The following is a 108950-nucleotide window of genomic DNA, read 5'->3' on the forward strand; positions in this document are numbered from 1 at the left end:
ACGGGAGCGCATAAATCTGACTTGTAAACTTTAATGAACCGAGATAGAAAGTGACTGAGTCGTGTTTTGCCCATTTTGTGGACATCATTTAGACCAATTAACGTGGTTTTGTTGTCCGTGTGGTCGGGCTCTATAATGCTTGCGGGGCATGATGGCATCGCCATCTTGGCCCAGTCTCCCACTCCGCTCAGCCTCATCGATTTTACAGGAGCAATGACGTGTCATCGCTTTTTATCAATCATAACCCGCTGAACACTGAACTGATTTTCACCTGGTTTTCTTTCCTGCAAACGTCATACATGTGGGTCTGATACTGACGCATGGTTTGGCGTATTTTAAATTTTCCTGGAGGACTAAACAATAATAGAATGTTGTGATTTGTGATATATGACAGGTAAAACACAACACAAGCACACAAATATGTGATGGAGAAGCAGAAGCAGATGGTGCACTGCACAGATATTTTAATTAGTTGAAAAATAATATGAATACATTATAAACCCAAATGTGAAATACAAGACAATACAAACAAACTCTCTATTTTTTTTTTATTACGACATTTCAGGCATATGGCGTATATCATATATTTAAACCAATATCCATATTGTCACATATATCGTTCGTCGTTGGCCTCCTTCCATCTCATGAGACGGTGGGCTGCACCAGGTTTAATCAGATCCAGTCGCTGAATCTTCTCGTGTGGCAGCAAGGCCGATGCAGCAGTGACAGTCTTTGCCACAGAGGCTGCAGGTGTGGGCCAAGACCACTCTGGCAAAGACTTGGCCGACAATACTTGCCCCGATAGCTGTTGCAGTCGCTTCTGTCGCCTTTGTTTTTGAGTCACTATCTTGGCGCCACGCATGTCCTGGGGTCTGGAGTTCTCTCTCCAGCACAGGCAGAGCAGTTCACGCAGGTCTTCTATGAGCCCTTCTTTCTCTGCCTTGATCACCTCTGTGGGAATGCTATCCTCTCCGGGAGCTTTCCCGGTGGAGAGGCGGTCTATGGCCTTGCTCAGCTCTTCCTCTGTGGGCTCGTCATCCAGGATGTCCGATGACTGAAGACCAGGCTTTGCAGTCCACGCCCACCCTTGCATTAAAGTCTCCCGGGATGAAGAGTGCTTCTTTGTTGGGTCAATCAATCAAGTCAAGAGCGTCATAGAACTGATCCCTCTCATCCGCAGTAGAGCACAGAGTCGGGGCATAGGCGCACACGAGGTTGACCACGGTCATTGTTGTTGACATTTTCAGATCCAAGAGTCTCTCGGTCCCCCCTGTTGGGGACACAATGGTAAACAGCAGGGAGTTCTTCACTGCGAGGCCCACGTCATGGATTCTTGGCTCATCAGGTTTCTTCCCCTGCCAGAAGAACGTGTAGTTCCTTTCCCGCAGGTATCCGTCATCTGCCAGTCTGGTTTCCTGCAGGGCAGCAATGTCGATACTGAGACGGTGGAGTTCTCTGTAGATGACGGCGGTCTTCCGTAGGTCGTCCATGGCCTGCGGGTCACCATTGTGTTCAGGACACATGGTCCTCACGTTCCAGCTTGCTATTCGAAGAGCTGGCGTGGTGCTGGGTTTTACAACCTGCCTGTCGATTTTGTCTAAGCTCCATGCACCTGATTGTGCACCTGATGAAGCAAGCAGGTTGTGCAGGGTAGTACCTAACTGTCTGGGGGATGACCGGGTTGAGGCGGGCGGTGACTATTCAATGGAATCCTAGAATTCCTCCCACCGACGAGAGCAACCCCTAGCGCCCGGCTCTACGCCAAGCGAGCCTGAGCTGGTAGACTGCTGCTCCCCGTGTTGTGCCTACGTTGGGGCAGCGAAGCTGGAGTGACCTCTCCAGGTGCAGGCCTGGGCGGGTGGTATGGAGATCCTGGAGTGCCCAGTCGCCAGGTTCCCCCTCTCGGCGTTGCTGGCAGGGTCAGGCGGAAAGGCGAGCCAATACAGTCGGTGCCAGGGCAGCTGCAGGAGCTGCCGGAAGGTGTTGCAGGGCTCGATCAACCGCCTTTGGGGCTCCACTCCTGATTTTCTGTCGGGGTTTACTCCCCTAGCCTTGGGGTCCCCTGAGCCATCCACAAGGCAGTGGAACTATTTGACCCATAGTTGGGTATCTGGATCGTGAGTACCAGGGCCGGTGGGCCTGCATGCTGCACGTCTCGGGGCCAGATCTCCTCTGAGTCCCTTGCAGTTTTGCTTGGGGCCACGAGGCACCCAATTACCATGTGTCACCACGGGGAGGTACTACATAGGGTGAAGAGGCTGCACTGACAGAGAGAGGCTTGTGTACTCAGGCCTCCTTTTCATGGTGCTGCCGGCAGCAGAGCTGCAAGCATCGGTGCTCGTCGGCTGTGAAGGCACGGGGCCACCACACTTCTTGCGCATCTCACCAGTCATGGGACAGTAGTCCGTGCGTGTTTATATATATATATATATATATATATATATATATATATATATATATATATACACACCTGTTGATGATATTATAAATAAATCATAGCTTATGAAAACATATTAAGAGAAAATAGATGATCTATATTTAAGTATACTCAAACACTTAGAAACACAAACACACATGCACATACTTCATATATTTAATTAATATGTCTGAAAAAGGGTAGGAAGAAGTGAAACTTATCAAATTCTACCCCTTATCCAATATGAATATCATTCTGTATCAAAAATATAGTATTATATATGAATTAAGAATGCTATGTAATATGACACACACACACACACACACACACACACACACACACACACACACACACACACACACACACACACACACACACACACACACACACACACACACACACACACACACACAAACTTCAACAAAACTCCTATTTTGATGCTATTATATATATTATATATATATTATATATTGATAATAAACCAAAGCTGCTGAAACTGTGATTAAATTTGTTTCCATCTCTTCTCCAGCCACATGTAGTCAGTACTTCTCAGTCAGTAGTTCTCAGTCAGTGTTTCTCAGTCAGTACTTCTCAGTCAGTGTTTCTCAGTCAGTGTTTCTCAGTCAGTGTGGAGGAGGAGACATGAGAGGAATCTTACTTCTGTTAGGGTGAAAGAAATACAAGTGAATACTACATCCTGTGCTGTGTCACCCTGATAAAGTGTGCTGCTCAATAGTAATATTTGGTTTATTTCTACAACAGCATTCTTGAGTCAGTTGTTTTCTCAGTCTGTGTCGTGAAACATTTGATTTATAAAGTCTCAGTTGGACTAATAGCAGATGAACAAGCTGTAAACAAAGTCCAGCTCATGACAGCTGCTATGAGTTCACTGGTGGACAGAAATACACAACAATAAGTTCGCATTCACAAAATCCCCAAAATAATGTTTCATGTTTCATCTTTCGTCCTGTGAAAAGTAATCCTGCTTTCTACAGTCTGCTGATGTGTCCAGAAATACTCCCCAAGGTGCTCTGGGGTCTTGGATTCTCTGCTGCTGCAGTTTGTGTTGACGTCCAAGATGGCGGCTGTATTTCCTGTGCAGCGTCTACTCTTTATTATGTCTATGATGGACATGACTGGATCGCTTTCCATCGCCTTTATTATATATGTGTGTGCCATCACAAGCCAGATTCACACGCTCTCGTTATCACCTCCAGGTCACCTCCAGGTCACCTCCGGATCACCTCCGGATCACCTCCGGATCACCTCCGGATCACCTCCAGGTCACCTCCGGATCACCTCCGGCCTCTGGGTCACCCTTGGGTCACCTCTGTGTCACCTCCGGCATCCGGGTCACCTCCAGGTCACCTCCGGCCTCTGGGTCACCCTCGGGTCACCTCCGGCCTCTGGGTCACGTCCAGGTCACCTCCAGGTCACCTCCGGCATCCGGGTCACCTCCAGGTCACCTCCGGCATCCGGGTCACCTCCAGGTCACCTCCGGCCTCTGGGTCACCCCCGGGTCACCTCCGGCCTCTGGGTCACCCCCGGGTCACTTCCGCGTCACCTCTGGACTTGTGCCCCTCCCTTTCCGGTAAAGATTGTATTTGGAAATTTGTTTGCCTGACAGTCATGATGGTCCCTCCTCCCTGCAGACTGACGGAGCTCTGCTCATCCTACAAATGCACCTTCCTCTGTTATCAGTAGGAAAGCAAACAAACCGACTTTCCAGAAGTACTGAGACAAAAAATTATGTTTTGTGCATACACACAGAATGTCTTCATATGTCCTCCGCCATGTTTCTTCCTCCTCCACCATGTTTCTTCCTCCTCCACCATGTTTATCCATCATGTTTCTTCCTCCTCCACCATGTATCTTCCTCCTCCATCGTGTTTCTTCCTCCTCCACCATGTTTCCCCATCATGTTTCTTCCTCCTCCACAATGTTTCTCCACCATGTTTCCTCCTCCTCCTCATCATCATGTTTCTATCTTTCCACCATGTTTCTTCCTCCTCCACCATGTTTCCCCATCATGTTTCTTCCTCCTCCACCATGTTTCTTCCTCGTCCCTGTGTTTCTTCCACCTCCACAATGTTTCTCCACCATGTTTCTTCCTCCTCCACAATGTTTCTCCATCATGTTTCTCTATCATGTTTCTTCCTCCTCCACAATGTTTCTTCCTCCTCCACCATGTTTCTTCCTCGTCCCTGTGTTTCTTCCACCTCCACAATGTTTCTCCACCATGTTTCTTCCTCCTCCACAATGTTTCTCCATCATGTTTCTCTATCATGTTTCTTCCTCCTCCACAATGTTTCTTCCTCCTCCACCATGTTTCCCCATCATGTTTCTTCCTCCTCCAGCATGTTTCTTCCTCCTCCCCGTGTTTCTTCCTCCTCTACAATGTTTCTCCATCATGTTTCTTCCACCTCCACCATGTTTCTTCCACCTCCACCATGTTTCTTCCTCCTCCATAATGTTTCTTTCTCCTCCACCATGTTTCTTTGTCCTCCACAATGTTTCTCCATTGTGTTTCTCTATCATGTTTCTTCCTCCTCCACCATGTTTCTTCCTCCTCCAACATGTTTCTTCCTCCACCACTGTGTTTCTTCCACCTCCACCATGTTTCTTCCTCCTCCACCGTGTTTCTTCCTCCTCCACCATGTTTCTTCCTCTTCCACCATGTTTCTTCCTCCTCCATCATGTTTCTTCCTCCTCCACCATGTTTCTCCATCATGATTCTTCCTCCTCCATCATGTTTCTATCTTTCCATCATGTTTCTTCCTCCTCCACCATGTTTCTCCATCACGTTTCTCCACCATGTTTCTCCCTCCTCCACCATGTTTCTTCCTCCACCATATTTCTTCCTCCTCCATCATGTTTCTTCCTCCTTCACCATGCTTCTCCATCATGTTTCTTCCTCCTCCATCATGTGTCTCCCTCTTCCACCATGTTTCTTCCTCCTCCACCATGTTTCTCTATCATGTTTCTTCCTCCATCATGTTTCTTCCACCTCGACCATAATTCCCCATCATGTTTCTTCTTCCTCCATCATGTTTCTTTCTCCTCCACCATGTTTCTCCACCATGTTTCTCCCTCCTCCATCATGTTTCTTCCTCCTCCATCATGTTTCTTCCACCCCCACCATGTTTCTTCCTACTCCATCATGTTTCTTCTTCCTCCATCATGTTTCTTCCTCTTCCACCATGTTTCTTCCTCCTCCATCATGTTTCTTCCTCCTCCACCATGTTTCTCCATCATGATTCTTCCTCCTCCATCATGTTTCTATCTTTCCATCATGTTTCTTCCTCCTCCACCATGTTTCTCCATCACGTTTCTCCACCATGTTTCTCCCTCCTCCACCATGTTTCTTCCTCCACCATGTTTCTTCCTCCTCCATCATGTTTCTTCCTCCTTCACCATGCTTCTCCATCATGTTTCTTCCTCCTCCATCATGTGTCTCCCTCTTCCACCATGTTTCTTCCTCCTCCACCATGTTTCTCTATCATGTTTCTTCCTCCATCATGTTTCTTCCACCTCGACCATAATTCCCCATCATGTTTCTTCTTCCTCCATCATGTTTCTTTCTCCTCCACCATGTTTCTCCACCATGTTTCTCCCTCCTCCATCATGTTTCTTCCTCCTCCATCATGTTTCTTCCACCCCCACCATGTTTCTTCCTACTCCATCATGTTTCTTCTTCCTCCATCATGTTTCTTGCTCCTCCACCATGTTTCTCCATCATGTTTCTCCCTCCATCAATTTTCTTCCTCCTCCACCATATGTTTCCCTCCTCCGTCATGTTTTTTCCTCCTCCATCATGTTTCTTCCACCCCATCATGTTTCTTCCTACTCCATCATGTTTCTTGCTCCTCCACCATGTTTCTCCATCATGTTTCTCCCTCCATCAATTTTCTTCCTCCTCCACCATATGTTTCCCGCCTCCGTCATGTTTTTTCCTCCTCTACCATGTATGTTCCTCCTCCATCATGTTTCTTCCTCCTCCACCATGTTTCTCCACCATGTTTCTCCCCCCTCCATCATGTTTCATCCTCCTCCATCATGTTTCTTCCTCCTCCACCATGTATCTTCCTCCTCCACCATGTTTCTTCATCATGTTCCTTCCTCCTCCACCATGTTTCTCCCTCCTTCACCAAGTTTCTTCGACCTCCACCATGTTTCTCCATCATGTTTCTTTCTCCTCCACCATATTTCTTCCTCCTCCACCATGTTTCCCCATCATGTTTATTCCTCCTCCACCATGTTTCTTCCTCCTCCATCATGTTTCTTCCTCCTCCACCGTGTTTCTCCATCATGTTTCTTCCTCCTCCACCATGTTTCTCCATCATGTTTATTCCTCCTCCACCATGTTTCTTCCTCCTCCACCATGTTTATCCATCATGTTTCTTCCTCCTCCATCGTGTTTCTTCCTCCTCCACCATGTTTCCCCATCATGTTTCTTCCTCCTCCACAATGTTTCTCCACCATGTTTCCTCCTCCTCCTCCTCATCATCATGTTTCTATCTTTCCACCATGTTTCTTCCTCCTCCACCATGTTTCCCCATCATGTTTCTTCCTCCTCCACCATGTTTCTTCCTCGTCCCCGTGTTTCTTCCACCTCCACAATGTTTCTCCACCATGTTTCTTCCTCCTCCACAATGTTTCTCCATCATGTTTCTCTATCATGTTTCTTCCTCCTCCACAATGTTTCTTCCTCCTCCACCATGTTTCTTCCTCTTCCCCGTGTTTCTTCCTCCTCTACAATGTTTCTCTATCATGTTTCTTCCTATTCCACCATGTTTCTTCCTCCTCCACCATGTTTCTTCCTCCACCACTGTGTTTCTTCCACCTCCACCATGTTTCTTCCTATTCCACCATGTTTCTTCCTCTTCCACCATGTTTCTTCCTCTTCCACCATGTTTCTTCCTCCTCCACCATGTTTCTCCATCATGATTCTTCCTCCTCCATCATGTTTCTATCTTTCCATCATGTTTCTTCCTCCTCCACCATGTTTCTCCATCACGTTTCTCCACCATGTTTCTCCCTCCTCCACCATGTTTCTTCCTCCACCATGTTTCTTCCTTCTCCATCATGTTTCTTCCTCCTCCATCATGTGTCTCCCTCTTCCACCATGTTTCTTCCTCCTCCACCATGTTTCTCTATCATGTTTCTTCCTCCATCATGTTTCTTCCACCTCGACCATAATTCCCCATCATGTTTCTTCTTCCTCCATCATGTTTCTTTCTCCTCCACCATGTTTCTCCACCATGTTTCTCCCTCCTCCATCATGTTTCTTCCTCCTCCATCATGTTTCTTCCACCCCCACCATGTTTCTTCCTACTCCATCATGTTTCTTCTTCCTCCATCATGTTTCTTGCTCCTCCTCCATGTTTCTCCATCATGTTCCTTCCTCCTCCATCATGTTTCTTCCTCTTCCACCATGTTTCTCCATCCTCCATCATGTTTCTTCCTCTTCCACCATGTTTCTCCATCCTCCATCATGTTTCTTCCTCCTCCACCATGTATCTTCCTCCTCCACCATGTTTCTTCATCATGTTCCTTCCTCCTCCACCATGTTTCTCCCTCCTTCACCAAGTTTCTTCGACCTCCACCATGTTTCTCCATCATGTTTCTTTCTCCTCCACCATATTTCTTCCTCCTCCACCAGGTTTCTTAGTCTTCCACCATGTTTCTCCATCATGTTTATTCCTCCTCCACCATGTTTCTTCCTCCTCCATCATGTTTCTCCATCAGGTTTCTTTCTCCTCCATCATGTTTCTTCCTCCTCGACCATGTTTCTCCATCATGTTTCTTCCTCCTCCACCATGTTTCTCCATCATGTTTATTCCTCCTCCACCATGTTTCTTCCTCCTCCATCATGTTTCTCCATCAGGTTTCTTTCTCCTCCATCATGTTTCTTCCTCCTCCACCATGTTTCTCCATCATGTTTCTTCCTCCTCCACCATGTTTCTCCATCATGTTTGTTCCTCCTCCATCATGTGTCTCCATCATGTTTCTTTCTCCTCCACCATGTATCGTTCTCCTCCACCATGTTTCTCCACCAATGTTGACGGAGCCTGATGGAGGTGGTGGAGTTTCCTCCGACTGTGGCGTTGCTCAGCCTGGATCCTCTTCTTCTCTACCTTTGTGTTGTTCCTCACAGCCAGCCTGATACCCCTCTCCGCCCCACAACTCCACCCCCGCCTCCCTTCTCCCTCCTCTCCTCCTCCCCCCCTCCTCCTCCTCAGCCACCAACACCCCCCCCCCTTCTCTCCTCTCCTCCTCATCCCCCCTTCTCTCCTCTCTGCCTCATCCGCCCCCTCTCCTTCTCACCCCCCCCCCCCCCCCCCCCTCCTCCTCCTCAGCCACCCCCCTCCTCTCCCTCCCCTCGCCAGAACCCCCCCCCCCTCCCCTCCTCCTCTTAGCATCTGAAAGGAGCAGTGAGAGCGGATCGATGGCGCAGGCCGCCTGACAGCCTGACAGGACAATAAAGCACAAAGAGGGTGAGTCACTTTCTCCTCCTTCCTCTCGCGTCTCGTTTCTCCGCTTCAGCTCGAGACGACGTGAAGAACGGAGCGGGTCGTCTTTTGTTCCCGAGCCGCGGTCAGGAGGAGAACCGAGGAAACGTCCCGCTGCAGCCGTTCAGGACACGAACGTGACTGAAGACACTGACCTGATGTAACCCATCGATCAGTGATCGGAGGCGCTGCAGGTGCACGAGGCTCGTGCGCTGCGGATCTGGACGTGACTGCGGAATCTGATGTAAACAGAAATGTGTGAGCGGCTCGAGGAGGTCTGTCTGTTTAAAGGACCCGGGAAAGTCACTCATCTGATGCCCGAGCTGCGTTTCTGCACATTGTTCCTCCGCTGCTGGTCCCTTGTTTCCTTGTTCACTTATTTCCTTGTTCCCTTGTTCCCTTGTTTTGTTGTTTTGCTGCAGACCCGCCAGCCTCTTTCCTCAATCTGCTCCACACCTCTGAGACACAAAAGCTCTCATCTTCATCATCTTCATCATCAGCCTGCTGCTAATCAATACTAACAAACATGCTGCAATTATTGAAGATGTGATTCTCTGAATCATATTGATCTGAGGAATCGTATTGATCTGATAGAAACTGATCAGTCATGTATTGATCTTGTCCCTCTGACCTCATGTGAAGGTGTTTTGGCTGCTGGTGACCTCCAGTGACCTCCAGTGACCTCCAGTGACCTGACCTCATGTGCTTTGGTGTGTTTGTGCCCCCTCAGCCTCCTGCCCCGGGGGGGACGCAGCGATGCCCCGCCACAGGGGGGTCTCATCTCCGATTGGACGCCTTGGCCCAGCAGCCTCGCCCCCCCAGACCCAGCATAACCACCCCCTCCCATGAGGCCCCCACCAGAACTCCATCCGACCGCTCTGTATGGGGCCGCTCACTGATGAAGTAGGTCCGAGTGTCCAACCAGACAGAACCCCCCCAGACCAACCCGGTCCTGACAGAGATGGTCTGAAGTTTCCTCATTATCTCACCGCTTCTTCTTTGTGTTCAAGATGTTTTCATCAGAATATCTGAGATTTATTTCCAGATTTTAGGAGCTACAACGCTAATTACAAACTCTCCTCTTCCTCAGTGGACATGGAAGATGAAGATGGGACTTGTCTACTTGATGTTTTGTGGTGAGTGGAAGTTTGTAATTGTTGTAAACAAACATATAACATTTCATTCATTAGCTTTTATTTAGTCAGGAGAACCACATTGAGATTAATAATCTCTTTTACAAGTGAGTCCAGGTAGCAGTACATAAAACATGTGAGAGTGTGTGTGTGTGTGTGTGTGTGTGTGTGTGTGTGTGTGTGTGTGTGTGTGTGTGTGTGTGTGTGTGTGTGTGTGTGTGTGTGTGTGTGTGTGTGTGTGTGTGTGTGTGTGTGTGTGAGTGTAGACTGCCCCTAAAGAGTCTCACCTTCTCATTCAATGTTTATTCTTTATTTTCTGACTATTTACAATGTAGATTCTCACTGAAGCATCAAACCTATGAAGAAAAACATGTTTAATAGTTTGGATTCCTTTGCTTTGATTCCTGCTTTGATCCTCTGGTTCTTCTCTAGAGGAGCTTCATGAGGTTTCTGGTTCTTCTCTAGAGGAGCTTCATGAGGTTTCTGGTTCTTCTCTAGAGGAGCTTCATTAAGTTTCTGGTTTGTCTCTAGAGGAGCTTCATGAGGTTTCTGGTTTGTCTCTAGAGGAGCTTCATTAAGTTTCTGGTTCTTCTCTAGAGGAGCTTCATGAGGTTTCTGGTTCTTCTCTGGAAGAGCTTCATGAGGTTTGTTGTTCTTCTGTAGAGGAGCTTCGTTAGGTTTCTGGTTCTTCTCTAGAGGAGCTTCATGAGGTTTCTGGTTTGTCTCTAGAGGAGCTTCATTAAGTTTCTGGTTTGTCTCTAGAGGAGCTTCATGAGGTTTGTTGTTCTTCTGTAGAGGAGCTTCGTTAGGTTTCTGGTTCTTCTCTAGAGGAGCTTCATGAGGTTTCTGGTTCTTCTCTGGAGATGAGATTGTCACCTGAAATGGTTTTCCAACAGTCTTGAAGGATTTCCAGAGATGCTGAGCTCTTGTTGATCCTGTGGCCTTCGCTCTGCACTCCATGTCATCCAAACATCTGGACTGGGTTGAGGTCAAACCGCAGGTGGAACCAAACATCTTACATCTGGTCTGATGTTCTGATGCTCCTCTGTTGTTTCTTGGTCCAAACAAATCCTCTGGTGCTTGTTGCTTCTCCTTAGTAGGCAGCTCTTGGACCATGAAGTCTGCTCCAAACAGTTGATGTTGAGACACTGGGAACTTGTGATCTGTGAGGCTGGTGACTGGATGAACTTCTCCCAGCAGAGGAGACTCTGGTTCTTCCAGCAGAGGAGACTCTGGTTCTCCCAGCAGAGGAGACTCTGGTTCTGCACTTGAAGACACATTCAAAGTTGTTTGAGTTTTCTGGACTGACTGACCTTCAGTTCTTAAGTTAAAGATAAACCTCGGTTCTCTTCACGCAGCTGATTGGTTCTGGTCCGAGGATTATTTCTAACAGTGGTCAAATCGGGCTGTGAGCTGTGAACCACCCTGACTTCTGCACAGCAGAACTGATGGTCCCAAACCCATGAAGAACCTCGTCAACTGAACCCGACAAGGTTCAGCTGTGAAGAGAAAACCAGTTCAGATGATGAAGCTCATGGAGAGAAGGTGGAGGGTTTGCAGCGCTGTCAACAAAGCAAAGTAGAGCGATGTTGAGGGGGGTGGTGTCCGGCGCCGGGTTGTGTCCTCCACCGGGTGGTGTCTGGCACCGGGTGGTGTCCTCCGCCAGGTGGTGTCCTCAACTGGGTGGTGTCTGGCGCTGGGTAATGTCCTCCACCGGGTGGTGACCTGCACCGGGTGGTGACCTTCACCGGGTGATGCCCTCCGCCAGGTGGTGTCCTCCACTGGGTGGTGTCTGACGCGGGGTGGTGTCCTCCACCGGGTGGTATCCTCCACCGGGTGGTGTCTGGCGTTGGGTAGTGTCCTCCACCGGGTAGTGACCTGCACCGGGTGGTGTCCTCCACCGGGTTGTGTCTGACGCCAGGTGGTGTCCTCCACCAGGTGGTGTCTGGCGCTGGGTAGTGTCCTCCACCGGGTAGTGACCTGCACCGGGTGGTGACCTGCACCGGGTGGTGTCCTCCGTTGGGTGGTGTCCTCCACCGGGTAGTGACCTGCACCGGGTGGTGTCCTCCACCGGGTGGTATCCTCCACCGGGTGGTGTCTGGCGTTGGGTAGTGTCCTCCACCGGGAAGTGACCTGCACCGGGTGGTGTCCTCCACCGGGTTGTGTCTGACGCCAGGTGGTGTCCTCCACCAGGTGGTGTCTGGCGCTGGGTAGTGTCCTCCACCGGGTAGTGACCTGCACCGGGTGGTGTCCTCCGTTGGGTGGTGTCCTCCACCGGGTAGTGACCTGCACCGGGTGGTGTCCTCCGTTGGGTGGTGTCCTCCACCGGGTGGTGTCTGACGCCAGGTGGTGTCCTCCCCCGGGTGGTGTCTGGCGCTGGGTAGTGTCCTCCACTGGGTGGTGTCCGCCGCCGGGTGGAAGGCGGGTCGGTGACTCTGGGTGTCCCGGGCCCTTCTCACAGCCATTTTCTTCTTAACACCGTCTTTCAAAAATGGCTAGATTGGTAGAGTTGGATGTCTCTCAGTTGAAAGGTTTGAAGTTTAATTCCCTATCTGTCCACTTAAACTGCTCCAAGTGGACAGACAATCGTCAGAAAATAAAGAAAAAACTTCAAATCACACATTTGAGTTTTACATTGAATACTCACTCACTCACTCACTCACTCACTCACTCACTCACTCACTCACTCACTCACTCACTCACTCACTCACTCACTCACTCACTCGCTTATTGACTCACTCGCTCGCTCACTGCACTGCCTCTTTGATTTCCACCTTTTCATCATTTTCTGAGTGAATGAAGTTATGACTGTTGTATTTGTTGTTATATCAACAAAGTTGAATTGAATTGAAGTACTTGTGAAGGATTGTTGGAAAGCTACGACGTCCTCTACTAATGGACAAAAAGAATTTTCTTCATCTGCAAATAAATGAGGACTGATGATGAAACGATAGTAAAGTCCTTATTTGTCAACTTCTCTCCTACATGTAAGGGGGGGTGGTGTTGGTGGGGGGTAATTCGCTGCTACTGCCTCCAAATGCATTCTGGGATATCTAGAGGTTTTAGGATACTTCCTCGCTCCTACCAGGAACATTGTTCTGCCACCACTTTCCCATTGGGAACGTTTGATTGGATATTTTTTCCAACTGAGGAGTTGGAATCTTCCCAACGCTCGTTTCTCATGAAGGCACCGTCTTTCAATAAATCTGATCTTATTCTGTTTTCAGCCATTTGAGAAGTTATTGGTGATGTTTGGAGTCAAAGATCCAACTCATTGTCTTCCTCTCAATGTTGCAGTGATCCTCAAGCCCTGAACGACTTCCTTCATGGGACCAACGAGGTAACAACAGACTCGTCACTAAGAGCAAAACTACAAATCAGTGGTGTAAATGGTGACTCTGTGCTGGAGATGTTTGTTGGCACAGTCCTGAGTGACGTGGGGAGGAGGGCTGCAGTAATGTCATGAAATATGGCTTTCAATGGAGTGCTTTCATCCAGCAGCTGCAGACTGAAGACCTGCTCATTAACGCCTCCTCCGGGGAGCCCCCCCTCTTCACAGATGCCCCGGTGAGTGTCTGGATCTGCAGCAGGACCATGATGCTTTGCTCTCCTCCTGTGCCTCAAACCTTTCCTGCTCTCTCCCACTAATCAGAGAACTCTCCCCCTTTCTCCCCCGTCACCTCCTCCAGAGTCCCGTCTCTCTGCTGGGGGGCGGCAGGGGTTCCCCCGACACGCCTCCGCCGGGGTGTGTGGATCTGTCCTTCCTGGAGGAGGCACTGTTGTCGTCTCCAGAGGGTGGAGGAGACCCGCAGGCGGAGCTGCCTGTGGAGGCTGGCTGTGAAGCCAAGAAGGGAGAGGTGGAGGAGGTGGAGGGGGCTTGTGATATCCTCCAGCAGAGCCTGCAGGAGGCCCAGATCACAGAGCAGACCATGGCTCTAGAAGCAGATCTGTCCCAGCCAGGGGAAAGTCTGTCCATGTACTCACCGGCCCCCCTCCTTTCTCCACCCACCGTGGCATTCATACCCAAGTCTGTGACCTTGCCCGTCACCTCGGCGCTGCCCAGAGACACCCAGGCAGCAGTGGAGCCTCCCCAGCCCTCCCTCCTGGCGGTGGGGCCGGGATGTCCCTCCCTAAAACCTGCTGCTGCCGCTCAGCTGATGGGGCTGCTCCCCGGGAACGTGTTCCCTGCTCCGTCTCCAGAAACTTCCTTCTCTCTGAGTCCTGCGCAGGGCTCCGGCATGATCCTCCACAAGGCCGTGCCCAGTGTCACCAGCCGTCCACTTCTCACCCCGACTCTGAGAGCAGCAGCCACGGCGGCAGCGGCGGCACCAGGCATCATCCTGCAGCGCGCCCCTCTTCCCATCCAGCCTAAGCTGCCCGTCAGCATTCAGCCCCGACTGGTTCAAATTAGCCCCAAACCGTCTGGCCAGAAGCCTGGTCCTGGTCTTACTTTTGTCCCCAGGGCTGCTTCGTCCAATATTCTATTGTCCCAATCCCCAGGCCAGAAGACGGTCGTTCCAGCCCCGCAGCCTGCCCAGCAGCTTCCGAAGCCAGTCAGCCTGCAGCTGGTCAACCAGGGCGGCTCCTTTGTGCTGCAGCCTCAGGGACTCTTCCGAGGCCAAAACCAGTTCCTTCTTCCAGGCCAGTCTCCTGTTACCATCTCTCAGGCCGCCAGCCCAGCTCGACCGCTGCTGACCCCAAGTCTGCAGGGCCCATCGCTCCACGGTGTAACTCCGTCTACGGGGCAGCTCGTGGACGGCCCCCAGATCCTGACCGTGCCCCAGAGGCAGCTGAACTTCAGCCCTGTCTTCACCCCCACAGGGCAGCTGGCGCTGCGCCAGGCCACTGTGCTTTCAGGACCTTTGCAGCTCCAGTCAGCACCCGCTGCAGTCTTCCAGATGCCAGCACAGCTGGCCGGAGCCTACACCCCAGGGGGGCAGGGCCAACGGGCCACACTGGTCCACAGTCCCGCCCTTGGAAACCACATCACCTTGATCAACAGTTCAGCGGTGCTTCCCTCAGATCTGACGTCCATCTCCATTGTCAATGGACCGCCGGTGGTTCAGGGGCTGCCGTTCGCCGCACAGACCGCCACTCGTCAGACGGACGGACCGCTGAGTCTGCAGCAGGCCTCCGTGGTGCTGCTGCCGGAGGACAGGCCCGGCTTGGACCAGACCCTCCAGCAGCTGCAACAGGTGAGCAGCATGGTCTCTCTCACACACACACAAACACACACACACACACACACACACACACACACACACACACACACACACACACACACACACACACACACACACACACACACACACACAGTTTTACATTCACAATCTGCTGCAATTCTTTCTATGAAATGTTTGATACAAACTATCATTAAACAGATGGAATAAAGTTGTTTTCAGAAAAAACTATTCCATCAACAGTGAAAGTATTTTGACACTTTTACATCGGAATTTTCAACAATCAGTATTTTATTGATGACTCAGCATGACGACTAATGTGACGACTCAGCATGACGACTAACGTGACGACTAACGTGACGACTCAGCATAATGACTCAGCATGATGACTCAGCATGACGACTAACGTGACAACTCAGCATGATGACTAACGTGACGACTCAGCATAATGACTCAGCATGATGACTCAGCATGACGACTAACGTGACAACTCAGCATGATGACTAACGTGACGACTCAGCATGATGACTAACATGATGACTTAGCATGACGACTAACGTGACGACTAAACATTTCTTACAGTGTTGCCGTGTGTCTGTAGCTTAAGAGTTCGTTTCCTGCTCTGGGCCTCCGTCTGCTTTAGTTTCTGTTTGATTTGTGTAATTTATAACTCTATGCAAGTTTGCATTTCATTTGTTGTTGCGGTATTGTCGTTTGAAGAGATGCATTGCAGACTTTGGAAATGTCGGAGCTTTCAGATGTTTGAAGGGTTTCTGTGGCTGCGGCGTCTCTGTGTGCAGTCCTATGGACACGTTGTGCAGCATGTTGCAGTGCAGCCCAGCTCGTCCCCCCCTGCAGCGACGGTCCAGCTTCCCCCTGAACCCCCTCTGACCCCCACTCCAGCTGTAAACATGCCCAAGGAAGAGATGACCAACTCAATGAGCCAGAACCAGGCCTTCATGCAACATTTGCAACAGGTAAGAAAAATAACCTGGCAAACAAGCCTGCCAGTCCATTTGACGGGGCACGCTCTTCTTTTGACAGCTTCTGTCATCGAAATAATCAAATCAAAGTGTAATAAAGTTGATTGTTCGGCTGAAGTGACTTTACAGGTCAATAGTGTTCAGCATTAAAGACCGTGGTGTCACCTTATCTATGTGGTTTCTCCTCCAGCAAGCACTTAGGTCTCCCGTCACGTCGGAGTTGTTGGTTGAAGCGCTGCCGGTGGTTTCCGTGGAGGCGCTGGCCTCACCGGTCGCCGCCAACTCAGAGACTCCGCCTGCGTCTCACGCGGTCTCCAGTCAAGACCCCCATCGCACGATGTCGGACCAGTGTGTCGAGGACTCCCCGCTTCGGTCGGATACCGAGGACTCGCTGCTGATCTGCTCCCCGGATCAGGTTCAAGACACTGGGAGACTATCTGCAACGTCCATCCCTCCATCTGGGCTTCAGATGGCTCATCCTGAATCCAAGAGTTCAGTGTCTGAGACCACAACTGCCCAGGCCTGCATCCAGCCCCAGTTCCAGTACCCAGTACCTCATCAGCTCCAGATCTCACAGGCCTTATTTGCCAAGCTTCCACCCCAGATCCAGGCCTCAGGTTCTCAGCCCCAGCTTCAGGTCCAGGTCCAGGTCTTGGGTTCTCAGCCCCAGGTCCAAGTCCAGGTCCAGCCATCAGCTTCAGTCCACAGCACGTCCCATATGCATGTTGGCATCTTGGTGCCTCAGCAGCAGCCTGCTCCCATCTCCAGCGGAGGAGACCACCCGGCAGCTGAACCGCCAGCGGCCCAACAGCCGGAGGTCCAACAGCCGGCAGTCCAGAAGGTCCAACAGCCGGCGGTCCAGAAGGTCCAACAGCCGGCAGTCCAGAAGGTCCAACAGCCTTCGATCCAGAAGGTCCAACAGCCGGTGGTCCAGAAGGTCCAACAGCCGGCGATCCAGAAGGTCCAACAGCCAGCGGTCCAGAAGGTCCAACAGTCGGCGGTCCAGAAGGTCCAACAGCCGGCGATCCAGAAGGTCCAACAGTCGGCGATCCAGAATGTCCAACACCTGGCGGTCCAGAAGGTTCAACAGCCGGCGATCGAGAAGGTCCAACAGCGTACACTAAACAGTGAGTTCTTTCATGACATTGCCATGATGGATGGATGGAAGCAGAAAAGCAGAAAAGCAGCTATTAAATGCTAAATTGTTCTGGTGATCAGTGAAGTTACTGCTGTATTGTTCCTGCTGTTCTTCTAGCGCTGTAAGGTTCCTGCTGTGCTTCTAGAGCCTCACGCTCCTGCTGTCCATCTAGAACTGTGATGTTCCTGCTTTTCTGCTGTTCTTCTAGAGCTATAATGTTCCTGCTGTTCTTCTAGGACTGCAACCTTCCTGTGTTCCTGCTGTTCTTCTAGGACTGCAACCTTCCTGTGTTCCTGCTGTTCTTCTAGAGCTGTAACGTTACAGCCGTTCCTCTAAAGCAGTACCGTTCCTGCTGTTCCTTTAGTACTATAACGTTCCTGATGTTCCTCTAGAGCTGTAATGTTCCTGCTGTTCTCCTAGAGCTGTAACATTCCTGCTGTTCCTCTAGAGCAGTGCTGTTCCTGCTGTTCCTTTAGTACTATATCATTCCTGATGTTCCTATAGAGCTGTAATGTTCCTGCTGTTCCTCTAAAGCTGTAACATTCCTGCTGTTCCTCTAGAGCAGTGCTGTTCCTGCTGTTCCTTTAGTACTATAGCGTTCCTGATGTCCCTCTAGTACTATATCATTCCTGATGTTCCTATAGAGCTGTAATGTTCCTGCTGTTCCCCTAGAGCTGTAATATTCCTGCTGTTCCTAAGTTTGACACGGGTTTCAACGGGTTAAATCGAGGCCGCGAAATGATTTTACACAGTAAAAGAAACTGCTGTTCTAAATGTGTCCACTGGGTGGCGCAGAAGTATAGCAAGGACAGTAAGTTTTGTACTTTGAACAGTACGCGATTTGGCACCATCATTGCCCCAAAATGTCTTTATCAAAAAAGAGAAAAGTCGACAGTGCAGAGTTTTCCAAGGAAAATGGTCATTGTTGGATTTATTCACGGAGGTGAATGGGGAAGCTGTGTGTCTGGCGTGTTCACCGCATGTTTCAGTGGTGAAACAATATAACCTTCAGCGCCACTATGAGACTCTTCATGCTGAAAAATACAACCACTTGCAAGGACGACAGAGAAGAGAGAAGGTGAATGGATTGTTGGCGGGTCTGAAGAAACAGTCTGTGTTTACTCACAGCCCAGAGATGCTGCAGTGAAGGCTAGCTACCTTTTTGCTAACGATATTTCACTGGCTTCAAAACCATTCAGTGAGGGTGACGTTATGAAGACGTGCATGCTGAAGGCTGCAGAGATTATGTGCCCTGAAAAGCGTAAAATATCAGTCTGACAAGAAACAGTTTCAGACAGGATTCCTGATCTTTCGGTGGACGTGGACAGTCAATTGAAGAGCAAAGTAAAGTCATTCATTCCTTTTTCAGTTGCAATTGATGAAAGGACAAACATTACAGATGTTGTGCAACTGGCCAAGTTGATGACAATGTGACCGTCACCGAGGAGTTCTTGGAGTTGGTGCCAATGATGGATACCACAACAGCAGGTGATATTTTCACTGCCCTGGTTGGAGCGCGAGACAGGGTGGGAGTGGACTCGGTGTGAGTGCACTGAGTGGGAGTGGACAGAGTAGGAGTGGACACAGTGGGAGTGGACAAGGTGGGAGTGGACAGGGTGGGAGTGGACAGAGTAGGAGTGGACAGAGTAGGAGTGGACAGAGTGGAAGTGGACACTGTGGGAGTGGACAGAGTAGGAGTGGACACAGTGGGAGTGGACAAGGTGGGAGTGGACTCGGTGGAAGTGGACAGGATGGAAGTGGACACGGTGGGAGTGGACAGGGTGGGAGTGGACTGAGTGGAAGTGGACACTGTGGGAGTGGACACTGTGGGAGTGGACAGAGTAGGAGTGGACACAGTGGGAGTGGACAGGGTGGGAGTGGACTCGGTGGAAGTGGACAGGATGGGAGTGGACAGAGTAGGAGTGGACAGAGTGGAAGTGGACACTGTGGGAGTGGACAGAGTAGGAGTGGACACAGTGGGAGTGGACAAGGTGGGAGTGGACAGGGTGGAAGTGGACAGGATGGGAGTGGACAGGGTGGGAGTGGACTGAGTGGGAGTGGACAGGGTGGGAGTGGACAGAGTAGGAGTGGACAGAGTAGGAGTGGACACAGTGGGAGTGGACAGGGTGGGAGTGGACTGAGTGGGAGTGGACAGGGTGGGAGTGGACAGAGTAGGAGTGGACAGAGTAGGAGTGGACACGGTGGGAGTGGACAGGGTGGGAGTGGACAGAGTAGGAGTGGACAGGGTGGGAAAAAAGGGCAAACCAGTGTTAGAATTTCAGTCCCCAGAACGGATGCAGGACCTTTATTTATGGTGGACGTTACAGAGCACCTGAATAACTTGAGGAAAATGCTCCAAGGGCGCAGCAACGCAGTATTAGGACAGTTTACTGTATGTGCGTTCAAGTTGAAGCTGTCATCGTGGGAGAGGCAACTCATGGACGGTGACGCTGCTCACTCTCCTTGTCTGAAAGACGTGTGTGCGACCCGACATGCCGCAGACATGATTAGATAACGGCAGTTTTGCGGGAGTTTGAGCAACGCATTCAGATTTTTGGTGAACTGGAGAACGAGCCAGTCACCCTGAAGGCCTCTGATCTGCCCGGCAACATCCAACTTGAAATAATAGACTTGCAGTGTGACTCAGATTTGAAGGGACAATTTGCTGCAGCTGGCTTGGACACATTTCATCAGTGTCTCCTGCCAGGTTGGCCCAACTTGACAGCCCTTGCTGCTAAAGTGTTCTGCATGTTTAGAACCACATATCTTTGTGAGCACGTTTTCTCTGTGATGAGCATCAATACAACAAAGCTGCGTTCAAGGCTCACGCACAAGCACTTGAATGAAATCCTGAAATTGTCTGTCACTCAGGATGTGACGCCTGATAATGATGCACTAGTGAAGACGTCAGGTTTCAGGAGTAAAATACACAGTGGATTGAATGGACTTAAATGCTGCGTGAGAAACTTGTGCACCCTGATATCGTTCTGTGAAAATGAATATCGTCTGTAGAGATTTAAAGAAAGTGAACAGTGTGTGATTTACTGTAATATTTCATAGTTCATAAGTTTGTTGATAAGTAAGTTTGATTGAAGTTGTTCATGCATTGCACAGCTTTTATTTTTCTGTCAATAAACAGTGGAGCCTACAAGGCAGAGAGGAACTCAGCCTTCTTGAATAGTTTCAGTTGGTATGGTGTGGTGATTGAGCTTGGAATTAAGATGAGGTGTTTGATACCTGGAAGAGTAGAGACAGGCTGTGACTTAAAGTTGTACGACTCTGTAGAAACACAGGGACAAAGTCTGAGTCCCAACCACTGAGGCATTGGGTTCCTGAAATTACACCAATTTTGTCCTCGGAATCTTTAACTAAAGTGTTTTGTCACTGTGTTTTGTTTACTTGTGATGTGTACAGTTTTTGTGTACAAATTTCAGAATATTCTTGTTCTATTTTGAACCAAACTAAAACAAAGAAAACAGTCTGAAGTTGTAGTTATTTTTAAGCTGTTATGCCATGATCTCACCGGTCCGGCCTGCGTGGTAATGGATTTTCCTCCACGTGGTCCCTGAGCAAAATGAGTTTGACACCCCTGCTCTAGAGCTAGAGCTGTTATGTTCCTGCTGTTCCTCTGGAGCTGTAATGTTCCTGCTGTTCATCTAGAGCTGTAACATTCCTGTAGTTCTTCTAGAGCTGTAACGTTCCTGCTATTTTTCTAGAGCTAGAGGTGTAACGTTCCCGCTGGTCCTCCAGAGCTGTAACGTTCCTGGTGTTCTTCTAGAGCTGTAACGTTATGGCTGTTTTTCTAGAGTTAGAGGTGTAACGTTCCTGCCGTTCCTCTAGAGCTGCAACGTCCCTGCTGTTCTTCCAGAGCTGTAATGTTCCTGCTGTTTTATCTAGAGCTGTAACGTCCCTGCTGTCTTTCTAGAGCTTCAATGTTCCTGTTGTTCCTCTAGAGATGTGATGCTCCTGCTGTTTTTCTAGAGCTGTAACGTTCCTGCTGTTCTTCTAGAGCGAAAGATTTAACGATCCTGCTGTTCCTTTGGAGCTGTAATGTTCCTGCTGTTCCTCTAGAGCTGTAACGTTCCTGCTGTTCTTCTAGAGCTGCAACATTCCTGGTGTTCTTCTAGAGAGGTAACAATCCTGCTGTTTTTCTAGAGCTAGAGGGGTGACGTTACTGCTGTTCCTCCAGAGCTATAACATTCCTGCTATTTTTATAAAGCTAGAGGTGTAACGTTCCTGCTGTTCTTCCAGAGCTGTAATGTTCCTGCTGTTTTATCTAGAGCTGTAATGACCCTGCTGTTCTTCTACAGCTGTAACATTGCTGTTGTTCCTCTAGAGCTGTAACATTCCCGCTGTTCTTCCAGAGCTGTAATGTTCCTGCTGTTCTTCTAGAGCTGTGATGTTCCTGCTGTTCTTCTAGAGCTGTGATGTTCCTGCTGTCCTTCTAGAGCTGTAACATTCCTGCAGGTCCTCTAGAGCTGTAACATTCCTGCTGTTCCTCTAGAACTGTAACGTTCCTGCAATCCTGCTGTTCCTCTAGAACTGTAACATTCCTGCTGTTTTTCCAGAGCTGTAATGTTCCGGCTGTTCTTGTAGAGCTAGAGCTGTAACGTTCCTCCTGTTCTTCCAGAGCTGTAACGTTCCTGCTGTTCATCCTGAGCTGTAATGTTCCTGCTGTTCTTCTACAGCTGTAACAGTCCTGCTGTCCCTTTAGAGCTCTAAAGTTCCTACTGCTCTTCTATAGCTGTAATATTCCTTCTGTTCTTCCAGAGCTGTAACGTTCGCACTGTTCTATCTAGAGCTGTAACGTTCCTGCTGTTTTTCTAGAGCTAGAGATGTAACGTTCCTGCTGTTCTATCTCGAGCTGTAATGTTCCTGCTGTTCTTCTACAGCTGTAACAGTCCTGCTGTCCCTTTAGAGCTCTAAAGTTCCTACTGCTCTTCTATAGCTGTAATATTCCTTCTGTTCTTCCAGAGCTGTAACGTTCGCACTGTTCTATCTAGAGCTGTAACGTTCCTGCTGTTTTTTGAGAGCTAGAGATGTAACGTTCCTGCTGTTCTTCTACAGCTGTAACAGTCCTGCTGTCCCTTTAGAGCTCTAAAGTTCCTGCTGCTCTTCTATAGCTGTAATATTCCTTCTGTTCTTCCAGAGCTGTAACGTTCGCACTGTTCTATCTAGAGCTGTAACGTTCCTGCTGTTTTTTGAGAGCTGTAACATTCCTGCTGTTCTTCCAGAGCTGTAATGTTCCTGCTTTTCTATCTAGAGCTGTAACATTCCTGCAGTTCCTTTAGAGCTGTAACGTTCCCGCTGTTCCTCTAGAACTGCAACGTTCCTGCATTCCTGCTGTTCCTCTAGAACTGTAACATTCCTGGTGTTCTTCTAGAGCTGTATTGCTGTTCTTCTAGAGCTGTATTGCTGTTCTTATAGAGCTAGAGGTGTAACGTTCCTCCTGTTCTTCCAGAGCTGTAACGTTCCTCCTGTTCTTCCAGAGCTGTAACGTTCCTGCTGTTCTTCTAGAGCTGTAACGTTCATGCTGTTCCTTTAGTACTATAACAATCCTGATGTTCCCCTAGAGCTGAAACATTCGCACTGTTCTATCTTGAGCTGTCACGTTCCAGCTGTTTTTTGAGAGCTGTATCATTCCTGCTGTTATTCCAGACCTGTAACGTTCCTGCTTTTCTATCTAGAGCTGTAACTTTCTTCCTGTTAGGAGTTTTTTCTTTCCACAGTCGCAAATAAATCTGCTGCTCATGTGGATTTGTTGGGTTTTTCTCTTTTCTCTGTTAAAAGCACCTAGAAATGACTGTTGTATTTGGTGCTCTATAAATAAAGTTGAATTGAATTGATTTAACGTTCCTGCTGTTCCTCTAGAGCTGTGACATTCCTGCTGTTCTTCCAGATCCAGCAGCTGCCCTGGTTGTGGAGAGTCAATGCTGTGCTGTGGACGCCGTCCCCCCCTCCCCTGCAGGCCCGGGCAGCCAGCTTCAGAGGTCCCCCCCCTCCAGGGAGTGCCCCCCCCTTCAGCCTATTCAGCACAGCAACCAGGTGACAATAAACTAACAGTCATTCCTCTTTCCATGGTGGGTTGATCTCATGGAGTCCAGCGGTGGTTAGATCCTGTGTACTGAACAGCTGAGGCCCAGACGGAATATCTTCCAGTAAAGTAATAATATTAACCATTTCAAATGTAATAATAACTTTATAATAATTAAATAAATAAATGCAATTGAAGAAGGATTAATTACTATTATTTTTTAATATAATAGCTGCTTGGTAAATGTCTTATCAGTAAATATTTGCTTTTATATAATTACTGAAGTCTATAAACATGTTTTCTATCACAAATATATAACTGAATCAAATGGAAGCTAAAATAAAGAAACACAATCATTGGAAAATATTTAATTTTAGGCTTTATTACTTGTGATGTGGCCAAAAATACTACGTTATGAGCAGGTTTGACCTTTTCAGCCATCATTGGTTGTTACAGGAAGTCCCAGTATATCGACTTGTTTTAGTATTTGACTTCGGCTTTACAATGAGAACATGGAAACTTCTGTACTGAGGTGACACGATTGGCTCCAGCAGTAACAGTCCATCCTGGTGTTTGTGTCAGCTGGCAGGTCGTCTGGAGCCACACAGAGACGAGATGCTCACACCAGCAGAACGCAGGAAGAGGTGAGACCCCGTCAAAATATTACGTCAGCACTGGTTTTCAGATGGAGGAACGACGACAGATGAACCATGATGGGAACAGTCAGGATAAAACTTTCCCTTCGTGTTTTGATTGCATGTTATTGTTTAAAACAGTGTCCATATCAAGAATCGTTTGTATAAGGCTCGTTCACACGACAACGAATACGAGTGTATCCGCAAAACTTTCTTCACTTTTGGGGGGTCCGTTTACACGGCACCAGTGTTCTGATCCACTGTATCCACAAAGTTTTTAATCCGGCTCCCAAGGTGGAAAGATTCTTTCACGGCTGCTAATCCCTCCTGCAGAGACTGATGGAGGCTACAGAGCCTGTTACTGCTCATCTCCCCCCTCCCTCCTGCTCATTCAGTTGTAAACAAACATGGCGGCCGCGTAGTGGTACGACCCGTAGTGGTACGACCCGTAGTGGTACGAGCCGTAGTGGTATGACCTGTAGTGGTACGACCCGTAGTGGTACGACCCGTAGTGGTACGACCCGTAGTGGTACGACCCGCGGTCCATATTCTAGTTTTATGGTCCAGATCAGTAGTTTAATAGTTGAGACTCTCCCTGATATCATCCGGTTCCTCATCAGTCCATACGGATGTCAGGTTCTTTCCATTTTCTTCACATTTATAGTGTTTTGTTCTCTGCACACACGTCTGTGTAGTTTCATTACCAAATCAAACAACAGCGCCCTCCAGTGGCCCGGCAGACTAACTACATCGTTGTCTCTGTGTCTGTTGCTGCAGTGGAAACGCGCCCACTTTATTTTTGCGGATTAGGTGTTGTCACGTGAAACGTTGTCGTGTACACGGGGCCTTAGTGTTAGGTTAGGGTTATTGTTAGGTTAGTGTTAGGTTAGGGTTAGGTTAGTGTTATTGTTAGGTTAGTGTTAGGGTAGGGTTAATGTTAGGTTAGTGTTAGGTTAGGGTTAGGTTAGTGTTATTGTTAGGTTAGTGTTAGGGTAGGGTTAGGTTAGTGTTATTGTTAGGTTAGTGTTAGGGTAGGGTTATTGTTAGGTTAGTGTTAGGTTAGGTTTAATGTTAGGTTAGGTTAGGGTTAGGTTAGGGTTATTTTTAGGTTATTGTTAGGTTAGGGTTAGGTTAGGGTTATTGTTAGGTTAGTGTTAGGTTAGGGTTCATGTTAGGTTAGTGTTAGGTTAGTGTTATTGTTAGGTTAGGGTTAGGTTAGGGTTAATGTTAGGTTAGTGTTAGGTTAGGTTTAATGTTAGGTTATTGTTAGGTTAGGGTTAATGTTAGGTTAGGTTAGGGTTAGGTTAGGGTTATTGTTAGGTTAGTGTTAGGTTAGGGTTCATGTTAGGTTAGTGTTAGGTTAGTGTTATTGTTAGGTTAGGGTTAGGTTAGTGTTATTGTTAGGTTATTGTTAGGTTAGTGTTAGGTTAGGGTTATTGTTATGTTAGGGTTAATGTTAGGTTAGGGTTAGGTTAGTGTTAGGTTAGGGTTAGGTTAGTGTTAAGTTAGGGTTAAGTTAGTGTTAGGTTAGTCAGGTTAGTGTTAGGTTTGGGATAATGTTAAGTTAGTGTTAGGTTATTGTTAGGTTAGTGTTATTGTTAGGTTAGGTTAGGGTTAGGTTAGCGTTAGGTTAGTGTTAGGCTAGGGTTAGGTTAGTGTTAGGTTAGGGTTAGGTTAGCGTTAGGTTAGTGTTAGGCTAGGGTTAGGTTAGTGTTAGGTTAGAGTCAGGTTAGTGTTAGGTTAGTGTTAGGTTAGGGTTAACCCTTTAAGAATACGGTCAGGTTTCATGGTGCGGGTGGACTTTCCCTGGTCGCCCTCAGGTTCCAGCAGCAGCTGTGTTCGGACCGTGCAGTGGTGCAGAGCTCCTTCACCGGCCCCGCCTTCTCCACGCTGAAGGACGCCGTCCGAAGCCTGCTGCCGTTCCACGCCTGCGCCGGTCACCTGCCCGCCGAGGAGAGCGTCAGTCGAGGTGAGTGAGCTCTGATTGGCTGGGAAGTGATGCAGAGAAACAAGTAAAACATTGTCCTCCTCTTAATTCCTCTTCTTAACACGACTGTCTGCTGCAATGTGTCGTCAGCAAACTTTACCGAAAGTCTGACAGAATATTAAAAAAGATATTTATATCCTGTGCAAATGAAAATGAGTGTTTTTAATACTGAGCAGCTCTCCTGGTGCAGGATAGTATCGACGACTGGCTGCCGTCACACTGGAACACTAAAGGATGTAGAATCGTGAAACAAACTCACTGATACACAGAACAGACGTCGTACCTCAGAACCAGGCCCCGTGGAAAAGACTGGAGGCCCGTTAAGATGAGGGCAGCACTGAGAGGAGTGAGCTGCCCTGGTCGTGGTGGAGGACTAAATGTGCCAAACATAAATAAATAAATAAATAAATACATCATTAAATAATTCATTCATTCATTGAAGTACCAATTTTATGTAAAAAAAAACCAACATTTTATTTCACTATTTAATTCATTATTTCATTATTCCAGGGGGCGGCTTTATTTAAGAAGTCGTCCAGCATTGCTCACACAGTTTGTCAGAAGTCTGGTGTTCATACATTCACAGCCACACAATAACTTAGTCCTTTGCTGACGATGATATTTTCTCCCATGATATTTCTTAACTAATCTGTTGTGCTGGACTTTATTAATCATCATTCTGTGGCCGGGAGGCCCCGTAGTCCTTCCTGCCTCGGGCCCCCAGGAGGGCTAGAAACGTCCCTGCATCAGAGGGCCGGTCCCCCTCCCCCATTGAAACTCATTCACTCACAACGTTTCACACCACAAACGACACCGTGGACAAGATGATCCAAAGTCAGAAAAGGTAAATAATTAAAAGAAAAGTAGAAAAAAAGGGGAGAAGAAAAATAATAATAAATCAATTCATTATTATTGTTGTTGTTATTGTTATTATTATTAATAACAGTGGGTCTCCGGGGGAGTCCCACTGTCGTGTTACAGTCGTTATAAAATCACAGTTAAAGTTTTTGTCACAGGATGAAACATAAGGCCACATTCATTCTGTCATCGAGAACGGTGAGAAGTAATAAAGTACAAATACTTAGTTACTGTGTACTGTTCTGAGTAGTACACGTCAGGGAGTGCTAATCAGTGTGTTGTCACAGTTAAAGTGTGTGTCTCCTCAGTGGACCAGGAGTTTGACTCTGTGTCGGGGTTCCTGCTGAAGCGGACCAAGGACATGGTCAACAAGTACCGACAGCTGCTGGTGGCAGAAGCTCAGGTGAGACTTTCACTGGGGGTGGAGCAGCGCCTGCATCTGATTGGCTGGTTTGGTTTGTACTCCTCCACCTCCTCCTCCACCACCACTTCCTTCTCTACCTCCTCCACCTTCCTGCTCCCACTTCCTCCTCAACCACTTCCTCCACCACCACCTCCTTCTCTACGTCCTCCACCCTCCTCCTCCCATTTCCTCCTCCACCACTCACCACCTTCACTCTCCTCCTCCACCACTTCCTCCTCCACCGTCCTCACCACCACCTCCTCTTCTACCTTCTCCACCACCTCCTCCACCCTCTTCCACCACCACCTCCTCCACCCTCCTTCTCCCATTTCCTCCTCCACCACTTCCTCCACCTCCTCCTCCACCACCACTTCCTCCATGATGTCACTCTCCTCTCCCCCATGATGTCACTCTCCTCCATGATGTCACTCTCCTCCCTCCACGATGTCACTCTCCTCCCTCCATGATGTCACTCTCCACTCTCCATGATGTCACTCTCCCCCATGATGTCACTCTCCCCCATGATGTCACTCTCCACTCTCCATGATGTCACTCTGCCCCATGATGTCACTCTCCTCCATGTTGTCACTCTCCCCCATGATGTCACTCCCCTCCATGATGTCACTCCCCTCCATGATGTCACTCTCCCCCATGATGTCACTCTCCTCTCTCCATGATGTCACTCTCCTCTCTCCATGATGTCACTCTCCCCCATGATGTCACTCTCCTCTCTCCATGATATCACTCTTCTCTCTATGTGATGTCACTCTCCCCCATGATGTCACTCTCCTCTGTCCTCCACCTTCAGATCAGACTCTTCTCCTCCACCTCTACAGTCACTGATCTCTCACTCTCAGTGTTCCCAGGAGTGACGACGAGCTGCTGATCTGGTTGTTCTTTTATTAGTGAAGCTCCGACTGACACCAGATAAGATCCTCTCCTGACCTCCACCTCCTCATGACTGTTTCTCTCCACATTAAATTCCTGTTCCTCCTCTTTTCTCAACGGATTGATGGTAAAATGCCGTCGATCAGCTGATTGACAGGCAGAAATATTCCTGAGGTACTTTGATTGACCAGTGATGGTAGAAAGTGTGTAGAGGTGAGATCTGACCTGTCAACCTTCCAGGTGGACTGGGACCCAGAAAAGGGAAGAGTGTGCAGGGTGCGGACGCACTGTTTCACTGAATCGAATATTTGGTCGGCGCTCGCCACCTTCAGCTTTTGGGCGCACAAACTCGTTTTAGCAGCAGGAATCCTACACAATGTATTTTAGACGAGGCCCCAGGAACCTGAACTTCTCAGTACTTGTACTTCAGTGTGTGACGGGTGTGAACTGGTTTCCACAGCAGGAGAGTCCGTCAGCAGAGATGGTGATGCTGGAGCGCCTGTTCCTGCAGGCCGAACGAAATGCCTTAACAGAGGACCGCCGACGAGCACGCAGGGAGCCAGGTCAGTGTCCATCACCCCCGTCACCCCCGTCACCCCCGTCACCCCCGTCACCCCCGTCACCCCCGTCTCCACCGGGGGTTACCACCAGGGGCCGGTTGTTCTAAACTGGGTTATCGTTTAACCAGCCGTTAAACACATTTAACCGATCGTTAACTTTAACAGCACTGTTATCTTGTTGTTCAAAACTGGGTTAACTTTAACCAGGTTAGTTATCTTGACGTTAAAGTTAACCTCCACTAACTGTTTACCAGTGGTTAACTCTCACCATGGCGTTCATGATACCAGTTGAACAAAGGAAGGACAGGGTGGAGCGAAGACTGAACTCTGATAGAGTCGATACTGGAATGAAGAGTTGCGCCTCTATAGAGCCCCGGAGTGGACATAGAGAAAAATAATCTATTAATAATAATAAATAAATATATATATATATACATATATATATATTTTTTTAAATTTATTTTTTTTTCTTCCCTTCACCAATGTCGCCTCCATCCCGTCATATTTGCTGCTCTGGAGCTTTAAGAGCCTCGTTTCCACGGAGCTCATTAGATCTTGGTGTTTTCTAACTAAACATGTGAAGTCCAGACGAGTTAAACTCTCCTTGGTCCAGAAAGAGAAGATCTCATTCTCATGTCTCCTCTTTATCAGGAAGAAATGATCTTGGGTCTTATTTTTCACCATTCCAACATTCCATAGTGACTTTCTGCTCCTTTCACTTTATTTCTGGACGTGTCTGAATCAAAAGCTTCAACATGGAGGAATGGAGGTGTAGAATGATAGAACGCTGCTCTACAGCCGTTTCCATGGTAACCTTGGTAAACACTCTGATTAAAGTTCTCTTTCACATGAAGCCATTAAAAGGCTCATTTTAGGTCTAAAAACTCCAAGCTTTCATTTACAGTAGTTTGTAGTTTGTTTAGTAGTTCCTGAGGAACCAAAAGTCTGGTTCATTATAAAGACGTTCTGTGGAGCGTCTCATAGCGGAGCGCCCCCTGCTGCCTCATGCAGACCTCAGCCTTCATCAATCCAGAGATTAAATGATCTGGTTCCCTCGTTCTTATTATTTCTCTCTCTGGCCACTCAGTCCACTTTCTAGATGGTTCTCTCTAGATGGTTCTCTCTCTAGATGGTTCTCTCTAGATGGTTCTCTTTCTAGATGGTTCTCTCTAGATGGTTCTCTCTAGATGGTTCTCTTTCTAGATTGTTCTCTCTAGATGGTTCTCTCTAGATGGTTCTCTCTCTAGATGGTTCTCTCTAGATGGTTCTCTCTAGATGGTTCTCTCTCTAGATGGTTCTCTTTCTAGATGGTTCTCTCTAGATGGTTCTCTCTAGATGGTTCTCTCTAGATGGTTCTCTTTCTAGATTGTTCTCTCTAGATGGTTCTCTCTAGATGGTTCTCTCTCTAGATGGTTCTCTCTAGATGGTTCTCTCTAGATGGTTCTCTCTCTAGATGGTTCTCTCTAGATGGTTCTCTCTGGTCAAATTAAAAAAAGAAGAGGCACCATGATGCCGTCGATCATCCAGCTCAGTTTTCATCTTCCACTTTAACATCCTGGTAGTTTGTCATGTTTTAGTAGTTTTATAGAGCAGATTAAAACACTGGCTGCCTCCACCACTATGTTTAAGATAAAACATGGAAGAACGGAGACTTGAAAGTGGGCGGAGTCTTGGGTGGAGTCTTGGGTGGAGTCTTGGGCGGAGCCTTTGGCAGAGTGGCATCAGGGAGGCTAACCACTGTTGTTAACCTCACTGTTAACTTTGATGGCCACGTTAACTAACAGGATTACTAACCATGTTTTAAACTACCCATTTTTAACAGTTGGTTAGCTGATGGTGGGTTAAGGATTTAACCGGCAGTTTGGGCTTAACCAGTCGTTAAAATAACCCAGTTTAGAACAACTGGGCCCAGGTGTGTTACCACCGGGCGTGTTACCACCGGGCGTGTTACCACCGAGCGTGTTACCACCAGGCGTGTTACCACCGGGCGTGTTACCACCGGGCGTGTTACCACCGGGCGTGTTACCACTAGTCACATGACCTCTCAGACTAACCTGCACACTGAATTCACAGAAACATCGCTGACGGCCTCAGCCTCGGCGGCGTCCCCCCGTCATGGCGGCCCCTCCTCGCCGCCAGCCTGGACCCGGCTGTCCGACCGGCCTCCGGGACTGAAGACGTACCGCTCCAGCTCCCGCGGCGCCCTCAGACTCACCATCAAGCAAGAGTCCGGCTCTCGTAAGGTGGTCCACAACTCGGCCCACGACCCCGGACTGAAGCGGGACCACACGGGGCAGCTGACCAACGGGGGCGGAGCCGTGAGCCAGCGCAGCCCCCAGGCCCCCAGCGGAGTCCCCCAGCTTCTTCATTACCACGACCAGGTGTCCAACGGTAACTCCGCCCAGGAGAGCCCACAGAGAGGCCCCGCCTCCGAATCAAAGAGCCCACATCCACTCTGTCCGCCTCAGCCGGAGGACGTCTGCCTGCGGTCGCCTCCCACAGACGTCAGCGCCCCAAAACTCAAGTGTTCCAGGTGGGACGCGTCGCCTGGGCCGGAACCGCCGCCTCCGCCCCTCCAGGAGGACAGCGTGCTCAGCGAACACCTGCAGAGCGCCATCGACAGTATCCTGGAGCTGCAGCGCCTGCAGGGCCCCCCCGCAGCCCCGAGCCGGGCCCCGTCCGGCCCCTCACTGGACCAGGCCGTCACCAGCATCCTGGAGGGTCACCTGTGAGGTCACGACCCCCCACAGGTACTGAGCAAAGACTTCTCATCTGGGCCCACCAGGATCCAGATGTTAATGTTTGATTGTTTGAGAGCGAAAGAAGGAGGCGACAGCACTGGATAGTCCTGGAGGTGTTTGCTCCTTCATCTCAATGTACGACTGTGAAAACTAAATCTATTTGAACAGGAGCTTTATTGTTTCAGTGGTAGGACAGTCATTCAGAGGTTTACCACCGTCAGCAGCCTATAGTATATAAGTAATAGTGAGGATAAAGAAACTGTGGTGTAGACTGAGTTTATTCAATAGTTTTTATACAATTTCTTTCAGAAATGTGAACTTTCTTTTGCATAGTGCCAAGCTTCCAGGGTATTTATTTTGGTAATCTAACTGCATCGAGAAAGGTGTGTGTGTGTGTGTGTGTGTGTGTGTGTGTGTGTGTGTGTGTGTGTGTGTGTGTGTGTGTGTGTGTGTGTGTGTGTGTGTGTGTGTGTGTGTGTGTGTGTGTGTATGTGTGTCTCGCAGGCTCCATCATCTTGACTTAAAGAATGAAACTCCAAAGAATTGTGACTTACTACATCCTGAATACACCAGCAAACGTCCGTGTCGTGTCTCTTCTGACGTCAGACTGGAGTCTGTCCACGAGGCAGTTAAACACCCGACAGACAAACACCCGACAGACAAACACCCGACACTCAACAGACAAACACCCATCAGACAAACACCCGTCAGACAAACACCCGTCAAACAAACACCCGTCAGACAAACACCCGACACTCAACAGACAAACACCCGTCAGACAAACACCCGTCAAACAAACACCCGTCAGACAAACACCCGTCAGACAAACACCCGTGAGACAAACACCCGTCAAACAAACACCCGTCAAACAAACACCCGTCAGACAAACATCCATCAGACAAACACCCGTCAGACAAACACCCATCAGACAAACACCCGTCAGACAAACACCCGTCAGCCAGTTGTGCTTTTGGACTTGTTTTAACTTTGGACCCTGCTGGAGTCTGAACTGTGAAATATTTGTTTTCCTGAGACAAGAACAATTTCCTGTAATGTGTGTATTTATATTCAAGCAATAATATGTTAGTTATTGGGAGCAGTGAGGAAGAGGAGGAGGAGGAGGAAGAGCAGGAGAAGGAGGAGGAAGAGGAGGGAGAAGAGGAGGAAGAGGTTTACTTGTCTCTCCAGAAGTGAACTGATTTTATACAAGAAGAGAAATGAATGAACAAGATGTGAATGTTTTTTATTTAATAATGTTAAAAAATGTTTTCCAGAAACTTCCTGCTTTTCTCTGCTTGGACACATTTTAGTTCTCATGAGAGGGTCAGAGGTGTGTGTGTGTGTGTGTGTGTGTGTGTGTGTGTGTGTGTGTGTGTGTGTGTGTGTGTGTGTGTGTGTGTGTGTGTGTGGCTGACCAGGTTACAAGAAGGTTTTTCTCTGAGGAATTTGTGGCTTGGTGTTTTGCCCTCCATTTAGACTTGCAGGCTCACGATTGTCAGGCTCCCTGTTGATCCGTCTGCATTTTATTTTCTTCTAAATCGTTCTGGTACTAGAGGAGCATTTCCATCGTGCTCAGTGATTGAATTACAAACCTGCTCCGATCAGAGTCACCCTGCAAGTCCAGACTTGAGGCCAAAAGATAAAAAAAAAAAATAACCTGGAGAGCAAAAACCTCAACAGCACTTAAGAGCACAAGTATTTCCCAGGATTTTAATGTGAAAGAGGAAATGGATGAAAGGCTGATTGAACATGTGTCCAGGAAGAGAAATGTTGAGCTCCGCTCTTATTTTGGAAGATCGTGTTCATTCAAAATCCAGCTCATATGTACTTGGTGGTGTTTATGCAGTTTGCTGCTGTAGGTTTCATTTGTCACTGGAAAAAAAGTTTCCAGGAAGGAGAGAGGCTCATGTCGTTGTCACGGCCCGCCCACTTCACAGGTCTCTCTCTCTCGTGTTTCAAGGGCTCAAACAAAGTCAAGTTTTCAAAGCTAAAGAAAGAAAAGAAACGAATCGCCTGAGAAACTGTCCCCAAGCTGAGCCTCTCTGCATCGTCAAGCAGCCTTTGACCAAAGACTGGACGACTCGCCGGCTTCACCTCGTCACATTCGGGTTCTGTTCAGCAGCAGATCCACGCTGCACGACGTCTTTCCTTCATGTGACAATCGTTTTAGTCCGGGAGAACAAAAGCTTTTCGATCTCCGCAGGTCAAAATGTCAAAGCTGCAAAATGTCTTCAGTGTTTCTGTGACAGAAACTGAAAATGTGCTTGGAGGTGAAGTTTTTGGAGGAAGTGGTGGGTGGAACCTGCAAATGAAGAGAAAATGCCTTATTGTTCGTTTAAAGTGGGAAAACAGGATGAAAGAAAAGATCAGAAGAAAGAAAGAGCAAAACCTTTGAGACGAACTTGTTCTCTTTTCTCTTTTCTTTTCTTCGATTGCTTCATATACGTGTGTGTGTGTAATAACTGACTACAAGAGGAGTTTAATATGCAGTAATTTAGTGTTGAAACTCTGTTGCAGTATGGGTGGACACACACACACACACACACACACACACACACACACACACACACACACACACACACACACACACACACACACACACACACACACACACACACACACAGATGTATTTCTGTTGATGTCGATCACATGACGTCTCCACAAGCAGAACCGTGTCATGAAGTCTCCAGATTCCGACGCTCGTCCTGTCCCTGAACGCCTCGTGTGGATGTGCAGCTCATTTAACCAAAAAACTATTTAAAAAAAAAAACAAAAAAAAAAAAAAACAGGTCAGTCTTCAGCAACACTTCAGATGAGAAGGATGAAAAAAATACAACATTCATTGAGTTCATATGAAAACCTACTTCGACTGTTTTCCTGAAGTAAAGAAAATCTGAATCAGTGACACGTTCATATGAATCTTATACAATTTTATGATTTCCACAGTTTAAGTCGACAAAGAATCTGAACGTATTAGAGGAATATTTCAGGCCTTTCTTGTTTCAGTCTTTAAAAATTCAGTTTCTATGTAACATAGATATTAAAGGATAAAAAATAAAAATCTAATTTAAATAATTGAAAGTTTGTTTGGATAAAAACCACCAATGATGCATCTGAAACTAAACTAGTGAAAGTGTTTCTAATTAAAGTCAGACTGAAGAGCAAACAAGCTTTTTTCTTCACTTTAAGGTCATTTCAGGTTGGATCAAAATGGAAAACCTGAAAATTAAAAAACTACATTAAAGCTAAAAGTCACAGTTTAAGACGCTTTACTTCTGTTTCTTCTCCTGTTAGAAACTGAACGTGATATTTTGTTGCACAAACTGAAACATTTCAACCCGTTTAAGCCTTTTTTTGAATTTAAGTATGAAATCAACGTAACAAAGAACCATAGAACCATGTAATAAAATAGTAAAAACATTGAGAGCAGCAGTGTATCGTCACTGATGGGTAGAGAAGTGTTCCATAACCGACTGCTCCAACTCCAGTTTCACTAATATAACCACTTATTATTGAGAAAACATTATTACAACCTGAGGTGAAAGGTTTTATTACATTACTGGAAAGTTATGACGTGAATTCTTTTCTTTTCAATCAGATTCTAATCATCATAATTAAGTTTTTATTTTGTGTGGAAATCAGTGAGAAACACTGAAGTTCAGAAGGATTTTCTCGTTCCCGTCCGACTCTAATCAGTGAGTTTACATGTTGAGGTTTTGTTCAGACTGAAGGCGGAGGTGGCATGTTCTCCCTGGAGGGTTCTGAGTGGAGCTGTGACGGGTGGTGTTTGAGGCAGATGAAGGGGTGAACCCTCCGGGGTGTGTGTGTGTGTGTGTGTGTGTGTGTGTGTGTGTGTGTGTGTGTGTGTGTGTGTGTGTGTGTGTGTGTGTGTGTGTGTGTGTGTGTGTGTGTGTGTGTGTGTGTGTGTGTGTGTGTGTGTGTCTTCCCTCAGAGTTTCAGTGTGATGCAGCAAAGATATTAGAGTGTCTCTCAGCGCAGTCAGCAACTTGTGAGGACGAGGGATTCTACCAACGGTTTTTAGTTTTAAAGGAAAACGTTGGTCCTCAAGCTCCTTATTGATCAGTGATGGATGGATGGATGGATGGATGGATGGATGGATGATGGATGGATGGATGGATGGATGGATGGATGATGGATGGATGGATGGATGGATGGATGGATGATGGATGGATGGATGGATGGATGGATGGATGATGGATGGATGGATGGATGGATGGATGGATGGATGGATGGATGGATGGATGGATGGATGGATGGACCCCGCGCCCCCCAGTGTCTGCATCTTCACCCGTTTCTCTTTTCTTTGGGAAAGTTTCCTGACTGAACTGTGAAATCATCAAACTCCACAAACGAAGCAGATTCTTCTGATGCCAAAATCAAGAGGCCTTAATTCAGCAACACCAGATTGTAAAGAAATAAAAAAAAAAAAAGCTGGTTTGATTCATTTACGAAATGTTGCCAACAGAAAAACTCTTTTCTACTCATTTTTACAGACTATTTATTAAACTGTGATTTTGTAAGAAATAAAGCGATTGTGGCTCTTTATTGTCACGCCTGTGTGGAAGATTGTACTTGAGTGTATTTACTAGTTACCTCAGGTGGAAATAGTAAAGTTACATTGCTAGTTACAGACTAGCTCCAGACTAGACACGCCCTGCTCCAGAGGAAAACTCACTGACGCACCAGTAAGACTCACCGACACACCAGCAATACTCACCGACGCACCAGAGTAAGACTCACCGACACACCAGAGTAAAACTCACCGACGCACCAGAGTAAGACTCACCGACGCACCAGAGTAAGACTCACCGACACACCAGCAATACTCACCGACGCACCAGAGTAAGACTCACCGACACACCAGAGTAAAACTCACCGACGCACCAGAGTAAGACTCACCGACGCACCAGAGTAAGACTCACCGACGCACCAGAGTAAGACTCACCGACACACCAGTAAAACTCACCGACACACCAGTAAGACTCACCGACACACCAGTAAGACTCACCGACACACCAGAGTAAAACTCACCGACGCACCAGTAAGACTCACCGATACACCAGAGTAAAACTCACCGACACACCAGAGTAAAACTCACCGACGCACCAGTAAGACTCACCGATACACCAGAGTAAAACTCACCGACACACCAGAGTAAGACTCACCGACACACCAGTAAAACTCACCGACACACCAGTAAGACTCACCGATACACCAGAGTAAAACTCACCGACACACCAGAGTAAAACTCACCGACGCACCAGTAAGACTCACCGATACACCAGAGTAAAACTCACCGACGCACCAGAGTAAGACTCACCGACACACCAGTAAAACTCACCGACACACCAGTAAGACTCACCGATACACCAGAGTAAAACTCACCGACACACCAGAGTAAGACTCACCGACACACCAGAGTAAGACTCACCGACACACCAGAGTAAGACTCACCGACACACCAGAGTAAGACTCACCGACACACCAGAGTAAGACTCACCGACACACCAGTAAGACTCACCGACACACCAGAGTAAAACTCACCGACGCACCAGAGTAAGACTCACCGACACACCAGTAAAACTCACCGACACACCAGTAAGACTCACCGATACACCAGAGTAAAACTCACCGACACACCAGAGTAAAACTCACCGACGCACCAGTAAGACTCACCGATACACCAGAGTAAAACTCACCGACACACCAGAGTAAAACTCACCGACACACCAGTAAGACTCACCGACACACCAGAGTAAAACTCACCGACACACCAGAGTAAGACTCACCGACACACCAGAGTAAGACTCACCGACACACCAGTAAGACTCACCGACACACCAGAGTAAGACTCACCGACACACCAGTAAAACTCACCGACACACCAGAGTAAGACTCACCGACACACCAGCAAGACTCACCGACACACCAGAGTAAAACTCACCGACACACCAGAGTAAGACTCACCGACACACCAGTAAGACTCACCGACACACCAGAGTAAGACTCACCGACACACCAGAGTAAGACTCACCGACACACCAGAGTAAGACTCACCGACACACCAGAGTAAAACTCACCGACACACCAGCAAGACTCATCGACACACCAGAGTAAAACTCACCGACACACCAGAGTAAGACTCACCGACACACCAGTAAGACTCACCGACACACCAGAGTAAGACTCACCGACACACCAGAGTAAGACTCACCGACACACCAGTAAGACTCACCGACACACCAGAGTAAGACTCACCGACACACCAGAGTAAGACTCACCGACACACCAGTAAGACTCACCGACACACCAGAGTAAGACTCACCGACACACCAGAGTAAGACTCACCGACACACCAGTAAGACTCACCGACACACCAGTAAAACTCACCGACACACCAGAGTAAGACTCACCGACACACCAGTAAGACTCACCGACACACCAGAGTAAGACTCACCGACACACCAGTAAGACTCACCGACACACCAGTAAAACTCACCGACACACCAGAGTAAGACTCACCGACACACCAGTAAGACTCACCGACACACCAGAGTAAAACTCACCGACACACCAGTCAAACTCACCGACACACCAGAGTCAAACTCATCAACACACCAGCAAGACTCACCGACACACCAGTAAGACTCACCGACACACCAGAGTAAGACTCACCGACACACCAGTAAGACTCACCGACACACCAGTAAAACTCACCGACACACCAGAGTAAGACTCACCGACACACCAGTAAGACTCACCGACACACCAGTAAGACTCACCGACACACCAGAGTAAAACTCACCGACACACCAGTCAAACTCACCGACACACCAGAGTCAAACTCATCAACACACCAGCAAGACTCACCGACACACCAGAGTAAGACTCACCGACACACCAGTAAGACTCACCGACACTCACCGACACACCAGAGTAAGACTCACCGACACACCAGTAAGACTCACCGACACACCAGAGTAAGACTCACCGACACACCAGAGTAAAACTCATCAACACACCAGCAAGACTCACCGACACACCAGAGTAAGACTCACCGACACACCAGTAAGACTCACCGACACACCAGAGTAAGACTCACCGACACACCAGTAAGACTCACCGACACACCAGAGTAAGACTCACCGACACACCAGAGTAAGACTCACCGACACACCAGTAAGACTCACCGACACACCAGAGTAAGACTCACCGACACACCAGTAAGACTCACCGACACACCAGAGTAAGACTCACCGACACACCAGAGTAAAACTCACCGACACACCAGCAAGACTCATCGACACACCAGAGTAAAACTCACCGACACACCAGAGTAAGACTCACCGACACACCAGAGTAAGACTCACCGACACACCAGTAAGACTCACCGACACACCAGAGTAAGACTCACCGACACACCAGAGTAAGACTCACCGACACACCAGAGTAAGACTCACCGACACACCAGAGTAAGACTCACCGACACACCAGTAAGACTCACCGACACACCAGTAAAACTCACCGACACACCAGAGTAAGACTCACCGACACACCAGTAAGACTCACCGACACACCAGAGTAAGACTCACCGACACACCAGTAAGACTCACCGACACACCAGTAAAACTCACCGACACACCAGAGTAAGACTCACCGACACACCAGTAAGACTCACCGACACACCAGAGTAAAACTCACCGACACACCAGTCAAACTCACCGACACACCAGAGTCAAACTCACCGACACACCAGTAAGACTCACCGACACACCAGTAAAACTCACCGACACACCAGAGTAAGACTCACCGACACACCAGTAAGACTCACCGACACACCAGAGTAAAACTCACCGACACACCAGTCAAACTCACCGACACACCAGAGTCAAACTCATCAACACACCAGCAAGACTCACCGACACACCAGAGTAAGACTCACCGACACACCAGTAAGACTCACCGACACTCACCGACACACCAGAGTAAGACTCACCGACACACCAGTAAGACTCACCGACACACCAGAGTAAGACTCACCGACACACCAGAGTAAAACTCATCAACACACCAGCAAGACTCACCGACACACCAGAGTAAGACTCACCGACACACCAGTAAGACTCACCGACACACCAGAGTAAGACTCACCGACACACCAGTAAGACTCACCGACACACCAGAGTAAGACTCACCGACACACCAGAGTAAGACTCACCGACACACCAGTAAGACTCACCGACACACCAGAGTAAGACTCACCGACACACCAGTAAGACTCACCGACACACCAGAGTAAGACTCACCGACACACCAGAGTAAAACTCACCGACACACCAGCAAGACTCATCGACACACCAGAGTAAAACTCACCGACACACCAGAGTAAGACTCACCGACACACCAGTAAGACTCACCGACACACCAGTAAGACTCACCGACACACCAGAGTAAGACTCACCGACACACCAGAGTAAGACTCACCGACACACCAGTAAGACTCACCGACACACCAGAGTAAGACTCACCGACACACCAGTAAGACTCACCGACACACCAGTAAAACTCACCGACACACCAGAGTAAGACTCACCGACACACCAGTAAGACTCACCGACACACCAGTAAGACTCACCGACACACCAGAGTAAAACTCACCGACACACCAGTCAAACTCACCGACACACCGGAGTCAAACTCATCAACACACCAGCAAGACTCACCGACACACCAGAGTAAGACTCACCGACACACCAGTAAGACTCACCGACACTCACCGACACACCAGAGTAAGACTCACCGACACACCAGTAAGACTCACCGACACACCAGAGTAAGACTCACCGACACACCAGAGTAAAACTCATCAACACACCAGCAAGACTCACCGACACACCAGAGTAAGACTCACCGACACACCAGTAAGACTCACCGACACACCAGAGTAAGACTCACCGACACACCAGTAAGACTCACCGACACACCAGAGTAAGACTCACCGACACACCAGTAAGACTCACCGACACACCAGTAAGACTCACCGACACACCAGAGTAAGACTCACCGACACACCAGTAAGACTCACCGACACACCAGTAAGACTCACCGACACACCAGAGTAAGACTCACCGACACACCAGTAAAACTCACCGACACACCAGAGTAAGACTCACCGACACACCAGTAAGACTCACCGACACACCAGAGTAAGACTCACCGACACACCAGTAAGACTCACCGACACACCAGAGTAAGACTCACCGACACACCAGTAAGACTCACCGACACACCAGTAAGACTCACCGACACACCAGAGTAAGACTCACCGACACACCAGTAAGACTCACCGACACACCAGTAAGACTCACCGACACACCAGAGTAAGACTCACCGACACACCAGTAAAACTCACCGACACACCAGAGTAAGACTCACCGACACACCAGTAAGACTCACCGACACACCAGAGTAAGACTCACCGACACACCAGTAAGACTCACCGACACACCAGTAAGACTCACCGACACACCAGAGTAAGACTCACCGACACACCAGTAAGACTCACCGACACACCAGTAAGACTCACCGACACACCAGTGAAACTCACCGACACACCAGTAAGACTCACCGACACACCAGTCTGCTCTGCTTCTTAATCTCTGGTTTGGATAGAAACCAAAGTGATCCTCTGGTTCAGCTTCAACTTGCCACTCATTTTTAGTTGGACTCCTCAGAGTAACTTCTCCTGATTGGATCACGTGGCTAATTTGCATAAATGCAGGACTACCTGCAGACTCTAAACTTAGTTGTAATGAAGTTCATCTGCCGATACTAACCCGTGAGTTATTACCTCCTGAAGCCTGTACTATTAACTGTGATCAACATATCCAGGATCTCTGTTTCCTGGTTCACTGATCCAGATGTGCACGATCCTGATCACCGTTCCTACCAAGCAGGTTATCAACTCTCTGGTTCAACCCAGACCTATCTGTGCGCGTTCACATGAAAGGGGCGGAGTTTGCAGCGTCTGAACAATCACACACAGGGAGGAACTCTGCAGAGCAGTTTACAGATTACTGAAGGAGCAGTTAATCTATGAGATTATGAAGAATTCAAACACATCCAGCAGCTAAAAGTAACACTGCTGCTGCAGCCAAAGCCAGAATATTCCTGACTTGTTAATGCTGACTTGGTGAGATTAGAGCAGATTAATTTATCACCATGACGACACGAGTAGTTCTGTGTTATATAAATTCATGGTTCTGCAGTTCTGTCAGGTGTGATCATGAACCTCATTATTCCAGATTAACCCTCGTGGAGAAAAACAAACTTGGAACAAGTCAAGAACAAGAACAAGTCAAGAAGAAAAACCTCCTTCAGAGCCTCAGAGACCAGGATTTATTTTATTATGTCAAAAAGATTGTTCTGAATTAATTGATCATCTCTCAGCTGCAGCTCAGTGCTGAACCTGCCCACCAATCACCATCATTTAAGAATGGGCGGGGCATTTACCAAGAGATCTGATTGGTCAGGAGGCGGAGCTTTGACCTCTTATCAAGAACATATCCTGCTCCAGAGCAGGTTAGACTTTCAGAGTCAGTTACCAGGTGATTTATCCTGGTGAGAAGTGAGCGAGAGTCGTAGTACAGAAAACCAGAGTTAATCCTGAAGTTACCTAGATAAGAGAAAATCCAGCTTCGTAGTACAGGCCTCTGGCCTCTGATTCAAAGTTCAGTACAAAGTTAGAATCGTCCTCTTGCAGGTGTGTGAACGATTGTCCAATCAGAGAGCGGCAGAGTCCTGCAGCCTCATAACTGCAGGTGGATTCAATTCAGCCAAACTATTATTAAACTAAGAGTGGATACGGTGAGATCAGGTTGTATTTTTAACCATGTTAATGAAGTAACTCCTGAGAAGCTGTGAGCTACTTGGTGTACTGACCCTCCTCCCTCTACTCTGATTGGCTGTAGCGGGAAGAGGGCGTGGCTGACTAGTGATTCAATCATCACAACGTTATTCTCAACCTGCGCTCACATCAGGAAAATTTGATATTTATATCAAAACTGAAAACCCCAAATCACCGACTCTCAAGTCATTCAAGTCATCGAGTCTCAAGTCATAAGTCTTTAACGTCCAAGTCGAGTCTCGAGTCTTTTATTTTATTCAAGTCGTCATGAGTCATGAGTCATCCAAACAGTGACTCGAGTCCCCATCTCTGGAGGAGAGCGACATCGTCATGGAGACCAGCAGCCGCCATCGTCGTGACGTCAGTGAGTCAGAGCGTGGAGAGGAAGCAGAGCAGGTGGAGGAGGAGGTGGAGGAGGAGGTGGCGGTCGTCTGTCTCCACCAGCAGAGCGTCCAGAGCAGCGTTACACACAAGTATAACCTCGCTGTTTATATGCCGACACAATGAGACCGATTGTTACACACCTTCTATCTGCTGTATCAATAATAATCAGTTCTATTGAACAAATGTAGAGACTCTTTTTTTAACCACGTATCGATGCAGGAAAACCTTTTCTACATGTGCAGCCCTCCTCAGAGCCTCATCTGACATGTGATGACGTGTTGGTCTTTATCGGCTGATCAGCCTGATCGGTCGGTCTGTCAGATTCTCTAGGGCCGACCACGCCCCCCACCGTCCGGCCACGCCCCCCCCCCCCCCCCCCCCCCCACTGTCCGGTTGTTAGGGTTAGGTCTCGGTTAGGGTCCACCGTTTGAGCTTGTTCTCCTCCGATGTTCCGATGTTTCTTTTGCAGTGGTCGTGATGCTGATTTTGCATTTTCTTGTTCTGCTGTGTCTTTTTTGATCTTGTGAGTCGTCCTGCCGTTTCTTTTTCATTCTGTTTGATGTTCTTTCTTTCTTATATTAAAGGATCTGCCCGTTTCACCCATGTATGTTTTGTTACATGATTTACATGGATTTCATATATTACTTTAGATTTGTTCTCCAGGTCTATTTGGTCTTTAGGGAGTACGAGTACCTAGAGTTTTGTGTGGTTCCACTGCAGTGCTGATGTGTTTGTTCATTATTTGTTGTCTGGGTTCTGTTCTTCCTCCGATGTCTGGGAGGGTGATCGTGGTTTTGTTCTTATCTGGTTTTTCTGTGTTTTGTTTTCCTTTGTTTTCTCTTCTTTTCTTTATTCTCGACTTGTTGTTTTCCTTTGTTTTCTCTTCTTTTCCTTATTCTGGACTTGTAGTTTTCCGTTGATTGGACCCATTGTGGATCTTGACCCTGTGTGAGCGTGTTCTTGATGTTTGTCCTCCTCTTGTCTGGTTCCTCTGTTATGACGGCGGCCCGTTCATGACGTGTCCTGACAACAGAAAGTTTGTGTGCTGTGGGGAGTTCTGATGTCCAGAGGAGGTTCTGGTCCGTGTGCGTGGGTTCCCTGTAAACAGATTTTGATCCTGCCGTCCTGTCTGTGCTGGAGGTTCCTGTCCAGAAAGGAAAGGGTCCTGTTGGTTCCCTCTTCATGTGTGAAGCGTCTGTTCCCAGTGTGCTCCATGTTGTTCAGAAGCTCTGTGAGCTCTTGGGTTTGTCCAGTTTTTATTATTCCCAGGACCTCGTCTACGGATCTTTTCCAGACGGTGGGTCTGCAGTGTGCGGCTGCTGTGTTGGTGGCTTTGGTTTCCAGACCTCCAGGAAGAAGTGGCTCATTATTGCAGAGAGTGGACCCCCCATTGCTAAACCTTCTATTTGTCTGTATCTGTTGCCTCTGAACTGAAAGTAGGTGGATTTGGCAACGAGGCCTAGTAGAGTGGTGATGTGTCCTCAACTGTAAGGTTTGTGCCTTTATTTAAAGTCCTGTCCTGTTTTAAAGGTTCTTGTACAACATGTAATGTGACATCAACGGGGGTTTAGTGAATAACGAGATGATGTCATGTGAAATGAAGATTGTCTGTTTCTATTGGAACGTTGTTGAGATCTTATCAGCATCACGACCACCGCAAAAGAAACACATCATGAAGTGGAAGAAGGGAAGGGTCAGAACATCGGAGGAGAACAAGCTCAAACGGTGGATAAAGGAGGCCGTCGAGGTCAGGAAGCGGGCGACCATCAACCGGGACGAGGGGGCCTACATCGTCCCACACCCGGGACTCCATCCTTCAGAGACCACCGGATGGCGTGGACGTGGCCGGACGGCGGGGGGTCACCTGATAAAGACCGACACGTCATCACACGCCAGAAGACGCCCTGAGGAAGGCTGCAGGTGAAACCAAAACATGTTAGCAAAGTAACGTCTCACAAGAGCAGTTCCTGGAGGACCACAGTCCTGCATGTTCTCCATGGGTCTGTCCTAATTGTCCCTCCTGTCTCCTCTACCGACTTCTCCTGAACCTCAGAAGTGTTTAGTGTGGCGGCCATGATAAGGACTGTCTGAATTCTCATTAAGCAAAGGAAAGGAGGCTCGTTGATTCCTTTAGAACCTCCTTTAGCCTAGGAACCACTGATGGTTCCTTTAGAACCTCCTTTAGCCTAGGAACCACTGATGCTTCCTTTAGAACCTCCTTTAGCCTAGGAACCACTGAATCTTCCTTTAGAACATTCTTTAGCCTAGGAACCACTGATGTTTCCTTTACCAAAAGAGACCAGCTCATGTTCCCCCACAATTCCTTGCGGCGACAACATTTAAAGGAACCCGCTCATCGGAGCGTTCAGGGAAACTCAGGATGACTGAAAGAGGAGCAGATCATGTAAGTTACCAAAACAATGATCTGCCTAGAACCACTTGAAATCATCTAGAACCCAGATGAACTTTTTGTAGTCAATTTTAGGAAACTTGTAGTTCTTTCCCCACCATGGCAGACGTCACTAACTAGAGCCGCCGTCGCATTATTATGACGTCACTAATTGAAAGTGCTGTCTGACTGCCTCACCACCGTGATCTCCTTTACTAACTCCTTTAGGAAGCCTCCTAACATCTCTCCTTAACCCTGTGATGTCATCCAGGGGTTAAGGTAAAGTCCATAGATAAGGAGACAGGAACTTCTTGGACGTCCCTACGTCTCCCTTCTTCAACCCAGCCGACTGCCCTGATGGAAACCAGCCAGCGAGCTGCTCACTGATCAGCCTGTTGAAGCAGGGAGACGAGGAGAACATGCAGGGCTGTGGCCCTCCAGGATCTGAGTTGGAGAACCCTGCACTAATGGAATCCTGCAGCCATTGATTACATCACAATGACCAGATCAATCATATTGATGTCACTTGGACAAACACACACCCTGTGGACACTGAGACAGCATGAATTGGCCTTTAGCTACCAAACAGGTTAAAGGAACAAAACAATAAAGTAATCCATTACTCTGGTAGTTACAGGAACATGTCATAGAAAGAGAACTTTTATTTGAAATCAGTCACATTTCAGGAGAACATGTCGGAGCTCCAGGAGAAACTTCAGGCTGCTTCAGCCGCCGGGGGATTAAGAGGCGCATTAAAACATGAGCCATGGAGGAGCCCCGCCCTCAGGAGGGTCAGCGGGTGGGTGAAGGGTGGGGGGTGGGGGTGAAGGGTCCTCCGAGCCGCAAATGTTCAGCCCTGAAGGCACCAAGAAGACAAATTCCATTTAGAGACATTTGTGGGTCTGTCTTCCAACATCTACTGACCGAAACAGGACAACAGACTTTTGGGGGGGGGGGGGGGATTGGGGGGCATCATGGTGGAAGCAGCTTTCTCAAAAAAACAAACAAAAAAAAAAAACTTCTGACTGATCATCTTATAAATAATTTCATGTCTTCCTTAAAAAAATAGTGTCTCAGCACGTCCATCATGAGGCTACGGTGTGTGTGTGTGTGTGTGTGTGTGTGTGTGTGTGTCCCTCTCCACAGGTCAGAATGCAGTGGAAACACACTCTGCAGTGTCTGAGGCGCCGGCCGGTTGTGAAGCCGCCGGCTGGACGAGGAGCTCGTCAGTGGAGTTTGATGGGCAGGTTCTCGCCGTACTTGCGGAGGAACTTGCTGTGGTTGTGGTCGACGGACCAGAGGTGGGGGAGGTGGTGGGGCTGCATGGTGGTCAGGAAGTGCTGCCTCCAGCGCCGCTCCAGCTCCATCAGGCCTGGCAGACCCCGATGGGCGTGGGCCAGGACCACCTTCAGACCGTGAGGCACGTAGGCCTCGTTAAAGATCCTTCAGCAGAGAGAGCAGAGAGTCAATAACTTTACCCACTGGGGGGGAGAGACTATCTACAGGAGGTGGGGGGGGAGAGACTACCCACTGGAGGGGGGAGACTATCTACAGGGGGGGGGACTACTCACTGGAGGGGAGAGACTACCTACGGGGGGGGGGGGGGGGTAAAGACATCTTGCACGACATCGAAGTCAAGGAGTAAAATCTTGGTTGGGTCAAACCAAACCAATAACTGAGGGGGGGTGCAGGTCCGTTCCTCAGGTTCCTCAGGTCCCTACCAGGACCGGTCAATGTCCTGTTACACAGGTTCGTACTTGACGATATAGGTTTTCTTTCCCTCTGTGTGGACTTGCAGGTTGACTTTAAGAAACGAGTAACTTCCTACTGTAACTGCCCCCCAGTTACCCGTCTGATCTGCCGTCAGAGGAAACTCATCAACAGATCGTCACAGAAGCTTTCCTGTAAAATCTTACTCAGTAAATGATTCATGATTTTAAATCTTCACTAAAACCTACACGAGTCCAACAGGGGGTAGAAAGTACCAATTCACTTTTCCTTGGATTTATTTGTGTATTAATGACCGACGGCTGGAACGTCTCAGATTAGAGAAGCAAAATAGAACAAATGACAAACTTTTATCAGTCACGTGACCACATGTGCTAATTTATTCATTACTTCTTATTTGAGCTCCTCAAAGTCACAAATCACAAGAATCACAGTTTACAAATGATTCTTTTCTTCATGCTCCAATTCTTCATTAAAATGCCAGAATCTGTTCAGGATTTAACTGGACTCTACGTGTTGAAGGGACATTTTGCTTCTACTGATTTTAAAGGCGCCGTCTGCTGATTGGTCAGTGTTTTACGACACGCCTGCAACATTTAAATATCTCAGCTGTATGAATCCTCTGTTGTTGTTAGCATCAGCGGCTCTGAGGCCCAACGTGGGCCGCAGAAAACTAACTAAACTAACCAACTACACTAACCAACTAAACTAACCAACTAAACTAACTGCTAATAGCCAGAAGACGGAGGATTCATGAGAAGATTGATGGACCAGAGACCAGAGGGCCACATGGGGTTAAGGTTAGTTGGGTCGTGGTTTTGGGACTGACCTGGTTTAGGGGTTAGTAGTGACTGACCTGGTTCAGGGGTTAGTGGTTCTGGGACTGACCTGGTTTAGGGGTTAGTAGTGACTGACCTGGTTCAGGGGTTAGTGGTTCTGGGACTGACCTGGTTTAGGGGTTAGTAGTGACTGACCTGGTTCAGGGGTTAGTGGTTCTGGGACTGACCTGGTTTAGGGGTTAGTAGTGACTGACCTGGTCCGGGGTTCGTGGTTCTGGGACTGACCTGGTTTAGGGGTTAGTGGTTCTGGGACTAACCTGGTTTAGGGGTTAGTGGTTCTGGGACTGACCTGGTCTCCAGCCCGGCGGCCTCCTGCAGGGTGTCGGCGTTGAGGGGCTGGTCCTGGTCCTGGTCCAGGAAGTCTCGGATCAAGCACTGTAGCTCGTGGCGCCGCTGCTCCGGCAGTCCGTCCCCGGCGCTGAGCAGAGCCCGGGCCGCCGATCGCACTCGGCGGCGCTCGGAGTCCTCCAGCAGGCGGACGCCGTCCTCGCAGCCCTGCGGGGCGGCGAACTCTTCGGCCAGCTGCTGCTTCAGGAAGCCGTCGTGCACGTTGGAGGCGGCGTGGCAGCTGGTGCACAGCAGCAGGATGTCGTGAGAGTTGTGGTCCTTCATCTCGGTGGGAAAATGGCGTCGGTACTCGTGAGGAACGATGTTCTTCCTGTCACCACACAATGAGACGCGGGCCGTTGGAAAACCAGCTCAAGATAAACCGTCAGCATCTGATAGCGCTGACTCAGCAGAAACCCTCCTGTGAAGACGGTTTGGTTCATGCTGTTTGTAGCAGAAGGTCAGAGGTCAGAGGTCACACCTGATGTAGGAATCCACTTTTCCACAGACGACACACAGGTTCTCCTTGGCCGTCAGGTAGTAGTCCTGCTGCGAGTCGGGGCGGCCCGACGGCTCGAACAGCAGCTGCACCACGAAGGGATCTTCACTCTTCAGCACTGCACAACAACAGCAGGGTCACTACTGCACTACACCCCCCACCACCCTCCGACAGCCTCCTCCACCACCTAACACCCCCCCCCCCCCCCCACCACCCCCCTACACCCTCCTACACCCTCCTATACCTAACTACACCCCCCACCACCCTCCACCACCTAACTACACCCTCCTATACCTAACTACACCCCCCATCACCCTCCAACAGCCTCCACCACTCTCCTACAACCTCCACCACCTAACTACACCCTGCTACACCCTCCTATAGCTAACTACACCACCTTACAACAGCCTCCACCACCTAACTACACCCTCCTACATTCTCCACCACCCAACAACACCCTCCACCACCTAACTACACCCGCTATCTTCTAACACCCTCCAACACCTTCCAACACCCTCCACCACCTAACTACACCCTCTTACACCTAACTACACCCTCCATCACCTTCCACCACCCTCCAAAACCATCCTACACCCTCCAAAAACCTTCCTACACCCTCCAAAAACCTTCCTACACCCTCCAAAAATCTTCCTACACCCTCCAACACCCAAAGCTGCTTTACATCCTGGAAACTTTTATCCAGTCAGAACTTCCTTCTGTACGACCAGCAGTAGTTTTAGCTGACGTGGCGACTGGTCATTAGGGTTCAGGGGGCTGAGCGCCACCTGGAGTCACCAGAAAGGACTGCATGCAAAATTTTAATTCTTTAAGATTATCTACAATATTATCTTGTCTGTCAATAAAACGAAATTGAGATCATCAGTGTGTGAGACTCTTCCTGGTTATTGATATGCTGCTGCTGCTTCAGACTCCTGATCTACTCTGATGGGTACATGAATATTCTGATTTACTCTGATGGGTACATGAATATTCTGATCTACTCTGATGGTTACCATGAATATTGATCGCCCCTCTCTCACCATGCAGTGTGTATTGCATGCAGTAAAGTGTTCATGCTCAGGCTGTGGCTCTGTTCATTCACATCACGTGATTTTGTAGCCTAGTGGGGCTTGAAGCCCCGCCCACGATCGTAATTTAGAAACTCAAGAGCTGATTGGCTCACGCTGATTTAGTCACTCCTGCACAGAACCGGAGGGTCGTCACAAAAAGCTCTCGCTGCTCACAAGATGGTAACAAAACAGTTAAGAATCAAAATGAATGAGGTGGATTAGTTACTGAAATACGAGTTTGAAACGGTTACTTTAGTGGAGAAACTGAAGGTAAACGGCGAGACACCTCGACCGACACTAAGAATCTCACATCTACGTCAGTTTATCGGCAGTCTAGCGGTAGAATATCCAAACACAAATCAGCAGGTTTGATGCCCGTTGTTGGCCTTTTATTATTTGTTTGATGGGCTATCTCCGGCGCTCAACCTTTTCACGGGATCAGCATCTTCATGGTCGTTATAATGTTCTGGCTTACAAGTTGTGCACCACTTTACTTTGGTGTTCAGTGGAGTCACTAGACCTGAAATCAAACCAATGTTTCTATTTACATCTAGAAACGCCATTGGGCGGTGTTATGAATAGTTCTGCATCCCAACAGCAGGAGGCCTCGGGAACCTGCTGCATGTGACGGAGCAGGTCAAAGGTCAGATGTGCTTCACTAACATGGAGGAAGGAGTGATCGCAGGATGATCACACTGGCCTATAGAATGTCTTCTTTCTCGTCAGGAGTGTGGATTACCTCCGATTCCTTTGTCCAGGTACCACTTGGCTTTCTTCTTGTCGCAGGTGCACAGAGGTTGGCCGTCAGGAGCATGAAGGAAGCAGTTGTCGTAGAGAGGAGACTTTCTGAAACATCACAACATTTCATTCAGTGTTCCTCCTCGTGTACAGGAAGTAGAACAGTCACTTCCTGTTCCTCCTCACCTGGCGGAGTAGCCCACGCCCAGTGCCTTCCTTTTGTTGTTCTTCCGAGGGTCTGCGGTTTGTTGATCTCCAGACGCTGGACGTTCATCGGGTGGCGACTGTCGCGTTCGCCGCCTCTTGTCTCCGTCGGCGCCGTCTCCTCGGCCCCTGAAGGGCACGTCCACCAGGCCCTGGCAGCGGGAGGCCAGCTCGCAGTACGAGCTCCCGCTGGAAGCAGCGAGCCCGGCGTCGGGCCCGAGGCCCAGGAGGTGCAGGAAGAGAGCGATGGAGACCTGAGCGTCTCGGGCAGCGTAGCGCATCTGAGGCAGACCAAAGAAGACGTCAAGCTGCTGCTGCTGCTGCTGCTGCTGCTGCTGCTGCTGCTGCTGCTGCTGCTGCTGCTGCCGCCTTTAAAAACCTCTTGGCTCCTTTATTCCTAAGACTTGGTCACAATCATCAATGTTGTTCTGGAATCTAGAGGAGACCGAGGACAGTGCCTGGAGGAACTCCTGAAACCAGACCAAGGTTAGAGCCACCCTGCTCACATGCTGATCATTTAATAAAAAGCAAAGCAGCAGCATGGGGGTCCTTGTCTGGGTGGATGTTACGACTAGAACCTCCCATGATAGAACGATGAGAAGACGCCTGGCCTTCCACGTTCTCCTGCTTCTCAGCGTTACAAATGAACCTGAGGAACACGCAGCGAGTCAAAGGTTCAATGTGGAAGCAGCTGGACGACAAACAAACGCTGCGTTGTTCTGCTTCACAGTCTGATTGAAATGAGGACAGAACCGGGCCCCGAGGGACTGACCTTCACTTTTAAACTTTCTCCAACACTGAAACTTCCGACTGACTCTCTCTCTCTTCACAGTCAATTCTCACAAACCGTTTTAAAACCCATTAAAAGTTGGTTCTCGGTGCTGCGGCTCCTCACCTGCTCTGGACTCAGCTGGTCTGCTTCCCAGTCGCTGCAGCGAAGCTCCAGAGATTTATCCAGAGACACATTCAGCAGGTCGGCTGCCAGAGACTTCAGGCTCAGCCCGTTCTCCAGCGACGCTTGCCTAAACACACCAACCTCAATCATCTCTTCTCAACCACTCAAAACAAGAGGAAGAAGAGCAGCGGCGAGCTGCCGTACCTCTGTCTCAAGGCCAAGTTTCTCAAGTCAACCGTACACGACAGCGACAGACCGTAGTCGCGGGTCAGACGCTTGCCGTCTTCGTAGCAACCGACGCCAACTTTAAAAACTTGGGGGTCTCGGAGGACGTCCTTCAGACTGAGCGGGAAGGTGTGCGGTCCGCTCCAGAAGCCCAGCAGACGAACCAGGACGCACAGGCCCGAGTACGACGACATCTGCAGCAGGGACACGGAGGACGACTTCCCCTTCGCCGACACCTGACACACACACACACACACATACACTGCAGTCAGGCCACCACCAGGGCTGCTGGGAAAGACATCTGGAGCAAAACTTCACCGTCCAACACCCACACACAATCATTCAATCAGATGCTCGTCGCTGCCGCGAGGAGACGACACGCTGTGAAGAGCCGGTTCAACACGTCATCGTGTTGAACTGAAACAAGCCGCCGTTTCACTTTTGGCTCCTTTATGGGGGTTTTCTATCAGACTGATGGAATTGAACCTGCAACCCAAGATGGAACAGCTTCTCGATCACCCCCCCCCCCCACACACACACACACCCATACACTTTTTACCCATTCACAGTCCAGGCCCAGCACGGGGAAGACGCTCAGCTCCTCCTGGATCAGCGGCCAGAGCCGCTGCCACTCGTCCTCCGAGCTCACCATCACTGGTTTCACCCCGAGCAGCTGGTGTGATGACAGGATGTGGACAGGAGGGGGCAGTGGTGTCGTCTGCTGCTCCTCAGCCTTGGGCTGGTTCTCCAGGCAGGGCCCCGGGTGGTTCTCCAGGGAGGGTGCAGACTGGTTCTCCAGGCAGGGTGCAGACTGGTTCTCCAGGCAGGGCCCTGGGTGGTTCTCCAGGCAGGGCCCTGGGTGGTTCTCTACCGGAGCCTCCAAAAGTTCGGCGGCCTTCTGGTTGAAAGGCAACCTCTTCTTTTGTGTCCGATATAGCTGCCATACAAGCAGCCCTCCCAGGGTGGCCCCCAGTACGGCTGTCAGGACGGCCGTTACAGGCCCTCGATGAGACATGACGACTGGAAACGACCTCAACGCCGGCGGAGATGATCAAACCTGCAGCCAAGAGGAGTGGTGTCACGCAGGCTCAACAAGTGTAGGAGACGAATGCTACAAATATTCTTTATTCAAAATCAAAATGGGCTTCAAAACTTCAAACATCCACAATGGGACTGGAATAACTGGTCAGAAATCTTACTTTAATAACTTAACACCACAAACTATCAGACAAAACTAAACCTGTGAGAAGTTTCACTGAGAAACAAACAAATGTTGAACAAAACTTTACCTTCCTCGTGTCAGTGAGCGCCCACGGTAATCTGCTCTCTGTGGTCCGGACCGGTACCGCACATCTCTGCATAAACGAACGAACACACACAAACACACACAATCTCATTGCAACCAGAAGAACTGGACTGGACCTCCTGCTTCACATCAGAACCTCGATCAGAAACTTCCACAAACATTTCCCACTAAAACAAACGTCACACTAAAGCTCGAATAGCTTTAATCTTAATTCTATTGCGTTGCCCTAAGAACTACAGCTGTACACCACGGGAGCCTTTAAACGACCATCAGTTTGCTGGGTTGCAGAATTCACCGTAACACCAGTCAGGTTCGTTAACTAATCGGTGGATTTCTCCCCCAAAACACTCGCCGGTTTGTAAATTTAAACTCTTTCAGCGCAAAATAAAACCAACTGACTTTGCCTTGTTTGTTATTGAGGCAGAAACGAGCTCATAAAGGACGCAAATCTGACAAACATTCAGGTGTCGGGGATCTAAAGTCCGACTCGCCTCGACAGTGAAATGCAAGTTTCTCCTCGGAGTTTCTCCTCCAAGTTATTTCTTCTCGTCAGCGGATTTTCTACAAGTTAAAAACCTTCCGCTGTGATTTAAGAAGAGAAAGTCTCGCAGGTCTCCGTTACGTTTATCAGCCTCGTTAGCCGCTAAAGCTAACCGGTGACCTTCTTCAGCTGCTCAGAGGAGCTGGTACCGGAGCGGGTCCGGACCGGACCGGACCGGACCGGGTCCACACCGGGTCCAGATAGAAAGGGCTTTAGAATCTTACCTTTCAGGTGTTTCACCCCAAAACGCTCCTTCCACAAACATTGAACCGATGCACCGTTTCCGGGTTGTATTTATAACGCCCCGCTCCTGAGCAGCGCCCCCTGGAGGAGGGGCGGACCAACAGCTCGGAACACGTTACTACACCTCATACCACATCTGTAACATCAAAACGCTAAGACATCTGAAACAGCTGTACAGCTGCAGCATGAGGGATTCAGCCGACTGTCTATTGGGGAAGTCTGAAGAAAATGTGCAATTTTGCAGGTAATATAGAGAAATGGAGCCATCAACAAAACCAAAACACTTCCTGCATATTTCTGTGAAATTGGTGTAGTAATTATTTACTACATTATTATGAGTCTGGCCTCCTGATGCTTCATCAAGGCAACAATCTCTGTTCATCTCCAATTTGATCTTTCAATTCATTTGTTGTGCCTCAGAATAATGTTTCACCTTTGACTCCCTGAAATATTAGAGGCAACGAGTTAAAAGACTTTCCTGTGGTTTTTACAACAAAACTACATAAAATAACTCCTGAGGTCACAGTGACCCTTGACCTTTCTGGGAGAGCTGAAAATGAAACCGCATGGAATCATAAGAACCACAAACACACCAAGAAATCTTACAAATGCTACAAAGTTGAAAAAAACACTTTTTACCTTTAAGTTGAGCGCTAAGTTACTCGCTGCTCGCTGCAGCTCACCCAGCAACATGAACAACACACGTCACATTGTCCTCTACCACCAAGAATTTATTCAATCTTTTGTCTTCAGTATTTCTCCAAAGAAGTGGAATAAAGTAATGAAATAATTACAAAATGGAATAATAGATCAGAGAATAGATCATATTCACAGGTTTGATTTAAAAAAAAAAAATAAAAACATGACAGAGAGAAATCCGACGCTGAGATGAATCTGTTCTTTTAAATCTCCCCGTCAGAACCAGAGCAGGCTCACAGAGGTCAGAGGTCAGCACCACTGGTGCACACACACACACACACGCACTGATCACCTGTCAGCTCAAGTCATCTACTTTAGTGCTTGTGCAAAACAAAATTTTTTAAAATTAACTACTTAAAAAAATACTACAAGAGGTGGAGAAACAGAGTCTACATCCTACTGTGTTAAATAATAAAAAGATTGTTATCACACAGAAGAAAGGGTCAAACGGAGAGTAACTGTTAGAAAGTGAGCAGCAGCTCCTCGCTGATTGTTGCTGCAATGAGAATATTTACAGTCGGACGCTTCACATCCATCACAGGGTTTCTCTTCAAAATAATCAGAATAAAAAAAGAAGAAACACAAAAGTAAAGCAGCTGTCCCTTCACAAAATCTCTTTACATCACAATAGAAATGGGCACTGCTGCGAGCTGTGTACAGGATAGATTCTTGATATAGATTTAGATTTATGTATAATATATCTTCTCTTGTATACAGGAACATCTCATCGCCTCTGCCTTTGGCAAGATTACTTACAACTCTTCTGTTCCATTCCAAAGCTATTTAAAATAGACTTAATGCATAAAAATAAAGATTTGGCATCGCCTCACTGCTTCACATCTCTCAGCTGACGGAGGAGTCGTCCTGCCAACAGGGGGCGTCGCTGAGGGGATGCACATCTGAGCTGGGGGGGGGGGGGGGGGGGGGGTAAAGACGAACTGGTGGGGGCTGGAGGGGGGGTGGGGGATAATGGCAAGCTGGGGGGGCTGGAGGGGGTGTGGAGGGGTGTGTGGCTGTAGCTCTGCACAGATCCTCCACAGAGGAACGAGGCTCCAAACCAAACAGAGGATGCTGATGACGTGATGCAGGTGTTCCTGCCGCTCAGCCGCCGCCGCTCCGCCCAGCTGCTGCCGCTCCGCCGAGAAACACAGGAAGTGTCTTCTGGAGTCTGCGTCCTCTCAGAGCTGAATCTCGAAGGTCTTGTGCAGCTCGGTGGAGAAAGGGTTTGTGGGGGAGGGCGTGGTGCGCTGGCGTGAGCGGCCTTCCAGAGCGGCCCACTGGGCCTCAAAGGCATCTTCCTGCGGCTGCTGGGGGGGCCGGGTGGAGGGGGGGGCGGCCCAGCCGTCCGCCCCGTTAAAGGTCACACTGCCATTGGCCGGCTGGAGGGGGGCGGGGTGCACGGCGACGGGCGGCGGAGGTTTGATGAAGGGGCTGATGTTGGCGACGGGTGGAGCGTCGTGCTGTGGCGTCGTGGAGGCGGGGGCCGAGAACGGCGGGGGCTGCGTGGCCGAGCCGAACACGTTGGCCACCATCTGCGAAGGAGTGATTCCGAACACGGGCACGGCGGGAGGCGGGAACGGCAGCCCATTGGACAGCGGGTAGGACGTGGCCGGCTGGCGGGGGGGCAACATGGGCACGGACACGGGGAGAGGGGGCAGGAAGGCAGCCTGAGGAACAGAAGGAACAGACGCCACCGGCATCTGCGCTGGGGGGGCGAATGGCTGGGAGGGGGGCGTGGCCTCCGCCACGACGGGGCCGGGCTGGGGGGCTCGGACAGATTTGGTGACTTCTTCTAACCAGCGGTCTGCTTCTGATGGGGTGCGTCTGTGGGACGGCAGCACTGGAGACGAGGGGGGGGGCACAACGATCACTGGGGTGGGGGCGACGAGCACCGCGGGGGGGGGCGGCCAGTCTCCTCCTGCAAAGTGAAAGAAATGCGTCATGATGAACCTCAACTACTTTAAAGAGCTCATGACACCATATTGCACTTTAGTTTCATTATTTTCACTGTAAAAACAGTAAAAAGTAAAATGGCCTCCATCAGACGAGCACTGGAATGTTGACAGTCGCTCTCTCTAGAATTTTACTCTGTTGAAAATCAAATCCTGTCTGGGAGGTCAGAAGTGAGTTACAAATTCTCTGGGATCCCTCAGGGATTGCTGCATTTTCGTATCGCTGTGGTGCTTTTTTCGAGGATTTTCAAAAACGATCTAACAGAATATGTCTACATACACATATTGTAGTACTGTAGGACTACAATGTGTACTTCTACGCTGTAGACATGCTGCTCGTCTCAGAGACTGAACTGAACTTCCTCCGTCTGTTGTCCTAAAGGTGTTTTTATGTGTGTCCACCAGGCGGCGCCATGCTGCTTCTTACCTGGAAGCCCTGCAGCTGTGGCTGCAGCTGCGGCTCCTGCCGGGGTCGAAGCCCAGGGGTTAGTGTCTCGAGCAGGCAGGGCAGGGGGCAGGGTGGGGGGCAGGGCGGGGGGTAGGGTGGAGGGCAGGGTGGAGGGCAGGGCGGGCGGTAGAGCAGGGGGTTGGGCGGCGGCAGCAGAGAAGGCAGGAGAGGAGCCGGTCACTGCAGCAGAAGAGAGAAAAGCAGGCTTGAGACTCAATGAGAAAAATGAGACTTTTCTCAACACGTCTAATCATCATCATCATCATCATCATCATCCGTGTTGTCTGGCTAATGTAACATGGAGGAGTGAATTATGAGCGAGTGAGTAAAGTTGGTGAATTCACTCAATCCTCCGCTCTGTCCTGGTCTCTGGAGGACATGGTGAAGAAGGTACCTGGAGCTGCAGGAGACTGAGGGGAGGAAGCTGGTCTGGGCATTGGAGCCGAGGAGAAGGGGTCCTCTGGGGGACCGCTGAAGGCTGTGGTGATCTGAGTACACAGTGAACTGATGCTGTCTCCTTCTCCTTCCACCTCAGGGACTGGAAGCACCAGAGAAGAAGAACGAGAGAACGTCAGAAGAAGAACTGGAGAACATCAGTAGAAGAATCAGAGAACATTAAAAGGAGAACCAGAGAACATCAGAACTGAAGAACATCAGAAGAAGAACCAGAGAACTTCAGAAAAAGAACCAGAGAAGATCAGAAGAACCAGAGAAGGTCAGAAAAACCAGAGAACTTCAGAAGAACCAGAGAAGATCAGAAGAACCAGAGAAGATCAGAAGAACCAGAGAAGGTCAGAAAAACCAGAGAACTTCAGAAGAACCAGAGAAGATCAGAAGAACCAGAGAAGATCAGAAGAACCAGAGAAGATCAGAAGAACCAGAGAAGGTCAGAAAAACCAGAGAACTTCAGAAGAACCAGAGAACTTCAGAAGAACCAGAGAACATCAGAAGAAGCAGCAGCACCTCCACCTCCACCTCCAGCTGCGAGCTGACTTCAGACTCTACCTCATGGGGGGGGGGGGGGGGGGGTGACTTACCGGCGTTCCTGATGGGGAAGTCGGACTTGCGCTGCATGGTGGACGGCAGCTCGTTCATGCGCAGCGACATCTGTCGTTTGAACGGAGACGTCTTCTGGCTGAGCGCCGGGAAGCCCCTGAAGGAGCCCTGCCGGGCCAGGGCCTCGGCAGGGGCGTGTCGGCGGGGGATGGCCTGGGGGCCCAGCGTGGACACGGAGAGGGGGGGGGACGACGAGGGGGACGGCGAGCCTCCTGACGGGGGCGCAGACGAGTTGCTCACACTGCTGGACAAGTTCCCAGCAGCCTTCACTTCTGTCTCTGCTGCAAAGGAAGAGAAGCAGCGCAAGGAAGGTCAAAGGTCGTCATACTTCTTATAATAGAGCCTCCATGACATCACATCCTCCAATCACCACTTTGTATAGAACGTCATCGTCAGTACAGAATTAACTGGACAGTGAAGAACCGTCAGATCTTAAAAGTTAAAGTTATCATGAAGGCAGAAGCTCTTCCTCTGCATTTTTATTACTTTCACTCATCATAGTCAACTGAACTCTACGTATAACTAACTGAACTATTATATAACTAACTGAACTAATACATATATATATGTATATAGTAACTAACTGAACTAATACATATATATATGTATATAGTAACTAACTGAACTATTATATAACTAACTGAACTAATACATATATATATGTATATAGTAACTAACTGAACTATTATATAACTAACTGAACTAATACATATATATATGTATATAGTAACTAACTGAACTATTATATAACTAACTGAACTAATACATATATATATGTATATAGTAACTAACTGAACTATTATATAACTAACTGAACTAATATATATATATATATATATATACATATATATATACATATATATACATATATATATACATATATATAGTAACTGAACTATAATTTATGTTACAACTGACTGGTTCTGTGAAAACACTTTATGAATTCGTCACATTTCATTATGCATAACCTTAATTAAAGCAAAAGCTCAGCCGTATGAAGCTTTTGGTTTCTTAGATGAACGATGAAGACAGAACAAGCCGATCACTTCCTGAAGTAAATTTGGACCTTTCTTAGCATCCTGCAGCTGTCTCATCACTTCCTCCCGCTCTGCTGCCTCGGTTGCCGTGGTAACACGAAACGAGCCCTCGCGGGTAAACGTGGTTCTGTTTGCGTCGAAGGTTGCCGTGACGCCGCACTCCTTCTCACGCTTCTGTTTCCTCTCCAGACAGGCAGCGAAGGCACAGCCCACAGCGTGACTGAGGCGCTCCCCCTGAAGAAACAGTAGACCTGGACATGAAACTCCACAGCACGCAGCGCAGAGCCAAGCAGCGCTTTAACTTTTCAACAGCACAGCTTATTTCTCGCCTCCAGTGTTTTCAGGAACACATTTCTCTGAACAATTTCCGTAATAAAAGAGAAAGTTTGTGTCTGAGCCGCCATGCTGGTCTGGTTTTAACTGCAGGAGCTGAGCGATGCATTCAGGTGCATCACGTAACTCCGCCCTCTGACATGCTAACGAGCTGCGGGACTTGTACAGTAGCAGGGCTACATGCTAAACAGGATTCAAATATGACTGACAGTCATTAGTGAGCTGGTGAACATGCGCAGAACACCTCAGCGCCGAACCAAAAAGAAAATGACATCATTTTGTTCGGCAGGACCCCCGAGTGCGTGACTCTTATTGTTCTTATGGAGGATGAATTGGCCTTCAGCCAGGGATCCACTGAGCCCGTCTGTTTAGTCTTGTAATTCAAGTTTGCTCCAGGAGATGGCGTAATGGGGAAGGTAATGGGAAGGTGGGCGCCCTTCACAAGGACGCAACTCATTAACGGTTGGTTTTGTCATCACGCATTTGTCTTTCCAAGTTGCTTTTAGTCACGTTTTCTTAATTTGCTCTGTTGTCGACACAGTCGCACCGATTGGCCAAATATGCTGGCATGAAGAAGTTTTGACTGAATGTAGGAGTAAATGTATCGGAGGTGTTGTTATTGATGGAAACACAGGAAGTTTAGTATGAACGGACAATACAGAGTTAAAGCACATGGTTTCATTAAAGGTCTAAGGACTGATTTTACTGGGAGTCTCACCGAGTCTTTAATGGCCATGAAGCAGTGGCAGATCCAGCGCCGCGTGGTTCCGTCTCTGCAGATGTAAGAGAAGGCTCGCTCGAAGTTCCTGTCCGGGGCGCAGAACGACACCTTCTCTATCGTCTGGTCCAGGATCAGGTCCTGGAAAACAGCCATTTTAAAACCTCAAATCAGTTCCACAACCCGACTGTGACTCTCTGAGATGCTTCATGTTCAGAACATTTGAGTTGAACTGGTCGTCTGCAAAATTCTCCTGTCACTGCCTGAAATCAACTGAGTCTGGTCCTGCAGAACCTGCTGTACCAGCTGAGCTAGAGACCAGAGACGCTGTACCAGCTGAGCTAGAGACCAGAGACCAGACGCTGGAACAGCTGAGTGAGAGCCCAGAGACCAGACCTGCTGTACCAGGTGAGCCGCAGCCACCATCACTAATCACTAATGAAGATGATCAATAATGATGAAGACCAGAAAACAAGTTCACCAAATCTCTCCAGAGAACAATCAATCCGTCAGACAGAACGCTGCTGCTTCCTTCTCTAAATGAAGCGACGCCAACAACACAGCATCTTAACGTCAGGGTGAGGCGGCCATCTTGTTCAGGAAGTAATAAACATTTGAAGTGCCTATGACACCAGATCACATGTTAATTTAATAATTTTCCCTTAAACAAGAACAGCCAAATGTGTATTTGCCTTCATCGGACGCCCCCTGGAATTTATACTTTTTCAAATTTTGCGCAGTTGACAAGTTAACCCTCTCTGGGAGGACGGAGACTGGAGAGGAATGAGGACGTGACGTAGGAGGAGGAACACGTTCTTGGTCTGCAGGGAATGCTGTGTTTTTATATTGTGCTTTTTTTGAGGGGATATTCAACACAGAATGATCTAATACATAGACATACAGTAGTAGACCACTACTAGATTGTGTATGTCTACACAGTAGACCGGGGCCGGGGGTGTAGCTCGGGAGGAGGAGATGGAGGCCGGGGGTGTAGCTCAGGAGGAAGTGATGGAGGCTGTGGGTGTAGCTCAGGAGGAGGGGATGGAGGCCGGGGGTGTAGCTCAGGAGGAAGTGATGGAGGCCGGGGGTGTAGCTCAGGAGGAAGTGATGGAGGCTGTGGGTGTAGCTCAGGAGGAGGGGATGGAGGCCGGGGGTGTAGCTCAGGAGGAAGTGATGGAGGCCGGGGGTGGAGCTCAGGGAGCCATGGCGCAGGTTGTTTTGACTATCGGAGTAAACCGGAGTACCGGAGGAGAACCAGCACACAGGGAGAGAACATGAAAACTCCACACACAAAGGCTCCTGCCGGGATTTGCACCGGCAGTGAGGCGAGAGGCTGTGGACTCCCTGTGGTGGACGTGGTGAGTGGAACATGTATTAACACATCAGATCTACAGCCTTTATTCTGTCGTCTCCCAGGGTAACTGATATGAACTCAAACACGTTGCCTTGACGATCGTTGTTGGCGTCTAGTCTTCAGAATGTCTGAATCTGTGACGTAGTTCCTGGGTTGATCGTCAATATCTGTTGACCCCCCCTAACCTGTTGGGTTTGACCTCCAACGCAGTAAAGACGGTCTCTAACTCTTCTTCTTTAAAAAAGTCTTCAACGACCACTGAACAGTGTGAAATGTCAGAAAATATTTCTGTTTCTTCACTTTTCTGTGCGCCTGCCGCTGTGTTGAGCCTGGCTGCTGGAGAATGTTACTCCTCCTACGTCACAGCAAGATGGAGGAGGTGGAGAAAGCTCGATGGGCGGAGATCGAGAATCACCACTTAATTTCACTCGTTTTTCGTCGGGTTTTTTTCACTTACGAATGATGGCAGTGTGACAAAAACATTTTATAATAAAAATACTTTTATTTTGTATTGTTTTTTTCCAAAAATGTTTTGGTGTCATAAACTCTTTAACCACAAGTTACTTGAAGCTTCAGCTGAAACGACGACAGGAGTCAGAACACACGGAGCAGTACCACTCAGTCCCAGCAGAGGTCAGTGTAACCCTTCTCAACACACACACACACACACACACACACACACACACACACACACACACACACACACACACACACACACACACACACACACACACACACACACACACACACACACACACACACACACACACACACACACACACACACACACACACACACACACACACACACACACACGTTTGAGGCCTTTCTCAGGAGGAATTAGATAAAATATGGTTCATTGATTCACAAGATATAAAGAACTGCTGCTCTGAGCCTGGTTCTGCAGGTTTCTCCTACACCATGAATGCTGATGACAAACGTTACACAGCGGTAACCACCAACCACTCACTCTCTCACTACATTCACCCTCTGACCACAACCAACCACTCACTCTCTCACTCACTACATTCACCCTCTGACCACCACCAACCACTCACTCTCTCACTACATTCACCCTCTGACCACCACCAACCACTCTCTCTCTCACTGCATTTACCCTCTGACCACCACCAACCACTCTCTCTCTCACTGCATTCACCCTCTGACCACCACCAACCACTCTCTCTCTCACTGCATTCACCCTCTGACCACCACCAACCACTCACTCTCTCACTACATTCACCCTCTGACCACCACCAACCACTCACTCTCTCACTACATTCACCCTCTGACCACCACCAACCACTCACTCTCTCACTACATTCACCCTCTGACCACCATCAACCACTCACTCTCTCACTACATTCACCCTCTGACCACCACCAACCACTCACTCTCTCACTACATTCACCCCTCTGACCACCACCAACCACTCTCTCTCACTACATTCACCCTCTGACCACCACCAACCACTCTCTCTCTCACTACATTCACCCTCTGACCACAACCAACCACTCACTCTCTCACTACATTCACCCTCTGACCACCACTCTCTCTCTCACTACATTCACCCTCTGACCACCACCAACCACTCTCACTCTCTCACTACATTCACCCTCTGACCACTACCAACCACTCTCTCTTACTACATTCACCCTCTGACCACCACCAACCACTCTCTCTCTCACTACATTCACCCTCTGACCACCACCAACCACTCTCTCACTACATTCACCCTCTGACCACCACCAACCACTCTCTCACTACATTCACCCTCTGACCACCACCAACCACTCACACTCTCACTACATTCACCCTCTGACTACCACCAACCACTCTCTCTCTCACTACATTCACCCTCTGACCACCACCAACCACTCTCTCTCTCACTACATTCACCCTCTGACTACCACCAACCACTCTCTCTCTCACTACATTCACCCCTCTGACCACCACCAACCACTCACTCTCTCACTACATTCACCCTCTGACCACCACCAACCACTCACTCTCTCACTACATTCACCCCTCTGACCACTACCAACCACTCTCTCTCACTACATTCACCCTCTGACCACCACCAACCACTCTCTCTCTCACTACATTCACCCTCTGACCACCACCAACCACTCTCTCTCTCACTACATTCACCCTCTGACCACCACCAACCACTCTCTCACTACATTCACCCTCTGACCACCACCAACCACTCTCACTACATTCACCCTCTGACCACAACCAACCACTCACACTCTCACTACATTCACCCTCTGACCACCACCAACCACTCACTCTCTCACTACATTCACCCTCTGACCACCACCAACCACTCTCTCTCTCACTACATTCACCCTCTGACCAAAACCAACCACTCACTCTCTCACTACATTCACCCCTCTGACCACCACCAACCACTCTCTCTCTCACTACATTCACCCTCTGACCACCACCAACCACTCACTCTCTCACTACATTCACCCTCTGACTACCACCAACCACTCACTCTCTCACTTTACCAGTGACCAGTGCAATGCTCGTATGCTTGTGTGTGAGTGATGGTACCTGTTTGTTTTAATGCCTTTACTTTAATATTTCTAGCAGTTTTTACTTGTATGTTTTTGTGGAGCCCGAAAGGAAAGGATCCTAAAGTCTTTATTGATTGATTTTATAGAAATGATGCATAGATGGGATGGCACTTTTAAATCTTGTTGTATGTGTTACAATGACAATAAAAGATGTTCTAGTCTATTCTATTCTTTCCACGCACACGTACTCTGGCTGCTCTCTCTGTCCAGAGAGTTTCCGAACTGCGATGCCGGAATGACGACACTCGTTACCTTTGTTTTGTCATCGACGACACGGAGCCCGTCGGCCGACACCCACAACACAGCTCGGACCGGCTTCTTCCCCGCCTGCAATCACACAAAAGTGAGAGGAATAGCTTGAAAAGCTGTTTACCATCAGCCACGATCACTTCCTGTCTACCTGATCACTTCCTGTCTACCTGCCATCAGCACCTACTGTCACACAGAACACACCTGGAATAAAAGAGAAAGCAGCAGGTGGAAGACACGAGAGGACACGAGTTAGCAGTGGTTTTGGTGTGTGTGACAGTCAGAAAGACATTTTGAGGAGGTTGGTGAGATTTGGTGCTCTGATGCAGTGGACCGTGAAAACCCGGCAGTTAGAACAACAAGAACAAAAAGAAACGTTCACACACACTGATCACTGTTCCTTTCTTTGGTCATGAAGAAGAGCTGAAGGGAGAGAAGCCTGTTAACACACACACACACACCAATGCGTGAAAGTGCCCCGCCCCAGCTTAAACCACCTGCTCACACACACACACATGCACCCTTGTGTTGTCTGCACTGCAGACACATTTCCTCTGTGTGTGTGTGTGTGTGTGTGTGTGTGTGTGTGTGTGTGTGTGTGTGTGTGTGTGTGTGTGTGTGTGTGTGTGTGTGTGTGTGTGTGTGTGTGTGTGTGTGTGTGTGTGTGTGTGTGTCTTGCAGCCTTCCAGACATGATGACAGGGTGAAGTGTGAGAGGAGGAAAGTGATTACAACACTGCTAATAAAGAGAAGCACTCAGACACACGAAGCCAGAACTTACTTTAGCAAAGAATCCTTTGAAGAACTTCCTGTCCTGGAAGTGGGTGTGGTCAAAGAGGGGGGCGGGGCAGGTGGGGGGAGACAAGGTATGAACATGTTACCTGGGAAGAAACTACCGGGAGCCCACGGAGGGTCTGCCTTTAGGTTTCCTCTGTGGTTGGTTGGTGAGTGAGTGAGTGAGTGAGTGAGTGAGTGAGTGAGTGAGTGAGTGAGTGAGTGAGTGAGTGAGTGAGTGAGTGAGTGAGTGTGAGTAGCTGGTGACGGTGAAGCTTGATGATAATTGGAGATAAACCAGACTTGGTCCGCTGACCAAGCCCTTCATTATGGTCAGTTACACATATTTAGTTACACATATTTACTTATACATATTTAGTTACTAATATTAAGTTACACATATTTACTTATACATAGTTATAAATATTTAGTTATAAATATTTAGTTTCCAATAATTTGGAACTAAATATTTATAAATATTGATAATTATTTAGTTACCAATATTTTGTAATACATATTTAATTAAATTTAGTTACCAATATCTAGTTTATACATATTTAGTTATAATATTTAGTTATATATATTTAATTACCAATATTTAATTACCAATATTTAGTAATACATATTTACTTCCCAATGTTTATTTATATATATTTAGTTATAAATATTCAGTTAGTAATATTCAGTTAGTAATATTCAGTTAGTAATATTTGTGGGTTAGAATCAGTGAAACCCTCCAGAAATCTTTAACAAGGTTTGATATTCATGTGGTGTCTTGACTGTCCTACATCACTTGTTCCTCCACCGTTTGACACAAACATGTTGCGGACCAAACACCCATTTCCTCCTCCTCTGCACCTGGTTCTGCAGGTTTATCATCCTCTGCACCTGGTTCTGCAGGTCTAAAGTTAGAACCATCATTGATCCCATAGCGCCAGTCAGAGCTAAAGGAGTGTGTGATAGGAGGACAGCTCCATGGAGGAAGAAGAGACTGGTTAAGGCCCAAAAAAGACCATCTAAGCTCCACCTTCATTAGGACATGTCCAAAGAAAGGTTTGGCATGTAGAAGCTTGAATTAAAAAGGGCCAGACAATGGTTCTTCTCTGAGGTTCTCAGCAAACACAGTACTAATGCTGGTACTTTGTTTAATGTGGTGGACAGACTGAGACAGACAGTCCCTCGCCATCAGGACCTCCTGAACTCTTCTCAGATGCATCTTGGAATGATGTCCCTCCTATTTCACCATCAAATGAGCCCGATCAGACCGAGTCAGTCAGTGGAGCTCAGGCATTACGACGGGAACCCCTGAGCCTCCACCCAAAGATGTTCGGTCTAATCTGGCAGATGTTCTCCTGTTAGACTGAGCAGCACTAACCCACATTGTTCACCAGCTCAAACCCACAACATGCAGCCTCCACCCTCTGCACACAATGTCTTTACACATGTTTTCAACTGTCCAGCTCCAGAGGTACTACAGAGAGTACACAGCTCTTATTAAAGTGCTGAAGGACGTCTACATGAGAAGTGACACTTCCACTGTCTCACTTTGACTCTTACTGGATCTTAGTGCTGCTTTGGACAGTTGACCACAACATCCTGCTGGACCCACTGGAACAATGGTTGGAACTTCTGGCTCTGCACTCAGTGGCTTTAAATCCTCCTGGCAAGATGGCCGCCATTCTGTGTCAGCAGCTGATTGTGAATGTGAGGAAATCACTTGTGGGGTTCCTCAAGGCTCCATCCTTGGGCCCTTTTATTGAACATCACCGTGCTCCCACTGGCTCAGATCATGGAACATTACAACATCTCTTCTCATCATTACCAGACGACACACAGCTCTATATATCAGTGTCAGTGAATGAACACGCCCCCTTATACCGGCTGAGGAAATGTAGAAATGAAATGGAGTGATGAGTCAGCACTTTTTACAACTCAACCCAGAGAAAACTGAGCTCATTGTTTTTGGCCCCAAAGAAGAAAGGTTAAAGGTCAGTGCTCATCTTGACTCCAGGTCACTCAGGAGACCAAATCAGGCAGAAATCTGGGTGGAGTTCTGGACACCCTGAAATTCAACAGCTACATTAAGCCAAGAACCAAATCAGCTTCTTACCATCTGAACAATGTTGAAGAATCAAAGGATTTCTGAGCAACAAGATTCTGAGAAACTTCTTCTGCTTTCATTTTCACTGGAAGGGAGTGTTTACACATTACACCACCACACTGAGGGTGGAGCACATTACACCACCACACTGAGGGTGGAGCACATTACACCACCACACCGAGGGGGGGAGCACATCACACCACCACACTGAGGGTGGAGCTCATCCCCCCCTGCTCCACCCTCTCCACTGGCTGCCTGTGTATCGAAGGATGAACTTCAGAATGGTCCTTCTGCTCTAGAAAGCTTTGAATGGTCTCGGCCTAAATCATCCCAGATTGACTTGTAGAAGATCAAAGCTCCAGACCTCTGAGGTCATCAGGAAGAGGTTGACTCACTGTTCCTACAGTCAGAAGAAACAAGGTGAAGCAGCTTTTAGTTCCTACCTCCCCACCTGTGGAACAAACTTCCTGAACACCTGAAGACTGCTGACACACTCACTTCTTTTAAATCAGGACTTAAAACATTCCTAGATGTACAGGCTTTAGAATAAACAATAGATTTTACTTACTTCTTAAACTTATCTTAATAAATCTATTACCTTATTTAGTATACTCTTCTTCATCATTTGTTTTAATGCATTTCTTTCATTTCTTCCAAAGCTTTAATGTATTTCTTTATTCTGTATTTCTTTCATTTCTTTTACTTCTTTGTGAAGCTCTGTGAATTGCTTTGTGTTGGAATGGTGCTCTATAAAAACGTTTGTCTTGCCTTGCCTACAGGGTTCTCCTCCTCTGAGCCTGGTTCTACAGGTTTCTCTAAACCTGGTTCTACAGGTTTCTCCTCCTCTGAGCCTGGTTCTGCAGGTTTCTCCTCCTCTGAGCCTGGTTCTACAGGTTTCTCTAAACCTGGTTCTACAGGTTTTCCCTCCTCTGAGCCTGGTTCTGCAGGTTTCTCTGAGCCTGGTTCTGCAGGTCTCCTCTACCTGTTGATGGTGGATTGTTGGTGTTTGCAAAGTGTCTTCAGATGACTGAGTTGTATTTGGTTTGAGGGAAATCAAAGTGAAGTGAACATTGCAGGGTTGACTGTTGCACCGGGGGCCTGGTTCAGGCAGTGCAGCCACATTACAGAGACCAGACCTGGTTCAGAGTCAACTAAAAGTGTGTGTGTGTGTGTGTGTGTGTGTGTGTGTGTGTGTGTGTGTGTGTGTGTGTGTGTGTGTGTGCGTGTGCGTGTGTGAGTGTGATGGTGGACTATCATTAGCAGGTAGAAGCCTCTCCACCAGAGAGTCAACAGACTGACCATCAGTGTGACTCTGCTGCTTCCTCCTGCAGAGGAAACGCTGCAGGAATCACCACAGACCAAACAATAGGGAGAATAAAAACAGCATGAATAGAAGGAGGAAGAGGTCAGTGTGTGTGTGTGTGTGTGTCGGGGGGGTAAGGAGGAAGTGGAATCACCAGCGTCTATCCTGGAAACATATGAGGTTCAAAGTGAAACCTACCGTCTTCAGTCGCTTCACTGCATCCTCACAGATGTGCATTCCTCTGGACTCCTCCACCTCCACATGGCCCAGGTACTGCAGAGGAGACAGAGGGGTTAGGCTAGAACAAACCCTTCCTGTACCAAAGCACTGCACTCTGGAAGGGTTACTGCTTTTAAATGAGTCCAGATGATCTGTACCCTGCTTACTGAGCATTTCCAGGTCAACCACAACTGCAGTGCTCTGCTGGGGAGGTTTTCTGCTCCACATGTAGAAAGTAAAGAGGATGTTTGGAACAGAAAGAGGGAAAGTGTTTCTGTGAGAGAGCGATGGTTTAAGCACATGAAGAGGCCCCGTGGACTGAACTCATGACCCTGTGTCCCGCTGAGGAGCCTCAGAGGTCAAAGGTCCCCCACAGACCAGGACAGCACCCAGAATTCTGCCCCGTTTGCAGTTTTCATCCAGTAGCGATGTTCGAGGATGAACCAAGCATAACAAACCCAGCTGGCTAGTTTGCTGGTGGCTAAGCTAACAGCTGATTGAGCATCAGTCAGCTATTAGCTTAGCCACCGGCATCAGTCAGCTGTTAGCTTAGCCACCGGCGTCAGTCAGCTGTTAGCTTGACGTGTGCTGCTCCTATTGGTCATTGAGCATCCAGTGGATCACTGCTAACAGACAGGATCAATACGTCTAGTTTCTGTTTAATCTCAGAGGACCGCTGGAGATTCTTCAGGGCGTCGTTTGTGCAGCAGAATCCACAAGTTCAATTTGATTTGATTGAAAACATCTCTAGAGAACTTGTTCTGTTTGGTGGCTCCTCTGGAGAACCTGCACTGAATCTGAGGCAACAAGGTGGAAGAAATGTTATCACGTCGGTCTGTAGTCGCCTGTACCCCACAGGACACCACGACCCAGGTCCAGCTCGCCTGTACCCCACAGGACACCACGACCCAGGTCCAGCTCGCCTGTACCCCACAGGACACCACGACCCAGGTCGAGCTCGCCTGTACCCCACAGGACACCACGACCCAGGTCCAGCTCGCCTGTACCCCACAGGACACCACAACCCAGGTCCAGCTAGCCTGTACCCCACAGGACACCACGACCCAGGTCCAGCTCACCAGTACCCCAAAGGACACCACGACCCAGGTCCAGCTGAGATCAGTTGGTTGGTCTAGAACAGGGGTCGGCAAACTTCAACACTCAAAGAGCCATTTGGTCCCGTTTCCCACTGAACAGAACACACTGGGAGCTCCCACTGCCGTGAGCTGCGGCCGCAACTTCCACGTTCTTCGCGCCACTATTGTTGCGTGATGACGCTACATCCCTGCGTTGCTCACAACCCGCCTACATTTTACCGTACTCTGCAGTGGGACCGCGTGTGTGTGTGTGTGTGTGTGTGTGTGTGTGTGTGTGTGTGTGTGTGTGTGTGTGTGTGTGTGTGTGTGTGTGTGTGTGTGTGTGTGTGTGTGTGTGTGTGATATGGAGTTGGTGTGAGCCCACATTGTAAGATGTGGCTCTTGGTAGCACCTGGGTCTTATTACTATACAAACCTTTAACATTTTGAATCCCCAAACTGAACCAAATCATGAAGCATTGTCTGCTGGAGATGGAGGAGAAATGTGATCCGCAACCAGTGGAGCATGAACAGATATTGACTGAGACAAAGTGCTTAAAGTGAACCAGATCTTCCAGGAGTTCCTCACCACCAGGGTGTAAAACTGAACCAGATCTTCCAGGAGTTCCTCACCACCAGGGTGTAAAACTGAACCAGATCTTCCAGGAGTTCCTCACCATCAGGGTGTTTGTGTGAGGAGAAATGGAGGAGCTGGGCTAAAGCCTTCAATGACACTGAAAGGTGGACTTGCTTTATAAAAGCTTCAGGCACAGAATTCTAAAAAGCAAGAATGAATTTTTATGAAGAACAATTTTATTTGCCGAGATAAAATGTAAAAAAACCCCAATGTGATAAAACACTTTTTTAGATAACAATAAGATCGTTTGCTCCTGTGCTGCTTGACGAAAACTGGCCATGAGCCGACTGTTGTATTCAAACCAAAGCCAACCAAGAGGTTAAGGAGCCTCTTTGTACCGAGCCCACCGAGGACTTGGTATGTGAGAGGAAGCATCCCGTTACACTTCTGTTGCCATCATAAGGTGCAGTCCAGCCTGTACTACGACCCTGGATTTTCTCTTATCGAGATAACTTCAAGGATTAACTCTTGTTTTCCATACTACGACCCTCGCCCATACAGGATAAATCACCCCGGCAACTGACGCTGAATGTTCTTGATAAGAGGCCAGAGCTCCGCCTCCTGACCAGTCAGACCTCTTGGAAAATGACCCGCTCATTCTTAAATGATGGTGATTGGTGGGCAGGTTCAGCGCTGAGCTACAGCAGAGAGGACAGGAGAAATTAATTTAAAAGTGATCTGATTGACATAATAAAATAAATCCTGGTCACTGAGGCTTTGAAGGATGTTTCTGTTCTTGACTTGTTCCAGGTCTGTTTATCTCCACGAGGGTTGATCTGGAATAATGAGGTTATTGATCACACCTGACAACTGCCCAGTGCAGTCGCAGATCGATCAGCCACATCTTCAGACTTGTTAGTGGAGCCTGATTTCCAGTTATCCAGCTTCCACCCTATAGAAGTCCTTGAGTTCTCCTCAATCGTGGCTTCATCTAAACCAACAACTTGCCTGCTAGATCCAATGATTAGTACATCAACACTAGATCAGATCAACATATCTTTATTAACAGGTTATGTACCACAAGCCTTTAAGGTTGCTGTTGTTAAACCTCTTCTTAAAAAATCTAACCTTGACCCAGATGTCTTAGCAAGTTACAGGCCAATATCCAACCTTCCCTTTATTTCTAAAATCCTACAGGAAGTAGCTTCAGTCACTGAGTATCAATATCCAACCTTCCCTTTATTTCTAAAATCCTAGGAAAAGTGATTGCAAGTCAGTTATGTGACCATTTATGCAAAAATGACCTGAGTCTTTCCAGTCAGGTTTTAGATTCATCAGAGCACAGAGACTCTCTGGTCAAAGTTACTAATGATCTTCTCGTAGCCTCAGACAAAGGACTGGTCTCTGTTCTGGTCCTGTTAGATCTCAGTGCTGCATTGATACTATTGATCAGAACATCCTACTACAGAGGCTACAACACATCTTCGGGCTTAAAGGTACAGCACTAAACTGGTTCAGATCATATTTTTCAGGCAGGTTCCACTTTGTTCATGTTCACGATAACTCTTCAGTCCAGACTGAAGTTAAACATGGAGTTCCACAGGGTTCTGTCTTAGGTCTTATACTTTTCACTTTGTATATGCTTCCTGTAGGAATATAATTAAAAAGCATTCAATGAACTTCCATTGTTATGCAGATGACACACAAATCTATTTATCTATGAAACCAGACAATAATAACCAATGTTCTAAACTAGAAGCTTGTCTTGAAGACATAAAGGCTGGATGAGCCGTAATTTCCTGCTTCTGAACTCTGATAAAACTGAAATTATTATATTTGACCCAAAACATGTGAGAGAGAAATGATCTAAATATCTAGTACCACTAGATGGTATTACTTTGTCCTCCAGTACCACTGTGAGGAACCTGGGAGTTCTTTTGGACCAGGATTTATCCTTCGACTCCCACATTACACAAATCTGCAGAACTGCCTTTTTTCACCTCCGTAATATTTCCAACATTAGAAACATGCTGACTCAGTGATGCTGAAAAAGTAATCCATCATTAGTTACTTCCAGAGTAACTATGGTAACTCCCTATCATCAGGGTGAAACAATAACTGCTTCAAAAGTCTTCAACTGATTCAAAATGCTGCAGCCACAGTCCTGACAAGAACCAGCATCAGAGATCACATCACTCCAATACTAACCTCGCTTCATTGGCTCCCTGTTCAATCTAGAAGAGAATTTAAAATCCTCCTAACTTAGAACGCTCTTAACAACCAGGTTCCATCATATCTTAAAGAACTGACGGTCCCATATCTCATCCTATTACAGAGGCTAGAACACATCATCGGGCTTAAAGGTACAGCACTAAATTGGTTCCGATCATATTTATCAGAAAGGTTCCACTTCGTTCATGTTCACGATAACTCTTCAGTCCAGACTGAAGTTAAACATGGAGTTCCACCGGGTTCTGTATTAGGTCCTATACTTTTCACTTTATACATGCTTCCTGTAGGGAACATTATTAAAAAACACTCCATTAACTTCCATTGTTATGTAGATGACACACAAATCTATTTATCTATGAAACCAGAGGATAATAACCAACTTTGGAGCGGAGCGGGAGGTTACGGTACGGCAAAGCGCACACAGGCTCAACTCCGTCTCACGGCCCCACCACAGAAAGTACGGTAAAAATGTAGGCGGGGTTGTGAACGACTCGGAGAGCGTCCAGCGAAGAAGACGGAAGCGGCCGGCGGCCGTCCAAGTTGTTCTCTGTGACTCAGGTTAAACGTTCTCATTGCAGCGTCCCGCTGCTGTTGAATCTCCTCCTCCTGTTCCTGAGAGGAACGTCTCTATCTCGTTAAAAGACCATGAAGTTGTTGACGTTGATGTTGACGCGCTGACGTTTCAATAAACAAGTTAACAAATCAACCAGTGAGCAAAGCGGCGTATGTAAACAAGAACAGGAGGGTTTACGGCCGATATAATAAATAAATATGGAGGGTGGCTGCATTGTAGCTCCTCCTCACAGACCTGTTCCTCTGTGCTAGGTACCTCAACGGAAAATCCTAGCCGGTGGTGGCGGGTTCTTTCCGTACCATCCACAACTTTTTCAATCGGACCGCGTGAAAACCCACCCCGCTACACGACACTCCGGCACAGAAAGTGCGGTGGAACCAGCTTTCAGGCTCCTTTTATGTGGAACCAGATCCCAGTTTCAGTTAGGGAGGCTGAAACTGTCTCTACTTTTAAGACGAGACTCAAGACTTTTCTATTTACTAAAGCTACAGTGAAGACTGCTTCAAAACACTTTCAAACTCTCTCACTACTCCCTCACCCTCTACTCCCTCTCCCTCTCCCTCTACACTCTCTCTCTCCCTCCCTCCCTCTCTACTCTCTCTCTACACCCGAACCAGGGGGTGTTTCTCGCCGACTACTCAAATCAAGGTTTGTATCTACCCCCAATTTATCTCTCCGTCTATTCTATCCTTTCCTCTCCTCTATCCCTCCCCAATCAATAAGATAAGATAAGATATCCCTTTATTTATCTCACATGTGGAGAAATTTGCAGTGGTACAGCAGGATAGTACAGAGAAAGAAGCACACATAGCAGGAACTAAAAAAAGCAGATAAAAATACAATATAATAGAACAATCTCTCTGTCTATCCTATCTTCTCCTCTATCCTTCCCCAATCTATCTCTCTCTCTTTCCTATCCTTTCCTCTCCTCTATCCCCTCCCCCCAACCGGTCAACAGAAAGCCTCCACCTCTGAGTCTGGTTCTGCAGGTTTCTTCCTGTTAGTTTTTCTTTCCACAGTCGCAAATAAATCTGCTGCTCATGTGGATTTGTTGGGTTTTTCTCTTTTCTCTATTAAAAGCTCCTAGAAATGACTGTGTTGTATTTGGTGCTATATAAATAAAGTTGAATTGAATTGAACTGCAGAACCATGAATTTATATAACACAGAACTACTCGTGTCGTCACGGAGATGAATTAATATTCCAACATAAAACACAAGAGAAACTCAGCCTCAAAACAACTGGATGGAAAATCTAAACTAAAGGAAGATCAGTGAGGAAGTTCAGCCCGACACGTTTCTGCTGGAATAAAGTGAAACTGAGTGATCACAGTGCTGTTCCTTTATATCACAGATGAATTAATCTGCTCTAATCTCACCAAGTCAGCATTAACAAGTCAGGAATATTCTGGCTTTGGCTGCAGCAGCAGTGTTGCTTTTAGCTGCTGGATGTGTTTGAATTCTTCATAATCTCTGAGAATAACTGCTCCTTCATTAATCTGTAAACTGCTCTGCAGAGTTCCTCCGTCCGTGTGATTGGTCAGACGCTGCAAGCTCCGCCCCTTTCATGTGAACGAGCACACATAGGTCTGGGTTGAACCAGCGAGTTGATAACCTGCTTGGTAGGAACGGTGATCAGGATCAGTCAACCAGGAAACACAGAGAGATCCTGGATATGTTGATCAGGTTCCTAGTACAGGCTTCAGGAGCTGCTGCTGTTTAACACCCTCAGTTGACAGCACGTCTGGTGGCGTTTGTAGCGGCTGCAGCTGAATCTCAGTGTTTCCTTGGGGAGGTTTCTCTACAGGAAGGTCAGTGCTGCATCACACTGTGGGTGCTTCCTAATACTCCCTCCTATCTTCTTTCCTATCCACCTTTCCTTAACCCCGTGGATGACGTCACAGTGTTAAGGAAAGGTGTTAGGAGGCTTCCTAAGGGAGTTAAGGAAAGGAGTTAGGAGAATTCCTAAAGGACTTAAGGAAAGGAGTTAGGAGACTTCCTAAAGGAGTCAGGAAAGGCGATCACGTTGTTTTGACAATCAGACCACACTTCCACTAGGTGGCGTAATAATAATCCGATGGTGGTGAAGGTTAGGGACGTCTGTCGTGGTGAAGAAACTCCAAATGTGATAAAAAGTAGAATAAGGTGGTTCCTCTCACTTCCCCCTGAGGTTCTAACCTCTGATATAATGTCAAATGTAAATCAAAGGAACAGAGGAACTAAAGGGAAACGGCTGCAGGTGAATAAAGAACCAATCAGAGTGAGAATAGGCTGCACTAAAACTGGACTTTACTGTGTTGGTTCTACAACATCCAGAACATCCCTAGTTGGGATTTGGGTTCTAGATGATTTCAAGTTTTTCTAGGCAGATTATTACTTTGGTAACTTACATGATCTGCTCCTTTTTCAGTCATCCTGAGTTTCCCTGAACGCTCCGATGAGCGGGTTCCTTTAAATGTTGTCGCCGCAAGGAATTGGGGGAACATGAGCTGGTCTCCTTTGGTAAAGGAAGCATCACTGGTTCCTAGGATGAAGGACGTTCTAAAGGAAGTATCAGAGGTTGCTAGGCTAAAGGACGTTCTAAAGGAAGCATCAGAGGTTCCTAGGCTAAAGGAGGTTCTAAAGGAAGCATCAGAGGTTCCTAGGCTAAAGGAAGTTCTAAAGGAAGCATCAGTGGTTCCTAGGCTAAAGGAAGTTCTAAAGGAAGCATCAGTGGTTCCTAGGCTAAAGGAGGTTCTAACGGAAGCATCAGTGTTTCCGAGACTAAAGGAGGTTCTAAAGGAAGCATTGAGCCTCCTTTCCTTAGCTTAGTGAGAATTCCAATGCTCCTTGTCATGGCCGCCTCTTAAACACCAAGTGGATAGGAGAAGTGGATAGGAAAGTAGATAGGAAAAGAGATAGGAGGGGCTATTAGGACGCACCCAGAGTGTTTCTGTGTGAAGGAGAGTTGAGACTTACCTTCACTGCGAAGCTACATTTCCCACTGCGGACTGCCTCCTCGTCCGTCTGCCACTGATGCGGCCGGCTGGACTCCGGTACGTACACGTCTTTCTTCCGACGGAAGCTCTGCCGTAGCTTGTTCATCGCTGAGCTCCCTGTGAGAGACCACAGACACCTTCATTACCCCCCTGAGTAAAAACCTTCCTGACAACAGCAGCAAAAGCACAAAAAATAGGTGAAAGACGAAGGAATGTCATAAAAATGACAGAATAATTTAATTCCCAGAGTACTTTGTTCCTGTAAGTACTGTTTTAGTAGACGAACGCCGATCAGCTGCTCTCAGTCTGACCAACACACAGCTTTAGAGCAGAAACATTCTTGAAGGTAAAACCTTCCAATGAACACCTCAATACTTCATTACCTTCGCCAACGAAAGGTTATGTTTTTGTCAGCGTGTATTTATTTATTTATTGGTTTGCATTATGTATTTTAACAACTATTCACTAAAACTATTCAACCGAATGAACTTTTCAGGGATGATTTGTCATCATTAAGGACCAATTCATTACAATCTATCAGCTCTTGGAGAAGGAAGATATTTCCTCTGTTGTGGACAAGCTGGAGCTCCACGGTGAGCCGTCAGTCAGGCCTGCAGCAAGGAAGCTGCTGTTAGCCGCCTGCGAGCAAACTGCTAACTTCGCTTCATTAGCTGCCTGCTAGCAGACTAGTGACTCCGCTTCATTAGCCACCTGCTAGCACACGGCTAATTCCGCATCATTAGCCACCTGCTAGCACACTGCTAACTCCGCTTCATTAGCCACCTGCTAACTCCGCTTCATTAGCCGCCTGCAAGGACACAGCAAACTCCGCTTCATTAGCCGCCTGCAAGCACACTGCTAACTCCGCTTCATTAGCCGCCTGCTAGCACACGGCTAACTCCGCTTCATTAGCCACCTGCTAGCACACTGCTAACTCCGTCTATTTAGCCGCCTGCTAGCACACTGCTAACTTCGCTGTGTACGCGGTGTAGGGGAGCGGGCCGTGGTGTAGGGAGCTAGCCGTGGTGTAGGGGAGCGGGCCGTGGCGTAGGGAGACGGCCACGGTTTAGGGGAGTCAGCCACGGTGTAGGGGAGCAGGCCGTGGTGTAGAGGAGTTGGCCGCGGTGCTGGGTCGCGGTAAGGAGCCGCAGTGGTGGGAGCAGTGTCGGGCCACGCTGTTGGGCCACGAGGTCGGGGAGTGTGTCGGCCCGTGGTGGCGGGAGCGGTGTCTGGGCGCAGTGTTGGTCAGCGGTCAAAGGTCAGAGGTCAGAGCAGTTTAGATTTAGGCATCTTTAATGGTGAGGTTCTGATGAGTACCAATAGGAATATAATATGTAGCAACAGACTTTCAGGAAACAGAGCAGACAACTACTGTTACTGCTCGGGGCGAGAATTGATTCCAGCTGTCTGATATCGATCATCACAGTTGAAGTTGAAGAGAAGCAGCAGCATCCATCTGCCCCGTCATTAACCCCTGGAGGGGGCATTCTGCACAATTCACAGTGGTACATGTTGGGGGGGTTGACCTAAATGAAGTCTATTCAGGATGACATTTTGGAGCGGCATGCTGTCTGCAAACACTCCGATGGGCCACAACATGATGAACCCTTGGACTGTGTAGGTTTCCTGCTACCAAGTATTCAGCATCAAGTGAAGCACTGGCGCAGCATCAGCTGGGCCGAACCACCCGGGTCGCTATCACTCTGTCACTGCTTTAAAAATTACTTAGGGCACGTTGACACCAGCACTGTTTGATCCGGACCAGATTTCACTTCAGGGACTTTCAGGAAAAGTCCAGTTCCAGGTGTGAAGGCTTCCTGAATTCTGATCCAGATCAAACAAGTGAACTCTGGTCAACTTGAAAACCTGGGTCTCGGTTCACTTGCAAATGACTCTCTGCGGACTTCCCAGCAGACAGAGCAAGAGGATCTGGGGTAGGCCTGGGTGATAAACCGAAAAATTACCAATACCGAAATTTACCGACGTCATTGTGACAACTTCGGTATATTCAGTGTTTTAAAACACTTGTGCAGCGTACGTTTCACATGCCTCGTTTACGATGACGTAGCGGGACGGTGCTTGCGTGCCGAGACTCAGTTTCACCAGATCTGGTCAGAGCACATTCTAAGCTTCATGCCAGTCTTTAAATCGGGTTGACAGGCCAAGTAAAACCAGATTTATGATGAAAACTAAACGTGATGTTGTCGGCCGCGCTCGGTGAGCGGTTGGAGCCGTTAAAAAACGCTTTTTTTTATTAATTTGTGTACGATTCATGATCAATCAGTTTCTATGCATTCTAAATACGTAGATCTATCTCTCCTCTATAGCTCTATGATCCCCCCCCCGCCCCCCCTCGCTGAATCACATGGCGCCCACAATCGGCCAATCGAAAAAAGAAAATGGCAGGCATATCAGGAAATAATGTTCTATTCAAGGACTGAGTATTTGAGACGATAAACATTATGAAGCAGATAACGGCTTGAGAGGCGATCGAAGTAACTCCTCTTTGATCGTCTGATTCATCATACTTGTAATCAGCGGGCGGAGTGACAGAGCTGCGGTAAGCCACGCCTCCATCGCCGGCAGAGCGACGCATAGCAACACACTGTCCTCGGGGCTCCACGTGAAAACTCATTTTAACACCAAATATGTCACTTTTTTCAGGAGAATTAGGTGAGATAGGCCTTTTTTCATATAACTGGAGAAATCCCGTGTTTTCAGGTGCAGTACAGACCTGAGCCCTAAGTTCATGCTCTGGTCTCTTGACAACTTGAATGTATAAATAATGTATAAATATCCATATTTAGAATTTGTTCATAAGAGATTGTATTTATTACTTTGTGTTTGCAGGAAATTTAAGTTATTTTATACTTTTAAATGTATTCAGTCGTTCTCATTTCAAGTAATCGGTGCTTATCAGCTCTTCAATAAATCTTAACTAAAAGTATTTAATTTGTATTTTCTTCATTTATTTTCAGACAGTGTAGTTTGACAGTCCTTTAAAGTGGCAGTAAATAGGTCCAGGGGAGTCATACTATCAATATAACTGCCACATCTAGTGGCCAAACATTGTTTTGCTCAGTGGAGGAGTTATCGTCCATTTATCGTTATCGAGGTGAACTGCTCAACATATCGTGATACTGATTTGAGGCCATATTGCCCAGCCCTAACCTGACGTACAGTGGGGCAAAAAAGTATTTAGTCAACCACCAATTGTGCGAGTTCTCCCACATAAAAAGATGAGAGGCCTGTAATTTTCATCATAGGTATACCTCAACTATGAGAGACAGAATTGGGGGAAGAATCCAGGAAATCACATTGTAGGATTTTTAATGAATTAATTGATGAAATGGTAAATTACATGGTAAAATAAGTATTTGGTCACGTACAAACAAGCAGGATTTCTGGCTCTCACAGACCTGTAACGTCTTCTTTAAGAGGCTCCTCTGTCCTCCACTCGTTACCTGTCTTAATGGCACCTGTCTGAACTGGTTATCAGTATAAAAGACGCCTGTCCACAACCTCAAACAGTCACACTCCAAACTCCTCTGTGGCCGAGACCAAAGCACCGTCAAAGGACACCAGAAGCAAATTTGCAGACCTGCACCAGGCTGGGATCCTGAATCTGCAATAGGTAAGCAGCTTGGTGTGAAGAAATCAACTGTCACTGATAATCTCCCTCGATCTGGGGCTCCACAATGTCTCACCCCGTGGGGTCAAAATGATCACAAGAACGGTGAGCAGAAGTCCCCGAAGCACACGGGGGGAACTAGTGAATGACCTGCAGAGAGCTGGGACCAAAGTGACAAAGGCTACCATCAGTAACACACCACGCCGCCAGGGACTCACATCCTGCAGTGCCAGACGAGTCCCCCTAACCCAAGCCAGGACATGTCCAGGCCCGTCTGAAGTTTGCTCCAGAGCATTTGGACGATCCAGAAGAGGATTGGGAGAATGTCAGATGAAACCAAAATAGAACTTTTTGGTAAAAACTCAACTTGTCGTGTTTGGAGGAGAAAGAATGCCGAGTTGCCTCCAAAGAACCCCAGACCTACTGTGAAGCATGGGGGTGGAAACATCATGCTTTGGGGCTGCTTTTCTGCAAAGGGACCAGGACGACTGATCCGTGTGAAGGAAAGAACGAATGGGGCCGTGTATCGTGAGATTTGGGGTGAAAACCTCCTTCCATCAGAGAGGGCATCGAGGATGAAACCTGGCTGGGTCTTTCAGCACGACAATGATCTCAAACACATCGCCGGGGCAACGAAGGAGCGGTTTCAGAAGAAGCATTTCAAGGTCCTTGAGTGGCCTCGCCAGGCTCCAGATCTCAACCCCATAGAAAATCTGTGGAGGGAGTTGAAAGTCTGTGTTGCCCAGCGTCAGCCCCAAAACATCACTGCTCTAGAGGAGCTCTGCCTGGAGGACTGGACCAAAGTACCAGCAACACTGTGGAAACCTTGTGAAGACCTACAGGAAACGTTTGACCTCTGTCATTGCTAACAAAGGGTATATAACAAAGTATTGAGATGAACTTTTGGTTTTGACTAAACACTTATTTTCCACCATAATTTGCAAATAAATTCTTTAAAAATCAGACAATGTGATTTTCTGGATTCTTTTTTCTCATTTAGTCTCTCATAGTTGAGGTGTACCTATGATGAAACTTACAGGCCTCTCATCATTCTAAGTGGGAGAACTCGCACAATGGGTGGCTGACTAAATACTTTTTTGCCCCACTGTACATAGAGCGCAGTGCATTCTGGGTAGTAAATAAATAAAGTTAACAGCTGAAATCTGAAGAAGTCCAAGACTGTCCTGGTGTGAAAGCAACCGGAGAAACTAATGAACACGTCGCAGCTGTTCAATTCATCGGTCGGTGGTCTTTATGTTAGGGCTGATCCAAATAACTGTTAACACGACTGATCATGCAGAAGTCGTTTTTTTGCCTTTTACCTTAAGTGTAAGTGTCTTTTCTTTGAGCGTCTCCAGTTTAGCTCCAGGGAAAGTTGCAGAACCCCTCCAAGACCTGGTGGCAGAAACAAACACTCAGCATACAAAATACATACATACCAAAGTATACGACATACGATGAGGTCATACAACACTTTGTGAGCGATTTGTAGAGATCCAATATGGCTGTGCAACAATAGTAATATTTAATGATATTTTTTAAATGAATATTGAGTATTGAGGTACATCTCGTATGACAACCCATGTATCGAGGCATGTATCGTTCTGTGATCAAGTACCGAGGCATGTATTGTACCATGACAAAGTACCGAGGTATGTGTCGTACTGTGACCAAGTACCAAGGCATGTATCATACCGTGACCAAGTATCGAGGCATGTGTCATACTGTGACAAAGTACCGAGGCATGTATCGTACCGTGACCAAGTATCGAGGCATGTATCGTACCATGACTTCTCTTGCCCCGCCCTAAAGTTTAAAGATCTGAAAAAGTAAAAGTATGTGCTCTGGTTATTAATCTTAATTCACAAACATCTAGTAAATGATCTGAGATTTTTTTTTCTGTGACTGTGTAACTGCAATACAGCTGAAGGTAGCTGCCAAATACCTTTTATTAGTTGGCCTGTGTCCATGTAAAATATAATGGCTGGACCCGATTATCAGACGATCAGGATATTTGGTTGTTGTGGTCGTATCTTGATATTGTGATCTGAATAATCACCTGAAGAAGAGCAAAACTATTCCCAACAGACTGCTTTGTCTTGACCTGCCATTAAACTTGATTTTTGCTGCATTGCACCGTAAACCATTAGCCGAGCATAGAACGTATTGATAACCTCCAGAGCAAATGGATCCAATTGAAACTGGCAATATGTCAGCAGAAAAATGCGTCAGTCTTTTTGTCTCTATGAAAGATCTATTTTGAGAAATCACCCAGGTTCAGAATGAGCCAAATGTCAGAATGATTGCCAAAGAGAGAGAAAGATTGGGACCGGGAACAAATGGGTGGTACTCCACAAAAGGAAGGAAATGGTGGGAATAGGAGTCCTGGCTCCTGTTTGCACAACTCACTGGCTCCCTGTTTGCCACTGAACTATTTCAGTCCTTCAGTCTGTTCCCTGCTTCAAACATGTGATGACCCCCGTTTCCTGAGAGCACCACTGGCTGAGGTGAGGGTTGAGACAGTCAACTGCTGCCAAGGGGATATAAGGTTCTCCGCTCTCCAGAAATTCTGTGTGTGTGTGTGTCACACATCACTTAGGGCAGCAGCTGGGGCCACATTTAAACGGCAGGGGCAATACCCTGGCACTGGGAGGGGCAATAACCTGGCACTGTACAGTCTCCCCTCAGCCGTGGCTGAGCCATGATTCACACACAGTCAGTGTCCATTCTGGTTTCCACCGAGCTGTCGTCTCATAAACTACAACTGACAACACAGTGCACTGAGCTGACAGGTCGCTCACTCACACACGGCTATGAAGATGAAGGTGTAGTTTGTATTTCTGTCATTTCCCTGTGAGGGACTGGTGCCCTGTTTGTGGTGTGCCACAGAGATATCCTGGTACGTTATTCCAGGTATATTAATCAAGGTAACAAGAGAGATCATGGTATGTTAATCTAGGTATATTAATCAAGGGAACAGAGATATCATGGTATGTTAATCCAGGTATATTAATCAAGGGAACAGAGATATCCCGGTATGTTAATCCAGGTATATTAATCTAGGTAACAGAGATATCCCGGTATGTTAATCCAGGCAACAGAAATATCCTGGTATGTTAATCCAGGTAACTGGATATCTCTGTTACCTGGATTAACATAGCAGGATATCTCGGAGGCCTGTACTACGAACCTGATCAACATATCCAGGATCTCTGTTTCCTGGGTTGACTTATCCAGATGTGCGCGATCCTGACCACCGTTACTAGCGAGCAGGTCATCAACTCGCTGGTTCAACCCAGACCTACCTGTGCGCGTTCACATAAAAGGGGCAGAGTTTGCAGCGTCTGACCAATCACACACACAGAGAAATCCTTCAGCGCAGTTTACAGATTACTGAAGGAGCAGTTATTCTCTGAGATTATAACGAATTAAAACACGTCCACCCAGATAAAAGCAACACTGCTGCTGCAGCCAAAGTCAGAACATTCCTGACTTGTTAATGCTGACTTGGTGAGATTAGAGCACATTAATTATTATTTTATTTATAGTTTCTCTTGCGTTTTGTGTTGGAATATTAATTCATCACCCTGACGACACGAGTAGTTCTGGTTCCATAAATTCAAGGTTCTGCAGTTCTGTCAGGTGTGATCATGAACCTCATTATTCCAGATTAACCCTCGTGGAGAAAAACAAACTTGGAACAAGTCAAGAAGAAAAACCTCCTTCAGAGCCTCAGAGACCAGGATTTATTTTATTATGTCAAAGAGATTGTTCTGAATTAATTTATCATCTCTCAGCTGCAGCTCAGTGCTGAACCTGCCCACTAATCACCATCATTTAAGAATGGGCGGGGCATTTACCAAGAGATCTGATTGGTCAGGAGGCGGAGCTTTGACCTCTTATCAAGAACATATCCTGCTCCAGAGCAGGTTAGACTTTCAGAGTCAGTTACCAGGTGATTTATCCTGGTGAGAAGTGAGCGAGAGTCGTAGTACAGAAAACCAGAGTTAATCCTTGAAGATATCTGGATAAGAGAAAACCAGAGTTAATCCTTGAAGTTACCTTGATAAGAGAAAATCCAGCTTCCTAGTACAGGCCTCAGATATGTTAATCCAGGTAAACCAGATATCCTGGTATGTTAATCCTGGTATGTTAATCCAGGTAACCGAGATATCCTGATATGTTAATCTAGGTATGTTATTCCAGGTAACAGAGATATCCTGGTATAATTTATCATGGGTCGTAGTGTAAGCTCCAGGTGAAAGAGTTCTAGCAGGCAGAGGCACACGGGGTATTTTCCCTGAACCGACGTGAGGAAACAACCCACGTTAAACATTCACCAGACCTCAGCAGGTGCTGTTAATACATGATCTATTAATCCCGTTTAAAGTTGACTCACAACAAAAAGGTGAGTATTAGCACATTTGCAGAATCTCAGAGGAAGAAAGATGAGATAAGATTGTGGATCATAATGCAGAGCTTTGCTGAACATCATATAAAATATTTACCTTGTCCAGCAGAACTCACTCTGACCCAGAACTGACAGTGAACCATTTCAGAATCTGGACTTGGTGCCAGCTGAGCCACAGACGGCACCACTGGCTCCTACAATAGAGTAATAACCCAAAAGTAACATAAGTGCTCCGGGGGCAAACAGAGGCTGTAGACGCCTCTGGCACGGTGCAGCGTTAGATTACAGTCAACTCCTTTAACTTCCTGGTCACAAGTTAAACCTGTGAATTTTATTGCTTTATTTTAGGGGATTGGATTATTGGAGATGTTTTGCCAGATTCATCCCCGTATGAGGCTGTCTCTGATGATATACCATGTTTCACTGGGAAGTCTAGTGGGGAGTTATTGATGACTTGGAGTTTAACGTGGGGATTTAAATGTGGTAGCAACGTGCTCAGTTACACAGCCCATCTTTCATCAAACGCACCATCTCGTATTCTAAAGTATTTTCCAGCACAAGGAGTGGGAGACCTCCTGTTTACACCACAGTGACTGACTGGAGACGGCATCGTTTTCACGTTTTCCTTTCAGCCAAGTTTCACACGCAGACAGCAACATTCTAACAACAATGGCAGTATTGTACGTTTCAGAAAACTTCAGTTCTCCCTGTTTACACAGAGACAGACAACGGAGGAGTATTCTGGTGATTCAGAGCTGAAACCAGAACACTCTCTCTCCCTCCCAATTTGCTGTTGTTCATAACACGTTAATGTACAGTTCTAAAAACATTTAATAGCAGTATTTGACAAATATGAAATATTTTGACATCTATCAATGTGGCGCTGCTGTGGGATGAGTAACATGTTAGATGATCTTCAATGATTCATCTAAATTCAGTTTTTTGTTCAGATTATGGATTTTAGGGTTGGCTGTAGACCCGAAGCTTTTCATTATAAGATAAGATAAGATATCCCTTTATTTATCTCGCATGTGGAGAAATTTGCAGTGGTACAACAGGATAGTACAGAGAAAGAAGCACACATAGCAGGAACTAAAAAAAGCAAACAATACAACATAATAGAAAAATATGCACACGGTGCCTATAAGTGTGGACATGTACAGAGTATGGGGGTGGATGTATTATTGTTCAAGACTTTGGGAATATCTGCACCACAGGAAAAGCGAGTACTCATACATGTTTAAAAATAAACAATTATCGGCAAACGTAATAATACCAGAAATACATTTTCGCAGGTTTCATGTCAAGTGTGAGATTATTGTTCCTTAATCTCTCCATCTGTGTCAAAGAAAAGTAAAACACATAAACTAGAATTTTTCACATGTAATTCTCTCTTTCTCTTCCTGTCCAACAGTGAGATTCAGACTGATCACATCTTTATGACCTCAATAAAAGAAATGAATCCATCTCTTCAAAAACAATAAACCTCAGAAACTAAAATTAGATGAATTTGTGAAGTTGGCCTGCATTCATTGGTCACGACAAGATGAGGATTTCACTACAAACTGATCCAACTCGTTCGCCGTCACTGCCAGTCCAACACAAACCAGTTAAAGATGGCGGCTGCCTCACCCTCAGCCATCCAACATCACAACAGACGCTTCCTGCAGAGCGGCGGATGCAGAGAACAATGGTGTCAGCTATTAAGTAATGTGTTTAAGGTTGTCATACATGGTTTGGGCTGGTGAACACAGAGTTCTTCCTCTGCTCCAGTCTGTAGTTTGAAACCCCGTCACTACTGCTGAGAAACGGCCTGCTGCCAAGCCCCTGCCTCCCACTGGAAAATAATGCTTTCATTTTCACCACCAATACAAGGCGCTATATAATTCAACAAGATCTAACAAAGCAGAGTGAAACCTTCAGTTCAGTTTCACATGTTGCCCTTCTCATCAGCGCCGACAACCTCCAGTGTCAAAACGCACCACTCAGTGTTTTTGCTAACTCTTCTACTCTGTAAGATGTTAGAGACCCTTCAGTTCCTCTGATCCGTCTCTTTTCTGTTAATGTAGCCCAGAAGACAAGGACCGTAACTCATACGATGTCTGAGAATAGGACACTGTCACAGCAATACTACCAGTCCGACAGCTTACAGAAGACAGGCGGCAACATAGGAATCAGAAACATCCCAAATTCTTCACACTGGCACCCGTTTTCCAAAAAAAAGAAGTTTTCAGGCTCCTAAAACGCTGCCCCATGGGGATGATGGAACTAAAACGATGGTGACATGAAACAGCGTTGTGGTGTGGATGGGGCCAAGGCAAGTGGGATATCATTTACCCGGAGACAGTGTGATCCCACCTGGTGTGTGAAGATAATGCAGCTCGTAACAACAATGATGTTAGCAGAGTCCTTTTCTCAGCGTGGCATAAGACACAGCACAGACACGTATTTCCTCTTTTGTGATCGCCCACACCGGGCACACACCATATTTATTTACGCATGTGTTGCACATCAGCAATTAGATCAGCATTAGTCACATGATTGATCAGCGTTGCCATTGACAACTTGTAAACAAAAACTATAATAAAACACATGTAGCATATAGCAAATCATAACAAAATGAGAGCCTAGCTCAACAAATGATCTGCCTCCACTTTAATCTGTTGACACATTTGAATCTGAGCATGTTCCACACGAGAACGCCGTTTCATGTAAACGCACTGCTTTTGGCCGATCATCCACAAGAGGCGGCATTTTAGTTTCGGCGCCCCCAAAATGTTTTTTGGGTTGTTTTTTTTGGTTGAACACGGGTCCCAGAGTGGAGAAACTCTAAAACCCCGGCTCGGCTGTGAGGTGTGGACTGCTAAGACAATCATCTGTGGAAAAATAGATTACATAATCGCCCAACCCCCCCCACCGCAGTCCATGATGTCATCTAATAACCACAAAAATGGCGGACGACATGCTCCAGGTGGCGCTGCAGAAGCTACTGACGCTAGCAGCAGGAGCACAGACCTATAGAACTCAGAGTTATGTAGAAGTCTATGAGGAGAGTCTAGTTCTAAATTTCTATGTGCTCCATGTCTTCTTCTGCGTTTTTTGGTGTATTTGGTGAGTCACAGCGCCCCTAAAGCCCTGGCATATGTACTACAGGCCCTGAAGCCTCGTGTTGAGCCATGTGGACAGAATTGTTTGGGGAGAACACCGGGGAGAAAAAAGATTGTTTTGGCTCGTGAGGACAGGGACTAAAACTTCCATTTAGGCATTAGAGAAATTACTTAGCACAAACAGCTGTAGAGCTGTTGTAGTAAAAAGGAGAGGGTAAAGAAGTGGCGTTCCTGTGGTGATGCTCAGTTTCTCATAGTTGAGAATGATGTGAAGTTAACTGTGATTAGAAGGCCGACACAAACATGTTCCAATAGTGTTAGTTACCACTCAGCATGCGAACGAGCTGGCAGCCCAAAGCAAAAGCTGAGACAGAAAAGGTAGATGAAACACAATGCTCTCCGAGGATCAGGAGCCATAAAGACAGTTTGTTTGCTCATGTGGAACCGGAGTGTGTGAAAGGGGATGAAGGCCTGTCACTCTGCTCCGCCTGCCCACCGTCGTCTGGAGACACCTCCAGAGGTTTGCGCCTCCTGACACTCACACACACTTTGACATGTCAAGCATCACGTACACATTTGACAAGACTCGTATCCAAACAGACAAACAGGAAGACCGAGGAGACAAAGAGCCGCAGACACATACAGGAGGTGACGTCACAGAGACCCGCCAGTGGAAGAAACTAAATGTGTCAGCATGTGCCACACCCAAAGGGTTCATACAGGCTGATCTGAAAGCTCATCACACTTCAGAAAACAAGGTTTGAAATGAGAAAAAGCTGATTTTAAATTCATGCAGCCACTCTTTTTCTAACAAATCTAGCTGAAGGTGAAAAGGTGCTGGTGCAGGTGTGGACAGCACTCAAATGTCACTAAGAAACTTCACTTCAGGCTTGAAGATTTTTCTGTGTCTGGAGTCGAATCAAAAACAAACACAGAACTGAAAAAGGTGGCTGGATGAACACTGAATCTTGACATTTGTATTTTTTAAGGATTAAGGTTTAATATATACACATATATATATATATATATATATATATATGCACACACACTTATCCTATTGTGATTACAAACCCACAGAGTTGGGATTGCTCCGTATCCCTAGAATATTGATTCATCAACATAAAAAGCCAACTAGGAACAAGGCTGCATTTTACTGGATTGTTTTATCTGTTGTGACGTCTCCAACGGGCCAGTAAATCTCAGTTAATTTATTGTAAAGTAAGCCTTTATATTCCAGTGGATTCAAACAACTTTATAAATGCTAAATGTGCAAACTCCAGTTTCAGCTGACATTGGCTTTTTATTAGATTTTTTTTTAAATAAAGTGCGATATTTAATCAGGTTTAAAAATGAATCCTTATTAGTGCAACAGCCTGAGGGATAAAGAAACAAATGATTGGAAGAGACGACAGCAGCAGTAAAGAAAAATTCACAAGAATCAAACACACAGAGAAGCAACGAGTCAAAGTACTGTTCATAATATCGCAGTGTCATGTCAGTGTGTGTGTGTGTGTGTCAGTAGCAGTATTTGTCGAACAGCAGGACAAATGGGAGGATAGAGAAGAACAGGAACTTCCTGCTGAGTGAACAGACATGCAATCACTGCACTGCTCCTCTGACCAGGCCAAGACACACGCACACTAAACTACCTTTCATTAGCATTCAGAGGAAGAGAGGCTGACTCAGACAGTGATGAAGTCCACATGATGACAAGCAGCTTGTGGTGACGTCAGGAACCAAACAAACAGCTCTGGTGAGAGAGTGACTGTGACCTGCTCTGGTGAGAGAGTGAATGTAGCCTGTTCTGGTGAGAGAGTGAACGGAAGCTGCTCTGGTGAGAGAGTGAACGGAATCTGCTCTGGTGAGAGAATAAACGGAACCTGCTCTGGTGAGAGAGTGAATGTGACCTGCTCTGGTGAGAGAGTGAATGTGACCTGCTCTGGTGAGAGAGTGAATGTAGCCTGCCCTGGTGAGAGAGTGAATGTAACCTGCTCTGGTGAGAGAGTGAATGTAGCCTGCCCTGGTGAGAGAGTGAATGTGACCTGCCCTGGTGAGAGAGTGAATGTAACCTGCTCTGGTGAGAGAGTGAATGTAACCTGCCCTGGTGAGAGAGTGAATGTGACCTGCTTTGGTGAGAAGAGTAAACGGAACCTCCTCTGGTGAGAGAGTGAAAGTGACCTGCTCTGGTGAGAGAGTGAATGTGACCTGCCCTGGTGAGAGAGTGAATGTAACCTGCCCTGGTGAGAGAGTGAATGTAACCTGCCCTGGTGAGAGAGTGAATGTGACCTGCTTTGGTGAGAAGAGTAAACGGAACCTCCTCTGGTGAGAGAGTGAAAGTGACCTGCTCTGGTGAGAGAGTGAATGTAACCTGCTCTGGTGAGAGAGTAAACTGAACCTTTTCTGGTGAGAGAGTAAACAGAACCTGCTCTGGTGAGAGAGTAAACAGAACCTGCTCTGGTGAGAGAGTAAACAGAACCTGCTCTGGTGAGAGAGTGAGCGGAACCTGCTTTGGTGAGAGAGCGAACGGAACCTGCTCTGGTGAGAGAGTGAATGTAACCTGGGGGTATTCCAGAAAGGAGGATCAACAAACTGAGTCGACTCACTCTAACTGAGTTTACGGTTCCAGAACAGCTGAATTAGTTCAATCAACTCTGAGTCTAGCCGCTGTTCCACCGGGCAGTACATGGCGGTGCAGGACAGAGTGGGAGGTTACGGTACGCCAAAGCGCACACAGGCTCAAGTCCGTCGCGCGGTCCCACCATAGAAAGTACAGTAAAAATGTAGGCGGGGTTGTGAACGACTCGGAGAGCGTCCAGCGAAGAAGACGGAAGCGGCCGGCGGCCGTCCAAGTTGTTCTCTGTGACTCAGGTTAAACTTTCTCATTGCAGCGTCCAGCTGCTGTTGAATCTCCTCCTCCTGTTCCTGACGGAGGAACGTCTGTATCTTGTTAAAAGACCATGAAGTTGTGTCGCGCCGACATTTCAATAAACCAGTTGACAAATCAACTAGTGAGCGCAAAGCGCTATATGTAAACAACAACAGGAGGGTTTACAGCCGATAAAATAAATAAATATTGAGGCCATGTCGAGAGTGACGATCGTCACTACCAACCAGCAGACGGCTGCGTTGTCGCTCCTCCTCACAGACCCGTTCCTCGGTGCTAGGTACCTCAACGGAGGGGTAGGGGAAAATCATAGCTGGCGGCTGCGGGTTCTTTCCGTACCATCCACAACATTGTCAGTCGGACCACACAAAAACCCGTCCCGCGACACTCCGGCACAGAAAGTGCGGTGGAACCGCGGCTTAATTCAACCTTGAGTTACTTGTCTGAACAACCACAATAAATAGCTTCATCAATGGAGCCCCGATACCATCGGTCACTATGGCAACAAACTGAAAACCCAGTTATTTAACAGTAAAGTGTCAGACGGGTATAAACTCAGGGTTTCTTCAACTGAACCTGCCAGGGCAGGTCGGGCTCTTTCCCGGGTTGGTGGAATAGTGTCTGGCTGGAAGAACAATGTCATGTGACCATGAAGCAGGTGATTCCACCTCAAACCAAAGCTGGACTCTCCAGCAGGAGTTCATGTGGAAACCTACATGGGGGCTGACGGAGGTGGACGTGTTGCTCAGAGAAGCTTTGCCAGGTCACATGGCTGCTGGACAATCTGGCAGTGAACTGAACACAACCTTTCCCCGACCGTCTGATCATGAGAACATTCACTGCATCACATTCGTGCAGCCGCTCTGATCGCAAGAGGCTCACAATGTTTTAGAACGGGACAGCCTCGTCCTGCTGTGTGTTAGGACACAACAAGAACGATGAGGCTGACGCACATGGTGCCTTTCTCTTGTTGTAAATCCAGGGTTTGAAGATCCAGGCAGGGAGGAAGACGACAAACAGGCGAAAGCTGCAGAGGATCCGAGTGGAAAATCACCAGTGCTACACAATCAGCTGGACACCTTTGATCTGCCGAGGCCCAGGCACTAATTACTGAGGGAGAATGCAGAGTCCTGGGAGGCCTGAGGAGGCACCGGCACTGTGGGCACAATGGGTCAGTGACCAGCAGCAGTGGCCTGGTCAACACGGCTCAACACAGCTCCTGGAGGCCTGGTCAACACGGCTCAACACAGCTCCTGGAGGCCTGTACTACGAACCTGATCAACATATCCAGGATCTCTGTTTCCTGGGTTGACTGATCCAGATGTGCGCGATCCTGATCACCGTTCCTACCAAGCAGGTTATCAACTCTCTGGTTCAGCCCAGACCTACTTTTTCACGTTCACGTGAAAGGGGCGGAGTTTGCAGCGTCTGACCAATCACACACAGAGAAACCCTGCAGAGCAGTTTACAGATTACTGAAGGAGCAGTTATTCTCAGAGATTATGAAGAATTAAAACACATCCAGCAGCTCAAAGCAACACTGCTGCTGCAGCCAAAGCCAGAATATTCCTGACTTGTTAATGCTGACTTGGTGAGATTATACCAGATTAATTCATCACCCTGACGACACGAGTAGTTCTGGTTCCATAAATTCATGGTTCTTCAGTTCTGTCAGGTGTCATCATGAACCTCATTATTCCAGATTAACCCTCGTGGAGAAAAACAAACCTGGAACAAGTCAAGAACAAAAACCTCCTTCAGAGCCTCAGAGACCAGGATTTATTTTATTATGTCAAAAAGATTGTTCTGAATTAATTTATCATCTCTCAGCTGCAGCTCAGTGCTGAGAGATCTGATTGGTCAGGAGGCGGAGCTTTGACCTCATCAATAACATATCCTGCTCCAGAGCAGGTTAGACTTTCAGCGTCAGTTACCATGGTGATTTATCCTGGTGAGAAGTGAGCGAGAGTCGTAGTACAGAAAACCAGAGTTAATCCTTGAAGTTATCTAGATAAGAGAAAATCCAGCTTCATAGTACAGGTCTCTGGAGGCCCGGTCAACACGGCTCTCAGAGCTGAGGGTGGCCTTGGCTGAAACGCTGCATGAAGGCAGCCAAACACAGCGACAGCATTGTTCCCTCCTGTCGACTCAGCACAGCGCCGCTCTCGCAGAACAGACATTTCTCTTCACAGACCCTTGCTGCAATGCTGACGACTGTGATCTGGCACATACTGATAGACAGTAATGTGTTACTGTATCAGATTACTTTTTGAGTAATGAGTAAAGTAAGGGATTACTTTTGAAAAAACCGTAATTAGATTACAGTAAATTTCCCACAAGCAGGCCACATTACTGTTACTAAACTGATTTTGTCTGGTGAGACCGTCTTGTAACAATGACATATTAGCCGGGAAGTCGGCGTAAACAACACAGTGTAAACAACAGACAGTGTAAACCACAGACAGTGTAAACCACAGACAGTGTAAACAACAGACAACGGTGTAAACAACAGACACTGAACAACAGACACTGAACAACAGACGACGGTGTAAACGACAGACGACGTGGTGATCAAGAACAGGCAGCTCAGCAGAGAGCAGAGGCCAGAGGCCTGTACTACGAAGCTGGATTTTCTCTTATCAAGATAACTTCAAGGATTAACTCTGGTTTTCTGTACTACGACTCTCGCTCACTTCTCACCAGGATAAATCACCTGGTAACTGACGCTGAAAGTCTAACCTGCTCTGGAGCAGGATATGTTCTTGATAAGAGGTCAAAGCTCCGCCTCCTGAGCCATCAGATCTCTTGGAAAATGACCTGCCCATTCTTAAATGAAATAAAGAAATCAAGCTGTTTTACGCCGATTGAGTTGGAGGTCTTGATGCAGGCTCACGGCGAAGAAAAACGGGTGGAGAGCCACCTCCACCACCTCTGACAGAGGCTGAGGAGCTGGCCCTGAGCCAAAATTGTCACCGACCGGTGGCTGAAAGCATCCCCGGAGGAAGCTCATCTGAACCGCCTGCCACCCCCAGGACGCGAGTGCCTACGTCAGATGCAAGTATACACGTGTGTCTTTTTATGAAAAGAAAAACTAAATCTCTCTATCTGCCATTGATTTGTAAGGCAGGGTGTTGCTCTCCTCTAATAGTTGCAATAACATGGAGAACAACACATGCCACAATTACGCCACACGCCCTCTCTGGGGTGACCCTGAGCTTACGCAGGCACTGGAACCGGGATTTCACTATACCGAAGGTCATCTCAAGCCGGGCTCCAGTCCTGCAGTGGGCCATATTAAATCGTTGTTGGGGCCCTGGCTCGGGGTCAGAGTAAGGGGTCAACAGAGTGGGCTGGCATGGATAGCCTCAATCCCCCAGTAGATAGCCATTAAAGTCTCCTGTAATTATAGAGGACACATTTGAGTGCAAATAGAAGGAAGACAAACAACATTTGTACAACGTTTTAGCTTCCTTACCACGGGCAAATCTGTTGCTCAGACTACACTCCCGGAAGATTCTGCAATCATGGACAGAGCCAGGCCATTTGGCTTCCACATTTGTGATGATGTGGTCTGCATCACATGAAATCTTCACAGTGCAGAGAATGACATGAGTTACAGTGCATTGTAAGGTATATATTTTCATGTCCATAATTTTTAAGACGGTAAGTCATAAACATGGACATTGATGCTGTGAAATGATTTTCTGTTCAAGTAGTCGCCTTCATTTTCTGCAGGTTCAGTGACAGGAATGTGTGTCCCATCTATGCACCAGAGTACATTTGTAAGCCCTGCAAAATTACAGCCAATTTAGCTTCTTACCCTGTGGGCTGCAGCAGAATGTATATCATAATATCAAATAGTAGAATATATGAATTCACAATCAGTTACCTGCAATCCTGTGGATTTCTTCTTTGACATTTCTCACCAGTTTGTGTCCGGGAAACATTCCCATCATGGGTAACAGCCGTTTTAGAGTGAGGGTTACCTTTCTCACAGCTCTACACACTGTTGCCTTTCCAATGTGCTCCGCATCCACAATGTTGTAAAGAAAAACACAGTTTGCAAAAAAACGTAACGCAATGCATAGAATTTGGAGTGAAGTCAGCGCACGTCCGCGGTGTGTGAAATTGGTTATATATGGCCGGAGAATTTTCTCCAGGTAAATAATGCTGTCCGACGAGAAACGGTACCGTTCGAAAAGATATTCCCCTGAAAACAGGACAAGATTAGACAGGACGTCTAATCTTGGTCAGAAGAGTCTCTCCCGACGCGAGGCATTTTGAACCAGTTGAGCTTCGATATCGATCACATTCGGGAGAAAGGGACAATCCATGTCAAACGTCTTTCTTCGTGTGGGAGGAGACGGGTAGAAACTCCAGATTTCTTATAGTGAACCTGCCAGCGAGCAGGTTGTGTTTAGAGAGTCTGTTGCCATGGTGACTGATCCAGAGTTTCGGTTACCTCTCTTTCTGGAATGGAAAACTCAGAGTTTCCCTAACCTACTCTGAATTTTAACATAACCCGCTTTCTGAAACAGGGCTTAGGTTATCAACTTGCTGGTTCAACCCAGAACTACGTGTTCACATGAAAGGGGCGGAGCTTGCAGCGTGTGACCAATCACAGAGGGAGAAACCCTGCAGAGCAGCTGACTTTACCATAGGGGGGCAGTTATTCTCTGAGATTATGAAGAATTCAAACACATCCAGCAGCTAAAAGCAACACTGCTGCTGCACCCAAAGCCAGAACATTCCTGACTTGTTCATGCTGACTTGGTGAGATTAAATCAGATTAATTCATGGGACAATAGAAACGGACTCATTTTCACTTTATTCCAGCAGAAAGGTTCCGGGCAGAGCTTCCTCACTGCTCTTCCTTTACTTTACATTTTACATTGACTTGTTCTTGGGCTAAGTTTCCTCCGTGTGAGTGTGCTTCGTGTTGGAATATTAATTCATCACCGTGACGACAGGAGAAGTTCTGCTTCCATAAATTCATGTTTCTGCAGTTCTGTCAGGTGTGATCAATAACCTCATTATTCCAGATCAACCCTCGTGGAGATAAACAGACCTGGAACAAGTCAAGAACAAAAACATCCTTCAGAGCCTCAGAGACCAGGATTTATTTTATTATGTCAAAGAGATTGTTCTAAATACGTTCTCCTGTCCTCTCCTCTGCAGCTCAGCTCTGAACCCACACACCAATCACCATCATTTAAGAATGGGCGGGGCGTTTTCCAAAAGCTCTGATTGGTCAGGAGGCGGAGCTCTGACTGTTTATAGAGAACATAACCTGCTCCGGAGCAGGTTACACTTTCAGCATCAGTTGCCCGGGTGATTTATCCTATGTGAGCGAGCCTAGTAGTACGGAAAACCAGAGTTAATCTCAAAAAGAGAAAATCCAGCATCGCGGTACAGGCTTCAGGAGCTGCAGCGTTTAATGCTCAGAATACCAACAACACTTTGAGTTCCGCTCAGCAAAAGGTGACAACAACCTCAGCGTCTGATGTGCAGAAGAAAGCCATAGGAATCTGAGCAAGCAGCGAGAAAGCAGCACAGGAAGTGAAACTCTGTGAGAAAACCTCGGATGAGCCCCGTCACCCCACCTCACCCCCGGTCCTCCACCCAATCCCCACCTACTGTATTTTATGTACATCGATTCAAATGAAGGGGTATAAACACCAAAGGTTTTTTATTTTATATGCAGGAAATAGGGATGTCCCGATCACACTTTTTGGCCCCGATCCCGATCCAATTTTTCAGAATTGAGTATCGGCCGATACTTTCCTGATCCGATACTTACATTGCTATTGCAAATATACTCAATAGTCTATTTTTAGAGCAACTAAGATGTCTGAAGCTAAAAGCACTATTGGCAGAAGCTTTGTTTAGCGAGAAATGATTGTGAAACTCATTATTGAATCAAAATTCTTCTCAGAATGACTTAAGAACTTATTTAAACTTTATTCAGTCATAACAATAACAAAAACCCAATTACACTCTGCAGTCTTGTATCTCTTATTTTTGTTAACCTAAACAACTTCACCTGGATTTTGTGGCAAATAAAAAAAAATTAAACCAGTTAATCAGTTAATCAGACAACGAAACCAGTCCAGCGGCCAGTTGTACTATTTGCTTACCACAGTCCCGAGAGGTGGAGCACCAGAGCTTCGTTTAACACAACTAATTTGATAAGACATCTAAAAAGTAAACATGCGGTGGAGTACGCTCAGTCCACACCAGGAAACCGGTTAACCTAAACGAGCTGTTTTTGGCCTATCATCATCATGAGGCGGTGTTTTAGGAGCCCGGAGACATTTTTTTTTAACACGGGTCCCAGAGTGGGTAAATTCTCAAAACCCTGCAAAGACGATCATCCTTGGAAAAAAGATGACGTAACCCCCCCCCCCCCCCCCCCCCCTCCCCCCACCGCGGTCCGCAACGTCACCTAATAACCACAACAATCACGGACTACAAGCTCCGGTCGAGCTGCAGAAGCTAGAATCAGGCAGAGCGGGGCCATAGACCTATAAAACTAGAGTTATATATAGTGGTTTATGTGTTTTTGTGCAGGAGTCTACTTCTAAATTTCTATGTGGTCGGTCTTCTTCTGCATTATTGTTGTGTTTGGTGAGTCACAGCGCCCCTAAAGGCCTGGCATGTGTACTACATGCCCTGAAGCCTCGTGTTGAGCCGTGTTCATAGTGAGCTGTGGACTGAAGTGTTTTGTGAGAAGGCCAGGGAGGACAAAGATCGTATTCTGAATAAGTTTTATAGAGAACTATGTTCAGAATACTTTTGTCAAACAGGTTTTACCACTTTGAAGTGGAATTAAGTGTTTATAGTTCACATTTAAATTATAAATGTTTTGTGACAATTCAGGTCAAACCTCTCATACTGCTTTAAGTTAAACTGAAATTTAATACACAAAGAAGTTACATTGGAGCCTAAGAGCTTTTATGTTTAAGATTTATTCATTTTTATTATTGTATTTGCACTATTTTAGGACTTATTTTCAACACAACCAGCCAAAGACACTTTGAAGTGGAATTGGGTTCTTCTGATTGGTTTTACTGAATACTGTTTATGTTGTAGTTTTTTATAGTTTATATGTTAGTCAAACTGATTCATTTAAAAAAAAAAAAAAGTATTTGCCACAAAATCCAGTTGAAGTTGTTTAAGTTAACATAAATAAGAGATACAAGACTGCAGAGTGTAATTGGAGTGTTTTGTTGTTATGACTGAATAAAGTTTAAGTTCTTAAGTCATTCTGAGAAGAACTTTAATTCAATAAGTGAGTTTTACAATAATTTTTGGCTAAACAAAGCTTCTGCCAATAGTGCTTTTAGCTTCAGACACCTTAGTTGCTCCAAAAATAGACTATTGAGTATATTTGCAATAGCAATGTAAGTATCGGATCGGGAAAGTATCCGGTATCGGCCGATACTCAATTCTGAAAGATCGGATCGGGATCGGGGGCCAAAAAGTGTGATCGGGACGTCCTTATTTGATCTGATTCAGTTTTATATGATGGAATCTGCAGAACCAATAGAATGAGGCTGAAAGTCTATTGCTTTAAAGCAGTCAGTAACCCTGTGCATCATGTTTTTGAAAAGCAATTGAAAGTAACTAAAGTAACTAGTCGGTAAACAAATCGGTAAAATAACTGTTTTACTTGCTCAGGGAAGTAATGAGTAACTAAATACTATTTCCAAGTAGCTTGACCAACACTGCTGGCTACCTGCACGTTTGCCCTGATACCAGGGTGGACCGGCGCTCCTGCACACGCCGGCCAGGCAGCGGCCCTCGGGAGCGTGAGCTCCACAAAACGCTGCAGAGCTCCAGGAGGGACGAGCTGCTGTGACGCAACACACAGGAAACCGGTTCCTGATCACTGATAACCTCACTGCGTACCAGACCGACCGGTTCCCTCAGCAACACACTCCACTACAGCACAAACATCCACCAAAAACCTGCAGTGATTTTGAAACAAAGCCAGACCTCCAGAAGATGATGGACACTGAAATCGGTCTGGCACTGAGGAACGCTCATTATCCACCGTGCTTCTACCGCCACTGTCAACCTCACGCTGTCCATCTGACCACTACAATAACTCTTATGCAATTAGAATACAACTCAATTAGTAATTACAACATCCAACTGGAGCGCCTCATCACGTACTCTCATGCCTCCGCACGCCGTACACTTATCTAACAGGAAAACGACCGCCAGTGGACTTTGGTTCAGGATCGCTGCCGTTACACAACAAGCAGTGGCAGTGAAATACAGAGAGGCGCTAGAAGAGTCTTTCCATGGACCACCAGTCCAGTCTGTTCTCAAAGGTCTACAAGGACAGCTGATCTATCAGCCTATAAAAATATATAAAGAATATAATGGAATGATCTCTGTTAATCTTTTACACTGCTTTAAAACAGATGTTGACAACAGTGCTGAACCTCATGAGACTTCAATAACTTATTTGTCCGGGTATCAAGAGACCTTTGTGCAAACCTTTTCGTGACACTGAACAAAACAAATGGTACAAGTGACACACAGTAAACGCACAGTCATCAGTTATGTCACAAGTATAGTGCAAACATTCAATAGATGAGAGTTTAAAATGATTACAATGGTTTTATGAAGGAGGGCTGCACAGTGGGAAGCAATCCTGTCTCAACAGGAAATATGGATCATATCACCTTTAAGCGATACTTGCAATAATATGTGCAGTATTCACACTGTAAGACACTTGATGTGCAGCACAGAAATGCACCCGTGTTGTCAGCCATTAAACCATCACAACACACAGAAATGCATTTCATGGACCGAACACTGCACGACTTTGCTTTCTGATCAGCTGAGCTATTTAGTTTCCATACACTCACACCAGGACTGCTTACTAAACTCCTAAAAGTCGCAGTCAGTCCTGGTGTCAGTGAATTCCTGAACACCACCGGTTGTGCTGAGGCGACAGAACTCGCGGGGTTTGAAGGGAATTCCTGTCAGATGCAGTAAAGCACTTTCAAAAACAATCAGGAAAAACACAATGACAGCAGCAAAAACTGCTAAACCGGAGTGTGCAAAACGCCAGAAAATTAGTGTTTAAAGTGTGTGTTAGGATCTTTCGGTGACATTGCTACCAGGAGGACAGGAATGCCTGGTGTCTTTCTTACACGTGGAACCTGCTCTGAATACTTGGTTAGGTCACACTCTTCTTATCACTGCATCATAGAGCAACTCCACCGCCGTTACCAGGAAACTGGTGCCACAGAAACACTGATACACATCCAGGGTGACGACAGTAGCGAGGGCCAAGAGAGGCACTGACGATACTACAGAGGAAACCCACCGGCACTGGATGGAGGCAGAACACCCACACAACAACATCACAAGGAGAGACTGGGTAGAAACCCAGACACACGGTGGTGAACCCTGAGACAAACAGCCATTACATCAATCACTCGGAGCTCAGCACCCACAGGAAGTGAGAAGAGTGATGTGCGAATGTGGTTCAGGAGGGCCAATAGCATGACTTGATTTTGTGTAACACACTTCCATGTTTCATGTCCGACTACAAATGCAACTGCAAATTACACCACCACATGGAGGTTTAGGTTATTGAAGTGTTTGTAAAGCCAACCTCAATATACATCCAAAAATATATCATTGACAGTAAATGTTGAAGGAAAGTGGACTTTCTGTACCTTATTCAGTGTCAATGTGTACTGCTGTTGATTAGTTTAAACCACTTCTGCTGGTTTTTGGTTTCCTTAATGGACGTCTCAGGCACCTCAGACAAACGCAGCCTACGTCCAGCACGCTGGTGGCTGGTGTGGCGTTCTCCCTCTGTGAGAAACCACCAGCGGTCACTGGTAATTAAAGCAGAGATCAGAGGGCTGAATAAAGCATGAGCTGTTCCCGCCGTCAGGCTCAGGTGACACTGCAGGCTGGGCCACAGAGACAAAAGGAGTCCCTGAGCTCCACCATGTCCACAGTAGGAAGGAAACACACACACAAACCTGAAAGGCAACTCCTCGCATACAGTGACGCAGCCCAGCCCTCCCAGCAGCTAATCTGCAGTTTAAACAGCCGGGGCAGAACGGAGAGCTTAATGCCCCTTGGACCTAATTAAGAGCTGAAGGTAGTGTCCTGCAGGCTGCGTTCAAAGCTTGAAAACACCATACAGCACCTCACCTGAAGTGTTTCCATTCTAAAATAATCCCAATGTAGCCCAACCTACACATAGAAACACAGCACAACATGGGACAGCACTGCAAGAACCAACCACACATGAAACATGACTTGAAAAGCAGTCACATGACTCTAAAGCCTTTATTCCTTCAGTCTGAAGGAAGATTATCTAGTTAATATGCTGCTTTTCCTGTAAAACCAGAGTCCAAATTAAACACCAATCACTTTCACCTGGCTGCCTGGTCGATTGACTCCTCCGTCACAAATCAATTCACATCTTCCATCGTTACCTGCTCTCTGACGGTATCGATGAGAGGGTGAACACTTACATTCAAATACCATGACAGTAAACAAAGAAAATCCACCTTCAGCTTGTATTATCTGTACGGTGAGAAACCATTACTCTGATAGCAGAGGAATATTATGATTTATAGTTCATGGTAGCTTCAGTATTAGTCATTTTCTACAATTAATAGTCACATTTCTTGTGGTAGTGTTCCCCTCTTTTTGCTGAACTCATGGGTTTTTTGTACAAAGAAATTAAAGGTCACGTAAGAGACTCAAGTATGGGCTTTTATTAGTTTTGTCCATCGAGATGTTGCTGGTCTCAGAATATGAACTTAAACGGATGTATGCTTGGCTACAGCAGGAATAAAATGAGATCTGGTGTCTTCATGGTAACATCAACTACAATATATCAACCAAAGTAATGAGCTGCCGTGTCTGCTGATTGAACCTGTGAGCCATGGAAATATGATCAAAGATGATTTTCTCACTGTTTCCAGTCCTGGTTTGTGTGAAAAGCTCGGAGCCAACAACAGCTTCCTGTGTGACAGCAGACAACACTGCAGGTTCAGATCAACAGCCTATTTTGGGCTCTGTGTGTTGAAATGGGGTCAGCTGCACATTTGAGATCGTGGTTCTTAAACCAACCCTCCAGTTGAATCCTCTCAGCGTATCTCTGCTGGACCCGGTCCCAAATAGATCTGACCAAGAACCCGCCTTTCAATGAGGCTCACAATAACACCGACACCCTGAGGCCTCAGTCTGGAGATAGTTTTCATCTCGTCTACAGTAACCGATTTCACACGTCCGTTCCTCTGCATTTCAGAGTGCTGCCATGCCTCAAGTCTGAGGTGGAACCTTCTCTGTTCTGGGTTCTGAGTTTGGTTCACTGGGGAGAATGGACGGGCCAGTTCTCACTGCGCGCTCACTCACTCAGGTGGTCGCTCACTCACTCAGGTGCTCACTCACTCACACAGTAACAGCTGCTATGCAGGATGCTCGGCCTCCACTGGGAGCAATGTGGGGTTCAGTGTCTTGATCAAGGACATTTTGACATTAGGACAGAGTGAGATTAGGAATTGAACCACCAACACTGAGATTGGAAGCCAACCCACTGAAAAAAAAAAAAAAAAAAAAGGAAGACAACCCACTGCACCAATAAGCCAGTCACCACAACCCTCACATTAGGGCTGAAGCAACTAATCAGTGTAGTCCATTCAAATCAATTACTTGTCATCGATTAGTTAGTTAATAACATTTTTTACACTAAGTGGCCCGTTTTTTCAAAACTTCAACCAATCTGTTCTAGCAGCTTCCACAGGGTGGCAGTAATGAGCGGCTGTGGCTGTAATCTACCAGCACAGCAGGGGAAACAGTCAACAGACACTTGTTTAGTGTCACATGCGCCACAGCAGTTGGTGCTTTAAGAGGAATGGAGAAAGGTCCACGAAACGGGAGAAAAGAGATAAATCAGGACAGAAAACTTCACGAAAAAATTCATCCAAAGTGTCATAGTGCGTCACACTGAATCTACAAAATACATCTATTCTCTGAGACCAACGGCCAACAGTCAAACTCAGTGCAGTAATGTAAGAATGGTGTAAAAGCAACCGTCCTCGAAAGCGTACTGGGGGAACTCTTCCTAAGAACAGCATTATGGGCTGTTCTGGAAGCTCCACCCACATCTTCAAACACACAGCACCGCCGCTGCTCCAGTCCAGGGTCTGCTTTGTTTTACGCTGACTGTCCTTCCTGATAAATCCTGAGCAGTTGGATTTATCAGCAGTGGATTTCATAACACACAGATTTCTTCTACAAGCTGGAGGCTGACATGAATCACCATGAAGTGAAAAACAGCCATTGGTACCTTCTGCCATTCTTCTCCAGAGCGACAGTTTCTCCGTCAGGAGCCACGTCAACGTGGTGTCATCACCGTACCATAGTTGATCAGAGTCTGCCCACTCCATCCACAGTACCCACTGCAGAATAACGGATTACTTTAATGCTTTCTATTCAGCACTGTACCATAACATGCGATATGCAATCACTGTCTCAATTACTGCGATTTTGATGCGACTTGCAGTAAACTATAAGTGTCTTTGTGTTTTTGGAAGTGTTCTATCAAACAACACGTCTCTCCCACCTCTGATTTCTATCCTGTGGATTTTCTAGCAAAACCAGTCTCACAAACATTCACACATATTTGAAGTACACTCGCCTTGAAATGAAATGAAAAACACATTTCCACTTGGAGGAGAAGCAGATTCTCTGAGTTTACATCCCCTTAATCTCACATTCCCACACAGGTCAGACTGAGAACGTAAACATCGGAGCGTTCTGTCCTACCATTCCGACACTTGTAGTGAGAACTGAGGAGGAGAAGCAGAAGATAAGGATGAAGACATGAAAACACACAAAAAGTAAGAACACGTCTGATGGATAAACACCACAGGTTCACGACTCCTTCAGAGACAGATGAGCCTTTACCGACGTCAACATGAGCCAGACGAAGTGCGACTGTCTCTGCGATCAGGGAACCAAAGTGAAGTCATTACACAGGAAGTCCATCTACCTGCACTGCATCACCTGCTGCCAAGAGAAGGCCTTGAGAAGGGAGATGCGGTGAGCACGAGTCAGAAAGCTTTGTTTCCTCCTCCTCCTCCTCTCTCAATCAGCTGACACTCTGGCAGAGGGTTTGGCAGAAAGCCAACCTCGACTCCCTCATTCTCCACAGCTTTGATTTACCGACAAACTGAGGGCAAAACGGCTTTCTGCTCCTACGAATACTCCTGTGGGTTCAGTCATACATTGGAGGACGAGTATCGGTGACATACATCGTCCAATAGGAAAAACTCAAGTGGACAGTTTAGGTTAACTTAATTATGAGCTGCAAACTTAACAGATATCAATTAACAACTTTCCCACAAATGAGGAACACGTCCGCTGCAGCACACAACTGCAGTACAGCCACTACTTGTTCAGGAGCAATTCAACAAGTTCACCTTCCATCCCTGCTATTCCAACACACAACATCAAACCTCCTGTGGCATGGTGGTGAACGGGAGGCGTTCCAACCAGCTCGTATCACTGATGGAAACAGGCCGACTGTTTCCTGGGTTCAGTGCTGCTCCGCCATTCATGAGCTTCATGTTGTTGCAGCTCACAGCCTGAACCAAATAATCCTGCAGTGACAAACCTCATTAACTAGCAGTGATGACCTGAATGTCTGACGGGAGAATCAAAGGGGTGAGTTACATACACCCAACCACAATCCAACCTTGAACTGACCCAACCCAACCCTGACGTAACCCAAGCCAACCCAACACAACCAAACCTGACCATGACTTAACCCTGACCTGGTGTTTCAGCTTCATGGGTGCTGCTCTGTGGCCATTGCACAACCTGTCATGCAGCTATCTTTGACCAGGTAATCTGACCTCTGATGTTGATCTGATCAGGCATAACAGAGCAGTCTGTCGCATATAAACTGGCCTAGACCCCTCCATGACCATACAAGATGATCCCGGACACACGGTGCTCGTTCAGACTGACTCGGTTTAATTTATTCCCTTTCCAACCACGTCTCCATGTTGGAACACGAACAGAGACGTTCACACCCCGAGTGAATTTCTACCACAGACACAGCCTGAGACAGGTCGAGGTTCACCTGGTTCACATGCTGGTTAATCTGGTGATTCACCTGCTAGTTCACAGGGGTTCACCTGGTTACCTGATGGTTCACTGGATTAATCTCCTGGTTCACCTGCAAGTTAACCTGCGGGTTCACCTACTGGCTACCCTGGTCAATCTGCTGGTTCACCTTGTTAATGTTGAGGTCTCACCTGGTTAGATGGTTGGTTAGTTATTTAGTTAGCTGCTTAGTTATTTGGAAGGTTAGTTAGTTACCTGGTGAGTTAGATGTTTAGTTATCTGGTTAGTCATATGGTTAGAGAGATGTTAAGTCATCTGGTTGCTTAGTTAGTTAGTGACTTGGTTAGTTATCAGAGTAAGGTCCAGCCACTAAAGTTCTCCAGGTAGCTGCGACCTGCCGTTAGCTCTGGAGCTTAGCTTCGACAAAAACCAGCCTGTCCACCGCGGGGGTTGCTAGAGACCCGGGAGGGGGGCTCCCTCCTCCTCAGGAGGGTTTAGTGGTGGTCCAGGGTCTAGACCAGAACCCCGGAGGAGCGAAGGGGAGCTCAAGAAGCTGCGTGATCCGCATCCGACACAAGCTAGTGCCGCTAGCCGCAGCTAACAGCTGCTGTTTCCTCTGAACACACGAGACACTGTTTACACTGTTTACACTGTCCATAACGTGTATACTGTTTATACCGCTTATATCATTTATACCGTTCACCCTGTTTACACCGTCCACACCTACCTGACCACCGCTGCCACCTCAAGGTGCCCCGCTGCTGCGGCCGCCTGTGTGTCACGAGCCGCGGCCAAATAATTCAAATTCCACAGAAAGAGTCAAGAGTCGGCGAAGAGCCTGGAAGTCCACCCGCTTCACCGCTTCACCCCTTCACCGCTTCACCCCTTCACCGAGCGCCGCTGAATGGCCGCTCGAGTCTCACCAAACTTCCTCCTTAGCAACGGACCGCCTCGGAACTCCTCGGAACTGTTCGGAACACCGCGGGGCAGCTCGGATATCCTCGGAACTGTTCGGAACACCGCGGGGCAGCTCGGATATCCTCGGAACTGTTCGGGACACCGCGGGGCAGCTCGGATATCCTCGGAACTGTTCGGGACGCTTCGGAGAAGCGATGGAGCGGCTCGGATATCCTCGGAAAACCTCGGCACGGCTCCGCTATCCTCGGAACTCCTCGGAACTGTTCGGAACACTTCGGAGCAGCTATGAGCGGCTCTGAGAGCTTCTGAGCGGCTCGGCTATCCTCGGATATCCTCGGAGGCTCTTCCTTGACTTCAGCTCTGGCTTTAATACTATCATTCCACAACAGCTTGTGGAGAAGCTGAAGACAGTCAGGATGGAGAGAAAAACGTCAAGCTCCATCACTGTAGACACAGGATCCCCCCAAGGCTGCGTGTTGAGTCCCTTGCTGTTCAGTCTCGTCACCCATGACTGTACTGCTTCCCACAACTCTATTCAGGTCATCAAGTATGCGGACGACACAACAGTTGTGGGACTCCTCAGCGACGAGGATGAGGCTCCACACAGAATGGAGGTGGAGCGGCTGACATCTTGGTGCAGGTCTCACAACCTGATGGTGATGGACTTCAGGAAACACAGCAGGCCGGACCATAGCCCCCTGGTGGTAGAGAGGGTGAGCAGTGTCAAGTACCTCGGCATTCATCTGGCAGAGGATCCGTCCTACACCACCAACACTGCTGCCATCACCAAGAAAGCCCAGCAGAGACTGCATGTGGTCAGGAGACGGAGGAAGGCTGGTCTCCCGACCCTCCACCTGAGCACCGTGGAGGGGCACCGTGGAGAGCAGCCTGACCTGCCGCCTCGTCTCCTGGTGTGGCAGCTGCACTGACTATGACAAGCAGCAGCTTAACAGGCGGGTGAAAACCGCCAGCAAGATTATAGGTGCCCCACTCCCAACGCTGCTGGACACTTATAAGAGACGCTGCATCAGCAGGGCAGCAGCAGTCATCAGGGACACTCCCCACCCTTCTCATGGACAGTTGTCCCTGGAGCGTCCGGAGCAGGACCACCAGGTTCCTACAAAGGTTCTTCCCCCACGCAGTGAGAACACTGAATGGAAAAGGACTAAGAACTGTCTGCACCTTGACGGCACTTTGCTTCTGATCACGTGGAACACCCGTCTGATTACCTGGACTCTTTTTCTGTCTTTTCTGTCCTGTTTTTATTTTGGTCTCAACTGAGGAGGACACTATTTTACTTTTGATTTATTCTTATCTGCCTGTATTCTTTTATATATTTAGTCCCTGTTTTTTACACTGCTTTTAACCGAGGAGTACACTATCTCGTTTCTTGTACTCAGTACAATTTAAATGACAAATAATGAACCTTGAACCTTGAACCTTGAGCCTTGAGCAGCTGTTCGGATGGACCTACTGCAGGCAGGATGAACGTTCTTATTTTACCAACGAAAGGTCCATGTGTGTTTATTTACTGATTTGTATGTATGTATGAATTTTACCAACTTTTTGTAAAAACTACTGACCTGAATTGCCTGAAATCTTCCAGGGATGATTTGTCTTTATCCGTTGGACGATTCCATTTTCATTTTGAGAACGAGTGGGTCAAAGGTCAAGGTAGAGGCTCCGAAAAGGTCCCAAATCTATTTTTGTCCCAATGCGGTCCGTTTTAATTGATTGATGTTCACTTCAGTTCCCTGTCCTCTGATTTGCCTCATGATGCAGTGGCGTCATAACCATGGTTCGGGGTTGGGGGGTCAAAGGTCGGGGGGGGGGGGGTCACATAGAAACTGTAAATTGTGCGTCACACGGTGACAACATGAAGCAACTCAAATGAGAAATGATGGACGCAGTGGTGTGGTGGACCTTGTAATCGTTTGGTTTCCATGGTGACAAATGTGGCATTGGTGCAGGTCTGCGCTCTACCGCCGGCCCCTTCTAGTTGTTCATACTGAAAGTCTAATTTGATTTATCTTCTTAATTGATGTAATTCGTCAATCCGGACAAAGAAAACTCTTTTTTTTTAAATCCTCCAAATACAAACTACTAATTTGAGACAATTTAATTCTATATACTGAGAACAAATAGTTAACAGTGCTGCTGCACCGTCATTGAAAGATTCATTAAAGATCCACAGCTCTCAGACTCTGCACCACCCACATCCTCCTCCTCTCCACAAACAGCCTGTTCACTTAAAGCTGTCTCACCCTGGAATCAGCCTCCAGCCTCAAGTGGTCAGTAGATTGAACACCGTTACTCCAAACTTGATAAAACATGTGATGAAGACCAGCTGTGTCAGCATCAGTCCTTTAAACCCTCCACTGCGTCGCTGCACCGGTTAGTAGCGTTCACTTTCTCTGATTCTGTAGGAATGTTTGGAATGAACTAATGTTAATAATGTATTAATACTGCCACTAATGTAGGCTCTGTTTGTAATGTGTATTGTCTTCCTCCTCCTCTTCCTCCTCTTCTGGCTCCTTCACCTCCTCCTCCTCCTCCTCCTCCTCCTCTTCCTCCCACTCTGAACATGATGATGAAACCCAGGTTCCTTCATGGGCCACAAGTTTATCAGCATTAAGTTGCATTCCTGGCATGCTTTACAGCTGACCAAGCTTCAGTGTGTGTGTGTGTGTGTGTGTGTGTGTGTGTGTGTGTGTGTGTGTGTGTGTGTGTGCGTGTCTTATACAAACATCCATCAACCATGTGAGAGAACAAATCTGTTGGGAACTTCCCCCCCCTTGTGGCCGTGATTGTAACTTCAGGCATGGTGTTCAGGAGCAATTAGGAGGAAGTGTAACGGAGTAACTATTAAAGTACCTCCAATCCACCTGCACAGTAATAACGAGCTTCTACCTTCCACTGCTCGGCTAATTATGTGGCTCTTGTTAAGATTTAACATCTTATTTAAAGACATGATTGATTATTTGGCTTGTTTAAAAGTTATTCACTTTTTGGATGTTACTTACTTTACACACTTCGATGCGTCAGTAGTTTTTGTGCAGCATCAGAATAAATATTCGCTGCTGTATCGATCAACTTCAGAGGAAAAAGAATCATGTTTGTCACCCTTTAGAGAACAAGATAACACCAGATAACACCAGATTCCAGACAGCACACACTAATCTCAAAGCCGTGTGATCACTGGAAGAGGAATCCAGTGTGAGGGTAGGAGTATCCCGGGAGCGAGAGCGAGTAACATTACCGAGCAACGTTGACAAAGGGTCTGAGAGGAGTTCCCTCTGAGCTCCACCCGGGCTGATACCATAGGAAGTCCTAAACAGACTCCACCCGTCTGACAAAAGGCTTTTCTGAGATGTTCTCTGCAGTGGACGATCACCGCCAAGCACCTTCAGCCACATGTTCTATCAGTGTTCGAAGGAAGAAAACTTCTGGCAGAATTATTTTGGGACTATGGCCAAAATATGAGGCATGAATATTAGAAACGGTCCTTTTATAACAGCAATATTTGGCAAACCGAGGATCTCAGTCACTTTTCCTGGAACCAGTTGACAGTTCTGGCTTTTCTCTCACGGTTCATACGAAGACTTTTGCTGCCCTGGGAGTCTGTTGGCGTCTCTTCAATTTCTCAGGAGCGCCGAGACGTAATGATGTTCTTCATTACAGTAGAAAAGATAAGAGGGATAACAGGGATGAAGAGTAATTCAGAGACGTTGTTTTGAAAAATAGCAACTTTCAGGACTTATTTTAAGACTTAACCAACAAACAAAAACTGGTACTTGTTCTTTTTTCTCTCTCTCTTTTAATTATCCCTC

The 108950-nt window shown here is 47.3% G+C and overlaps 3 protein-coding genes across 7 annotated transcripts; 1 reads left to right on the top strand and 2 right to left on the bottom strand.

Moving 5' to 3' along the window:
- Nucleotides 1-10023: 10023 nt before the first annotated feature.
- LOC308120154 (BRD4-interacting chromatin-remodeling complex-associated protein) lies at nt 10024-31459 on the top strand (the record flags this gene model as incomplete). Its single annotated transcript, XM_080480597.1, has 12 exons — nt 10024-10064; nt 13359-13401; nt 13563-13628; nt 13751-15256; nt 16042-16218; nt 16415-17339; nt 18938-19143; nt 23262-23407; nt 25852-26000; nt 27185-27279; nt 28628-28730; nt 30801-31459. The coding sequence occupies 12 exons, from the start codon at nt 10024-10026 to the stop codon at nt 31457-31459; spliced, it is 4116 nt and encodes a 1371-aa protein (XP_080336723.1).
- A 14342-nt stretch (nt 31460-45801) lies between these two features.
- exd2 (exonuclease 3'-5' domain containing 2) lies at nt 45802-53834 on the bottom strand. Of its 3 annotated transcripts, none has more exons than XM_080479410.1 (11): nt 53765-53834; nt 52983-53048; nt 52253-52750; nt 51673-51929; nt 51469-51595; nt 50556-50854; nt 50371-50477; nt 48544-48679; nt 48025-48393; nt 46429-46611; nt 45802-46024 (listed from the first exon to the last, which is right to left on the bottom strand). In XM_080479410.1, exons 3-11 carry the CDS (start codon nt 52706-52708, stop codon nt 45961-45963), a joined length of 1998 nt encoding a protein of 665 aa, XP_080335536.1. In that variant the 5' UTR covers nt 52709-52750; nt 52983-53048; nt 53765-53834; the 3' UTR covers nt 45802-45960. The 3 variants fall into 3 exon arrangements, with proteins under 3 accessions (XP_080335536.1, XP_080335538.1, XP_080335537.1); XM_080479412.1 differs by having other exon boundaries at nt 52343-52750; nt 53765-53804; XM_080479411.1 differs by lacking the exon at nt 45802-46024 and having other exon boundaries at nt 46260-46611; nt 53765-53825.
- A 667-nt stretch (nt 53835-54501) lies between these two features.
- Nucleotides 54502-105139, bottom strand: numb (NUMB endocytic adaptor protein). Of its 3 annotated transcripts, XM_080480838.1 has the most exons (12): nt 104930-105139; nt 80999-81071; nt 76026-76162; nt 68590-68664; nt 64995-65027; nt 64218-64292; nt 60027-60167; nt 59005-59209; nt 57920-58219; nt 57277-57420; nt 56862-57062; nt 54502-56400 (listed from the first exon to the last, which is right to left on the bottom strand). In XM_080480838.1, exons 3-12 carry the CDS (start codon nt 76149-76151, stop codon nt 55661-55663), a joined length of 2040 nt encoding a protein of 679 aa, XP_080336964.1. In that variant the 5' UTR covers nt 76152-76162; nt 80999-81071; nt 104930-105139; the 3' UTR covers nt 54502-55660. The 3 variants fall into 3 exon arrangements, with proteins under 3 accessions (XP_080336964.1, XP_080336965.1, XP_080336966.1); XM_080480839.1 differs by lacking the exon at nt 64995-65027; XM_080480840.1 differs by lacking the exons at nt 64218-64292; nt 64995-65027.
- Nucleotides 105140-108950: the final 3811 nt, after the last annotated feature.

Source organism: Lipophrys pholis (genome assembly GCF_963383615.2).
Source record: "Lipophrys pholis genome assembly, chromosome: 14".
Classification (NCBI taxonomy): Eukaryota; Metazoa; Chordata; class Actinopteri; order Blenniiformes; family Blenniidae; genus Lipophrys; species Lipophrys pholis.

Bases quoted from the DNA above. Each gene is read 5' to 3' on its own strand.
- numb (XM_080480838.1), bottom strand. From the start codon at position 76,151: ATGAACAAGCTACGGCAGAGCTTCCGTCGGAAGAAAGACGTGTACGTA. The intron at 57,421-57,919 runs GTAAGTCACCCC...TGGTGCTTCCAG, and splicing joins CTTCCCCATCAGGAACGCCG to TCCCTGAGGTGGAAGGAGAA. The intron at 56,401-56,861 runs GTAAGAAGCAGC...TTCACTTTGCAG, and splicing joins CACAGCTGCAGGGCTTCCAG to GAGGAGACTGGCCGCCCCCC.
- exd2 (XM_080479410.1), bottom strand. From the start codon at position 52,708: ATGTCTCATCGAGGGCCTGTAACGGCCGTCCTGACAGCCGTACTGGGG. The intron at 51,596-51,672 runs GTACGGCAGCTC...TGGTGTGTTTAG, and splicing joins AACTTGGCCTTGAGACAGAG to GCAAGCGTCGCTGGAGAACG. The intron at 46,612-48,024 runs GTCAGTCCCAGA...TCTCTGCTGAAG, and splicing joins GCCGCCGGGCTGGAGACCAG to GATCTTTAACGAGGCCTACG.